Source organism: Procambarus clarkii, chromosome 9, assembly GCF_040958095.1.
Source record: "Procambarus clarkii isolate CNS0578487 chromosome 9, FALCON_Pclarkii_2.0, whole genome shotgun sequence".
In the NCBI taxonomy this organism is placed as follows: Eukaryota; Metazoa; Arthropoda; class Malacostraca; order Decapoda; family Cambaridae; genus Procambarus; species Procambarus clarkii.
Genome location: NC_091158.1, coordinates 13751823 through 13891386, shown reverse-complemented (window position 1 = coordinate 13891386; position 139564 = coordinate 13751823). Strand labels below are relative to the sequence as shown.

The 139564-nt window shown below is 40.2% G+C and overlaps 6 protein-coding genes and 1 long non-coding RNA gene across 10 annotated transcripts; 3 read left to right on the top strand and 4 right to left on the bottom strand.

The window, feature by feature from the left end:
• Positions 1-19072: 19072 nt before the first annotated feature.
• Positions 19073-77606, bottom strand: LOC123766212 (glucose dehydrogenase [FAD, quinone]). Its single transcript, XM_045755207.2, has 16 exons — positions 77462-77606; positions 70585-70663; positions 54907-55022; positions 40604-40801; positions 39654-39859; positions 32237-32426; positions 31409-31543; positions 28833-28954; positions 28030-28086; positions 27086-27199; positions 25728-25881; positions 23303-23463; positions 21441-21618; positions 19844-19917; positions 19570-19721; positions 19073-19288 (listed from the first exon to the last, which is right to left on the bottom strand). Exons 4-16 carry the CDS (start codon positions 40764-40766, stop codon positions 19135-19137), a joined length of 1860 nt encoding a protein of 619 aa, XP_045611163.2. The 5' UTR covers positions 40767-40801; positions 54907-55022; positions 70585-70663; positions 77462-77606; the 3' UTR covers positions 19073-19134.
• Positions 50256-52148, top strand: LOC138362813 (serine/arginine repetitive matrix protein 2-like). The gene has a single exon (XM_069321378.1). It carries the CDS (start codon positions 50256-50258, stop codon positions 52146-52148), a length of 1893 nt encoding a protein of 630 aa, XP_069177479.1.
• LOC123766213 (glucose dehydrogenase [FAD, quinone]) lies at positions 62652-91051 on the top strand. The gene is made up of 14 exons (XM_069321159.1): positions 62652-62848; positions 71087-72360; positions 73451-73656; positions 74284-74473; positions 75640-75774; positions 78491-78612; positions 78831-78887; positions 79757-79870; positions 80214-80364; positions 88400-88560; positions 88769-88946; positions 89409-89479; positions 90348-90499; positions 90856-91051. The coding sequence occupies exons 2-14, from the start codon at positions 72198-72200 to the stop codon at positions 91001-91003; spliced, it is 1848 nt and encodes a 615-aa protein (XP_069177260.1). The 5' UTR covers positions 62652-62848; positions 71087-72197; the 3' UTR covers positions 91004-91051.
• Positions 79574-87856, bottom strand: LOC123766214 (uncharacterized). Its single transcript, XR_011227901.1, has 3 exons — positions 87794-87856; positions 80141-80373; positions 79574-79855 (listed from the first exon to the last, which is right to left on the bottom strand). It is a non-coding gene; the product is annotated as an uncharacterized lncRNA (long non-coding RNA).
• Positions 91052-91900: 849 nt separating the features above from the next.
• Positions 91901-109936, bottom strand: pasi2 (Protein). Of its 3 annotated transcripts, none has more exons than XM_045755210.2 (7): positions 109733-109936; positions 108846-108959; positions 106386-106593; positions 105516-105645; positions 104497-104591; positions 102854-103090; positions 91901-99780 (listed from the first exon to the last, which is right to left on the bottom strand). In XM_045755210.2, the coding sequence occupies exons 2-7, from the start codon at positions 108902-108904 to the stop codon at positions 99688-99690; spliced, it is 822 nt and encodes a 273-aa protein (XP_045611166.1). In that variant the 5' UTR covers positions 108905-108959; positions 109733-109936; the 3' UTR covers positions 91901-99687. The 3 variants fall into 3 exon arrangements, with proteins under 3 accessions (XP_045611166.1, XP_045611167.1, XP_045611168.1); XM_045755211.2 differs by having other exon boundaries at positions 91901-98472; XM_045755212.2 differs by lacking the exon at positions 108846-108959 and having other exon boundaries at positions 109733-109931.
• A 454-nt stretch (positions 109937-110390) lies between these two features.
• Positions 110391-127834, top strand: LOC123766216 (DNA repair-scaffolding protein). Of its 2 annotated transcripts, none has more exons than XM_045755213.2 (15): positions 110391-110467; positions 112625-112724; positions 113349-114647; positions 116005-116192; positions 116612-117166; positions 118611-118840; positions 120172-120320; positions 120680-120789; positions 120930-121112; positions 121895-122123; positions 122883-123195; positions 123893-124027; positions 124496-124701; positions 126881-126934; positions 127106-127834. In XM_045755213.2, exons 2-15 carry the CDS (start codon positions 112677-112679, stop codon positions 127226-127228), a joined length of 3822 nt encoding a protein of 1273 aa, XP_045611169.2. In that variant the 5' UTR covers positions 110391-110467; positions 112625-112676; the 3' UTR covers positions 127229-127834. The 2 variants fall into 2 exon arrangements, with proteins under 2 accessions (XP_045611169.2, XP_069177258.1); XM_069321157.1 differs by lacking the exon at positions 110391-110467 and adding an exon at positions 110634-110675.
• Positions 127835-137815: 9981 nt separating this feature from the next.
• LOC138362812 (uncharacterized) lies at positions 137816-138763 on the bottom strand. Its single transcript, XM_069321377.1, has one exon. The coding sequence runs from the start codon at positions 138761-138763 to the stop codon at positions 137816-137818; it is 948 nt and encodes a 315-aa protein (XP_069177478.1).
• Between the last annotated feature and the right edge of the window lie 801 nt (positions 138764-139564).

Here is a 139564-nt window from a genome sequence, read left to right as displayed (position 1 = left end):
TAATTTCGCTACTTTTAGCCCAAAATTGACTACTTTCGCTACTTTTTATCCCAAAATTGGGCTACTTTCGCTAGTTTTAGCCCAAAATTTCGCTACTTTTTAGCCCAAAATTGGGCTACTTTTAGCCCAAAATTTCGCTACTTTGTAGCCCAAAATTGGCCTACTTTTGCTACTTTTTAGCCCAAAATTTCGATACTTTGTAGCCCAAAAGTGGGCTACTTTCGCTAGTTTTAGCCCAAAATTTCGCTACTTTTTAGCCCAAAATTGGGCTACTTTCAGCCCAAAATTTCGCTACTTTGTAGCCCAAAATTTCGCTACTTTGTAGCCCAAAATTGGCCTACTTTTGCTACTTTTTAGCCCAAAATTTCGATACTTTGTAGCCCAAAATTGGGCTTTCGCTACTTTTAGCCCAAAATTTCGCTACTTTTTAGCCCAAAATTTCGCTACTTTGTAGCCCAAAATTGGGCTACTTTTGCTACTTTTTAGCCCAAAATTTCGCTACTTTGTACCCAAAATTGGGCTACTTTTAGCCCAAAATTGGCTAGTTTCGCTACTTTTTAGCCCAAAATTTCGCTACTTTTTAGCCCAAAATTGGGCTACTTTCGCTACTTTTAGCCCAAAATTTCGCTACTTTTTAAGCCCAAAATTGGGCTACTTTCGCTACTTTTTAGCCCAAAATTTCGCTACTTTTTAGCCCAAAATTGGGCTACTTTTGCCACTTTTAGCCCAAAATTTTGCTACTTTTTAGCCTAAAATTGGGCTACTTTCGCTACTTTGTAGCCCAAAATTAAGCTACTTTCGCTACTTTGTAGCCCAAAATTGGGCTACTTTCGCTACTTTGTAGCCCAAAATTGGGCTTTTTTTGCTACTTTTTAGCCCAAAATTTCGCTACTTTTAGCCCAAAATTTTGCTACTTTTTTGCCCAAAATTTTGCTACTTTTTAGCCCAAAATTGAGCTACTTTCGCTACTTTTATCTTAAAATTTTGCTACTTTTTAGCCCAAAATTGGGCTACTTTCGCTACTTTTAGCCCAAAATTTAGCTACTTTGTAGCCCAAAATTGGGCTACTTTCGCTACTTTTTAGCCCAAAATTGGGCTACTTTCACTACTTTTAGCCCAAAATTGGGCTACTTTTTAGCCCAATATTTCGCTACTTTTTAGCCCAAAATTGGGCTACTTTTAGCCCAAAATTTTGCTACTTTTTAGCCCAAAATTTCGCTACTTTTTAGCCCGAAATTGGGTTACTTTCGCTACTTTTAGCCCAAAATTTCGCTACTTTTTAGCCCAAAATTTCGCTACTTTTAGCCCAAAATTTCGCTACTTTTTAGCCCAAATTTTCGCTACTTTTAGCCCAAAATTTCGTTACTTTCGCTACTTTTTAGCCCAAAATTTTGCTACTTTGTAGCCCAAAATTGGGCTACTTTCGCCACTTTTTAGCCCAAAATTTCGCTACTTTCAAGCCCAAAATTGGGCTACTTTCGCTACTTTTAGCCCAAAATTTAACTATTTTCGCTACTTTCGCTACTTTTAACTCAAAATTTCGCTTTTTAGCCCAAAATTTCGCTACTTTGTAGCCCAAAATTTCGCTACTTTGTAGTCCAAAATTGGGCTACTTTCGCTACTTTGTAGCATAAAATTGGGCTACTTTTGCTACTTTTTATGCCAAAATTGGGCTACTTTCGCTACTTTTTATGCCAAAATTGGGCTACATTCGCTACTTTTTAGCCCAAAATTGGGCTACTTTCGCAACTTTGTAGCCCAAAATTGGGCTACTTTCGCTACTTTGTAGCCCAAAATTGGGCTACTTTCACTACTTTGTAGCCCAAAATTGGGCTACTTTCACTACTTTGTAAAGTAGTTTGCATATTAGTCGATTTTTGCCAGCTAGCGTCGAAAATTGCGCGGTATTCGGCCGTTAGCGGCAAAAATCGCCCGATTTTTGGTTGCTACCGGCGAAAATTGCGCAATTTTTGGCCTTTACCTGCGAAAATCGGGCGATTTTTGGCCGCTAGCGGCGAAAATCGGTCGATTTTTGGCATGTAGCGGCGAAATTCGCGCGATTATTGCCCGCCAGCTGCAAAAATCGCATGGTTTCTGGCCGCTATCGTCAAAAAGAGCGCGGTTTTTGGCCGTTAGCGGCAAAAATCGCCGATTTTTGGCCGCTAGCGGTGAAAATCGCACGGTTTTTGGCCGCTAGCGGCGAAAATCGCGCTATTTTTGGCCGGTAGCGGCAAAAAGTTGCAATTTTTGCCCGCCAGCTGCGAAAATCGCACGATTTTTGGCCGCTAGCGGCGAAATTTGCACGATTTTTGGCCGCTAGCTGCAAAAATCGCCCCATTTTTGGCCGCTAGCTACGAAAATAGCCCCTTTTTTGGCCGCTAGCGGCGAAAATCGGTCGATTTTTGGCAGGTAGCGAAAATCGCGCGATTTTTGGCCGCTAGCGGCGAAATTCGCACGATTTTTGGCCGCTAGCGGCGAAATTTGCACGATTGTTGGCCGCTAGCGCCCTAAATCGCGCGATTTTCAGCCGCTAGCGGCTTAAATCGCGCGATTTTTGCCCGCCAGCTGTGAAAATTGCACGGTTTTTGGCCGGTAGCGGCGACAATCACGCGGTTTTTGGCCGGTAGGGGCGAAAATCACGCGATTTTTGCCCGCCAGCTGCAAAAATTGCATAGTTTCTGGCCGCTAGCGGCGAAAATCGCGCGATTTTTGGCCGCTAGCGGCGAAATTTGCACGATTTTTGGCCACTAGCGGCGAAAATCGCGCGATTTTTGGCCGCTAGCGGCGAAAATCGCGCGATTTTTGCCCGCCAGCTGTGAAAATCACACGGTTTTTGGCCGCTAGCGGCGAAAATCGCGCAATTTTTGGCCGGTAGCGGCGAAAATCGCACTATTTTTCTCCGCCAGCTGCAAAAATCCCATAGTTTCTGGCCGCTAGCGGCGAAAATCGCACGATTTTTGGCCGCTAGCGGCGAAATTTGCACGATTTTTGGCCGCTAGCGGCGAAAATCGCCCCATTTTTGGCCGCTAGCGGCGAAAATAGCCCCTTTTTTGGCCGCTAGCGGCGAAAATCGGTCGATTTTTGGCAGGTAGCAGCGAAATTCGCGCGATTTTTGCCCGCCAGCTGCAAAAATCGCATGGTTTCTGGCCGCTAGCGTCGAAAATAGCGCGGTTTTCGGCCGTTAGCGGCAAAAATGGCGCAATATTTGGCCGGTAGCGGCGAAAATCGCGATTTTTGACCGCCAGCTGCGAAAATGGCATGGTTTTTGGCCGCTAGCGGCGAAAATCGCACAATCTTTGGCCGCTAGCGGCGAAAATCGCGCTATTTTTGGCCGGTAGCGGCAAAAAATTGCGATTTTTGCCCGCCAGCTGCGAAAATCGCATGGTTTTTGGCCGCTAGCGGCAAAAATCGCTCGGTTTTTGGCCAGTAGCGGCGAAAATCGCGCTATTTTTGGCCGGTAGCAGAGAAAATCGCGATTTTTGCACGCCAGCTGCGAAAATCGCATGGTTTTTGGCCGCTAGCGGCGAAAATCGCGCTATTTTTGGCCGGTAGCGGCAAAAAGTTGCAATTTTTGCCCGCCAGCTGCGAAAATCGCACGATTTTTGGCCGCTAGCGGCGAAATTTGCACGATTTTTGGCCGCTAGCTGCAAAAATCGCCCCATTTTTGGCCGCTAGCTACGAAAATAGCCCCTTTTTTGGCCGCTAGCGGCGAAAATCGGTCGATTTTTGGCAGGTAGCAGCGAAAATCGCGCGATTTTTGGCCGCTAGCGGCGAAATTCGCACGATTTTTGGCCGCTAGCGGCGAAATTTGCACGATTGTTGGCCGCTAGCGCCCTAAATCGCGCGATTTTCAGCCGCTAGCGGCTTAAATCGCGCGATTTTTGCCCGCCAGCTGTGAAAATTGCACGGTTTTTGGCCGGTAGCGGCGACAATCACGCGGTTTTTGGCCGGTAGGGGCGAAAATCACGCGATTTTTGCCCGCCAGCTGCAAAAATTGCATAGTTTCTGGCCGCTAGCGGCGAAAATCGCGCGATTTTTGGCCGCTAGCGGCGAAATTTGCACGATTTTTGGCCGCTAGCGGCGAAAATCGCGCGATTTTTGGCCGCTAGCGGCGAAAATCGCGCGATTTTTGCCCGCCAGCTGTGAAAATCACACGGTTTTTGGCCGCTAGCGGCGAAAATCGCGCAATTTTTGGCCGGTAGCGGCGAAAATCGCACTATTTTTCTCCGCCAGCTGCAAAAATCCCATAGTTTCTGGCCGCTAGCGGCGAAAATCGCGCGATTGTTGGCCGCTAGCGGCGAAATTCGCACGATTTTTGGCCGCTAGCGTCGAAATTTACACGATTTTTGGCCGCTAGCGGCGAAAATCGCCCCATTTTTGGCCGCTAGCGGCGAAAATAGCCCCTTTTTTGGCCGCTAGCGGCGAAAATCGGTCGATTTTTGGCAGGTAGCAGCGAAATTCGCGCGATTTTTGCCCGCCAGCTGCAAAAATCGCATGGTTTCTGGCCGCTAGCGTCGAAAATAGCGCGGTTTTCGGCCGTTAGCGGCAAAAATGGCGCAATATTTGGCCGGTAGCGGCGAAAATCGCGATTTTTGACCGCCAGCTGCGAAAATCGCATGGTTTTTGGCCGCTAGCGGCGAAAATCGCACAATCTTTGGCCGCTAGCGGCGAAAATCGCGCTATTTTTGGCCGGTAGCGGCAAAAAATTGCGATTTTTGCCCGCCAGCTGCGAAAATCGCATGGTTTTTGGCCGCTAGCGGCAAAAATCGCGCGGTTTTTGGCCAGTAGCAGCGAAAATCGCGCTATTTTTGGCCGGTAGCAGAGAAAATCGCGATTTTTGCACGCCAGCTGCGAAAATCGCATGGTTTTTGGCCGCTAGCGGCGAAAATCGCGCGGTTTTTGGCCGGTAGCGGCGAAAATCGCGCTATTTTTGCCCGCCTGCAGCAAAAATCGCATAGTTTCTGGCCGCTAGCGGCGAAAATCGCGCGATTTTTGGCCGCTAGCGGCGAAATTCGCACGATTTTTGGCCGGTAGCGGCGATATTTGCACGATTTTTGGCCGCTAGCGGCTTAAATCGCGCGATTTTTCCCCGCCATCTGTGAAAATCGCACGGTTTTTGGCCGCTAGCGGCAAAAATCACGCGGTTTTTGGACGGTTGCGGCGAAAATCACGCGATTTTTGCCCGCCAGCTGCGAAAATCTCATGGTTTTTGGCCGCTAGCGGCGAAAATCGCGCGGTTTATGGCAGGTAGCGGCGAAATTCGCGCGATTTTTGCCCGCCAGCTGCAAAAATCACATAGTTTCTGGCCGCTAGCGTCGAAAATAGCACGGTTTTCGGCCGTTAGCGGCAAAAATCGCGCAATATTTGGCCGGTAGCGGCGAAAATCGCGATTTTTGCCCGCCAGCTGCAAAAATCACATAGTTTCTGGCCGCTAGCGTCGAAAATAGCACGGTTTTCGGCCGTTAGCGGCAAAAATCGCGCAATATTTGGCCGGTAGCGGCGAAAATCGCGATTTTTGACCGCCAGCTGCGAAAATCGCATGGTTTTTGGCAGCTAGCGGCGAAAATCGCGCGGTTTTTGGCCGGTAGCGGCGAAAATCGCGCTATTTTTGGCCGTTAGCGGCAAAAATCGCCCGATTTTTGGCCGCTAGCGGCGAAAATCGCACGGTTTTTGGTCGCTAGCGGCGAAAATCGCGCTATTTTTGGCCGATAGCGGCGAAAATCGCGCTATTTTTGGCCGGTAGCGGCGAAAATCGCTTGGTTTTTGGACGGTAGCGGCGAAAATCGCGCTATTTTTCCCGCAAGCTGCAAAAATCGCATACCAAAAATATGGCAATTACTGAAAGCGACGGAGGGTCACATTTTGCCCAAACCCCCCTGCAGTTTTCAAAATATCCCAAACATCCCAAATTCGATACCTGAGCCATATTTTGGACCAAAATTTTGGCTCTTTGCACCTATTCGCAGTTTTAAATTCCGACTTTTTATACCAAAAATATGCCAATTACTGAAAGCAGCGGTGGGTCACATTTTGCCCAAACCCCCGTGCAGTTTTAAAAATATCCCAAACATCCCAAATTCGATACCCGAGCCATATTTTGGATCCAAATTCTGACTCTCTGCACCTATTCGCAGTTTGAAATTCCGACTTTTTATACCAAAAATATGCCAATTACTGAAAGCGACGGAGGGTCACATTTTGCCCTAACCCCCCTGCATTTTTCAAAATATCCCAAACATCCCAAATTCGATACCTGAGCATATTTTGGACCCAAATTCTGGCTTTCTGCACCTATTCGCAGTTTGAAATTCCGACTTTTTATACCAAAAATATGCTAATTACTGAAAGCAGCAGTGTGTCACATTTTGCGCAAACCCCCCTGCAGTTTTCAATATATCTCAAACATCCCAAATTCGATACCTGAGCCATATTTTGTACCCAAATTATGGCTCTCTGCACCTATTCGCAGTTTGAAATTCCGACTTTTTATACCGAAAATATGCCAATTACTGAAAGAGGCGGTGGGTCACATTTTGCCCAAACACCCCTGCAGTTTTCAAAATATCCCAAACATCCCAAATTCGATACCTGAGCCATATTTTGGACCCTAATTCTGGCTCTCTACACCTATTCGCAGTTTGAAATTCCGACTTTTAATACCAAAAATCTGCCAATTACTGAAAGCAGCGGAGGGTCACATTTTGCCCAAACCCCCCTGCAGTTTTCAAAATATCCCAAACATCCCAAATTCGATACCTGAGCCATATTTTGGACCCAAATTCTGGCTTTCTGCACCTATTCGCAGTTTAAAATTCCGGCGTTTTATACAAAAAATCTGCCAATTACTGAAAGCGGCGGTGGGTCACATTTTGCCCAAATCCCCCTGCAGTTTTCAAAATATCCCAAACATCCCAAATTCGATACCTGAGCCATATTTTGAACCCAAATTTTTGCTCTCTGCACCTATTCGCAGTTTGAAATTCCGACTTTTTATACCAAAAATATGCCAATTACTGAAAGCGGCGGTGGGTCACATTTTGCCCAAACCCCCCTGCAGTTTTCAAAATATCTCAAACATCCCAAATTCGATACCTGAGCCATATTTTGGACCCAAATTATGGCTCTCTGCACCTATTCGCAGTTTGAAATTCCGACTTTTTATACCGAAAATATGCCAATTACTGAGAGCAGCGGTGGGTCACATTTTCCTCAAATCCCCCTGCAGTTTTCAAAATATCCCAAACATCCCAAATTCGATACTTGAGCCATATTTTGGACCAAAAATCTGGCTCTCTGCACCTATTCGCAGTTTGAAATTCCGACTTTTTATACCAAAAATATGGCAATTACAGAAAGCAGCAGTGGGTCACATTTTGCCCAAACCCCCCTGCAGTTTTCAAAACATCCCAAACATCTAAATTAGATACCTGAGCCATATTTTGGACCCAAATTCTGGCTCTTTGCACCTATTCGCAGTTTGAAATTCCGACTTTTTATACCAAAAATATGCCAATTACTGAAAGCGACGGAGGGTCACATTTTGCCCAAACCCCCCTGCAGTTTTCAAAATATCCCAAACATCCCAAATTCGATACCTGAGCCATATTTTGGACCCAAATTCTGGCTCTCTGCACCTATTCCCAGTTTGAAATTCCTACTTTTTATACCAAAAATCTGCCAATTATTGAAAGCAGCGGTGGTTCACATATTGCCCAAACCCCCCTGCAGTTTTCAAAATATCCCAAACATCCCAAATTCGATACCTGAGCCATATTTTGGACCCAAATTCTGGCTCTCTGCACCTATTCGCAGTTTAAAATTTCGACTATTTATACCATAAATTTGCCAATTACTGAAAGCGGCGGTGGGTCATAATTTGCAAAACCCCCCTGCAGTTTTCAAAATACCCCAAACATCCCAAATTCGATACCTGAGCCATATTTTGGACCCAAATTCTGGCTCTCTGCACCTATTCGCAGTTTAAAATTCCGGCGGTTTATACCAAAAATCTGCCAATTACTGAAAGCGGCAGTGGGTCACATTTTGCCCAAATCCCCCTGCAGTTTTCAAAATATCCCAAACATCCCAAATTCGATACCTGAGCAATATTTTGGACCCAAATTTTTGCTCTCTGCACCTATTCGCAGTTTGAAATTCCGACTTTTTATACCAAAAATATGCAAATTACTGAAAGCGGCGGTGGGTTACATTTTGCCCAAACCCCCCTGCAGTTTTCAAAATATCCCAAACATCCCAAATTCGATACTTGAGCCATATTTTGGACCCAAATTCTGGCTCTCTGCACCTATTCGCAGTTTGAAATTCCGACTTTTTATACCAAAAATCTGCCAATTACTGAAAGAGGCGGTGGGTCACATTTTGCCCAAACTCCCCCTGCAGTTTTCAAAATGCCCCAAACATCCCAAATTCGATACATGAGCCATATTTTGGACCCAAATTCTAGCTCTCTGCACCTATTCGCAGTTTGAAATTCCGACTTTTTATACCAAAAATATGCCAATTACTGAAAGCGGCGGTGGGTAACATTTTGCCCAAACCCCCCTGCAGTTTTCAAAATATCCCAAACATCCCAAATTCGATACCCGAGCCATATTTTGGACCAAAATTTTGGCTCTTTGCACCTATTCACAGTTTGGATATCCGACTTTTTATACCAAAAATATGCCAATTACTGAAAGCGGCGGTGTGTCACATTTTGCCCAAACCCCCCTGCAGTTTTCAAAATATCCCAAACATCCCAAATTCGATACCTGAGCCATATTTCGGATCAAAATTCTGGCTCTCTGCACCTATTCGCAGTTTGAAATTCCGACTTTTTATACCAAAAATATGGCAATTACTGAAAGCAGCGGTGGGTCACATTTTGCCCAAACCCCCCTGCAGTTTTCAAAATATCCCAAACATCCCAAATTCGATACTTGAGCCATATTTTGGACCCAAATTCTGTCTCTTTGCACCTATTCGCAGTTTGAAATTCCGACTCTTTATACCGAAAATATGCCACTTACTGAAAGCGGCGGTGGGTCACATTTTGCCCAAACCCCCCTGCAGTTTTCAAAATATCCCAAACATCCCAAATTCGATACCTGAGCCATATTTTGTACCCAAATTATGGCTCTCTGCACCTATTCGCAGTTTGAAATTCCGAATTTTTATACCGAAAATATGCCAATTACTGAAAGCAGCGGTGGGTCACATTTTGCCCAAACCCCCCTGCAGTTTTCAAAATATCCCAACCATCCCAAATTCGATACCTGAGCCATATTTGGACCCAAATTCTGGCTCCCTGCACCTATTCGCAGTTTGAAATTCCTACTTTTTATACCAAAAATCTGCCAATTATTGAAAGCAGCGGTGGGTCACATATTGCCCAAACCCCCCTGCAGTTTTCAAAATATCCCAAACATCCCAAATTCGATACCTGAGCCATATTTTGGACCCAAATTCTGGCTCTCTGCACCTATTCGCAGTTTAAAATTCCGACTTTTTATACCAAAAATCTGCCAATTACTGAAAGCGGCAGTGGGTCACAATTTGCCCAAACCCCCCTGCAGTTTTCAAAATACCCCAAACATCCCAAATTCGATACCTGAGCCATATTTTGGACCCAAATTCTGGCTCTCTGCACCTATTCGCAGTTTGAAATTCCGGCTTTTTATACCAAAAATCTGCCAATTACTGAAAGAGGCGGTGGGTCACAGTTTGCCCAAACCCCCCTGCAGTTTTCAAAATATCCCAAACATTCCAAATTCGATACCTGAGCCATATTTTGGACCCAAATTTTTGCTCTCTGCACCTATTCGCTGTTTGAAATTCCGACTTTTTATACCAAAAATATGCCAATTACTGAAAGCGGCGGTGGGTAACATTTTGCCCAAACCCCCCTGCAGTTTTCAAAATATCCCAAACATCCCAAATTCGATACCTGAGCCATATTTCGGATCAAAATTCTGGCTCTCTGCACCTATTCGCAGTATGAAATTCCGACTTTTTATACCAAAAATATGGCAATTACTGAAAGCAGCGGTGGGTCACATTTTGCCCAAACCCCCCTGCAGTTTTCAAAATATCTCAAACATCCCAAATTCGATACCTGAACCATATTTTGGACCCAAATTATAGCTCTCTGCACCTATTCGCAGTTTGAAATTCCGACTTTTTATACCGAAAATATGCCAATTACTGAGAGCAGCGATGGGTCACATTTTGCTCAAATCCCCCTGCAGTTTTCAAAATATCCCAAACATCCCAAATTCGATACTTGAGCCATATTTTGGACCCAAAATCTGGCTCTCTGCACCTATTCGCAGTTTGAAATTCCGACTTTTTATACCAAAAATATGGCAATTACAGAAAGCAGCGGTGGGTCACATTTTGCCCAAACCCCCTTGCAGTTTTCAAAACATCCTAAACAAGATACCCGAGCCATATTTTGAACCCAAATTCTGGCTCTTTGCACCTATTCGCAGTTTGAAATTCCGACTTTTTATACCGAAAATATGCCACTTACTGAAAGCGGCGGTGGATCACATTTTGCCCAAACCCCCCCTGCAGTTTTCAAAATATCCCAAACATCCCAAATTCGATTTCTGAGCCATATTTTGAACCCAAATTCTGGCTCTCTGCACCTATTCGCAGTTTGAAATTCCGACTTTTCATACCAAAAATATGCCAATTACTGAAAGTGACGGAGGGTCACATTTTGCCCAAACCCCCTGCAGTTTTCAAAATATCCCAAACATCCCAAACTCGATACCTGAGCCATATTTTGGACCCAAATTTTGGCTCTCTGCACCTATTAGCAGTTTGAAATTCCGACTTTTTATACCAAAAATATGCTAATTACTGAAAGCAGCAGTGTGTCACATTTTGCCCAAACCCCCCTGCACTTTTCAAAATATCCCAAACATCCCAAATTCGATACCTGAGCTATATTTTGGACCCAAATTCTGGCTCTCTGCACCTATTCGCAGTTTGAAATTCCGACTTTTTATACCAAAAATCTACCAATTACTGAAAGTGGCGGTGGGTCACATTTTGCCCAAACCCCCTTGCAGTTTTCAAAATATCCCAAACATCCCAAATTCAATACCTGAGCCATATTTTGGATCAAAATTCTGGCTCTCTGCACCTATTCGCAGTATGAAATTCCGACTTTTTATACCAAAAATATGGCAATTACTGAAAGCAGCGGTGGGTCACATTTTGCCCAATCTCCCTGCAGTTTTCAAAATATCTCCAACATCCCAAATTCGATACCTGAGCCATATTTTGGACCCAAATTATGGCTCTCTGCACCTATTCGCAGTTTGAAATTCCGACTTTTTATACTGAAAATATGCCAATTACTTAAAGCAGCGGTGGGTCACATTTTGCCCAAATCCCCCTGCAGTTTTCAAAATATCCCAAACATCCCAAATTCGATACCTGAGCCATATTATGGACCAAAAATCTGGCTCTCTGCACCTATTCGCAGTTTGAAATTCCGACTTTTTATATTAAAAATATGACAATTACAAAAAGCAGCAGTGGGTCACATTTTGCCCCCCTTGCAGTTTTCAAAACATCCAAAACATCCCAAATTCGATACCCGAGCCATATTTTGGACCCAAATTCTGGCTATCTGCACCTATTCACAGTATGAAATTCCGACTTTTTATACCAAAAATATGCCAATTACTGAGAGCAGCGGTGTGTCACATTTTGCCCAAACCCCCCTGCAGTTTTCAAAATATCCCAAACATCCCAAATTCAATACCTGAGCCATATTTTGGATCAAAATTCTGGCTCTCTGCACCTATTCGCAGTTTGAAATTCCGACTTTTTATACCAAAAATCTGCTAATTACTGAAAGTGGTGGTGGGTCTCATTTTGCCCAAACCCCCCCTGCAGTTTTCAAAATATCCCAACATGAGGAAGGATTGGTGCCTGGTGATGGCTAATAACTGTAAATCTACCACAGGGAAACTACAAAACATTAGCAGCATAGGAACTATGAGCATTATGTGACAAGTACAATGTCACATAAGTGACATGTGACAAGTACTATGTCACATAAGTACATAAGTTCCTTTGCTGCTAATGTATAATGATGGTACTTACTATAGTGATGGTAATCTGTACCACCACGTGCATCCTGTGCTTCCATTTGTACCCTGTATCACCACATATATGTACCCTGTATCACGACATATATTTATTTTATTTATTTATATATACAAGAGTTCTTACATTCTTGTACATCTACTAGCACGCATAACGTTCCAGGCAAGTCCTTAATCCACATATTTACTTGCTTTACCCGATTTACCTGAGGGGGCCACTAACCCAAGTGGCCTTGACAAGGACAGGAAGCCGGTGGCTTGTTGAAGGACCAAATCTACTCTGTACCATCACATATACTCTGCACCCGCACATGTACTCTTTACTACTACATGCTCTTTTCACTTAGCAGTGATTAGGTACTCAGGTGTCAGTCAGCTTCTTGTGGGGTTGCATCCTGGGCGGGGTCAGTAATTCAGCCTTGGAGAGTGAGGGGACCTCAAGAAAAGCCAAAACGTGTACTCACCTAGTTGTGCTTGCAGGGGTTGAGCTTTGGCTCTTTGGTCCCACCTCTCAACCATCAATCTACTGCTGTACATATTCCTGAGCTTCTCGAGCTCTATCATATCTACATTTGAAACTGTGAAACCCCTCTACCACATTACTTCCTAGTACATTCCATTTACTAAATACAGTGGTACCTCGGAATGTGAGTGTCCCTGTATGCAAGTTTTTCGGAAGACGAGCAGGATTTCCTCGAAAAATATGTCTCGGAAGGCGAGGGTTACCTCGGGACGCGAGTTTGTTGATACGCGTACAGGCCGACCTAGCGCGTGGTGGTTCGGCGATCGTTGCCCCTCTGCCCCGCCGCCCCTCAGTTTACCATTATCTCGCGCTCAGTGACTACCCCCACATCAATTCTTCTCGCGGATTTTCAGTGTTTTGTTGGATTTTTGGTGATTTGTCTATACAATTTGTTATTATATATCTCACCATGGGTCCCAAGAAAGCCAGTGGTAAGGATAAAGGCCAGAAAGCCCATGTGAGGATGACAATAGAGGAGAAACAAGAGATCATTTGGAAGCATGAGAACGGTACACGTGTTGTTGAACTTTGTAGGCAGTACAACAAAGCCACATCAACAATATGCACTATACTTAAGAAGAAAAATGAGATTATGGGTGCTAAAGTGGCAAAAGGAGTAAGAACAATAACGAAACAAAGACCACAAATACTTGAAGAAGTGGAAAAGTTGTTATTAATTTGGATACACGACAAGGAGTTAAGGGGTGATAGTGTTTCGGAGGCCATTATTTGTGAGAAAGCCAGGGTGTTGCACGAAGACCTTCTAAAGAATACCCCTGCAACGAGTGATACAGATACGAAAGAGTTTAAGGCAAGCAGGGGCTGGTTTGAAAAATTTAGGAGAAGTGGTATCCATAGTTACAAGGCATGGGGAGGCAGCCAGCTCAGACAAACCAGCCGCTGGACGATTTATTGACGAATTTAAAGAGTTTGCAGAGGCTGAGGGATACCTACCGCAACAAGTGTTTAATTGTGACGAAACAGGACTGTTTTGGAAAAGAATGCCTAAGAGGACATACATTACCAAGGAGGAAAAATCCTTGCCTGGACACAAGCCTATGAAAGATAGGTTTACGCTTGTGCTGTGTTCAAATGCGAGTGGCGATTTGAAAATTAAACCCTTGCTAGTGTATCATTCTGAAAATCCAAGGGTTTTCAAACAGTATAAAGTGCAGAAAACCCATTTGTGTGTGATGTGGAAGTCTAATAAAAAAGCATGGGTGACTAGGCTTATTTTTTCGGAGTGGGTGAATGAAGTGCTGTGCCCTGCCATAGAAAAATATCTGCAGGAGAAACATTTGCCACTCAAAGCCGTGCTTCTCCTCGACAATGCTCCTGCTCATCCTCCAGGATTGGAAGATGATTTGTTGCCCAGATACAATAAATTCCTCACAGTTAAATTCCTTCCTCCTAACACCACTCCTCTAATTCAGCCTATGGACCAGAAAATCATAGCAAATTTTAAGAAACTTTATGAAAGGGCACTTTTCCGGAAATGTTTTGAAGTGACTGAAGCCACAAACCTCACCCTCAAAGAGTTCTGGAAACAGCATTTTAACATTTGTAGTGCTTTAAAACTTGTTGACAAAGCCTGGCAAGAAGTGACTCAAAGAACCCTGATCTCTGGCTGGAGAAAATTGTGGCCTGAATGTGTGAGAGAACTAGACTTTGAGGGGTTTGAGCCTATAAATGATGTGCCTATTGTTGAGGAAATTGTTAGTCTAGGCCAGCAAATGGGCTTGGAATTGGATGGTGATGATGTGGAGGAGTTGGTGGAAGAACACAACGAAGAACTGACCACCGAAGAACTCCTAGCCCTTCAACAGGAACAGCAAGCCAACGCAGCAGCGGATGATTCTGCAGTGGAGGAGGAGGTGGCAGCAGCAGCAGCGAATGTCCCTTCTGCAGTAATTAAGAAGGTGTGTCAGATGTAGGAAGAGATTCAAACAATTGTTGAAAAGACTCGCCCAGAGAAAGCTGTAGTAGGCCGTTGTCTTAATCTTTTCAATGACAATGTGATGCCTTACTACAGAGAGAGCTTGCGAAGAAGGGAAAAGCAAGCTTCCATGGACAGATTTGTGGTGAGGAAATCGAGCAGTGTGCCTCAACCAGGACCTAGTGGCACTCAGATAAAACGTCCCAGGGAGAGCACACCAGAAAGGTCCTCACTGCCTGATGTGATAATGGAAGGGGACTCCCCTTCCAAACAGTAACTCCTCTCCTCCTCACCCCTCCTCACCATCTTCCATACGCCTACAGCACTCAACAGCAAGGTAAGTAATAACTGGAACATAGTTTTGTAGGTTTATTTAGATGAATTAGGTATAAAAATTTAGTTTGATGTGGAGTTTTTGGGGTAGTCAGGAACGGATTAATTCATTTCCCTTTATTTCTTATGGGGAAATTAGCTTCGGAATGCGAGTTTTCGGAATACGAGGCGTCTCCAGGAACCAATTAAACTCTTAAACTGAGGTATGCCTGTACTCTGATACTGAAAAAGTTCTTACTAATGACTCTGTGGCTCATTTGGGTACTCAACTTTCACCTGTGTCCCCGTGTGTGTGTACCACCCCACTGTTAAATAATCCATCCTTGTCTACCCTTTAAATTCCCCTGAGAATTTTGTATAGTAATCATGTGTTCCCGAGCTCTTTTGTCTTCCAGCGATGTGAGGTACAGTTTACACAGCCTTTCCTCATAACTCATGCCTCTTAGTTCTGGGACTAGCCTAGTGGCATACCTCTGAACTTTTTCCAGCTTTGTCTTGTGCTTGATTGCTCTCTTTACTAAAATAAAAATAGTTTAAAAAAAAAAAAAAAAGTTATAATGTCTCCTTTCTGTGACAACTAATGTTTCAACCTAAGATTTAATCCACTATTCTACAGTGCATCCTGTTGAGGGTTAGTGCTTAAAAGAAATCTTGGTTCTTCTCAGTAAATTATAATAAGCACTCTATAAATGATTTCATATAATAATGGTGCTTTCGCCAATCAACATTATACACAATAGTGTTTCCTTTGAAAAACTTAAAGAGAATGAATTGTAAGAACAGCAACAGAAAACGATGTAATGTTGGAATGTCTATGGGATATGGATATATGGTCCACAACAAGTCACACGATGTTTACGGGGTCCACTACCACCCAAAAGGATAGGTATGGGGTCCACTCCCACCTGTTGGATGGGTATGGGGTTCACTACCACCTGTTGGATGGATATGGGGTCCACTACTGCCCACATGATGGGTATTGGGTTCACTACTGCCCATGTGATGGAGTATAGTGTCCACTACCACCCACTGGATGGGTATGGGGCTCACTACCACCTACTGGATGGGTATAGGACCCATAGGTGTGTGATTTGTCCTGCATAAAAGAATGATAAAAGGCAGAGTAACTGGTATGAATTTCACTTTGCCTCAAGTCTATGAGATTTTGTTGAGGTTCCCGGGAATATTACTGCCCTCAGGCTGCTCAAAGGCAGTCCAAGATGGTAATCAATTACCTCTTTATGAGCAAAGGTTTTGGCTAACTCATCAGTAGCTTTATGATAGAACTAATGAGTGTCATTAGCCTCTCTCCCTTGTCACCATGCACTTCATGGATAGTGATGGCTATTCACAGAATTACTGCATTGCATATTCCATGTATTTATAATATATTATTATCATCATTATCTATTTATATTTATCATTAAATGGAAAGTTTTTTTCACAGTAAAAAATAGTACCAGAGTTCATGTCATGTGGATTCCATCCCTTGGGAAATAGTGGAACTTATATTCATCCTTTGAGCTTTTGTTGACCCCATACCCCAACCTGCGAGCTGTAGTTGACCCCATACCCCAACCCGTGAGCTGTAGTTGACCCCATACCCCAACCCGTGAGCTGTAGTTGACCCCATACCCCAACCCGTGAGCTGTAGTTGACCCCATACCCCAACCCGTGAACACTAGTTGACCCCATACCCCAACCCGTAAACTGTCGTTGACCCCATACCCCAACCCCTGAGCTGTAGTTGACCCCATACCCAACCCGTGAGCTGTAGTTGACCCCATACCCAACCCGTGAGCTGTAGTTGACCCCATACCCCAACCCGTAAACTGTAGTTGACCCCATACCCCAACCTCTGAGCTGTAGTTGCCCCCATTATTTTAATCCAGTGAGTGCCAGTTTGGGTCCCCCTTCCATACCCATCCTGTGACCTGTAGTGGACCCAATACCCATTCTATGGAATTAGTGAACCCAATACCCATCCTGTGGGCATTAGTGGACGCTAAAATCATCCTGTGGGTGGTAATGGAGCCCATACCCATCCCGTGAGTTGTAGTTGACCCTGAGTCCATCCCGTGGGAGGCAGTGGACCCCATACCAATCCTGTAGGAGGCAGTGGACTGCCATACTCATCCCATGGGAGGCAATAGGCTCCCATACCCATCCCATGGGAGGCAGTAAACCCCCACACCCATCCTGTCGGAGGCAGTGGACCTTCCAAACCCATCCCGTGGGAGGCAGTGTACCCTCTATACCCATCCAGTGGGAGGCAGTGGGCCCCCAAACCCATCCCATGGGAGGCAGTGGACCCCTCCATACCCATCCTGTGGGAGGCAGTGGACCCCCATACCCATCCCGTGGGAGTCAGTGGACTGCCATACCCATCCCGTATCAGTAAATGGACACGTACCATACCGCTCCCATTGGCTGTAATGAACCTCATACTTATAGTGTGGGCAGTAGTGGACTCCATACCAATCATGTGAGCAGTAGGGGACCCCATACCCATCCCATATATGTGTAGTGGACCCCCATACCCATACCATGTATGTGTAGTGGACCCCCATACCCCATCCCATGTATGTGTAGTGGACCCATACCCATCCTATGGGTCTTAGTGGACCCCCCATACTTATTCAGTGGGTGGTTGTGGACTTCATACACATCCTGTGGGCAGTAATGGGCCCTGTACAGGTATTAGTGAACATCATACCCATCCTACAGGTGGTAGTGGATCCCATGCCCATCCTGTGGGCGGCAGTGGACCATATACCCATCCTATGGGTGGTAGTGGACCCCATACCCATCCTATGGGTGGTAGTGGACCCCATACCCATCCTGTGGGTGGAAGTGGACCCCATACTTATCCTCTGAGGCAATAATGAACCCCATTCCCATCCTGGGGACAGGTCTGGACCCCATAGTCATACTGTGGGCAGTAGTGGGCCCCATACCCATCCTACAGTTAGTAGTAGACCGCATACCCATCCTACAGTTAGTAGTGGACCCCATACCCATCCTATTTTGGTAGTAGACTCCCATACCCATCCTATATTGGTAGTGGACCCCATACCAATTCTACAGGTGATAATGGACCCCATACCACCTTAAAAATTTGAATTTTTAAGGTGGTATGGGGGTCCATGTACCAAGGTGGGGGAGAAAATTTGGATTAAGGATTTGCACAAAATGCTATGCATGCTAGTGGATGTACAAGAATGTAAGAACTCTTGTATATACAATATAAATATATATATATATATATATATATATATATATATATATATATATATATATATATATATATATATATATATATATATATATATTTATATTGTATATATATATATATATATATATATACACACACACACACACACACACACATCCTGTTTGCAGTAGTATACCCCATAGACATTCCAACATCACATCATTTTCTGTTACTTTCCTAAAATTCATTCTCTTTACATTTTTGAAAAAAAAAACACTATTGTATATAATGTTGTATGAAGAAAGCACCATTATTATATGTAAAAATTTATAGAGTGCTTATTATAATTTACTGAGAAACGCCAAGATTTCTCCTAAATGCCAACCTTCAACAGGATGCACTGTAGAATAGTGGTTTAAATCTTGGGTTGAAACATTAGTTGACACAGAAAGGAGACATTATAACTTTTTTTTAACTATTTCCATTTTAGTAAAGAGCATTCAGCTGTCAACAGTTCTTCTTCGCTGTCCATCATCACCATCAGTTCAGTCCATCGTCGCTGACGACTTCACTAAAATCTTTATTATTCAGCCTTAAAATCATCCAAAATACTAAAACAAGGAGCCATAGGTGGTAGCTATGTATACCAAAGGTGACCTATAAATCTTAATTATTTAACTGTCTCAAATCAACTAGATTTTCTTGATTTTCTCAGAATATTGCTGCCCTCAGGCTGCTCAGAGGCAATCAAAGATGGTAATCAATTCTTTTCTTGTGAGCAAATTATTTGGCTACATTTGGAGCACTCTGTGCTCAGTCCCACAAGGTCTCCGTGCCGTCCTCTGTACTCTGTATTCCACAAAGTCAAATTACTGACCATCCCCAGGATGCATGAACTGTATACTAAATTTATAAATAAATAAATAAATAAATAAATAAAATAAAATATTATCCGTTTTATATGTACAATACACACATGCCAGAACATGGAGATGGATTCACATCAATCACCATGCCCAGTGAGTTCGTTCCAGTCCTCCTTGATGAGGTCGGCAGCCTTCTCTGCAATCATGAGTGTGGCAGCATTGGTGTTGCCCGACACAACAACAGGCATGATTGAGGCATCCACTACCCGCAGCCCGGACACCTCTCGCACCCTGGTGTTATACAGATCATATATCTTAATCCAAGCATTCCTCAATATCAGACCGCCCTTATAACGTTGTTAACACTGCCTTAGAATTACAAGTGGCTGAATGAGCATGTGGTTGATAGACTAAGGTAGCTGGCTGAGTGAAAGAAAATTCATGGATTAAGTATGCCATTGATTAAATTAATCATTGAGTAACTGGCATAATTATTGACAGACTTAATGGTAGTGTCTAATTCTATGACTCTATGACATTCTATGACTTAAATAAGGTGCCATTTTCCTCACCTGAGCCTGTAATCGACAACAGCAAGAGGGTCAGACGAGGGTCCCATTTTGCAAGTGCTGGTCGGATGCCAGAAGGAGGAGGCCATATGCTGCACATAACATCCCCAGTACCTATACGACCCAAATTTTTCTCCTTCACATCCTGGCACTGGCTGAGAGAGAACCATTGCCATTAATAACATCACCCTTGCTCTTTAACAACACATTATGCAGTCTGCAAATTGCTATAACTTCATTAAGTACACAAATAGCAACAACTGTTCACAAAGCTCACCATGTCATGAAATTTCGCCTTGAATCGTGATCTGAAAGCCGTGGTATTACCCAGAGCCATCAACTGCTTGATACCTGACAAATGCAGGAACAGTATGTTTATATATATATATGGCAACACAAATGTAGGAACAATATGTTTATATATGGCAACACACATGCACCATCAATCACCCATTTATCATAAGTGATAACTGCCTCTTTCTAAGTTACTAGCCTAATATATATATAATTAACTGATGTTATCACGTATCAACAAAACTTACCTTTGTCAATGAAATCCTACACTCTAATTGTCTATTTCCCATTAATTTAAACCAGCATATGTTATAAAATCATTTAAACAAATAATACTGTGTAGACAATACTTTTTTTTGGGTGGATTGGGTGGAATATATAAAGTTGGGTGGATTTTTGGAATATGAAGGATATTTTCACATTCATTAGTCTCTTAACATTCAATATCTACTCTTGCTGAAAATGTGATACTGTAACATGAGTGGAGGTATCGGGATTTAAATCACGTTAACTTCCCGGTAGTATCCCCTGATAAAAGAGTCCCTGTAGTACAGTCCTTTTCGTTGTCAACACACAATCGATAATTCCGGGTACGAATCCCAGGTGGGACAGAAATGGTTGGGCACATTTCCATTTACCTAATGCACTGTTCACCTAATAGTAAGTGACTCGGGAGTTAGTCAGCTTGTTGTGGGGGTTGCATCCAGGGCGGGGTCAGTAATTTGACCTTGAGGGGGACCTCGATGAAAGCCTAATGTGTATGAATACACTGACTTCCTGTCCCTCAACACAATGAACTAACCCATACAAAATTTCACTGCTAATGTATTACATCTCCAGAGCATGACATGTATGGTCTTCTGCTAAGACTTGCAACTGCTGGAATGAAATTAAGCCATTTTACTGAACCCAGTTTATTACAAATGTGATGCATGTGTTGTCGAGGAAGTCTATTGTATTAAACCCAAACCTAAGCAACTAATCAATTAATGATCTTATTATTCAAACAATAAAATGAACTGTATCCCTAGAGTAAAGTGATCCTATCCAAGGAAACAATGCCTAGTTTTAATTAAAAGTTGTATGAAAAATATTATCACATTTCAAAAAACCAGCTTTGAATGTAATGAAAGATAATTTTCTGGGCGAGACCCGGAGGCTCCCGGGGGCTATCCGGACTGATATGAATGTATTAGACCCTGGCATCAATCAAAGCAAATAGAGTTCTAGGCTTACCGAGGACCATGAGCCAGAACCTGACCCCCCCACAGAGAGGCACAAGGAGCAATATAGACACCCCCATGGTGTTGGAAGCATCTATGTCTGCCATTGACCGAGTCAGGCACCCAGAAAGGTAGGAGGCCCAAAACAAACCCTATCTGGTTAAAATATTGCTACTGAAAGCTGAAAACATTTCTGTTTGACAGAACTCCCCCCAAATGAAAATGAGCATTGTTCTTTAATTTATGGTACTTGAACTTAAGGGAAGATGCTGGTAAAATATCCTGTCTTAGATCCCGAATTTATCAGAAATACAAATTCACAAACTTAAAATTATAAGATGGTAGAGAAAAACTAACCATTGACGAGGGTCTTGAGGTCTTGTGGGTGATCGAGGTAGTTGGGGTCAATGAGGGGAAGGTCATTGGGGTGTTTGGACCTGAGAAAGACGCCCCCACGGCTCTTGGGTCTCATCAGGTACATGATGATCGTGAAGCCTTGTTTTCCGGACAATGGACGGGCATACTCCATATATTTCTAGATACACCAAACATTATATGTACATTACATCACCAGTCAAAATTATTATACAACAGCTGTTATCTACATCTATACAAGAAAATGTCTTTATATGTCTGTTCAAGGATGAAGGCCAGATGCTTGGAGCTAGCTTCACCCAACTTTCCAAGATAACACATAGGTGGTATGTGACTGTCAAGGCTAATCGGGGTCAGCCACATTGCATCCCTTTAAGAAATATTAGCTTCTACAGTGACCACCCTTCATGCGGCTATTTCAGTAAAGAAAAAATCATATATTTTTCCCATAGCTTTTTTCTGCTGTTTGTTGAACTGTATTATATACTGTATATATATTATATATATATATATACATATACATATACATACATATATATATATATATATATATATATATATATATATATATATATATATATATATATATATATATATATATATATACACATATTATATATATAAGAGAGAGAGAGAAAGATTGAGTGTGTGAGGTGTGTATGCTGTGTGTATGTGTGTACCTAAGTGTAGTTACAGGATGAGAGCTATGCTCGTGGTGTCCCGTCTTCCCAGCACTCTTTGTCATATAACACTTTGAAACTACCAACGGTCTTGGCCTCCACCACCTTCTCACCTAACTTGTTCCAACCGTCTACCACTCTGTTTGCGAAAGTGAATTTTCTTATATTTCTTCGGCATCTGTGTTTAGCTAGTTTAAATCTATGACCTCTTGTTCTTGAAGTTCCAGGTCTCAGGAAATCTTTCCTATCGATTTTATCAATTCCTGTTACTATTTTGTATGTAGTGATCATATCACCTTTTTCTTCTGTCTTCTAGTTTTGGCATATTTAATGCCTCTAACCTCTCCTCATAGCTCTTGCCCTTCAGTTCTGGGAGCCACTTAGTAGCATGTCTCTGCACCTTTTCCAGTTTGTTGATGTGCTTCTTAAGATATGGGCACCACACAACCGCTGCATATTCGAGCTTTGGCCTAACAAAAGTCGTGAACAATTTCTTTAGTATTTCGCCATCCATGCATTTAAAAGCAATTCTGAAGCTAGAAAGCGTGACATAGGCTCCTCGCACAACGTTCTTTATGTGGTCCTCAGGTGATAGAAAACTATCTAGAACCATCCCTAGATCTCTTTCTTTATCAGAATTCTTTAAAGATTTCTCACATAATTTATAGGTTGTGTGGGGTCTATGTTCTCCTATTCCACATTCCATAACATGGCATTTATTAACATTAAATTCCATTTGCCAAGTGGTGCTCCATATACTTATTTTGTCCAGGTCTTCTTGAAGGGCATGTGCGTGCATGTGTGTATGTGTGTGTGTGAAGAAGGCAGACAGGGAAAGGAGGGGTTTCTGGAGAGGGAGACAAGAGACAAGGGGTTTCTGAAGAGGGAGTCGAGGAAAGGCAAGTGGCATGTTTTAACAGGGAAATGAGGGTGATGTGTGGAGATTGGGGGGGGGTGGAGACAGGGAGGGAGGGTGGTGTGTGGAAACGGGGGTAAAAGGGTGATGTGTGAAGACAGGGAGGGGGAGGGAGAGGGAGGTGCATGGATACAGGGGGGGAGAGAGAGGTGCATGGAGATAGGGAGAAGAGGGAGGGGCATGGAAACCGGGAAAAGAGGGTAACCCGTCTAGAATATATATCTATAAATAAAATAAAACTTTCTTACCGTTTTTTGGAAGTTATAAATATGAGGAATGAAGAATCCCAAATCCATGTTAAAGACAGCAGGGGAGAGGTAGAGCTGGACATCAGGGTAGTAAGGATCACCACCTTCCGTCACCTTCAGAAAGGCACTGGCATATTCACCCAACGGCTTTGTCCACGGACCTGACACAAGAGTAAGACATCAATTCACTCTTTAAATTTAAATTTATCAGGACTTACCTGCCCTTCCACCACAACTCCACCCCCAAGTGATATTAAAGTGACAGCACACTAATACAGTACATTACAAAGAAATAAAGAAATATATAAGCAGGAAGCCTTCAATATTATAAACAAATGCTGAAAACCAACATTATGCACACACATGTATAACTAAAACCAGTTTCATACACACACAAATGAGTATAACCAAACCCAGCTTCATGCACATGAGTATACAGTACTGTACTAACAAAAACTAGTTCCATATGCATATACGAGTATAGCCAAAACCAGCTTCATACACACATACAGTATAGCCAAAACCAGCTTCATGTATACATACCTAAATACCCAAAACTGCAGCTTCATGCACTACGTACATAAATAACCAAATTAACATGTTGTTAATTAAAACTTGTGTTTATAGCAGGGGAAAGTAGTCATCATTATAACAGTCTATGATTTTCCCCTTGCATTATCAGAAATGGGAAGCTTATAAGTTTAGACTTAGCAAGGTCAAGCCTAAACCAACAACTGACCTTACCCTAGGATGAAATTCACAACCTGTCTTCTAGAATATTATCTTGTCTCGTTTAGTTTTAAGTATTAAACTATTAAACTTTTAAATTATGCTCCTAATTATATTTACATTATGCCCAAAATGCTCTGTGTATTAGTGGACATGACGTGTGTACTTTTCTTGCCTACAAATTTTGCGTTGTTCATTTATCATATGTATGTACCCTTGCATAAATCAAAATAATAATTATTAATATTATTATTATTATTATTATTATTATATCTCTGGTACTATCACATTTACAGAAGGCAAACTGTGATTGATAAGTATTATGTTATGAATAACACACAACTTTAACCATGCATTTGAAAAATTAAACTAGTGACCCTATCAGTCTAAAGTCTCTAACTGTCCTACTGAGTTTTCCAGGTTGCTTACAAACCTTTCCAGTGGTGGTGGATTGGTACAAAGCTTTCCAGTGGTGGTGGATTGGTACAAAGCTTTCCAGTGGTGGTGGATTGGTACAAAGCTTTCCTGTGGTGGTGGATTGGTACAAAGCTTTCCTGTGGTGGTGGATTGGTACAAAGCTTTCCTGTGGTGGTGGATTGGTACAAACCTTTCCTGTGGTGGAAGATTGGTACAAACCTTTCCTGTGGTGGAAGATTGGTACAAACCTTTCCTGTGGTGGAAGATTGGTACGAACCTTTCCTGTGGTGGTAGATTGGTACAAACCTTTCCTGTGGTGGCAGACTGGTACAAACCTTTCCTGTGGTGGTAGATTGGTACAAACCTTTCCTGTGGTGGTAGACTGGTACAAAACTTTCCTGTGGTGGTAGACTGGTACAAACCTTTCCTGTGGTGGTCTATTGGTACAAATCTTTCCTGTGAAGGTCTATTGGTACGAATCTTTCCTGTGGTGGTTTATTGGTACGAATCTTTCCTGTGGTGGTCTATTGGTACGAACCTTTCCTGTGGTGGTAGATTGGTACGAACCTTTCTTGTGGTGGTAGATTGGTACAAACCTTTCCTGTACTCACCTAATTGTGCTTGCGGGGGTTGAGCTTTGGCTCTTTGGTCCCACCTCTCAACTGTCAATCAACTGGTGTACAGATTCCTGAGCCTACTGGGCTCTATCATATCTACATTTGAAACTGTGTATGGAGTCAGCCTCCACCACATCACTTCCTAGTGCATTCCATTTATTAACTACTCTGACACTGAAAAAATTCTTTCTAACATCTCTGTGACTCATCTGGGTACTAAGTTTCCACCTGTGTCTCCTTGTTCGTGTCCCACCCGTGCTGAAGAGTTTGTCTTTGTCCACCTTGTCAATTCCCCTGAGAATTTTGTAGGTGGTTATCATGTCTCCCCTTACTCTTCTGTTTTCCAGGGATGTGAGGTTCAGCTCCTTTAGCCTTTCCTCGTAGCTCATTCCTCTCAGTTCCGGGAATGGTGTGGTAGATTGCTAGATTGTTCGATTGTTAGATTAATTGGTAGATTGTTCCTGTGGTGATAGATTGGTACAAACCTTTCCTGTGGTGGTAGATGGGTACAAACCTTTCCTGTGGTGGTCTATTGGTACGAATCTTTCCTGTGGTGGTCTATTGGTACGAACCTTTCCAGTGGTGGTAGTGTGGTACGAACCTTTCCTGTGGTGGTGGTGGATCGGTACAAACCTTTCCTGCGGTGGTAGTGTGGTACGAACCTTTCCTGTGGTGGATATACTGCGAGAAAGCCTGCAAGGAGAAGGCGTTGTCCATGGTGGGGGAAGTACTCTGGGTGGTCCAAGTGAGCCCATACACCCCCAGGTGGTCCTGCAGGTTCTGGCCCACACCTGCCACATCTGCCACCACCTTCACCTGCCTCGCACACAATATTATGCACAAAGGTATATGGTCTAGTTATCGACTAGAAATAATATATAAAGCACTCCACTAGCAGACAAACTAAAAACAATGCATACAAAAATATAAATATAAGGAAGACATTCTTACAAAAAATTCTAAATTTGCTTGAAATCCACTTAACATTGACATTTCTTGAAAAGAAATACACAAAATACATCACTGCATTAATTTAATAATTTTGTAAATTTTTTCCTATAAAAATTGGAATATTGTTATTGAAATTAAAGTAGCGAGAAACCCCGTCTCAAGTTCTTATTTCCACCATATATGTCATCCACTACATATCCAAAATAAATACAGTATTAATTTTCAGACAGAGACTCACATTTTATAAACAAAATTTACCACCTTTACGAGTAGCACTAATTTAAAATAAATGTGCATTCTAAACATTCAATTATGTTTTCGATAATTCTGAATTATAGTTATAAAAATATTAAAATATACAATAGTATATCTCACTAAAACAAATACAGTAGTTCTATGAAATATTCTTAAAATATAAAAATTCTCCTTCCTTCTGTAGTTGTCCACACACTTTGTTATAATTAATTTTGTTTGGGACAGGAAACCTGTGTATATATACTGTATAACAGGGTGTCCCCAAAAAAATGTACACACAATTTAAAAGCTAATACTGTACCTCAAGAGATGTTTCCTATCAGATTTAACCCTCTGGGATTAATACTGGCAGCCAGACTAAGCTTCAAACAAAGGAAATTTACTCTAAAATGCTTAAGGAAATTTGAAAACTCAGTTGAAGTTCAAAGACAGTTTAGGAGTGAGTTTCAAACAGATCCACCTACATGACTTACCATCGCTCAAATTAGAGGTAAGTTTGAAGTCGATAAAACTATTCATGTTTGTGTAACATGTATTCATGTTAGTGTTCAAGTATGGGTGCTGAGAATAGCATTAGTTTGGGTTGCTGGGTGGCTTGTTTCAATGAACGGGTTCTGTGAGTGGGTGGATTGTTTGAATGTGTAGGTACTGGGAGTGGATGGTGGATGTGTGGTTTGCATATGGTGCGAGTGATGGGTGGGCAATGTGCATGGGCAGCTGGGCAAATGTTGGTCGATGCACTGTGCACCAAGTAAACATAATAACTATGGCAGAACTAAGTAATAACAAGAATTTAAATAACTTCAAGACTTACACCATGTTGTTGAAGGTGGTAACTGGCTCCTATGCCTGACAGCAGCAACACCTTGGGGGACGCCAGTGCCCCAGCTGACACTATCACCTCTCGCTCTGCTCGAGCTTCCACCACCTAAAATATGAAGACATTATTTACTTGCTTCAGAAGTATTCAACCTAATCTCTGTGAGCATCTTTTAAATAATGTTATCTAAAAATGTTATGACTTCCCATTGTCAGGGACACTAAAGCCTCTTAACCTCCCCATCAATGACTGACCTTTCTAAGAATGCAACCATCAACAGTTGACCAACTCTCTGGAACCTATTTACTAGGTGAACAAAGACATTGGGCAAGAGAAAATACGACAATGTCTCACTCTGCCTGGGAATCGAACCCAGGACCAATCAGTTGTGAGCCAATTGTGCTGAGTATATAGTAATATATAGGAGGCCTGATCGAGGACCGGGCCACAGGGGATATCGAGTCCAGAAATCATCGCAAGGTATATATATGCCTGGAGAAGCCAAACACATTGGCCATATCTGAAAATAAATACATGGATCATTATGTTTAAGATTTCTATGTCTTCAGGTGTCCTAAACATGAACCACCGTCTGAAGATGCCATAGTCGTGTACCACTATTTCAGAGGAGGTCATATACTTCAGCCAATATGAATGAAAAGGCCATAATTATGATCCAATGTTTGTAAAGATGTTTTGAACAAGAATAAATGTGCTGGAACCTAAGTAGACTCGCTTGGACTATGGTAGTATATCTTCAACCAAACAACTTACCAGAATTGATATAAGATTCAATATACATATGATTCAATATCACCCGAGCCACAGTGGACTCGCCCCAGCCGCAATGGACTCGCCCCAGCTGCAATGGACTTGCCCCAGCCGTAATGGACCCGCCCCAGCTGTAATTTGACTCACCCGAGTTGTAACTGACTCACCTTGCCTCTATAGGTGTACACAACACCAGTCGCCTTTTTCTTCTTGTTGAACTGAACCTGTGGACAGAGTGATCATGATGTGCTTAGAACCAAGAACTATACGTACGAACATTATAAAACATCTACTAGACCATGAGACATTGTATTTGCCCAAATTAGGCTGGGATACCATTACTTATGGCAGGTAACTGCGTATAATTAATCTCCCAATAGTTCACCCATAGCCGGGTCACAGCTGCCCACTGGCCACACATCCATTACAACCTGGTTAGTCTGGCAAACTACCTGCAAGAATTTGTTTAATTATCTCTTGAACATCACCACTTGTGTTTGAGCACTTCAACCGTAAACACTTTGAGCAAGAGCTTGGGTACTTTTGAACACTGTATGGTTGAATGCTCTATTCTCAATGATTTTACACCAAATGGAATGACATACTTTGACTAACAATTTCTTCCTTCATGGATATTGGAAGATAGTCTCAAACACAGCCCAAAAGTTTGCAAGTACAAGCTAGTATATGAGACTTGCATTCCCATGGTTTTCTTCGATTCTATGCATGAATAAACATCCTATAAGATGGGGATATTAGATGAACTTACAGATAGCACTTGATATTATATATACTCTGCAATTACTCATATAGAACATGGTAGCAACACACACACACACACTCTCTGCCGTATTTAAGTGGTTGGCAAGTGTCTTTCACTCTGTCCTCACATCCCTTAAAAGTGCTACATAGTTATATTGTCTAAGCAATTTTTCTATGCTAATTAACTTACAAGTGACTAGAGTCATACCTTGAGGACAGTAGCACTGTGCAGGATGTGGAGGTTGGGGCGGGAGGCTGCTGGCAGGAGGTAGGCCCAGGCTGTGGAGCATCTAATCCCATCACACACTGTGTAATCAGGCTTGGCAAACCCTGCAACATTACAGTTGAACTCTATATTCATAATATTTAGGTCATGTAAGGATTCACTATTAATAAGGATCTGGAATTACTATATACAAGTCTCTGATATTGAGATATTTTTGAGATATATACAAGAGTTGTTACATTCTTGTAACAACTCTTCAGATATGGCTGGCCATCTTGTGTAGCAGTAAATTTAGGACTGCTAAAGCTGTGCCGAGTGTTTATATACACATAATCATCAGGAATCTGTACATCGATTAATTGACAGTTAAGAGGCGGGACCAAAGAGCTGATCCTCAACCCCAGCAAGCACAACTAGGCGAGTACATGTCCAGGGAAGTAAATTAAACAAAATTAATAAAAATAAATAGATGTCCATAGCAGGACCTAAACCCATTGTCAATTTTGATGTTATATGCATGACATTGTTATATTATTTTGTTTAAATTGAGGTAACTTCTGATAAAAATTTCAAGTTTAATATTCATTAATATAACAGTAACATTATATTCTATTTGTATTTTTATGTATTATATGTAGTCTCTGGTAGGTTTATTGATGGCATAGATAATTATCCGGAGCTTATACAATGTACATAATACTTTAACTAGTATGATTTTCTTTATAAACAATTACTGTATTATCATTAAAGAAATAGAATAATGTTTTAGACATATTATTATGTCTAAAACTCAACATCTCGTTTTAGGCATAATTTTTGTATCTTTAATTTGTCGTATATAAATATTTATAGCTAAAAAACATCTTTTAGATTGAAAAATTAAATCTTATTTAACATTAAAACAATGATTTAAATAATTAGATAAACAATACATAATATTTATATACATTTTACCTACTCCTGGAGCTGTACTCCAGGAATCTGGATATGGCATCCAAATGTTTGTACACTATATGAATACAGTATTTGAATATTTTCTATTGTATATTATGACCTATATGGATGTAAGAGGTAAGGAAAGTAGATGTGGGATGAGAATGAGAAATGGGAGAGTGGAGGGCAAGAGAAATGGAATTATAAACAAGAGCCAATTCAGAAAGTAGAGTATGTAAGATCAACTCCCTCAAAACTTGATATGGAAAATGAAAGGCAATGACATCTTGTATACAAGTCAAATTCTCCTGCACTACCCAACCTGCACACACATATAACGATGTAATATAAGATTAAACGATGTAATATCAGACAGTCTGTATGGTTTTTGATCTGGAAGATCCAGTGTAATGAATTTACTCAGTTTCTATGATCGAGCCACAGAGATTTTACAGGAAAGATGGGTTGGCTGCATCTATCTGGACCTAAAAAAAAGGCTTTCGACAGAGTTCCACATAAGAGGTAGTTCAGAAAACTGGAACATATTGGAGGGATGACATGTAAGCTTCTAACATGGATGAAAATTTTTCTGATAGAAAAATGCGGGCAGTAAGCAGAGGCAATGAATCGGACTGGAGAAATGTCACAAGTGGAGTACCACAGGGTTCAGTTCTTGCACTGGTAATGTTCATTGTCTACATAAACGATCTACCCGATGGAATACAGAATTATAAGAACATGTTTGCTGATGATGCTAAAATAATACGAAGGATAAGAAACTTAGATGATTGTCATGCCCTTAAAAAAGACCTGGACAAAATAAGTATATGGAGCACCACTTGGCAAATGGAATTTAATGTGAATAAATGCCATGTTATGGAATGTGGAATAGGAGAACATAGATCCTACACAACCTATAAATTATGTGAGAAATCTTTAAAGAATTCTGAAAAAGAAAAATCTAGGGGGCAGTTCTAGATAGAAAACTATCACCTGAGGACCACATAAAGAACATTGTGCAAGGAGCCTATGCTATACTTTCTAACTTCAGAATTGCTTTTAAATACATGGATGGCAAAATACTAAAGAAAATGTTTACAACTTTTGTTAGACCAAAGCTGGAATATGTAGCGGTTGTATGGTGCCCATTTCTTAAAAAGCACATTAACAAACTGGAAAATGTGGAAAGACATGACACTAAGTGACTCCCAGAACCAAAAGACAAGAGCTACGAGGAGAAGTTAGAGGCATTAAATATGCAAAAACTAGAAGATAAAAGAAAAAGAGGCCATCACTATGCACAAAATATTAACAGGAATCAATAAAATTGATAGGGAAGAATTCCTCAGACCTGGAACTTCAAGAACAAGAGATCATAGATTTAAACTAACTAAATAAAGCTGCCAAAGAAATATAAGATAATTCATTTTTGCAAACAGAGTGGTAGACGGTTGGAACAAGTTAGGTGAGAAGGTGGTGGAGGCCAAATCCATCAGTAATTTCAAAGCATTATATGATAAAGAGTGCTGGGAAGATGGGACACCACGAGCATAGCTCTCATCCTGTAACTACACTTAGGTAATTACACATGAAAGAACCCGGTATTGAAGGTGTTGGTTCCTTACCCATTTGCTCCTCTGCGTTGGGGTCGATGGTGTCGAAGCCAAGCTGCTTGCCAGCATCGAGGAAAGCCTGAGTCAGCTTACCTGGCTTGGTGTCTGGGGTGATAGCAATGGGTCCTCCTCTACCATGGAATCTGGCTAGGTAAATAATGTTTTTGATAAATTTATTGTTCTTGCATACATACACTTATATTGACACCATCGCCTTACATAAAGGTAGAATTATATACAGGATTTTTTAACATAGACAGTTTCCTAATTGTTAAAAGTGTTTACATATAAAAATATATTCAAACCTACAAAATAAAAAATTCAAAATCACCCTTTGGTATGTTGTGATCGTGTTTAATTACAAAATATCCTCACATTTTAGAAGGTAAATTTCACACAAGTGAGACTGCCACAATGACAAAACAGTTTTGGTGCACACTTCTTTCCTCCCTCTCTCATCTAACAATGTTTTTTAATTGTTTACTTTTCACTATCTTAAGTTAAAAGGTAAAAATACATTGCTAATTTAATCAGTTGCATCATGCACACCGACTCATCTGTATGTAGTGTTGTATGGTTAAGAGGTAAAAACACATACATGCACTAAATTAGCTGAATGAGGAGTATCAGATACAAGTCGCACCATACACAAGATGATTCGCCAATGGATTTTGAAACCTACCTAACTTACCCTAGCTCAATCTAACCTAACCCAACCGAGCAAAATACAGCCTGACCTAAAAAAAAAATTAGCAACATATACGGTTTTAACAAACAGAAAACGAGCTTTGTCGAATCATCTCGTGTCTGAAACAACCGTACCCCGGAACACCTACTCACCTGTATGTGGTGTCATATAGCCTCGATAGTCCTCAAATTTTTTGAAATAATAGAGAACACTCTCATAGTCCCAGCCAGGGTTGCCAAGATCAGCCCAATGGTCGAAGTCGCGTCTATTGCCCCTCACGTAGACCATGCCATTAGTCGTGGAGCCCCCACCCACCACACGAGCATGGGGAATAGTGGCTCGCTGGGCACAAGGTATAAATATCAGTTATTGGACCATATTTGGAATTTAATTTGGTACCATAAGCTTTATGGTCAAATTGTTCATAAACATAACTGCAAATTCATAGAGGTTAACAAAATTATATGTTTTTGAGTAGTAATGTGTGACAATAAAAGTTGGACTGTTTTCTCAAGAAAAGAACGATACAATTAACAAAACATTATCAATAATGATGATTTTAGAAAACATTGAAGGGTTCAGAACAAACTTTCACATTTAACACACTAAAAGTGGCAACCAGTTACAAGTCTCAAGCAGCTACAAGTCCCCAAGAAACTCTTGTATGAATACTGTATGGTGTTTTATAGTGCTGAGCATTGACGATTACCTGTGTTTACATTTTATCCTGGTCGCCAGTGTGGCGTTTCATGGTGCTGTGACTGACGACAGGTGTAAGCGGGATATAAAGCCATTGCCAATGAATGGCACAGGACCTATGCTATTTGCTGACGATACTACCTTCATCTATTCTGACCCCCAAGCCCCACACTCTAAATAATATTGTTAGTAACGAATTAAAAAAGTCCACTCAAGGATGTCAACAAACAAACTCACACTAAACATAGAAAAGACTTACTACATTTTATTTGGTAGTAAATCTTCAAATCAAATTAAACTTCAGATAGACACTGTTAATATTATCAATAAAAATGAGAAAGTTCCTTGGTCTATACATAAGACAAGATACCGAACTTCAGCACCCACATACAACACATAGTCAAAAAGTCTTAAAAACGGTAGGTAGACTTACTAAAATCAGATATTATGTTTCCCACTCTGCTCTCCTCTCCTTATACTACACGCTAATCTATCCCTACCTTACATACGATATCTGTGCATGGGGGTTCAACCACTGCAAACTACAGTACCTCGATTATCAAGCCAATCATCACTCGGCAAAAATCTGCTATCAGAACTATAGCAAACTATCTTCAGACAATACACAGCCCCTCAGTTCAAGTTCTTAATTAACATGCTAAACATACACTTACTCCACATATTCTCATGTGCTATTTACATGTACAAAACCTTATTCCTAAATGCTCATCTTGATTTTAAACATTTCCTTCATTGTAATAGAACCCGTGAACACTACACCAGAAATAAATATATAATGTACTACCAACTTTCCCAATATTAGTACTAAAGACATATATCCTTAAAAGTGTAATAATTTCTTGTCAACTTATATTGTAATTATCTGTTGCTACAAAACCTTGCTCCAATGTACCTAGCTTTCTGACATGTTAAGATTAAAGACGTGTTAGTGACTTTCCAAGAATGTAAAAATATTACTCTAATGTAATCTCACAACCCATTGTATCTTGTGAATAAATTATTAGTTGTTGTTGATTTAGGGGCGACAATAAATTATTAGTTTTATTATTTGCAGATCAAACGTGGCGCGCGTCCCCTTGTTGTTTACACCCACTTACAGGATATACCCACCTGGGTAAAGCCTGTCCGAAACGCTGCGCGTACTAGTGGCTTTACAAGAATGTAAATACCATGCTAAGCATCCTCACAAACTCAATGTACCTTCGTGTATATAAATAAATAAAATCAAAATAAAATAAAATAACCGTCGAGTAGACGTCGCTGTGTTCAGCGTATGTGCCTGCGTATCGGAAAGTCTCATACGCAACGTCCGATTTTTAGGAACGTAACAAAACATTCAAGTCATAGATGTGCGAGTCATCTGTGAGAGCCGTCCACGGTACATGGTAGTGGCGGTCACAAAGGAGTATACACGTGAGAAATAGGAAGACCCAGCGAAACCATGGGAAGGTTTATCAGGCTCTTCGTTCATACCAAGTTTCAATGGAATTGCCCGAAACGCTATGCGTACTAGTGGCTTTAGGTATTGTATGTACTTCCTCTATCTTTAAATCAAACAGAATGTTTGTACTGTAACTCTGCAACTATGCATGTACTTTTCCTAAATAAATTATTATTATTATTATTACTTATAGACTTTAGAGTCACATCAAGTCAGTTATCACCAAGAGACACTTGGTGCCTGGGGTAAAAGTGCTGCTAGTTTTTTGAAGGAGTTGGGGGTCCAAGCTAATTGAAACAACTAGAGACCCCTAGAGCTGCCAGTTTTCTCTTTCAGCGCCTTAGTGTGGCCATCCAGAGAGGAAATGCTCACTGCATCCATGGTTCCTGCCCGCCATCTGAGGAGCTGGAGGAGCTCTACAACTTGTGACAAGTAGCCTTGTACCCTGCATGTAACCAATGTTTTATCCCTTTTTGAGTAATGAAATTTTCAAATGAAGTTAGATATATATATACACACATACTAAAAGAAAGATTAGGGGTGGTAGGAGAAGAAAATATCAAAGTGTTCAGTGAGGATCCACAAGGTCTTCTCTGAGTACTCTTTATTTTCTTCTCCGAGGCTATGGGTCCCTACACTTGCACCAAAGGTGGTACCCCTTCTAGGTTTATATTATATATATATATATATATATATATATATATATATATATATATATATATATATATATATATATATATATATATATATATATATATATATATATATATATATATATATATATATATAAATAATATGTTCCTGGGTACATGTGAGCACATGTACCCAGGAACCCAGATGATGAACTGCAACAAGAACAAAACTAAAATATTAATACAATTCATTGTATAAGATCTTCCATCCGTCTCTGGAGCGGGAACTAGTTTTTGAGGCAATATACCCCTGGCAAGACTAACGAGGTGCCGTTGTAGTCTTCTGTGCATATGAATTAGCACAGATTTGTTACCAAGCTCCTTTTAAAATACTATGGTCAAGGGAATATATATGAGCAGCAATTATTGAAAGTGGGTTGTGAGGTGGGCTCTGGGAAGTGCAGCGAGGAGAACAGGGCTCCCGCACGCCACCGCCGCCGGAAGAGCCGATGAACCACTGTTCGTTAACGGCCGATGGCACATCACACAACTGTTACCTGACAGTTACCGAGGCAGATATAACAGGGTGCACGAGTCAGGTTTGTGCTAGCATTATAGCGAGGTACACGGTTTACTCCAAACTGCATGTCACCGTGTAGGAGTCTCATGCACCTACCAATAGCCATACAGTTATGTCCAACCGCCAGAGGAACCCATTCTCCACCACAACACATTATTTCGCAATGTGCAGGGTCTCTACAATTTAAAGTTATCAAAACATTTTCACTCCATTATTCTAAAAGACTAATTATTTTTTAAGCTTAAATTAACTAGCGCTATGAACAGCACATTATTGTCTCATCGTCTGCATATGAACAGCAATTCTTCCTACTACAGACATATTAATATATGGGTCACAGAAATGTCCTAGATTATTGTAAATTATTCTTACAGTGTATGTGCTTATAGTTATGAAACGATAGAACACATTCAGGCCCATCTTTCATGTATAAATTTAAGCTTGAACGCGTCTATGCTCCGCGATATTGAGCACAGCAAGGCACCTAAAACATAGCTGGGTGAGCCAGTGTTACATCAAATAAACGGCTTTGATGAAGGCGTCAAACAGTGAAGCTAAATACCCCATGATTCTATACCACAGTGTGTACGATGGAACCTGATGGATGCCGAGATCTGATGGTTGGCAAGACAGGCGATTGCTGCACATCACCAAGGATCAACACTACTGCACATATTGAAGTGAACTTCAGGTTCACTAATCATTAATGCGAGCTCTTTGGGGATGTTAGTGAATACTTCTATATGAACTAATCAACATCCCCCCCCCCCTTCCTCACAAAATCATCCTAATCCCCCCCTAATTCCCTCTCACAATTAAGTCCTTTCCCCTCACTCCCGCTAACTTTCCAGAATCACACGGTCCCATTATTTTCACTCAAGTATAATTAACTTCCTATTCAATCTGTTCTGTTAAACTTTTATTTTGTTACTGTTTCTGAATAAATTTGGTCTGAAAAAGTGTCTGCTTGTGCCCCAGACCACTTGAGACGTTTACCACGTTTTGAGTGAAAAAAAAAATCTGTTTTCCGTCCTACATTGTGGTTCGAATTCGAAGCCGTTGCTTCTTGTAGCTGTTACAGTTGACAAGACTAGAAACAAAGGGGTCGGGAGTTATTGTGCTGGAGAGTCGACAGTTGAAAAGCGGGGCCCAATAGCTAAAGCTTGCTTCCACAAAAACACACTAGAACGGCAAAAATAAACTGCAATAGCCAAGAAGCGGGTCTCCATTGATTGGCGTGACTCCTAAGCTAAGCTATATTAAGGTTTGTCATATAACAAAAAGTACTGGGAAGACGGGAGCGTAGCTCTCATCCTGTAACTACACCTTTGGTAATGACACACTAACACCTGCCCACTCAACCCAACTCAACGCCAAGATTAGGAACGGAACAGACAATATTTATCAAGACGAGGTGATTTGCACGAAACGAGTGATACATTTTGAACGAACGATCCATTTATATATCATTAGTGTTAAAAAAAAATGATTTGATAGGTTTTTAGCGTTTTTTTTATATATAATCTGCCATAGACGGTAACTAGACATAAACATATGCGAATTAGCCATGAAAACAGCATCCTTCTACAATAAAGTTTTGAAGTGAGAGAAGCTATTGCAAGGACTGAGAGCAGGTTGGAACAGGTTCACTTTACAATTATTACCTAAATTTATCTGAAATGTTTTTTTTCACTAATGGTCTCGACGGGAACAGGAAGCCAACGGCTTGTCAAAACCCCTTCCCCCCTCCCCACATTTTTCTTAATAAATCAATATAAACAAGTATTTTGTTTAGGGAGCGTCATTTTTTTTAAATACATTGTTGCCCACCCAGTTGAAAAACACTAGAGGTACGCGGAACAAAAATACCTCCATGGAATCGCACAAACAAAGCCACCGACTTCACCACAGCGCGTAGCCTCAAGAACTAAACCGGAACAGAGCCAAGTAACAAAGAGCGTGAATGAACTGCTTTTGGAAACAGCGCGTACTATATAGCTGCAGAAGGTATTGTGCTTCATCATGATCAAGAATTACAAGTTCATGGTGGTTGGGGGGTGGGAAGGGGGGGATGTGGTACACCTTACACATCACTACCACTCAGTCTCTCCTTCTCTTTGTGTCTCGCTATCCCTTTTATACTTTACTCCTACTATCTCTTCTATTCTTTCTATTATTTTCTCATATGATAACTGTGCACTTTGTTGGTGTCAATGAAGTTTACTTATATACAAAAGTGTTTATCATTACCCCTTGCCCATTACAACAGGGTGCAGTGATCTAATTATCCCTTCATTAAATATCACAGTTGCTGTTATTTTAAGCTATATTATGTTACATGTAGGGCATAAATGACTGTATCCATCACTAGTACACTCGGGTTCATTTTGGACTCGCAATCGGGAATCCCGGGTTCGAATCCCAACCCATCCTCCAGACAAAAACCCAAAAGTGATTCCATGCACCCGTCAAATGAAATGTTAATGATAGAAAAACGGTTTACACACGACTCATAATCGATTTCGTTCGAACACTTCCGGAACAAGTGCTTCACTGACGAATTTTGTTCGAACCACAACGCTATAAACCAGCCCGTCCTCCAAACAAAGACCCAAAAGTGATTCCATGCACCCGCTAAACCCCCTACTTATGAATGAAAAACGGTTTACACACGACTCATAATCGATTTCGTTCGAACACTTCCGGAACAAATGCTTCAATGACGAATCTTGTTCGAACCACAACGCTGTAAATGCTTCACCCACGTACTACAAATAAAAATAATCGCCAACAGAACCTAAATACCTAGCCTAACCTATACCTATACATAAACAATATGCTAATATATTATAATATTAATTTATATTTGAGAAAATTACCGTTTTGAATGAAGAGCAAGTTAAAATTTATGAATGCGTCTGTGGGGTCGACCGCTGGATGTAATGGACTTGAGTATGGGACGGGTTGTCAAATCCTTGGCGGGAAAGAAATGGTTGGGCACGCTTCCTTTCACCTAGCAGTAAATATGAACCCAGGAGTTTGTTGCAACCTTGGAAGGTCAGTAGTCCGATCTTTGAGGGGCGACTTCGAAATTAGCTTAAAGTGTGTGTATATTGTATATGTATAGGCTGCCTGTCCCCGATAAAACTAATTATAATTATAGCTTGTAGATACAAATTGCTTACAATTTGGTGGTACTGATCTTGGCTCTAGTACAGACGTTGATAGTCACTCATTTAATCTTCCCACTTTGACTAGTCGGAAGAGCGACGACCTAGCTCTTGCAGTTCATCGTTCGATCTCTGATGATCAAAGTGGTTGGGCACTAGTCCTTAAACCCCGTTCTCATATCCCAGCTCTTGTCCTCACATTTCTTCCAAGTGCTTTATACCAAGTGAGGTATTACCTTACCTCACTTATTTAATGTTTTATACTGTAAAATGCAGTTTCTCAATTATTCATTTAGCAAATGCTAAATAATAATTAACACCCAATCGCAAATACAACTATAACACAACAAAAGGTGTTGAATTCTGTAAAACTCTTCTTGAGGAAAATCGCGTACTCTCAAAAGCAATTGTACAAACACCGGTTGTGGTATGTCGTGCGTATCTAGGCTTTAAAAAGGGGGTAGAAATAGCCTAAGCTACTCTATCCCTTTGAGATGTATTTTTTCTTGTCTCAATAAACATACTTGAACTTGTATCTAGTCTTTTAGTCCTTGCAACATTATATACTCTACTCTCGCTAGAAAAAAAATTAGAATAACTATTAATTTGCATAATAGTCTAGAATTATTTTTATTAGATCAAATACTCAAAACTGTAAAGGAATATTGACTGCGAGTCTGATATGCTTAAAGCATACGGTATACACTCGTGAGCTAATTAGTTGTTTTGACTAAAAGGTTTACGTGCAAGTGGAAAATACATATTTGTTGGGTGCAGAAGTGTTTATGTATTTTGTATGTTGTTTGACTCCAAATTTATAATTTAAAAAATGCAATCAATATGGGTCATATTTTGGAAAGTTTTAAGATTGTTCTTAGGAACATGTTATTGAAAACTCTGTATAATTAAATTAACTATTAATTTTTTTTAACTATTTATACTGAAAGCTTAACACACACATGTCAGGTTAGCCAATATTAAGAACAACTTCCAGTGAATTAGTCAATAGGAAATTAAAATACCTACTCGATCCACGAAGTTCTTGAGCCCGTGTTTCTGTGGGACGGTGACGTAGTTCCAGTTAATGTTACCTCTGAGGTAGTTGAAACCCACAAGACCCGGGACGTAGGTCTCCGGGGGTGGGGTGCCTCCAGCCTCCAGGAGCAGCACCCTCCAGCCCTTCACCTCCGACAGCCTAGCGGCCAGCACGCTCCCAGCCGTCCCAGCTCCAACTGACACCAGAGAATCAAGCATGAAAAATCACAACATTCACTATCAGTCATGTCTTAAATGACTTCATTTTATTTGTCTCTTTGTTTTTGTTATGTATCAGTACGCAGTTTATAAATATATATTTTATTTAAACATAAGCGTATAGTGGTTCATGTAACAATGTTGGCGTGTAACCAGGCCTATTACTTTTGTTTGCAATGTGTTTGTAGTCATCCGGCATATATCACAATCAGCAATGCCATTTTGCGTTGTTTAATACATAATTATAACAATTATTATTGCCATTTTATATTAAAAATCAATAATGTAATTAAAAGAGAGAGTCAAACCGAAATTACATACAAGGATCAGGGGGTCAAACCCAGATGCTAAAAAAATACTCAGCAGGCTCTGATGACAAGTTGGGGGTCAAACCAGATACATAAAAGAGAGGGTTAAACGCAAGGGTGAACCGTGAACCTTATGTCGTCCATTGAGCTTTTGTTGATAACTGCTGGTGTTACAGTAACCTTGAATGATGATTTTGCCGTATTTCGGAGCCACGTGAGCAAATGCGGTAACAAGAGCAATTAAACAGATGCAATATATATACATATTTAATCCCGAGCGTTGTCAGGCCACATTTTATACACTGAAAATTTTAAACCAATAAAATTAAGAAATATTAGACAAAACAAAAATAACTTAAGTATTCCTAGACAGTTGGGAATCAGTAAAAAAATACCGGTGCGGCATTTACTCACCGATGATGAAGTCATAGTCGTGATTGAAGGCTTCGGGTCTGCTGAACCTGAAGTCTGCGCGCCGCGACTCCTGCATGAGGGAGATGAGGCCGAGCCGCAGCACGGGCAGGAGGGTGGCTATCATCAGCGTCGTCGGCAGGAAACTCAACATGTTGAAAGACATCGCGTCGGAGGCCGGACCCTAAACAGGCTGCTTACCTAGATGCAAATATGAACTTTGCTGTTTTTTTCCTTAATTTGATTGAAATTTCTTAGTTTTTACGTTCGTATTATTCCTTAAACTGATGGGTGACTAGGCTACTTCCCTTCAGTGTTGAAGTTATTATTTAATATTCGGTATAGCATAATACAGGGACCTGTCAGGAGTTACATCTTCATTTACAGCAAGTAGCGTGGATTTGGAACGTCACTGCAACAAGTAATATGTGCCATTCTTTACATTGTCAAAATACGAATATTTACTGTAAAATGTTATTGGCGGAAAACCCTTGTTTCTTGCAACATTTAGGAATAAGAGTCCTCAGTCGTGTATTAAGAGTTATGACAAGTTAGTGTAGACGCAAGGATTATACACACCAAAAGGTGTACCCTTCTTCTCGGTGTATGTTCACCGAGATGATAACTATTTTACTTCTAGACTATGTTCAGGAGTAAAGTATGCTAACTGGTTGGTTAGTAACCTATTGTGGTGGCCTTAATGACCCTCCAGATTTTGATAGGCCTTAAGCCCAACAACACTAAACCAAGTCGTGAAATTACTTAACTCAGGAAAATATCCAAAATGCATTTTTATGCCAAATTAAGAATACTTCACAGAAAACTTAAATAGATCAGACCAGACGACAACAATGGATAAAAGCTAAATATTAAGTTCAACGCAGGATACAGGTAATTTCGAAATTGTGTTGGTTTTCCATTACTTGTTAAGCTTACTGCCTTTTTTTATAATTACTTTACTCTCGTCTAATTGTTTGTGAGCTGATTACATAATCAGACATAACTTACCCAATCCCAACTAAACCCAGCCCAGCCCAATCTAACATAACCTAACTAACGCTATGTACACGTTTTAACAATTAGAGAATGAGTTGTATGAGAAATGCATGTGGACAATGTGAGAGTATCCCCTCTCATGTTCCCCGAGGCTCAGAAAACGCAGCAGACTACATACACTTTGTGTCTTCAACAGAAATATAAAACTTAACAGTATCATATAACACTTGAGCAGGAAGATTGCAACAATCTTCTCCACCTGTCACATTATGATGTGATAGTGTACGGAACCTCTCTGAACTCATTAAACTTTTCTGAAGCTCTACTAGCATTACCCGCGGTACAATAAAATAATTCACATTTCTGTGTATATTTTTTTTCACGCTTCTTCCCACTAAATTGTTAACAATTTATTTAAAAAAGTAACAGGCTATTCAAACACATACGAGCATATAACATTCACCTTGATAGAATTTGTGTTACCCCCATCAGCTGATTTTAATTGTTCTGTTGTATTCTGATTTGAATTGTTCTATGTTTATTATGGTTTGCAAAACAAAGTATCGTAATAACATAATTTTCTGTACATAACTGACAACATATCTTTCTCAGCATAGTCATATATATTCCAACATACATGATATCTTTCTCAGCATTAAAACAAAAACATTAGAACAAGGAAATCTGCGAGGTAGTTCCTATATGAATATATCCAGTCACTTCCACTCGCGAGCTACACTTATACTTGTGTAGCCTACTTGTTCACCCACTTATACTCGTGTAGCCTACTTGTCCACCCACTTACACTCGTGTAGCCTACTTGTCCACCCACTTATACTCGTGTAGCCTACTTGTCCACCCACTTATACTCGTGTAGCCTACTTGTCCACCCACTTACACTCGTGTGGCCTACTTGTCCACCCACTTACACTCGTGTAGCCTACTTGTCCACCCACTTATACTCGTGTAGCCTACTTGTCCACCCACTTATACTCGTGTAGCCTACTTGTCCACCCACTTATACTCGTGTAGCCTACTTGTCCACCCACTTACACTCGTGTAGCCTACTTGTCCACCCACTTACACTCGTGTAGCCTACTTGTCCACCCACTTATACTCGTGTAGCCTACTTGTCCACCCACTTATACTCGTGTAGCCTACTTGTCCACCCACTTATACTCTTGTAGCCTACTTGTCCACCCACTTACACTCGTGTAGCCTACTTGTCCACTCACTTACACTAATACAATGAAATAATACATTTCACTTAAAATAAAAATAAAAAGATCCTGCAGCGGGAATTAAACTTGGAATATTTCGGCCATGACCTGAGTGGGCGCATCAGTGTACTAGAAAAGTAGTCTCTAAGACCTAAAAAAAAAAAAAAAAAAAAAAAAAAATTACCACACTACTCCATCGCAACTCCTTTAATACCACCGGTCAACCAACAATGAACTCTAAAGAGTGCTTGTAGCTTTTTCAGATCACCCTGTATCCTATCTTAACCTAATATTATTTAATAAAGAAAAAGCAATCTTAACCTAACCAAAATAAGAGATACAATTTTGTGTTTTATGTATAGTATGTACAAACGTACGTAATGTCACTATAACATCTTAATTATATTCCAGCTCAGATTTTAGATCCTTTTGGGGACTAGTTCGGATTAGTTCCATGAGAAGGATGTAGTTTAGGTACGATCCATCTGTCAAGCCCAGGCGCGTCCTCCCCCGCCAACCCAGCAGGTCCCCAACAGCGAGCCCCACACCACAGTCGCCTCCCTACGGTATACGCACCACACTAGCGGCATGACCAGCACAATACTTGGACCGAGAATCGGCGTTCCACCACTCCAATCATAAATTAATTTCCTGATAGCTTATGGCACCCATCACTGGTTCCTGTACTGCAATGTTCTACGTTCTCGACCGACAACCTGGGGCCAGATTCACGAAAGCACTTACGCAAGCACTTACGAACGTATACATCTTTCCTCAATCTTTGACGGCTTTGGTTACATTTATTAAACAGTTTACAAGGATGAAAACTTCCCAATCAACTGTTATTGTTATAAACAGCCTCCTAGTGCTTCGGAGCTCATTAACTGTTAAATAATTGTAAACAAAGCCGCCAAAGATTGAGAAAAGATGTACAGGTTCGTAAGTGCTTGCGTAAGTACTTTCGTGAATCTGGCCCCTGGTATTTAATCCCGAGCGGGTGGGCACGTTTTCTGTCACCTGATGCCTCTCTTGACCTAGCAGAAATAGGTACCTCTGGAGTTAGGCAACTGTTGTGATTTACAACCTGGGAAACGTTCATTAATAGTTGACCTAGGCGGGATAGGCCTAACAGGCTTCCTGGACTCTTAGCGTGATCATTGTGTACCTATGCCTTAATGACCTTGAAAACGTTAGTGATTCCGCAGGCTTCAGAAACGCGTTAAAAGATGTACAATGTGTAGCATTTAATTCATAGATACGATACTGAGGGTAGTACCAAATGAGTAAGCGAGACTAATGTTTAAAACCAAATAATCACTTGTTCATTAACTAGTCGATTAAGAGTCGAAAGGCGGAACGCACCACCACCACCAAGCATCCACCGCAGACACACCACCACCACCACTCATCAGCCACAGACACACACCACCACTCATCAACCACAGGCACACCACCACCACCATTCATCAACCGCAGACACACCACCACTCATCAGCCACAGACACACACCACCACTCATCAACCACAGGTACACCACCACCACCATTCATCAACCACAGACACACCACCACCACCACCACCACTCATCAGCCACAGACACACACCACCACTCATCAACCACAGACACACCACCACCACCATTCATCAACCACAGACACACCACCACCACCACTCATCAACCACAGACACACCACCACCACCACTCATCAACCACAGACACCACAATACATCAACCTCCCCGCAACAGTACACAATGAAGGGGAACAGCCTACCTGTGACGACGCGAGAGAGAGACCTGGGAGTGGACATAACACCTAATCTATCTCCTGAGGCACATATAAATAGGATAACGACAGCAGCGTACTCTACACTGGCAAAAGTTAGAACATCATTCAGAAACCTAAGTAAGGAGGCATTTAGGGCGCTTTACATTGCCTACGTGAGGCCAGTATGCCGCCTCATCATGGAGTCCCCATCTGAAGAAGCATATAAAGAAACTGGAAAAGGTTCAGAGGTTTGCAACGAGACTCGTCCCAGAGCTACGAGGGATGGGGTATGAGGAGCGCGTGAGGGAACTGTGCCTTACGACACTAGAAAGAAGAAGGGAGAGGGGGGACATGATAGAAACGTATAAAATACTCAGAGGGATTGACAGAGTGGACATAGACGAAATGTTCACACGGAATAGTAACAGAACGAGAGGACATGGATGGAAGCTAGAAACTCATCTGAGTCACAGAGATGTTAGGAAGTTTTCTTTTAGCGTGAGAGTAGTGGGAAAATGGAATGCACTTAAGGAACAGGTTGTGGAAGCAAATACTATTCATAATTTTAAAACCAGGTATGATAGGGAAATGGGACAGGAGTCATTGCTGTAAACAACCGATGCTCGAAAGGCGGGATCCAAGAGTCAATGCTCGATCCTGCAAGCACAAATAGGTGAGTACACACACACACACACACACACACACACACACACACACACACACACACACACACACACACACACACACACACACACACATACATACATACATACACACACACACACACACACAGTAGTAGTAGTTAGTAAACAGTTGATTAACAGTTGAGAGGCGGGCCGAAAGAGCAAAGCTCAACCCCCGCAAACACAACTAGGTGAACACACACACACACACACCACTTAGTTACAAAAAACCGCTGGAGATAATGTGAGCGTTCAGTCAGGCTAATAACTAAATGGGTGACCGCGAGGACAGCCTAATTCTCGGCTAAGGAGACGTGAGAGGCTTCTTTTTCTCGACAAATACCATACAACATGTGCAACAAATTTCCATAACTTTTATAAAGTTTTCAGGAGCAATAAACTGAATCTAGAGCTCTCCGATTTAAAACTATATACAATATATATTTTCTTATACAAAAATCGAAGAAATTTAGATTTAGAGATGCGGAGGTCTCTGAGGACGCATTGTAACGCTCCCTTTATACACATGTGATCCGCCCCTGTATGTTAAACACGTGTTTTTACGTGTACCCCAACCACTTGGGCTGGACGGTAGAGCGACGGTCTCACTTCATGCAGGTCGGCGTTCAATCCCCGACCGTCCAAGTGGTTGGACACCATTCATTCATTCCCCCGTCCCATCTCAAATCCTTATCCTGATCCCTTTCAAGTGCTATATAGTCGTATTGGCCTGGTGATTTCTCTTGATAGTTCGCTTCCCCTTTGCACGTGTAGCGCACTTACTGCACGTGTGGTGCACTGGCTGCACGTGTGGTGCACTGGCTGCACGTGTAGCGCACTTACTGCACGTGTGGTGCACTGGCTGCACGTGTGGTGCACTGGCTGCACGTGTGGTGCACTGGCTGCACGTGTGGTGCTCTCCTCGTGCAGGCGAGGCCTGAGAGCTCGGCTACCAGGCAACAGACACCGGACGGGTCGAGTGATGACTGAAGAAGGAGCGGCCGCGCCTCCCCAAAGTCATCCTCTTACGAGCGTCCATAGTACGTATGTACGTACACACACACACACACACACACACACACACACACACACACACACACACACACACACACACACACACACACACACACACACACACACTGTCTGGAGTGCCCTCTGGAGGAGGAAACCGAGTGCCCAAATGAGCCACAGATATATTAGAAAAAACTTTTTTAGAGTCAGAGTGATTGACAAATGGAATGCATTAGGAAGTGATGTGGTGGAGGCTGACTCCATACACAGTTTCAAGTGTAGATATGATAAGAGCCCAATAGGCTCAGGAACCTGTACACCAGTTGACTGACAGTAAGAGGCATGAGTTATGAGGAAAGGCTGCGTGAACTGCACCTCACGTCGCTGGAAGACAGAAGAGCTCGGGGAGACATGATCACTACATACACAATTTTCAGGGGAATTGACGGGGTAGACAAGGATGGATTATTTAACACGGGTGGTACACGTACAAGGGGACAGGTGGAAGCTGAGTACCCAAATGAGCCACAGAGACATTAGAAAGAACTTTTTCAGTGTCAGAGTAGTTAGTAAATGGAATGCATTAGGAAGTGATGTGGTGGAGGCTGACTCCATACACTGTTTCAAATGTAGATATGATGGAGCCCAGTAGGCTCAGGAACTTGTACATCAGTTGATTGACAGTTGACGGGCGGGACCAAAGAGCCAGAGCTTAACCCCCGCAAGCACATCTAGGTGAGTACAACTAGGTGAGTACATACACGTGTTCGGTGGAGGAAGTAGATGTGTAGACACTGGGAAGTGGAGGAAGTAGATGTGTAGACAGTGGGAAGTGGAGGAAGTAGATGTGTAGACAGTGGGGGGTGGAGGAAGTAGATGTGTAGACACTGGGAAGTGGAGGAAGTAGATGTGCAGACAGTGGGAAGTGGAGGAAGTAGATGTGTAGACAGTGGGAAGTGGAGGAAGTAGATGTGTAGACAGTGGGGGGTGGAGGAAGTAGATGTGTAGACACTGGGAAGTGGAGGAAGTAGATGTGTAGACAGTGGGAAGTGGAGGAAGTAGATTTGTAGACAGTGGGGGGTGGAGGAAGTAGATGTGTAGACAGTGGTCATGTGAGAAAACTCACAAGACACATGACTGGCAAGTTTAAGACCTTAGTAAATCTTACTGGTAATCGTGCAACAGTCTGCCACTAATGCGACTGCCGCGTGACAGACCATACTTAATATGGCAGACAGGCTGTGCACCTTGCAATTATGTAATTAGACGATAATAGAGAAAAACAGTTGGGAATATTACTAGTCATAACAGGTGTGTAAATATAAACCCAAGGTGCTCTTAATTGCAGTCTCGTTTTGGGATTTCTTCCTCCTTCAGGTGTGGTGGAAGCCACGTTATTACGGATAACACCCCAGATGGCAGAGGATGAACCTGCTGTGTGTGAGCACCACACAAGATTTATTTGAAAATTTATTAAAATGAATTGTTACACATACAAAAAGCATATGGACCACAAATATACACGAAAATTGTGAAGTCTATGGTGATCAGAGAATACGGGTGTTGAGTGTGTCATGCACTTGTCCTCACACTAGGCTGTTCAAAGCAGCGGATGTCCTCCCCAGAAGCATTCATCAAATTTAATATACTGTGTATCAAAAATTGGTTTGCTCTCATATATTAATTAATATTATTATACATAAAAATTATATGTATAGTTAGGCGTAGGTTAGGTTGGGTGTTTAAGATTCAGTTGGGGATTATTTGTATTTGCAGTATGTGGGGTGAAGCATTTACCAACCCATCCTCAACTCAAGTCCATTACATCCAGCGGTCGACCCCACCGACATATTCATAAATTTTAACATGCTGTTCATTCAAAACAGGAATTTTCTCAAATATAAATTAATATTATAATATTAATAATATTAACCTATGCATATATATATGCACAATATGCATATTGTGCATATATAGGCATAGGTTAGGTTAGGTTAAGTGTTTAGGTTTTGTTGGCGATTATTTGTATTTGTAGTACGTGGGTGAAGCATTTACAGCATTATGGCTCGAACACAAATCGTCAGCGAAGCTGTGTTACAGAAGTGTTCGGACGTCATCAGTTGTGAGTCGAGTGTAAACAGTTTTTCATTCATTAATAGGAGGCTTGGCGGGTGCATGGAATGGACTTTGGGGCTTTGTTTAGAGGACGGGCTGGCGCAACAGATAACTTTACAGCACAAGTGTCGTTTTGACAACGTATCATTAACTAGATATAGTGATCCTATCATTAGCTAGGTTTGAAGAGCAGGATTTTCCTTCAAATTCAGAGACTCGATATGCATATTTCTGAAGCCAAACATTGAGTGCATCGGTGTCATGTTGTACGTCAACGTACTAAACATAAGATATATCTAGGGCTGAGACTGAGTAACACAGGTGTTCACTGGTTCATGTCACTGGAGAGTCATGGCGTAGGCTTCAACCACTCATGGTGTACGGCCGCCGTGACAAAGTCATGCGTCCACTTCTCCATCATTTGTCTTCACACTTGGGTTCGAGCACGGTACCTTAACCAATGCCAGCCCGTCCTCACATACAAAGATCCAAGCTCGTTAATCCAGCCGCCAAACCAGCCAGTCCTCCAAACAGACCCAAAAGTGATCGCATGCACCCGTCAAACCCCATGTTTATGAACGAAAAATGGTTTACACACGACTCACAACTGATGACGTTTGAACAGTTCCAGAAGAAGTGCTTCACTGACGACTGTTGTTCGAACCACAACGCTGAAAGTGCTTCACCCACGTACTACAAATACAAATAATCGCCAACAGCACCTGTACATCTAACCTAACCTATATATTCACAATATGCAAATATATTATAATATTAATTTATATTTGAGAAAATTCCCCGTTTTAAGCGAACAGCAAGTAAAAGTTTATGAATGCGTCTGTGGGGTCGACCGCTAGATGTACTAGACTTGAGTCGAGGCCGGATTGGATATACAAGGTGTTAAAAGTGCTGAAATATCTATGTTTTACTTGAAAACTGCAGTCAAATGGGTTCGAGAATTTATCACATTTTGGATCCTACGAGACTCGACATGGTTCTATTCGTGAAAAGGTAAAGTTTATCTAGTTGTCACATGCGGCACTTTTTGGTTGGCGTCGTATTTTGGCGGGCGGGCGATGAAGAGAGGTATGGAGTATTCAATTTTGTGGAAATTTGTAAAATACAGACCAGCCACATCTCGAAGAGAGCAGGTGAAGCACAGGAGGTATGCGAAGCTAGCAACTGGAGCACAAGAGATAATCCAAGAGAGCAATTGGAACACAGGAAGTATACGAAAATAACGATTTTAGCACTGTAAGGGTTAAAACTAAATTATGACCAAACTGTACAATAAACCTATGCAATATTCCAGCCAATCAGATAGCCAGACCTAGTTTGAAAGATAAATTGAAAATTGGGGGTTATTGTTTTAAAGGTGAACGATAAGAGGGAGGGTAACCAACTGAGGTCAGCAGCAGTTTATAGTGGGAGACGGCCATCCTAACCTATCGAGGCCAAGAAAAACGTTACTGGTGCTTTAATTGTTGCAAATACGTCGCATTTTGCAAAGATGCGAAATTGAGAGGACGGGTTCCGCTGGCGATACTATATATTAACTGCTCCGTGCAGGGAACACTTAAGTGGATAATTAACAAACCTGCAATTTACATGATAAGTGCCTTGGCATAAAATAATTCGTCTAATAAATGTAATTTATGGCGTTAACGGCACACGAAATAAATGTAGAACGTTAAGCGATGAACTTGAGGGCCAGCGCTGGTTGAAACTAAGACAGGTGGTAAAGAAGAAAACTTTAGTGTCCGTTTAAGAATTTGGGCCAAGCGCTCAAGGCTAAAAAACGAGCATTTATGTGGTTATTCAACACCTCGTGTATCCAACTGTTACAAAGGTGAGTGAGTTTTGCATGTTGGGTTGTCAAGCACAGATCCCCGGTACAGACGCAAGGTTGTCAAGCACAGATCCCCGGTACAGACGCAAGGTTGTCAAGCACAGATCCCCGGTACAGACGCAAGGTTGTCAAGCACAGATCCCCGGTACAGACGCAAGGTTGTCAAGCACAGATCCCCGGTACAGACGCAAGGTTGTCAAGCACAGATCCCCGGTACAGACGCAAGGTTGTCAAGCACAGATCCCCGGTACAGACGCAAGGTTGTCAAGCACAGATCCCCGGTACAGACGCAAGGTTGTCAAGCACAGATCCCCGGTACAGAGACGCAGGGTTGTCAAGCACAGATCCCCGGTACAGACGCAAGGTTGTCAAGCACAGATCCCCGGTACAGACGCAAGGTTGTCAAGCACAGATCCCCGGTACAGACGCAGGGTTGTCAAGCACAGATCCCCGGTACAGACGCAAGGTTGTCAAGCACAGATCCCCGGTACAGACGCAAGGTTGTCAAGCACAGATCCCCGGTACAGACGCAAGGTTGTCAAGCACAGATCCCCGGTACAGAGACGCAGGGTTGTCAAGCACAGATCTCTGGTACAGAGACGCAGGGTTGTCAAGCACAGAGACGCAAGGTTGTCAAGCACAGATCCCCGGTACAGAGACGCAGGGTTGTCAAGCACAGATCCCCGGTACAGAGACGCAGGGTTGTCAAGCACAGATCCCCGGTACAGAGACGCAGGGTTGTCAAGCACAGATCCCCGGTACAGAGACGCTGGGTTGTCAAGCACAGATCCCCGGTACAGAGACGCTGGGTTGTCAAGCACAGATCCCCGGTACAGAGACGCAGGGTTGTCAAGCACAGATCCCCGGTACAGAGACGCAGGGTTGTCAAGCACAGATCCCCGGTACAGAGACGCTGGGTTGTCAAGCACAGATCCCCGGTACAGACGCTGGGTTGTCAAGCACAGATCCCCGGTACAGAGACGCAGGGTTGTCAAGCACAGATCCCCGGTACAGAGACGTAGGGTTGTCAAGCACAGATCCCCGGTACAGACGCAGGGTTGTCAAGCACAGATCTCCGGTACAGAGACGCAGGGTTGTCAAGCACAGATCCCCCGGTACAGAGACGCAAGGTTGTCAAGCACAGATCCCCGGTACAGAGACGCAGGGTTGTCAAGCACAGATCCCCGGTACAGAGACGCAGGGTTGTCAAGCACAGATCCCCGGTACAGGGACGCTGGGTTGTCAAGCACAGATCCCCGGTACAGACGCAGGGTTGTCAAGCACAGATCCCCGGTACAGAGACGCAGGGTTGTCAAGCACGGATCCCCGGTACAGAGACGCAGGGTTGTCAAGCACAGATCCCCGGTACAGAGACGCAGGGTTGTCAAGCACAGATCCCCGGTACAGACGCAGGGTTGTCAAGCACAGATCCCCGGTACAGAGACGCAGGGTTGTCAAGCACGGATCCCCGGTACAGAGACGCAGGGTTGTCAAGCACAGATCCCCGGTACAGAGACGCAGGGTTGTCAAGCACAGATCCCCGGTACAGACGCAAGGTTGTCAAGCACAGATCCCCGGTACAGACGCAAGGTTGTCAAGCACAGATCCCCGGTACAGACGCAGGGTTGTCAAGCACAGATCCCCGGTACAGAGACGCAGGGTTGTCAAGCACAGATCCCCGGTACAGAGACGCAGGGTTGTCAAGCACGGATCCCCGGTACAGAGACGCAGGGTTGTCAAGCACAGATCCCCGGTACAGAGACGCAGGGTTGTCAAGCACAGATCCCCGGTACAGACGCAAGGTTGTCAAGCACAGATCCCCGGTACAGACGCAAGGTTGTCAAGCACAGATCCCCGGTACAGAGACGTTGGGGTTGTCAAGCACAGATCCCCGGTACAGAGACGTAGAGTTGTCAAGCACAGATCCCCGGTACAGAGACGCAGGGTTGTCAAGCACAGATCCCCGGTACAGAGACGCAGGGTTGTCAAGCACAGATCCCCGGTACAGAGACGCAGGGTTGTCAAACACAGATCCCCGGTACAGAGACGTAGGGTTGTCAAGCACAGATCCCCGGTACAGACGCAAGGTTGTCAAGCACAGATCCCCGGTACAGAGACGTAGGGTTGTCAAGCACAGATCCCCGGTACAGACGCAAGGTTGTCAAGCACAGATCCCCGGTACAGAGACGTAGGGTTGTCAAGCACAGATCCCCGGTACAGATGCAAGGTTGTCAAGCACAGATCCCCGGTACAGACGCAAGGTTGTCAAGCACAGATCCCCGGTACAGAGGTAAAGTATATGGCAGAATGCGCTTTGTGATGCTTTCCCAGTAAACACAAAACGTTTTCTGACGTTTTTATGAAACGTCAGAAAACGTTAGTGTTATTTACGTTAGTGTCACCAGAAAGATGACACTAACTATTTATATAAAAAACATCTTTTTAACGTATGAAATACGTTGATTTCAGTCAATTAAATCGTAGCAATTTTAAGAAATCGTATAAATGACGTTTTAATACGTTTCTAATTTAAATTAGAAACAAATAATTAATGTGTGTGTTGTGTACTCGCCTAGTTGTGCTTGCGGCGGTTGAGCACTGGCTCTTTGGTCCCGCCTCCCAACTGTTAATCAACCGGTGTACAGAGTGTATGTGTGTGAGTAGTTGGGTTTCTGCATGCGTGTGTGTGTGTGTGTGTGTGTGTACTCACCTAGTTGTGTTTGCGGGGGTTGAGCTCTGGCTCTTTGGTCCCGCCTCTCAACCGTCATCGGTTGTGTGTGTGTGTGTGTGTGGAAAGTATTGATAGGTTTAAGCATTTCTATAGTGTATTTAATGTGTTTGTGTGTTTGCTTGTCAAGCACACACTAAATAAACAACAACACAATGGGTTATTTAACCTTTATGTATTTTCAAGGACAAGTTCTTCATGCATTTACCAAAACATTTATTTACTAGTCGATAGATCAGATAGGTTAAATAACAAAAAAAAATCGTCATTCTGATCAAATTTGGTAGAGTCGTGTTTTTATTTATGTGATAGATATATTTTACCATTACACATACACACGTTATAAGATTTTACCTTGTAAAGCTACACAGATTACCACTGAAATTTATCATATCTTTAAACATGGATACTAAGATGTCCATTGATTATTAAAATCAGACATTTAGAGACGGTTTGCCTTAGCAAACCGTTAAAATAAAATTAATTTAACATTTATTTTGAAATTCTAATTTTCACTTGAATTTGAAATTCAAAAAAAAATTAATTTGAAATTCAAAGGAAATTTTTGATTCAGAGTTAAATTGGGTTGAAATATATTTCAGGAGTAATGGGGAAGCCGTCAGCTTCCTGTCCCTGTCGAGGTCACTCGAGATGGCGGGAATGCAAATCCATATTTGAGCACATGCATGTATGAATTCTTATGTATATAGGAACAATGATTCATATGTATATATGAACAATAATACATGCGTTCATTAAGAAGAGTTGAGTTCAAATCAAGTTCAAGTAAATTTACTGAGAAAAAAATAAATTCATCTCGGAAGGATAGATAGAGTAGCCTAGGCTATTTCTACCCTCGAGAGAGTGGAGTCATTTCGGGCCATCCACGTTTACATGGCGTCAGACCGAACGAGCTGTGGGACAGGAAATAGGGAGCTGTGGGACAGGAAATAGGGAGCTGTGGGACAGGAAATAGGGAGCTGTGGGACAGGAAATAGGGAGCTGTGGGACAGGTAATAGGGAGCTGTGGGACAGGAAATAGGGAGCTGTGGGACAGGAAATAGGGAGCTGTGGGACAGGTAATAGGGTGCTGTGTGACAGGTAATGTTGGTCATAAATACAGAAGGCGTTGCTAGTAGCGTATTGTGGCTGTACGCTCCAGTGGACCAGGGAAGCAGTCCTGTTGACTCCGTGGGGTAAACAAACCTATCAGCGCCCGCTCGTGTAACGTTGATGACAAGGGTGGAGGCAGAAAGGGGGGGGGGTGAGAATGGGTGGAGACAGGGGGAAGGGGAGCGGGTGTAGGAAAGGCAGACTGGGTGGAGGAGAGGTAGGAAAAATTTATATGAACCTTACCTTGAGGTGCTTCCGGGGCTTAGCGTCCCCGCGGCCCGGTCGTCGACCAGGCATCCGGAGGCCTCCGGATGAAGGGGAAAAAATAAGGAATGTATAGGGGAAGTATTGGATAAGAAAAACAAGTGAAGAGTTGATGAAAGTGATGGATGGTGGCAGCAGAGGATAAAGGAATGGAAAATATAAAGGTAGGACGGAAATGGGACAGTAATGGCATGCGGAAAGGAAACAGAAAGGGAGATATGCAGTAGGAAAGAGGTTAGCGAGTAGAAGGCGGGATTACTTATTTTATTTATTTATTTATTTATATACAAGAAGGTACATTGGGTTTGTGAGAATACATAGCATAGTACAGTAATTACACTCTTGTAAAGCCACTAGTACGCGCAGCGTTTCGGGCAGGTCCTTAATCTAACAGATAATTTTAAGTTTTAAGTGGTAAGTGGTTTACTGGTACAGTACAGGGAGAAGCTCGGTACTCACCTAGATGTATACGAAAGCGTGTATGTATAATTTCTCTCCCTAGTCTTGCCCTCCCTCACACCACCACTCCTTCCCTCCCATTCCCTAAGGTGATTGACTTACCTCCTTAACGTTACGTATGTCTTTCCCGAATGCTCTCATTAGCGTTGCTATATATTCATCCATCTTCCTCAAAAACCCGTCTTTGGCTCCGCTTTTCACTTACAGGTTCTGCTTCACTGTGAATGAGAACAATTAAGCTTGCATTAATACACTTAGAACTTAAAACTGACTTCAAAACATGTATACAATGAATGTTTTATGATACATCATATAAGACCACCTGGCTCACGAGAAAAATTGCAATCATGTCCTAATTTTTATATATTTTCTTACACATTCTGAGGGACATACCCTACATCTTTCCGAATGATCTGTTTACCATCTCTTCTCTCGCCAAATACGTCATTTTGTAACGTAATCGACCAATCCGGTACATTACCTTAAACATCGTCACGACGTTTTCTATCTTACAGGCACGATAGATTGCGTGTGTTTGTGCGCGTTACTGGTTAAGCGGAACAGTTGAATTTTCTACGGAGTGGCAAATAGAGAAAACGGACCATGGATTAACAGGCAGCGCTTCTCCGAGACGCAGAATAATAGGGAATATGACTATAATTTTAATGGGAATTAAATATGATAATTTGTTATACTGTGAAGATAGGAACCGCTAGTTCATGAGGACCAGCAGATGGCAACAATAATGTTGTGTACAGCTGAATGCACTGTATTGTACAACTGTGTATGCTGTATTGTACAGCTAAGTACATTGTATTGTACAGCTGAGTACGCTGTATTGTACAACTGTGTACTGTATTGTACAGCTGTGTACTGTATTGTACAGCTATATACTGTATTGTACAGCTTTGTATGCTGTATTGTACAACTGTGTATGCTGTATTGTACAGCTGTGTATGCTGTATTGTACAGCTGTGTATGCTGTATTGTACAGCTGTGTATGCTGTATTGTACAGCTGTGTATGCTGTATTGTACAGCTGTGTATGCTGTATTGTACAGCTGTGTATGCTGTATTGTACAGCTGTGTATGCTGTATTGTACAGCTGTGTATGCTGTATTGTACAGCTGTGCATGCTGAATTGTACAGCTGAGTACACTGTATTGTACCGGTTCGTACTCTGTTTTGTACTGCTGTGTACACTATTGTACTGCTGTGTACACTATTGTACTGCTGTGTACACTATTGTACTGCAACCTATACGATGTACAAGTGGGTCAATGAACAGGATAATGGAGTATCTTACAATGAATAGGAATATGTTTGGAAATGGCAAATATTATATGAGTTACGAAACAGCTTGGTGATTGTAGTGCGAGGAATGAAATGGTCGAACAAGGAGAGAAGTGTCCACACAAGACAAGAAGTGATGACAACGGAAACACTGACGATAACTGCATGAAAATGTTGACCATCTTCCTGGAACACTGCCGACCGTGCACCTGTTGCCTGCAAGTTTGACGGCGGCCAGCTGTGGCATTCCCTACACAGCGCTCTCACCACGCTCTCCTCTCACACTCCTAAGTCTTCCTCGCTTCTTTATTAGAAACTGTATAACATGTTTTTTGCATACGAGGCTCTGTGAACCCAAACAGTAGCAACGTCTGATAGGATTATCTGACGATCGAAGCATTTGAAATTGCTGGATAACATTTTTCGTATCTTAAATTGTGCGCACGCGCGCGTGCGTATATACACACACATACTGAAGAAGGTGCATTAGGTTATCACTACAGATTTTGGTTACTAAATATTACCTGTAAATGTTACATTTAATCACGTATAACGTTTCGATAGGGATTACCACTGCTGTGTAGCGGCGCACGCACGCTACGTCGTGAACCATGTTGTTGTTATAGATTCAGCTACTCGGAACAAGTTCCAAGTAGCACGGGCTATAGTGAACCCGTAACTTACCTGGCACAGGAGCGGGGCAAGTAGCACGGGTTATGTTGAGCCCGTAGTGGACTTACCTGGCACAGGAGCGGTGCTCGTCGTGATCCAGTAACCGCTGCTTCAAACAGGTTTCCCAGACCACCTACCTCTCCCATACCGCTAAACTCACCCCTCCATCCCCCCTCCCCTTTCTCACCGCCCATCACATTTGTCCGCGGAACTCCTAGGCTATTATTGTTCATATTTTAACGGGTTTATTGTGAACTCTTTTCACATGCTGTGGACGATGCGGTATGGATACAGTTACAGCAAGTAGACTACATTTGGCATTCTTGTTTCCCTTTCAAAGCGGGTCTACTGCCTCGCACGTGCACCAGGGGGTCTACTGCCTCGCACGTGCACCAGGGGGTCTACTGCCTCGCACGTACACCAGGGGGTCTACTGCCTCGCACGTGCACCAGGGGGTCTACTGCCTCGCACGTGCACCAGGGGGTCTACTGCCTCGCACGTGCACCAGGGGGTCTACTGCCTCGCACGTGCACCAGGGGGTCTACTGCCTCGCACGTGCACCAGCGGGTCTACTGCCTTGCACGTGCACCAGGGGGTCTACTGCCTCGCACGTGCACCAGGGGGTCTACTGCCTCGCACGTGCACCAGGGGGTCTACTGCCTCGCACGTGCACCAGGGGGTCTACTGCCTCACACGTGCACCAGGGGGTCTACTGCCTCGCACGTGCACCAGGGGGTCTACTGCCTCGCACGTGCACCAGGGGGTCTACTGCCTCGCACGTGCACCAGGGGGTCTACTGCCTCGCACGTGCACCAGGGGGTCTACTGCCTCGCACGTGCACCAGCGGGCCTATACCGCCTCGCACGTGCACCAGCGGGCCTATACCGCCTCGCACGTGCACCAGCGGGCCTATATCGCCTTGCACGTGCACCAGTGGGCCTATACCGCCTCGCACGTGCACCAGCGGGCCTATACCGCCTCGCACGTGCACCAGCGGGCCTATACCGCCTCGCACGTGCACCAGCGGGCCTATACCGCCTCGCACGTGCACCAGTGGGCCTATATCGCCTTGCACGTGCACCAGTGGGCCTATACCGCCTCGCACGTGCACCAGTGGGCCTATATCGCCTTGCACGTGCACCAGTGGGCCTATACCGCCTCGCACGTGCACCAGCGGGCCTATACCGCCTCGCACGTGCGCCAGCGGGCCTATACCGCCTCGCACGTGCACCAGCGGGCCTATACCGCTTCGCACGTGCACCAGCGGGCGTATACAGCCTCGCACGTGCACCAGCGGGCCTATACCGCCTCGCACTTGCACCAGCGGGCCTATACCGCCTCGCACGTGCACCAGCGGGCCTATACCGCCTCCCACGTGCACCAGCGGGCCTATACCGCCTCCCACGTGCACCAGCGGGCCTATACCGCCTCGCACGTGCACCAGCGGGCCTATACCGCCTCGCACGTGCACCAGCGGGCCTATACCGCCTCGCACGTGCACCAGCGGGCCTATACCGCCTCGCACGTGCACCAGCGGGCCTATACCGCCTCGCACGTGCACTATATATTGACCTAACCAGAAAGTGAAAGTACTGGTAATACTCGAGGAGGTAATTAGGTAATACGACCGGTTGAGTGACATTTTTGCGTTCGGCGACCCGGATGAGGCCTTGACACGAGGCCTACCCGGTCAAGAATGGAGCCGGAGCTTGAACATCTGGTCCACCTGGTGAGCTGCTTCCCAGGTGCCAACCAACGTCACTACCTCTCCCTCTCTATCATCACCATCTTAAGAAATCACTGATGAAAAAAAATGAAACAAACTATCATTTTCAATCTTAAAATAATTTTATAAAGCTCTAAATTCCTAATGATTTGGAAAATATCAGCAATTTATAAAATTATACATATTTATAAAATTATATAAATTTATAAAATTATATAATTTATAAAATTATATAAATTTATAAAATTATATAAATTTATAAAATTATATAAATTTATAAAATTATATAAATAATCAGCCAAATCAGTTGATAAATAATCAACTGGGCTGCTCAGTCAGATTGTAGCGCCTCGGTGCTGGCGGGCTGGAAGCCTAACAGCGGCATTTAAGTCTCTCTAGATGGTCTTTTCCTCAATGCAACTCACAACAGATGCCCAACTCATAGGTACCCATTTACTGCTAGGGGGAAACAGGCATCTGCTGCGAGAAAACTGTGCTCCCCCCAAACGCCTCGTCCTGCACTGGAGTCTAACCCGGGACCATCTGGGTGTGACGCGCTGCAGACTAAGACTCAACACAGTATGTGGGTGGGGGGGAGGAGGATCGTGCAGATAGCCTCGCCCTTGGCTTGTGGGGGAGGGGAGGAGGCTTCGATAAGCCTCACACTTTCTGTCTGGTATTGATATGATGATATAAGGGAGCATAAATTCTCCCGCGGTTACTCGACATAATATATATAAAACTTGTAACACGTTCAGATAATTTTCCAGATCGTGAAATTTAAACGATCCTTTCCTACGTTATCCTTTAATAACGTAGGAGTATGACGGCCGAGGCATACTCCTGACTTTTTGCCTAACATACAGCCTTTGATTACTTTCTATTTTGATTTTGATTTTAGCATTTGAAATAGATAGTCATGCTCATAGGTCATGCCCGGGTCATCATGACCCCGCCTGTTGACCAGGTAATATATATAACTGACCCCGAATAAACTAGTTTTGCTAAGACTGGTTTTTCCCATCCCGTTCACCTCAATCTATTTTATCTCGTCACCTTTATGCCTTAATTTTATCTTACGATATATTAATCGTGTCTTACGACACCTCGCAATATCCGCCACATCTTAGTACACTTGGCTTCGCCAAAACTCGCTTATAACCTAACCTAACCTAGTATATCCGCAAAGTTATATTACAACGAAGAGGAATTCCGTAAGCATTATAATACTGCTTACTTATAATAATAATAATAATAATAATAATAATAATAATAATAATAATAATAATAATAATAATAATAATATTATGAGAAACGCTACAGGAACACGCAAGCCACAGATCAATAAGAACTCTAAATGACGTGACAAGTGAACAAATCCAGAAGGGTCGTGACGAGGGTTCGAACCTACGTTCGAGAGGATCCCAGACGCTGTCTTAATCGACTGAGCTAGGATTCGAACCCACGACGTTCAGGATCACGTCCAAACGAACACAGTACCGAGACTACTGTGTATATGGCCAGTGATAAACATTACCACTGGCATCAGAGTGGTGATGCTTCCCACTTAATGGATTACTTGAGTGTTCAAAAAACATTGACAGTCACTCGGAGTCCAGTCAGAAGATGGATGAGTAGTGCCACTTCAAAGTGTATATATTTATTGATGTGGACTTTTGCTTTCATTACATGAAGTTAGACGAGGCTTTTTTGTTGAGAAAGCGAGGCATTATTTTCCTAAGTGAAAGGCCAGAAGACTATGTTGACAAATAATAATGTTAAATCACCGACACTATATAAATAAGAAGTTTATTAAGAAAGTGATGCACCTATATATATATACTACGGAGAAGTGTACCTCAATTTTCGGTGTAAGTACACTGAAAGTTTAGCACAGGACAAACGTATACCTGCTGATTGGTCAGTAGGCTTTAGTTGGGGACCTTAATAATGCTTCATTAGTGGAATGCGCTAAAGGCCAACCACGCCACATTATAGTCCAAGGCAGTATCAAGAAACGATAGATCGTGTTGACTATTGAAGACCACCTGGAAAATATGTTACCGGCCACCAGTAAACTATAAATAACGTTACTCGCAAGTCTATTATTCAGAACAATTATGTTACTGATTTCCTTGCGGCAACTGCTAGGCGTTGTGTCACGCTTTCACTAGGAAACTGCAGCCCCTTACAGTGAATGCCAGCTTTTACACTGACCTCTCCCTCTCTCTCCCCTCACTCTCTCTCCCCCTTCTCCCTCTGTATTTGTTGAAATACATTAAAAAAATTAGTAGTACTCTGCCGTTTATTTCCTTCCCCGAGGCCGAGAGTTTTTCCCCCGAGCGTTCTAAAAAGCTCACTGATATAATTTTATATTATATATATATATATATATATATATATATATATATATATATATATATATATATATATATATATATATGACAGTGTCAGAAGGACTCCTTCTGAAGATGTATTAATATACGAAAGTACTTAAGGAAATTCCTCTTTCAATTTTCCTCCGTGGTCTGACACTCACATTTTTAATCACGTATTTATTTTTCGTGATTTACACTCATATATATATATATATAATATATATATATATATATATATATATATATATATATATATATATATATATATAATATATATATATATATATATATATATATATATATATATATATATATATATATATATATATATATATATATATAATGCATTATAGCAGGACCCACGGATGCAGTGTGCATTCCCTCTCTGTATCGCCACACTAAGGCGCTGAAAGCGGAAACTAGCGGCTCTAGGGTCTCTTTTGTTAAGTTGTAACAATACAATAATGTAATAAATCATAATGTATAAAACAATAAAATTTCCGAGGCTATGGGTCCACATAATTTCATCAGAAGTGGTACCCTCTTTTATGTATATTATAGGAATGTTTACTGTATATGGACGTGAGAGAAATCATTAAATTATATATATACCAGTACAAAGTAATAAATACTGAAACGGGGATGACAATGGTCAGAGATGATATTACTATCTTGATTATGATATAATGAAGATGGGTGGTGGGATGCCTGCCCCCTTTATAAGAACCTCCCCCCCCCCCACTCAACTCCCCCCCCCCCTTTCTGACGGCTGTCTCCAAGTTGGGTCTAAAACCTGTACCGGCAAAAAAAAAAGATGTCGTCACAATGACGTCACACACACCTCGTGTACACCATATACTGTACACAACACATTTGATCTATTTCCGTTAAGTTAGGTTGAGCTAGAAGTGTTTACATAGTAGCGATGACGTAAAGAGATACATCATTATTTTCATGAATTATAACCTTCTCAATGAACAAATCCACAAAAGGGCTGTGACGAGGATTCGAACCTACGTCCGAACCTTCTCCCTTCTTCCCTGAGCCCAGTGCCCTCTAATGGTCTGCTCCACTTCTCCTTGTCTCCGGAGGCATTCACCTTTCACTTAATAATCATTTCCGTTTTCTTTCACCTCATATTTCGCATATTCTTGAATTTTTTCCATTATTCCTTCTATACTTCCCCGCTTGTACATTCCTCCTGAGCCAATCACCATTATTTCTGCGCATTTAACTATTTTGCAGTGAAAGCGAGTGCCAACGGCTTTAATTTTATGATGGCTAAACCAGGATGTGGAAAAGTTTTACAAACGCTGCAAGGTCTCTTAAGTCTCTACCACTCATGACGGCATCTGCAACACCAGACAATAGTGCAAAATCATTCTCATCAAAGAAGTCGTTAATTATCAAGATATTATTTTAATTACTACATTGAATACAGCTAAATAATTAAGAAGCAATTTTGTCATTTGTCATAATTAAAAAAAGCTGACATACCAACACTTACGACACGATTTTTATGAGAGAGAGAGAGAGAGAGAGAGAGAGAGAGAGAGAGAGAGAGAGAGAGAGAGAGAGAGAGAGAGAGAGAGACAGACAGAGTCAGTGAATCATAGACAAAGTGACAGGTAAAAAAGCCAGCTCCAGACAGACCTCCAGCGTCGAGGGCAGTGGGAACAAGCCACGGTACAACTTGGACGGGAGAGAGGGCGTGGCTGACCCCAGCTGAGGAAAGAGCAGCAGGTCTGAGATCTGGCAGTGTCGCTTCCACCCTCTTCTGGTGTAGGGCGTTCCCCTTCCCCCCGGTGTATTCCACGGTGTAATGGACTATATACCACTGGGTGTTATGTTGCGATTTGTGTAGTGGTGTCGGAGAGTGTACCTGTCAGACTGTGTACCGGGTATAGCAACATGTGTACACTTGTTTACGATATCTGCTTTGTATGTTAAAACTGTGTAGTGAGCAAGATTTAACGGTGGGTGTAGTATAATCTTTAATTTTTGTGATGCTATGTGTGTATACTAACCTTTTAAGTGTACTGTGAATACTTATGCACCCCATCAGTGTAATAACGTGTATATTTCTATACAGTCATCATACATACATACTCGTAGGTAAACCGAAGTTTGAACTACTGGTTGTAATATTTAGTTTATAGGAAAAGTCAGATCAGAAAATATTATATATGTGGAATAAGCACCTATTAAAGAGTGATATATGAACTGGTGAGTGTACCGAGCTCACTTGTGTACAGCAAGTGAAAGAATATATATATATATATATGTATAAGCCTGTACTTGCATAAACCACAAGTGAAGATTAACAATCTTTGGACAACACCCACCAGTGGGCATATATATATATATATATATATATATATATATATATATATATATATATATATATATATATATATATATATATATATATATATATATATATATATATATATTCCAAAGTGTAAAGGATTAGTTGATTTTCGGCTGACTGTTGTATCAAGGGAACCGAGTGTTAATCAACAGCAGGCTGTTCTTGGGGAGTAAAGTAATTGTAATGACCCGCCAGCCGCCCTGGTTAAACACCGATATTTATCTACATACGTGTGATAATCTGAAAGCATATTGCGGTTCTAACAATAGTCTGCTAATAAGCTGATACGTTAACCCTTGTTCTAAACAGAGAATAGTCTCAGGTTACAATTTTATTGTATTATAAATCTTTGGCTTAATATATAAAGTTTATGGTTAACTCGTTTTCTTTGAAACGATCTGAAGAATTTGGTTTTCTCTAAATGAAATTCTATGGGGGTACTCAATTAGTTCTCGAATTTCATATTTCACTTGTTTGAGAATATTAATGTAACGAAACCTAACCACGGATAGGGAGTAAATATAGCACCAATTATGTAGTGGTCTTGAAGAGACCACTACATAATTAGAGATCACTACATAAGAGACTACATAACTACATAAGAGACCACTTGGAGGTACCTCCAAGGTACCTCTTCCCTGAGGACAGGTTGAGTGATGTTAAACAATCTGTGCCGAACTCTCATCACAGATATATAATAAACACCATCCTTAAGACATCATCAGGATGTAATATAAATATCAAGATAAAGTGTAAATATATAATAATGTACAATTAATATCAGAATAAGAAATATAATCCTAATATAATCGCGAAGGGGGAGTATTTAGAGGCGTCCAAACAAACTTTCGTGTTTTTGGCCGATATCAGCTCAAAATATCATGCATCCAAAGTTATCTATAAAGAACGCATATTTAGTAGGAAGCTTACGGGCTCACCATAGCCCGTGCTACATGGACACTTCGTTCTGAGTAGCTAAATTTAAAACAACAACAATAGTAGGAAGCCCACATGTGTGAAGGCTCTAAGGTCAAATGACCTTGTACCGACTGGGTGTCATTTGACCCTGATGGGTCAAATGACCGTAGACAGCAACCCGTCCTCTCGAATACTACATCGTATTTTGACGTATCAATCCCTTAAGACTAAAAATTGATGTACTAAAAATCACAGCGACCCGCAAAATTGACGCGATGTCCCGAATTCTACTCGTGGGTCCTCAGTTACATTAGGCTTTTTTACCTGTCACTTTGTCTATGATTCACTGACTCTGGCAATGTAGTACATCAGTTTAGTGACGTTGGGAACGCTTGAGAGGACGAGCTGGTGACTAACCTTAGCAAGATTTTATGGCAGCGATTTAAAGTGCAGGAAGAGACGAGCATTTTTTTTTTTTTAGAGTGGAGCATGTACCGCAGCCTAATGACAGCGATACGTTTTTACAGCCGACGGCAAGCCTTGCGACCTTTAGCTGTCGTTATTACGTTAAAAGTTGGCTTTCCCAGTCTACGAAATCACTGTCAGCCATGTGTGTGAAAGTTAAACGAGACGGAAGCGACGACAACAAGATCAACCTGGGGAGTAAGGGCCGGCTTGCGTCACGACACCTGCTGGTTACTTTTTGTGTGTGGTTTTGTGTGGTTCACCACGTGACCCGCGTCGCCGTCTCCTGTGATACCCGACACATGCACCTGGCTCCTCTCAGGGTACATAAGTGATGGTCAACAATTAAGGCGGGACTGGATGAGTAGATAATGTTGCTAGAAAGTTGTAGAGCGTCTTGTGTGTGTGTGTGTGTGTGTGTGTGTACTCACCTTGCAGGGGTTGAGCTTCGGCTCTTTGGTCCCGCCTCTCAATTGTCAATCAACTGGTGTACAGGTTCCTGAGCCTACTGGGTTCTATTATATCTACATTTGAAACTTTGTATGGAGTCAGCCTCCACCACATCACTGCCTAATGCATTACATTTGTTAACTACTCTGACACTGAAAAAGTTCTTTCTAATATTCCTTTGGCTCATTTGGTTACCAAGTGTCCCCCTGTGTCCCCTTGTTCGCGTACCACCCGTGCTAAATAGTTTATCTTTATCAACACTGTCAATTCCTCTGAGAATTTTATAGGTGGTGATCATGTCTCTCCTAACTCTTCTGTCTTCCAGTGTAGTGAGGTTTAGTTTCAGCAATCTTTCTTCGTAGCTCATACCCCCCAGCTCGGGGACTAGCCTGATGGCATACCTCTGAACCTTTAATAACTGTTTTGTGTTTGAGTAAATATGGACTCCACGGTGGAGCTGCATACTTCAGTATTTGTCTAACATTGAGGTATGCAAGGTTTTGAATGATTCCTTACACAAGTTTCTGAAGGCAGTTCTTATGTTTGCCAGCCTTGCATATGCCGCTGCTTATATCCTTTTGATGTATCCTAAACACACCTAATATCTCCTCTCCCCCCTCCAAAAAAAAAAAAACTACCGTATACTAGAAAAAGTCTGAATATCATTTGGGAACCTAAATAAGGAGGCATTTAGATCGCTGTCATTTTCTGTTGATAATTAATTAGAACGCTGTACAGTGCCTACGTGAGACCAGTTTCAGAGTATGCCACCGAATCATTGAGCCCTCATCTAATAAAACTCGAAAAGGTTCACAAGTTTGTAATAAGGTTCGTACCAGAATTGAAAGGGATGGAGTATGAAGACAGACTGAAAAAACTAAACCTGATGACGCTAGAAAAGAGGAGAGGGAGGGGGACAATAGCGACGAATGAAATACTTAAGAGCGATTGGCAGAGTGGAAAAAGACGAAATGTTTACAATGAATACCAAGAGTACAAGGGACCATGGGGTGAAAGCTTGAGACTCAAATGAGTCAAGAGATGTTAGAATATTTTCTTTTAGTGTAAAAGTAGTGTCAAAATGAAATGAACTAAAGGAGCAGGTCGTAGAGGCAAACTCCCTTCATAATTTTAAAAGTAGATATGATAGAGAAATGGGTCTAGAGTCCTGTTAAGCAACCGGATAGAAAAGCGGGATTGTAGAGGTCATGCTCGATCCTGCAGGCACAAATGTGAGAGTATAATCACACACACACACTTCAGGAGCCGCAGTAAGACCAGGGACAGGATTCTTAAAGTACTAACGAACCTATGCATCGTTTCTCTCTTCGACGGCTTTGTTGACATTTATTAAACAGTTTATGAGCTCCGTTGCACTACGTGTCTGTTTATAACAATAAGAACATTTGATGGGGAAGTTTCATATAAACCGTTTAATAAATGTCAGCAATGCTGCCATAGATTGAGACAAGATGCACAGGTTTCTAAGCAGATGTGTAAATGCTTGTTGAATCCTGGCCCAGGTGTGGGAGCGTCATTCCTGGCCTCAAACAACACATAACGGGCACAACATCAGTGTAATCCTCTTTTTAAGCGAGGAGCCAATGGTAGGATTTCCAACTTCAGAATCGCTTTTAAATACATGGATGTTGAAATATTTAAAAAAATTCTCCGCGCCCATTGTGACACCAAAACTGGGATATGGAGCGGTTATATGGTGTCCATATCTCAAAAGCACAACAATAAACTAGAAACGGTACAAAGACATGCTACGAAATAGCTTCCGGAACTGAAAAACAAGAGCTACAAGGAGAGGCTGTGTTAAATATCCCAATGCTAGAAGACAGAAGAAAAAGAAAAGATGCGATATGATCACTATATACAAAATAGTAACAGAAATCGACAAAATTGACAAAGAGGAAATATGTAAACCTGGAACTTCAAGAACAAGAGGTCATAAATTCAAGCTAAGGAAACAAAGCTGCCATAAAAAAAATATTAGAAAGTTCACTTTTGCAATCAGAGTGGTAGAGGGTTGGAATAAGTTCAATAAGGTGGTGGAGGCCAAAACCGTTAGTAGTTTTAATGCGTCAAACTGGTACTGTACTGGGAAGACGAGATACCACACAAGCCTACCAATCCTTTAACCACACACACCCACCCACACACCCACCCACACACCCACCCACACACACACACACACACACACACACACACACACACACATCCATCATTAACACTGCAATTTAAAGATACACCCAGCCAGTTGCCATTATCACTCACCTGGCGTTTGGCCACGAAATATTACGGTCGGCAGTAGCTGTCGGCTGCAGAAACCACTGCAGGTAGTGCATAAGTAACGCTCAGGGAACATCTTGCACCGAATACATTGCAGGTAGAGCTCATGTAACACCAAACTCTGAATGCAAATAACCACACGCTCAACCACGACCTTCATGAGCAATGGTTCGTAAATTCCTCTTATAGATATCCCGTTAACAACAATACAAATCTAATGGAAATGCTTTAAATGTAAACATAATCTATATGTGATAATTGTTTAAACAAAAACCACTGGCGCGCTATACAGTACTGTATATACAGACGCACTATACAGCAATACAAATTGATATAACAATAAAACCCAATTAGGGCCACACACAAAAAAAAATCCGCTAAACCGATTTTAAGAGCTATATAGGATGCATGAGTTGGAACTAATTTTAACTTTCTTACCTTAATTATTGGCATCTTCATCTCATCCCCGGCTATATATCCTGCAGCTATATAATGCTTATACATATTTGTAAGCATTCTAACTCTGCCTTTCATAATGTTAAGAAGGGTTAACTAAATGCATGTCTTAGCGTCAGGCCAAATAAAATTAGAAAATTAACTTTGGAGATTTAATTTTTCAATTTCCTTCTTAAGTGAAGACAAACTTTAGAAAAATAGAGAAGATTCGGGCTAGAAACACTGATCTCATCCTTTCTGTCATTTTCAGTAATATTATATATAATATTATAATATATATATATTATTATAATATATATATAATATATAAAAGCTGTATTGACGTGACTAGGATTCGAACCCCAGCCTCCCAGGAACACCCCTAGGCGTACAGAGTACCACAATCACTAGACTATGTAAACCACATTACTGTAGATGAAAGGCCCGAGGTGAATTAAATAATAACATATATATATATATATATATATATATATATATATATATATATATATATATATATATATATATATATATATATATATATATATATATATATATGCAGAATAACCACATATGAAAAATAGAAAATGCTTAACGCGTTTTCGGCTAATTCGCCTTCATCAGAGCAAAGTAGAATGAAGATAAGTTTGCTGATCAGACCTTTATATCCGCCTGGGCAGATCACCTGACCACCAAAAATAAGTGGAGGAAAGGAATTATAAGAAAGAAGGTAACTGCAGAAGGCCTATTGGCCCATACAAGGCAGCTCCTTTTAATATCTCCAAGTGCCATACGTGTTTAAATGATTGCTATATTGATTGCTATATTCAATATAGCAATCATTTAAACACGTATGGCACTTGGAGATATTAAAAGGAGCTGCCTTGTATGGGCCAATAGGCCTTCTGCAGTTACCTTCTTTCTTATAATTCCTTTCCTCCACTTATTTTTGGTGGTCAGGTGATCTGCCCAGGCGGATATAAAGGTCTGATCAGCAAACTTATCTTCATTCTACTTTGCTCTGATGAAGGCGAATTAGCCGAAAACGCGTTAAGCATTTTCTATTTTTCATATGTGGTTATTCTGCATACTTGGATCAGTGTTTTTGTGATCATTGTTGCAATATATATATATATATATATATATATATATATATATATATATATATATATATATATATATATATATATATATATATATATATATATATATAAACAATAATCATTATATATACAGAACGAACTGTCAACCTCGCTGTCGTGATTCAAGAAGTCAGTAGGCAATTGTTTTTGTGGTGGTAGACGGGGGTGGGGGGGGTGGGGGGGATGATTTGGGACTCAGACCCAGATGCTGGAACCGGTTAGGTTAGTCAGTGCCACGTTTTACCCAGAACACACCTCAACCAATCGTTTTATATCCAAGTTTCCAATTACTGTACTAATGATTGAACAGGGGTGAAAAGGAAGGGAACTATTAGGAGAAAACGCCAAGCCATTACGACTTATATATGTAGCACTTGGAAGGGATCAGGATAAGGATTTTGGTATGGGACGGAAGGAAAGGAATGGTGCCGAACCACTTGGATGGTCGGGGATTGAACGCCGACCTGCATGAAGCGAGACTGTCCAGCCTAAGTGGTTGGGCATCGTGAACAGAGAGAGGGGGGGGACACTAAAAAGCCCCGAAATCATCTCAAGATAACCTCAAGATAACCATAGTTCATATATTGACGTAAAAGGTAAATAACAAGTAAAATCGGTACTATTGAATTTGGACAAACCGGAAAGGTTTTGTATTTATGTTGCAGAGACAATCTAAACTAACCTTCCTAGGCCTAACACACACTATCTTAGGCTTAATATAGTACATATATGTGCTATACTACAACTAGGGATATTTAAAGTTTATTTTTAGCTTTATTTTTTCGTACTCTATAAAGTGAATAGTACCAAATTCTAATTGCCTTTTACGTCAATATATGTACTATTGTGCACATAGTTACAAACAGTACTATCTAAACAGGAGAATGATGAGGTACCCAGAGCAGGGACACTCATATATGCATACCGGCCCACATCCTTGACTTGCTGTCTACCATTACTCTAGATATCCACTGCTTGCCGGAGAGAGTACAGATAAAGATAAACATTTCGACTCTCCTCAAACGACAGAACAATATACATCTCAATTGTCCATTAACAATGCGAGATAAATGTTCGTTCGACGAAGGAAGAGCAAAATTATTTCTCTTATCTTCTCTTTAACACTGACAACAATGAAGATATCGCTCCGTAGCCTGAACAACGAGGGTAGTATCAACTTTTAGTCTGTCACAGCGCCTATTGAAGACGGTGTGTCATACCACACACTCAAGGCATTAGAAATTACACCAAACCTATGGTCTGCAGGTTCTGATCAAAATGACGCAGGTCAGCGAGCCTGAACTAGGCTTGCAGAGTCATGATGATACTTGTTTCTTGCTCAGTCTGTTCTTATCAGTGCCATCTGGCTTACTCATGCACCGACCAACCAAACTACATTCTCCACCAGTTATGTGAATATGCAAATTGTTGTTTTTTTGCGCACGAACTAATTTTGTTTTGTGCTCTCATTTTTGCAAGCTGGAAGTTTTGTTACAAATCTTGAAACTTTTTAACAGTAGTCACAAATATCGCGTGCAGGTATTGATAAAAAAAAGGTCTATAATAGTACTAGTTCTCTCGTGACAGCTTCATTTACAAACACAATTTAAACATAAACAAAACGCTGACTTACCTGCAGAGGTGAGAGGAGTAATGTGCTCTACAACCAACGTGACGAGGCTGCTTCCCTCTGCACTCCCCCGCCACAGTGTCTGTCAGCACCAAAGAAAAGATTGATACTTTGAATTTGTTTCCTTTATTAAATAATATACAATATAATGATCATATTTACATCAATTTACAAGGGAAAATACTACATTTATTAATTAGCATCTACGTATGACAACATTCACCATCTCTTAAGAAAAAACTATACGTAATAAAAATTACTATTTCTGGAAATAATAATACAGTGAATGTTTTCCAAAATGTAAAGCAATTTTTTTTACTGTAATATATATATTTTTGTCTGTTGGTGATCGTGAACACAATATATCTGTCTTTTCGCTTCGCTACACACCTTACCACAGTCTACGTTCGCTTGCTTCTCTCCTCCAACCCTTTCATTCATCTCCCACACCTGATTTAAGCGTTGTTGTTGCTGCTTTCTCTAACATGTTTGTGTACATTTGTAGGTGCTGCTCAGGAAGGAGGACGTTTAGATCCAGAGGAACATCAGCGCCTTACCTGACCATGGCAACGAGGATCGAATTGCACCGATACGAAAAAATGAACTATTAATTTTGTCCTAAGGCTACCTAAATACCAATCGTATCAGAACTCATGGTTGTGCCGATATCTATTATGCGTCATATTATATGATTAGATGATTTGGGTGCGAGAAATGAACTTAACTACCATACTATATTGCATTTCAACTACTATATTGCAACGGGTGATTATTGTGGTGACTAAAAATTTTGAAGCAAGAGCTGTTTGTAGAGTAAATTTGAAAACTATATTTAGTTCTAAAATATGACTACAGACCATCAATGATAGCGAAAAAATGCATCAATCAAATAAAAGTAACAAGACGATAACTGGGATGAGAGTTTCATAAGCTTGTTATATAGCCAGTTTTTTTTTTTAGCAAACCGCATACAAGTTTTTGTATACCGTAACAAACATGACTCGCCACATGACAAGATATAATCGCAACCAGTCTTAACTTGCCGCTGCTCAAATTTGTACATGTCCGCCCTAGTGAACGATGCCTTCGACAAATATCTGCCTTCATGCCTCACTCAAATATCTCTGACTTGATCAATAGAACGCTGCCTAAAACATCTATCGTAGACCTCAGTATTATTGCTATGCAACTCTTGGTAATGAGTGTAAATAGTTAAAAGTTAATTACAGTATAGCGAACGGGTCTTCGAAATATGACGTGAAGTAGAAAAGATTAGATCGTTGATCATTTTCTAAAAATAAAATTAAGTGCAGACGATGAGTGACAATAACGTGGCTTAAGATACGACTTTTATAATGGTACAGGACAGACCGAAACCTCGTTTTTTTCCATTTTCTGATGTATGATTTGGTCATCGAATTGATTAAGTAATTTCAAAAACACAAACCTTACAACAACATTCTGTGCGGAGTTTTTCAGTAATTTTACTGTGGAAACCAGTCTGGAAGCGCTGCTAAAGCTTAATCCAGCCGGTGCGCAAGCTGAAGCCTAGCCCAGCCGGTGCGCAAGCTGAAGCCTAACCCAGCCGGTGCGCAAGCTAAAATTTACTATCGACGATGGTCGTGGAAATTTTGAGGGCGGTACCCACGCAGATGGTGCTTGCGTCGTTGATGCCTTTAGTGCGGATACTTCTGACGGCGATGGTCGAAGAGGCACAGCAGGCCACCAAGGACTACGACAGACCTGAACAATTCCTGGAGAAATATGACTTCATCATTGGTAAGTTCCTCCACAGCTCTCTCACTTGGTCTTCTAATATCCATTACCCAACATGGAAAACGATTCCCAGCGGGCAAAACATGCTCAAGTTAGGTTAAATAAATGTAGGATTAATGATTTCACAGCCCATCCTCTTGTTTTGGCAGTATTTATAGTAACGATGAGGATCATAGTACATATACCGACACACAACGCAAGTAGAAGTAGAAAATTTGAACTATTAAATTTGGACAAACCAGGAAAGGTTTTGTATTTATGTTGCAAAGACATAACTAACCTAACCTTCCTAGGCCTAATACACGCCATTTGAGGCTTAATATAGTACATGTGTGTGTTATACTAGACCTAGGAATATTTCAGTTTGGTTTTTAGCTTAACCGTTTCAGACTATAAAGTGAATAGTACAAAAGTGTACTATCCAATTGCTTAGTATGTCAATCTTTGTACTATGGTGCACATAGTTACAAAAACTACTATCTAAACAGGAGAATGGGTTGGATTCCCATGTTGCAATAACGGTGAGCACCTCAAACATCAGTAATGCACAAACAATTGCACTCTTCGCCAGCAGTACGAAGGCTGCTTTAACTGTACACGTAGTACAGTTAAAGCAGCCTCTAATATCTGGGGCAGGGATGGAGAACCTGCAGCCTTATATGCAATTTAAATAAATTGCATATAAGGCCTTCGAAAGCAGTTTAAATTAATGAAACTTGATCTGTAAGTTTGTATTTGACATATTTGAATGTATACAGCTCATAATATCTATCATGCGTCCTTATGAAATCTTAGCTCGGTTACTAAAATATGGTTTTCGTATTTTTGTATTTAATTTTTTATACAATTATCAATGTGCTGTAAAATGTAGTTTAGAGATCATTTCTGCTTCTACACACACACCCACACACTTTTGAAGATACGTTGATTAACATAAAAGTGCTAGTCATTTCTGGTTTAATTTTCACATTATTATCACGTTAATTTCTTCGTGATTTTCACACGTTTCACGTGTATGTGAGTATGTGTAAGTGAATGATTAAGTACCTTTAAATGAGCACGAGCCGTGACCACTACCACAACCTACCAACAGTAGGGGCCGGGTCGGCGGGCAGCGTTCTGGCGGCGAGACTGGCGGAGGTCAGCTGGTGGAAGGTGCTGGTGCTGGAGGCCGGAGCTCCACCCGCCCCTGAGACCTTCGTGCCCGGCCTCGTCGCCCTCGGCAACGTCCGGGGAAATAACAACTGGGACTACCTCACCGAGCCTCAACCCCACGGCCTCAGGAACTTCTTCGAGCAGGTACTACAGTGTACCTAGTCACGACGCAGACGTATGCACAGACGTGCACTCACACAGACACTCAATACATGCTTGATTATTTTTAAATTCTAATAAATCCTACGAGCTTGTTGAAAGATGGTACGATGATATTGATTGCTAAACAGGCCCACATGAAGGTACTTAATACCGAAATGGATGATAATTGTAATGTTTTATATGCGAGGATTTCCTTTCTTGACACCATAATTCCTCTGCTTAACTGTATATGCTCCCTCTGGCACCCGCAGGAAGAGAGGGAGGAATTGTTCTCTTAAAAAAGAGTTATTGTATTTTTCAGACATGATACACGAAATGTTATTTTTGGTGGCGACTTTAATTGTCACGTCTGTGAGAGATTGTAGGACTCAGTCGAACACATGTGTATCTCCGGCTTTAATTACACTTTTGAAATGTATTGGTCTCAATGATGCGAATAGCATTAATGGGGGTGTTTCTGAGTACACATGTTCGCCAGAATTATGGTTCTAGGCTTGTTAGAATATATATATATATACACTTACGCACACGCGCGCATACACACACTATATCTCTCTCTGATTCCATTAATTAACCTCTTGCTACTCAAACTCTCCTTGTGTGGATCAGCGGGCGGTGATCCCCCAAGGGAAGGTGGTGGGCGGGTGTTCGACCACAGGCGGGATGGTGTACGAACGAGGCTCCAAGCAGGATTACGATCACTGGGCCGACCTCGGCAACACTGACTGGGACTACGACAGCGTTCTCTACTACTTCAAGAAGGCGGAGGATTTCTTAGGTGGTGATATGGGAGCTACAGGTGAGCCGGCATCCGTTCTTTAGATTTGGCACTAAAGGGTAATAAACGCACGAACCCAAGCCACCCACATAACCTAACCAAACTGCATATAAAAAAATAATATTTGTGAGCCGCTATTTTTTATAGAAACTTTTATTTTGTACACGCGATCATAGCGTACAAAATGAGGCGCATTACTTGAGAGGACGAGTTCTAAGAGATGTAACAGAAATACTTGAGATTTAATGTAACAATGCAATTGTCAATATTGTAATAATACCTTTGCAATGGAGTTATAGTGGCAATAAATCAAACCGATGAAGATTCATTACAAACAATTAAACACCTTCCCTTCATAACCATACTTATTTCCATGAAAGGCTCATCAGCAATACCAACACAAGGTTCCTATCATGAAGGGAAAGGGGGAGTACAGTATAACGCAGCTTGTCCCAGGCACTGTGGTCGGGGTCATGCGAATCCAAAGAAGACGTTTTCTAACTATAAAACCTAGGTGAATGGAACGTTTTCTAACTAGATGGAGTTTAATACAACAATCGGTATAAGTTTGAATGATGAATCTGCAATGCAATATAAATCGCTTGCTAAATAGTGATAAAATCAAGTATAATTATACTTCTCATTTATTATGTTGAAAATTCAATGGCCTGAATAACAGATCCCCCCGTATACAAAACCCTCGCATATAAAGTCAAACACCCAATGTATTGTGTAATAAATTGCTGGTACAATTGCATACACTTTATCAGCCAGCAATACAAAACTGTATATTAGAAACGTACCCATAAATATAACAAATTTAAACCCACCATTATATTCCAAACGGTACAATCAGGGTATCAAACGATACATAAATGGGACATAGTGCTTAGGCTTTTCATAACCTACAAATATATTCTTTTCCTAACAAAACTCTTCTAATAAATACTACACACATCACCCTTGCCGGTATATGGTGAAATCATTCTCACGTCGATTCGACAATGCTCGTTTTCTGATAACTAAAACCGTATTTATCGTTTGGTGAGTATGTATAACTTAGGGCGATTAGGCTGTGTTGGGTTAGACTGTGCTGGGTAAAAAAAAATTCCTTGCCAAAGCATCTTGTGTACCCTGTGAATTTTATTCCCTCCTTGTCAGTAATCGTGATCTCTTGTTGCCCTTAGAGAAGTTCCATGGTCATGGGGGACCCATGGCAGTGACTCCAGGACCCAGTACCAATCAACTTTCCAACGCATTCTTCCAGGCAGGACAAGACCTCGGCTACAGCAACATCGATCCTAATGGCCCCGATCTACTAGGTAAGACCATCCCACCCTCTATCTGACTATATAACAATCAATCAGTATATGACTAATAAATGTTCGGAAATATAAATTATTATATATAGTAGATTTAGGCATGGTTACCCTAGTTAATGTGGCTCGGTTACATTGATATAGGAAGTGTTTACAATATTTACAATCAGGAATGAAGCCTGATTCATTTCATAGCATCCAACAGAGTAAGACTTACAAATGTACAAAATATGAACAATCTCTAATTGGGTTAGTCCATATTTTGTTCATAGACATTATGAATCCGATGGTCCTTTGTATTGGTAATAGTATGCAAAACCTATTAAATTTGTGGAAAAAATTTGTCCTTGAGAATAAGACTGGGAGTTTAGCAACACATCCTCATCAACAAAATGCCAATACTCTTTAATCCAACCGGCAAACGCTTTGTTTGTGAATAAAAAAAACGATTTACACACTAATTACGACTGAGAACGTTCGAACAGTGTTTCGTCGACCATCTTTGTTCGAATCGCAACTTAATTTGTAAATTCTTCACCCACGTACTTCAGTTACAAATAATCGCCAAAAGAACCTGAACACCTACGCCTAACTATACATAGAAGTGTAACATATATTATTAAAATAATGAGCATAAACCTATTTTAATGCACAATACAATAAAATTTATGAATGTCTTTTGGGGGACGACCGCAGCTTTAACGAATCTGGCCGGAAGGCGGGTTGATATGCCATTCTCTTCCAAGCTGGGGTCGGTCCCTTTATAGACGCATTCAAAAATTTTAATTTACTGTAAAATCGATATTTTCTCAAATATAAATAACCAAGCGGTTCGACTAGTTAAGTTGGATCCACATAGTCGAAACTATGTATTCATTAAAATCGGAAAGGAAGTTTCCAAATCACTTAAAAAAAATGTGACAACTTTCAAGAGCTTAGGAAAAAAAGTTAATACTGTATACCTTTCCATGAAAGGCTCATGGAAGAAAACTTAAAAAGAGTGCTGACCACAAGTCATTTAAATCCATGAAGTTTATGTACTCAAAGTCATCCTGAGTTTCAGACAATTGCTTGCCAAGAAATTCACAATTTCATTGTCAATAAAATATATATGTTGACTATTTTCCTGTAAATTACAAAATAAAATATTCCAATACAGAATGACCTTAACACTCATCAAGAGTAGAACTCTAGATGTACTCACCTAATTGTGCAATGTGATAATTAACTTATGCACAAACCGATCGTAAGACTGTCGCCCAACCTTTGACCATGACGTCAGGCTGCGCATATTGCAAATTTAAGGAAGTTCTACTTTTCCTAAAACAAGTTATAGACATCCAAATCGCGTAAGTACAACCGAAAATGCTTAAAGACGTTTAGGAAACAAATTCTAATAACTAATAAAAAGAAGATGTTAAATTATTTACGATAGCAGTATTATTGTTAACACTTTTGAAACTAAACTAAACTTCATATAATAATTGCTGATAAATAAATTAAATGTCCTTATTAATTTCAAATTTACCATCTCCTTGACGACCAAATAAACATATGCATTACGAATTTAAGATAATAAATACGTCATTCTAAATACCCAATATCAATCACTGACGAAAATCATAGATTTTTAACATTAAAGAACCACGCACGAAGGGATCAGGAATGATTGTTTAAGAGTGACACTTACCACAGATCCGGCCAACAATTGGTAAGCGGCCATGTATAAATCGCTTGCAGTTTCTACAACATATAACATTACGAAGGGCACAGTGCTCAAATATATTTTCAAAGTTCAAAGGCTCTCCCAGGGGGCATCCGGTCTTACGGGCGTCGTCCTCCTTATATCAACAACAACTGGAGCCCCTCCCAAGCAGCCGCCTTGATGTAAACACGACTGAGGCTTACCTCTGTGCGGCAGGGAAAGTTTTTTTTATTAAAAAAATGGGTAAAAATGAAGGGAAAATAGCCAAGGATAATTAACATTGAGTAAAATTAATATGTAACTTAACAATGAAAAGATTGAATTGAAAAGCCTCTTTTCAGCAATGAAAAGAGGCTGAATTGTTTCTGGCTGTGTGTAGCGTTTGAGTTGCACCTCTACATTCTTCACCCGCAGAGCCAAAACGTTTAACCTATCCTAGGACTAATTATACACAACGTGTAAATTTTATATACGCATATATATACAAATTTAAATGCGAGAAAATATAGATTTATGGTTATACAGTACGTTAAAATTAACGAATGAGTCTTTGGGGTCAGCCGCAGCGTTTGCGAGCATTGCCTGAGGATGAGTTGCAATAATAATAATAATAATTATTAATAATTAATAATACCATGGCTCGAGGAGCGGGTGACTAGACAAGAAAAACTTAAGATGACACAACACTTTAGCAACATTACTAAATAAATATACCATAACTGATGGTACTGTTAATTTGTTTTTCCATTGGAGACCTATTTTTAATGTTATAAAATTAAGTAGCTAACAAGAGCTGATAATGATACATTTGAATACAATTAATCATACAAATTAAAACCGTAGATTTCGGTAATTAAGCTCCATGTATTGTAGGCTTTTCAAAACCGTAGATTTCGGTAATTTAGCTCCATGTATTGTAGGCTTTTCAAAACCGTAGATTTCGGTAATTTAGCTCCATGTATTGTAGGCTTTTCAAAACCGTAGATTTCGGTAATTAAGCTCCATGTATTGTAGGCTTTTCAAAACCGTACTACAATATCAAGAACGGTTTAAGGTCGTCATCAGCCGAGGCGTACTTAAGACCTGCAGCCTCATGGGATAACCTTCACATCCTGCACACTGCCAACGTTATCAAGGTAGGTCAATACTGCCACCATCACCAAGAATGGTGATGCTACCGTCACCATCTTCGCTTGTTTGTAATAGTGTATAACAAAAAGGAATATATGTTCATACCTTATTTATTGAAGCCTAAAATTTAAGTAAATACATTTAAATGGAGTAACATAATTTAAGATTATTGTTTTGAATATAAAAAGTTTATGCATTTAACTTGCACTCCTAATCTTTGCAGATCGAGTTTAATGAAGATAAAAAAGCCACTGGTGTGATTTTTGAATATCAGGGAGAGGTGAGCTGGCTTTGACACGACACTCATGACCAACTAGGAGGCCCATTAAGGCCCCAGTGATCCCCAAGGAGGCCCAATAAGACCCCAGTGATCCCCTAGGAGGCCCATTAAGGCCCTTGTGATCCCCTAGGAGGCCCATTAAGGCCCCAGTGATCGCCTAGGAGGCCCATTAAGGCCCCAGTGATCGCCTAGGAGGCCCATTAAGGCCCACTGATCCCCTAGGAGACCTATTAAGGCCCCACTGATCCTCTAGGAGGCCCATTAAGGCCCCACTGATCCCCCAGGAGGCCCAACAAGACCCCTGTGATCCCCTAGGAGGCCCAATAAGGCCCCAGTGATCCCCTAGGAGGCCCAATAAGGCCCCAGTGATCCCCTAGGAGTCCATTAAGGCCCCAGGATCCCCCAGGAGGCCTATTATGGCTCTAGTGATCCTCCCTAGTAGGCCCATTATGGCCCTAATTATCATCCAGGAGGCCAAGAATGGCCCTCGTACCATGGATTACAAGGGCCCTCAGGAGACCCATTTATGGCACATCATCCTTAAAAATTTCATTATTCAATTTCAAATGTCAAGATCTCACTTTTTAATGAACGCTGAATGTTACGTCTTTTAATAGGCAAGACAAAAGTTGTAAAAAGTAATTTGGAAGACTTTCAGTTGTATTTGAACTGTATAACAAGTCATAAATCAGTAAATAGTACTTAAAATCTATATATTTCATGTATCAGTTTCATTAATGCAATAACTATGGAATGTAGTTTCTAAGATTAAAAGATCAACTCTTAGTATGAAGTAAAAGAGAAAGGCAGACATGAAACATGCTCATTTTACACCTAATTCAGTCTTTGCCGTGTTGCCTTTTGTACAGAACTACATAGCCGAGGCAGAACGTGAGGTGATAGTGAGCGCGGGGTCGCTGGCTTCACCAAAGCTGCTCATGCTGTCGGGCGTGGGACCCTCTGACCACCTGCAACACCACCAGGTTAGTCTTCAACTTTCTCTACCCATGCTAACACCAGGTTAGTCTTCCACTTTCTCCCCCATACTAACACCAGGTTAGTCTTCCACTTTCTCCCCCATGCTAACACTTGCAAAAAAAAAAAAAACGGGGTTCAGAAAATTATCATTACGCGAAGTAATTATAACGCAGTTTGCTAGCAACTGATTGGTTCTGGGTTCGATTCGTGGGTAAGGAAAGACGTTTGGGCACTTTTCCTAACAATAATGTTCACTTAGCAGTAAATATAGATACCTAGAAGCCGATTGATTTGTATGAATTGCATCCTGATGTAGACAAGACGCTAATAATATTGCGTGCGAGGCAGGTGAAGGTGGTGGCAGATGTAGCAGGAGTGGGTCAGAACCTGCAGGACCACCTGGGGGTGTACGGACTGGCCTGGACCCTGCCCTCCGACACAGTCCTCCCGAGTCTCTTCAACTCCAGCGCCATCAACGAGTACATGTCGGAACGAAAAGGTAGAGTCCCTGTAACCTTTAATTTGTTAGACGCTGATCAATTTGGGTAGGCATCCAAAACAATTGTGCACTGCTGGACAGATTCTTTGTGTATATTTAAAAGTCGTGTAAGTAAGTAAGTAATTATCAAAAGAAGGCACCAAACCGGGAAGGCTATGTAGCACCATCAAATACGCAAAATAATCAGAGGGCGCTAAATATCACCAAGGATGCCAATACGAGAACAAAAACGCATAAGGCGAACGATATCAAAAGTATCCGAGTCACCAAGAATTCTATCGAGGGACAGGTGACCGCGAGGGGCGGTCGGAAAGCAAGACACACGCTCGTCCTGGAAGTCAGGACATTCAAGAAGGACATGCACGACCGTAAGAGGGACAATGCAACTAGGACAATAAGGAGCAGGGCGGCGCTCCATCAAGTGACCATGGGTTAAGCGAGTATGGCCAATACGCAACCTCGCCAGAGCTGTTTCCCACCGCCGGTTACGGTGGAAGGAGGACTGCCACGAGGAAACACAACATTTAAGAGTACGTAGCTTGTTACCAGTAACAGACAACCAAGAAGCCTGCCAACGGGTAAGGACTGAGGAATGGATAACCGGGTAAAAGTCGGAATACGGAATGCCCTTACGAGAGATGGGACAAGAGCGGACAGCTTCCTTGGCGGCAGCATCCGCACGCTCATTTAAAGACACACCAATATGGCTGGGAACCCAACAAAACTCAACCGACTTAAATTTACTATGAACGAGAAACAGCCAATGCTGGATCTCGACAACCACTGGATGAACTGGATTAAAGGACCCGAGAGCCATGAGGGCACTACGAGAGTCAACAACAACTACAAAGGAAGACTGACAACGAGAAAGTAGGAGACGAAGAGCATAGAGAATAGCATAAAGTTCCGCTGTAAAGATGCTAGTCTCCGGAGGCAAGCGACACATATAAGTGCGATCAGGAAAAACAACAGAGTAGCCAACACCGTCCGCTGACTTAGACCCATCGGTGAAGACAGAAACGGAGCGGGAGTGAGAAGAAAAGTGCTCGAGGAAAAGGCGTTTTAGAACCGTAGGAGGGGTAAAAGCTTTAGTGATACGGGTCAAGGAAGTACAAAACCGCGGAAGAGGGACCCTCCACGGGGGCAAAGAAGGAACAACACGAGGAGAAACATCAGAAATACGAACGGAAAGAGAATCCTGCAGGCGAGATAACCGGACAGAAAGAGGGAGGTGGTGAAGAGGAACAGGAACCGCAGGAGGGGTAAAAGTTAAAGCACGACAGAGGCGAGAGGAAGGATGTTGCAAGGACCGCGCAAGATAGCGAAGACAGTAGCGATCACGGCGGTCCTGGAGAGACAGGAAGCCAGTGTCAACATACAAGCTAAGGACGGGAGTCGAACGAAAGGCACCAGAACTGAGGCGCAACCCAGTATGGTGCAAAGCATCAAGACGGCGAAGAGTAGAAGGAGAAGCAGACGAGTAAGCAGGGCAACCATAATCGAGCTTAGACAGGACGAGAGAAGAATGTAAAGCAAGGAGAGTGCGCCTATCTGCCCCCCAAGAAGTATGGGACAAGACCCGAAGGAGGGTAAGGGCCTTAGAGCACTCAACACGGAGGTAAGAGATATGGGGAGACCAAGACAAACGAGTGTCAAGGAATAACCCCAAAAGCTTCGCGGAATCTTTGTATTCAAGGGGATGACCATAAAGTGACAAAGAGGGACGAAGAACAACCCGTTTCCGCGTAAATGTCATGGCACAAGTCTTAGAAGTAGAGAACTTGAAGCCATGATCAGTGGCCCAAGACGACACGGCATCAATTGCAAGTTGAAGCCGGCGTTGAAGGAGAGGCGAATCATCACCCTGACAGCATAGGGTAAGATCATCGACATAGAGAGCGGAGAAGACACCAGAAGGAAGAGAGGAAAGAAGACCATTGAGGGCAACCAGAAAAAGAGTAGTGCTCAGAACACTACCTTGGGGCACACCTTCATATTGCTGAAAAGAGGGAGAGAGAGCGGTACCAAGGCGCACCCGAAAGGAACGACGAGAGAGGAAGCTGCGGAGAAAGAGAGGGAGATGACCACGAAGGCCAAAAGAATGAAGTTGAGATAGGATATGATAACGCCAAGTGGTGTCGTAAGCCTTTTCCAGGTCAAAAAGGACGGCAACAACGGAGGTCTTCGCAGCAAAAGCAGTACGAATATAGACCTCCAAGTTCACCAGGACATCTGTCGTGCTGCGGCACTTGCGGAAACCAAATTGAGAAGGGGAGAGGAGGTGATGGTGTTCCAGGAACCACATCAGACGAACGTTAACCATACGTTCAAAAAGTTTGCAGACACAACTTGTGAGAGCAATAGGGCGAAAGTCCTTAGGGGAAGTACCCAGAGACCCCGGTTTGCGAACAGGGAGGACAACGGCATCGAGCCAGTCCTCAGGGACTGACGACGACTCCCAGATCCGATTATACAGACTCAGTAAATACTGAGACGTGCTCGGAGGGAGATGGCGAAGCATCTCATAATGAATACCATCGGAGCCCGCCGCCGTAGAACCGCAGAGGGCCAGAGCAGAACGAAGTTCAGAGAGAGAGAAGGGATCATTATAGGGAAGCTGAAGATGAGTGCAGAAATCTAAAGGACGAGACTCAAGGATAGGTTTACGAAGAAGGAAAGATTGGGGAAGATGAAGACCAGAGCTAACAGAAGAAAAGTGGGAACCCAGTTCGGAAGCGACCTGCAACGGGTCCGCCACAAGAGTATCATGGAGGTGAAGGACCGGTGAAACATCGGGAACGAACTTACCCGCTATCTTGCGGATACGCTTCCAGATCTGGGCCAGAGGGGTTTCGGACGTAATTGTTGAGACATAAGATGCCCAACATTCACGTTTAGCCGTACGGATGGCCCTACGGGCCACCGCACTCGCTTTCCGAAAGAAAACAAAAGAATCGGTCGTCTGCCTACGGCGGTGCCTCTTCCAGGCTGCACGCTTACAGCGGACAGCCCGAGCACAGTCCGCATTCCACCAGGGAACGCACTTCCGGGGACCCCGAGAGGAAGAGCGAGGAATAGAGCGGAGGGCAGCGTTGAAGACAGTGTCATGAAAAAGGAGGAGAGCGCGAGAGAGAGGCAGAAGGGAGAGGTCAGAGAGAGCAGCACTGAGGGTAAATAGGGTCCAGTCTGCCTTAGCAAACTGCCACCTAGGGAAAGAGAGGGAAGGGCGAAAAGAGAAAAAGGAAACAAGGATGGGGAAATGATCACTTCCATGGAGGTCATCAAGAACCTGCCACGTGAAATCCAAGTAAAGAGAAGAAGAGCAGAGAGAAAGATCAAGACAAGAAAGGGCGCGAGTCCGAGAGTCCAAATGAGTGGGCTCACCAGAATTCAGAAGAGACAGGGAAGAAGATAGGAGAAACGGCTCAAGGAGGCGACCCCGGGTATTCGTCAGAACGTCACCCCAAAGAGAATGACGACAATTGAAGTCACCCAGCAGGAGCACAGGCTCCGGCAAGGAGTCTAGGAGGTGTTTCAAATCAGGAAGAGAGAGCGGGACACTCGGGGGGAGATAAATGGAACAAACTGTGTACCATTTCCCCACAAAGATACGAGCAGCAGAACAATGGAGAGGCGAAGGAAAAAGTAAAGGAACAAAGGGAACATCTGCACGAATCAAGAGAGCAGAAGAATTAGAAGCCCCAGCAATGGCTGGGGGGGGGGAGAGAAAGGAATAGCCACGAAAACGACCAGGACGAGCACCAAGCATTGGCTCCTGGAGACAGACACAAAGGGGCGAAAACCGCGAAATCAGAAGTTGGAGTTCGAGGAAATTGGCGTAATAACCTCGAACGTTCCATTGAAGAATGGACAACGACGGGAAGAGAAAGGACAAAAACAGAGAACAAGGAAGAAACAAAGGCGAAAGAGCAACGGAGCACGTTAAAGAATATCAGGGTCGGGATCAGGGTCAGCAAAGTCAGGGTTAGGGGGCATGGGTAAACTGAGCAAAGACGGAGGGAAGGAAACGGGAGAACAGATCAGAGGTGGGCGGGCGGGGTCCGGAGGAGGAGGAGGAAGAGGAGGAGACAACGGAGAGGAGCAGTCAAGGACAGCAGTAGGAAGAGGGGGAGTAGAAAGAGGGGAGCGCACCCCAGCAAGAGCAGCAACCGAAAGGGAAGCAGGGGCCAAAGAAACCTCCATAGCAGGAACAGGGGGCGCAACCACTGAAACAGGAGGGGAAGGAGCAACAGAGCCAGAAGTAGGAGCTAAGGAAGAAAGCGAAGCCTTCTTACCCGCCGGGGAAGAGGAAGGAGAGGAGCCAGGCTTACGCTTCTGACTTAAAGAGACAGGTGTCCCAGCAACTACGTACCGGGCAACGGATTCCAGTGTCTCAACAGGAGAAGCCGAACGAGAGCACACACGACGGCCGTTAGGAGAGCGATGGACATCCGCCTGCACCGACAGGCGGCGGGGAGAGCCGATAGATGGAGGAAGAGGATGGGAAGGAGGATCGGAGGGGGACGAGGAAGAAGACACAGGAGACATGACAGACCGGGTCGAAAGAAGGGGAACCCCAGACAGAGGACCAGGAGGGGGACCCCTCGGGAAAGAACTCAAAGGAACAGAGGAGGGGGCAGTGGGCGTATCAGGGTCCAAGGCCCAGAAACGGTTGAGAGTCTGAGGAGGGGGGGAAGGACGAGGAGAGGAAGAGCGCAACACGCGAGCATAAGAGACGTTAGTATAAGGCGGGAGCCGGCGAACCTGGCGCCTCGCCTCAGGAAAAGACAAACGCTCCCGGTGCTTCAGGTTAAGGACGGCCGCCTCAAGCTTGTAATGGACACAGGCACGGGAGAACGTAGGATGGGCCTCACCGCAGTTGAGGCAGCGAGCTTGGGGAGAAGTGCACTCCGACTTAGAGTGACCTTCACTCCCACACAAAGGACAGAGAGAGACAGTCCCAGAGCAGCGGAGGGCACCATGCCCAAACCTCCAGCACTTATTACAAAGTCGAGGAGAAGGAATATACTCCTGGACAGAGCACCTAGCACCAGCAAGAATGACAGAGGATGGAAGGGTCCTACCATCAAAGGTGATCTTCACAACGCGAAGGGGTTGACGGCGACGACCACGAGGGGGACGAGTAAACGAGTCAACCTGGAGGACAGAATGGCCTTGGGCATCAAGGATATGCCGAATATCATCGTGGCAATCCTGCAGATTCCGAACACCGGTTGCAACATGGGGTGGGAGGAGAATAGTGCCAACACTGGAATTCATCTGAACGTTCTTGGAGACCCGAACAGGGATCTCGCCAAGGCAAGATAAGGCAGCCAAGCGGGAAGCCGCATCCTGAGAAGGAGCAGCAACGACACGTGTACCGAGACGAGTGGGGTTGAAAGTAACACACGCATCCACGGAATCTACAAGATGCCGATGGAGGGAGAAATCGTCAGGAGGCGCAGAATCAAGAGGGAGGAGATCAAAGTATTTGGCCCATGAAGCAGGACCAAACAAGGCCTGATACGCATCAGCACGGGAAGGAATCGAGCGAGTGCGGTTGGGGCGCGAACGGCGTTGAGAACCCCTAGAGAGAGAGGGGTCAAAAGGCGCAGTAGTCACAACGAAAGACTTAGCCACACCAGGGGACGAAGTGGTCACCACCGGGGGCTGGAGGCTCGACCCAACCTCAGAGGAGGGAGGGGAGCTGGGGGAAGAAGTCAGGACGGTCAAAGGAGGAGCAAGGTCGGGGCCCAACGCAGCGGGAGCTACAGAGCCTGGTCTTCCAATACAGGCCGACTCGGGGGCTTGGTCGCCCACCCCACGAGCCTGAGAGGGTACAACGGAAACATTCAACGACATAGAGACGAAAAGTGACAAATTCATCCACGAATGTGCCCCCATACCCACCATGGAGCCACAATTAGAGGCAGGACACCCAACAGGAAGCTATCGCTGATCATGCCGGGGCCCCCTAGGGGTGCGTCGTGAGTATACGCCCCACAAACGCCACCTTAAGAACCGTCAGTCCGTCGAGATCGGGTTCAGCGACGAAAGGGGGATTGACAATAAAAGGTTCCCCTCGCTCGAGACGTCGGGTACTACAGTTCTACGGGTGCAAGAGTATGCCTCCTCAAGCACCCGGGCGTCAAAATAGAAGAAGTCCAAAGAAAGAATCCAAAACAAGCAAAAGGTCGGCAGGAAACGACAAGCAGATAGGAGAAGAGGGGGGAGAAAAACGAAACATAAGGAAAAGGAAAAGCGATCCGGCACAATTGGAGAAGACAGCAGCAGGAGTGCAAGGCCAGAAAAGGACAGAGGACTGCCCAACGGAGCATCACACTCCGGCAGCTGTCCACCAAGCCCCCTCACGACGCCAACGGGCCGGAAGGGGAGGGGGTAAAAGTCGTGTAGATGCTGCATACATTATTAAGATCAACTAAATTACGTAACCAGTTACATATTAGTCAAGTATTATGCTATAATGGTAAAGTTAGCCGGGCAATGGACTCACTACAGTACCTTCTTGATATTATGTAGTTACTAATCAGTTTTGTATGTAAAGAATTTTAAATCCATATTTATTTTGCCAATTGTCAAGATTTTTACACTGCATGGAATAAAGACCAAAGATTTATTTTATTAGAGGTCGAAGAACTACAGACTAGTTATGACGGGGGGTGAAGTAGAAGGGAGGTATTTATACTGCACGAATAAATATCAATTTTTAGCAGTGCTAATGACAATAATTCAAAAAGTATTAGTAATATATAATTCAATAACATGCATAAAGACGTCTTAATTAGGTTATCATCACTTAAACGCCTAACTAGGCTAGCGGCACTGTTAACACAGTGTATGTCATACAAATAAATAAATCTCATTGCCAATTAATAATCACTAATTGAGTAAATAAAATTAACATAATAAAAGCTCTGCTCTGATAATACAACTAATTATTCAGGAAACAGTTATTCCAATATCACAAAGTCCGGACATAAGACCAAGGGCTTGAACCTTAGATAATAAAGGAGTAATTTCCAGTGATTATTATCTGCTATTTGTGATCATACATTGACATATCATTAGTTCAGCTGTTGCTGCTTATTCACCATTTGGTTTGGTACTGTCAATTTGTAAACTCATTAGTCTTCAGTTATCAATAGTTGCTTATTGTTATACTAAAATCAAATTTTCATAGAATTCCACGACTTACCAATTACTGTTGTAACGAGAATCTGGAATAGAGCAGTGGTTATTCGGGCAGGTGTTGTGCCCATCGCACATTAATAATAATACAAAAACTGAAACAAACCCCTTATCCACTAGGCTTACACATAATCAAAAGATATATATATATACATGTGAAATTTACGTTAAACATTAATAGTGCAGGTAATATTTTATACAAAATGCTGTGTGCGTCTACCATCACCATGGGGTTGGGAGATAGTACAGCTGAGAGCACTCGAAGGGTAGTCTGTTGAGCTGGACGCTGGCAATTCCTTATATATGGGGCATGACGTCATAGTTGGCGCGAATTCTGGAGGTTTAACAATCAGCCGGCAGGTAAACGATCGTTAGCTGGTGGCGGGTGGCGTCTGGTTCCTCGCCTAGACAGTAGGTGTCATGGGTACTGGAAGGGGAAGGTGTGTCTAGATACCCATACGTTTTGGGCATGTATTGTTGTTGTCGTTGATGTTGAATCATGATGTTGGAGCATGCAGATCCGTTGGTGAATAAGCGGTAAAGGAACAAGCAGGAGATTACCGTAACAATGTACTGCCGTTGTTACCCTAAAATTTAACAGTAGTGGTATTCCCCCCCTTGTTTTAGCACAATATTCTTAGCTAAATTTTTAAGACATCTCTTAAATTACTTTTAATTATGTTCCCTACACCCAGCATGGTACCTTATACCCAGCCTGGAAAGATTCCAGTTACATAAAGGTGTTCAGGAAAACGCTAAAAGGTTACTTATAATAATGCAACCTAGTTATACAAGATGGTTCAATTGTAGTGAATGAGGTCTACAGGGCCATACTCTGCACCTGTGGGTGACTACGGCAGCGCCTGGGCCAAGGTGACTGACGACGGGGCCAAGAACTACCCTGATGTCAAGGTTTTCCTGTCTCCTGCTTCCTTCCATGCCGACCAGGGACTCTTCGTCCCGTACATCTATGGCATGGATCAAGCGGTAAGAATTAGTTTCCTAACATGTTGCTCGTGCCAACGTGGTAATCATAGTCCTCTTGTATTATTATGAGTATTATTATGAACCACGCTTGAATTAAACAATGTTCATTATGTCCCTGAGTGTTTAAAAACGCAATATCGAAGAAAACTTGAATAATTTACAATAAACTCTCCTTTAATTAATTAATTAACCAACTGTCGCACCACAGAGATATCTCAATTACTACACGCCAATTTTGGGAATGAAAGGCTTTACGATGATGGTGTCTCTCCTACATCCCAAGAGTCGTGGCTCACTCTCGCTGAGTTCAAACAACCCGAAAGACAACCCAATTATTGATCCCCAGTTCCTCAGTGACGATGACGACCTGAAGACATTGGCCAAGGGTGAGTATTGTCGCTGTCGGCCATAACATGGAGACAACAAATGCGTAAATAGTATTAATTTGTAGTGGCTACAGCAGTCGACCCACAACCGGTTGGACCTCAGTTCGAGTCCTGGGCAGGTCAAGATGTTTGAGCGTGTCGTTACATCTGATTTATGTTTAACTAACATTATATTTGTACCCAGGAGTTATGCAATTGTTGTGGGTTGCATCCTAGGATACGTCAGTTGTTGGCCCAAGGGAACTAGAAACAAAGCCTAGCAAACTTCATGTCCCTGCATCCCTGACAATGGGAAAACAGATTGATTAAAAACAATATCAAATAATTTTTTTATTTAGTAGCTTTAATTTAGATAAATTACTCGAAATTAAGCTCCTCTCGACATTTTTTAGTTTAATATTTGTTTATTTTGTTTGCTCTCTTTACATTCACAACATGAATCATTTAGTTACATACTTTCAGGGATAAAATTTGCCGTGAAAATTGGCGAAACTCCAGCCCTTAAGAACCATGGAGCTAAATTCCACAGTAAGGTAAGAATCCCTTTTCAAGTATTTTATCCTATACAATAGTTTACGTGAAGTGTTTTTTTTAATTTATATACACACAGCAGAGTAATCTCAAGCAGTAATGTAGTTGTATTTAAACTGCTCAACAACTTCCAGCATTCACATTTTTACCTTGCACATAATTTTCTTCTCTCTCCACCCATCCTGTCCCCTCGAGTTGTCATGTCATAAGAGTGATGTACTAGTGTTGTTGTTATAGATTTAGCACGGGCTATGGTGAGCCCGTAACTTACCTGGCACAGGAGTGGGGCAAGTAGCATGGGCTATGGTGAGCCCGTAACTTACCTGGCACAGGAGCGGGGCAAGTAGCACGGGCTATGGTGAGCCTGTAGTGGACTTACCTGGCACCGGAGCGGTGCCTGTACTAGTGCTCGAACCTAACCTATTCTAACCGAGAACCCAGAAATAGAAAGTGTAACCGCCCGTCAATTTAGCGAACCGCTATGATTTACCTTCCATATTTAATTTCACCATATTTTGACTCCACCGCCAAGCACTGTATTTTTGCTCACATAAACTTTCAACAGCCTACCTCACACATACATAATACCATTTTCAACTAATCTGCATAAATCCGTCACTGATGAAAGAGCCATATCTACATACGTCATATTTGACACACCCATGACAAAAAATTGACACACTGGACACACACATACGTCACATACTGTCCTAAAATTCCGCTTTTACACTAGGCTTACAACAAAGATTACATTTAATTTTGTTGGCTATACAAATAATACACATTATATTTTAATGCCTAACCCAAGGTGACATTTAAATATATAGGTTATATCAATAATATACTGTATAAGCTAGTGCCTAACTCCAGAAAGTGCCTGGTTGTACTGCCTATAAAGAAGAAGATGATGTGTACTGGGAGTGTTTCGTGCAGCACATGGCCTCTTCTTACTGGCACAGCGCTGGTACCTGCAAGATGGGCCCGCAGAGTGACCCACTTTCTGTTGTCGATCAAAGACTCAGGCAAGAAAATTACTTTCACCTCTTAAAATCCACGTTATTATACTACTTGATAAATATGATTGTATTGTAATACATTACTAGTAGATACTTTGTTTTTGTTTTTAATGAAGACAATGCTTGTTTTATTTTAGAAAGGCTTAGAAATGTATTAAAAAAATACTGGTACCTTTTAAATGATATATAATTGCGGTAATAATGTTCATTTTTATCATCGTAAATGTGGTGGTGCCTTGTGATGATCTACACTATTCTTGGTGGCGACCTATAATGATCTACAGTTCTACACTATTCTTAGTGGTGACATAATGATCTACACTATTCTTGGTTGTGACCTATAATGATCTACACTATTCTAGGGTTTATGGAGTGACAGGCTTGCGAGTGGTGGACGCCTCTATCATGCCCCTCATCATCTCTGGCAGCCCCAATGCTGCCACCATCATGATTGCCGAGAAAGCTGGTGACCTTATCAAAGAGGACTGGAACCCTGAAGGGGAACTCTAATGGATTCTTTTCAGAAACAATTAACTTATAATAAATATGTAATTACAATGTGATATGATTTACCTTAACATCTTTGGGTTACTATGTACACTATCGGTACCTACTGCTTATTCAAGGTACCGATAGTTTATATCGGTACCATGAATAACGTACCAATCCACAATAATCATATATATATTTTAATTGTGGATTGCTATTAAGAGCTGATTCTGCAAGCACTTGTACATCAAAAAGCATGATAAAAACAGCATGGTCTTGCAGTGCGACAACTGTACAATTTTGTTTTTGTACACGGGTGGGCATTTATTCATTTTTGCTTCTAGTTACCAAGGCTGCAGGATTTTTAATTGGGCTAACATAATCAATTAGTTTTAAACCTCTTTAATAGTCACTTTAGCCTGGGATCCTACCCAAGTCAGCCAATGACTAATACATGGCAATAATTAAAATCTCAGGATCTATCCAAGAAAATTTATACTTCCTAATTGTGAGCAGCAACAATGTATCCCGAGGCAATTTCAGAAATCAGTATCCACACAGTCCAGTCTGTGACCTTGTCTTCTGGCTGATGTCTCATTAATCAGGCTGTTTGTCATTGCTGCATACGACCCTCAGCCTAGTTGATCTGGCATCCTTTGGAGGTGTTCATACAGTTCACTCTTGAATAGGTGTGTTCTATTAGTAATGCCCTTATATTTAGAGGGAGTTAAAAATCCTCGAGCCATTAATGTAATAGAATTTTTACTTTTAATGAAAGTTGATACATTTCTTGCCTATATTCAAGGGAATATAATTTGATGAGTTATGAGTGGTCCCACTAGTTTGGGTATTCATATGCTCTTCCAATGTCTCTTGCAATACATCTTTCTTCCAAGAAATAAAAATAAAACTACATGGTAATAGTCTTATGGACGAAACATTTAAATTTTCTTCAATAATGTTTATTAAAATATATACATCAAATACAGTACATAAAATATATAATGCAGCTTCTCGCCATGGACATCTGACAGACGTAACTGCTGTCAGAATTAACTGCTTAAATTTTGGACGGAGAGTTTTCACATACATTCAGCAAAAATTCTGCATAGGTTTTACAGCATTTAACATACAATGGATATTAAATCACATAAAACCTATTGAGAATGTATGCATGCATGAAAGTTAAAATAAAATAAAGGGAACATAACCTTCATGGACTTGCAGAAAGTCAATGACACTTAGGAGATAAGCTAGGGAATATAATTAGTGTATAAAAAGTAGGAGGGAGAAAGTCATTACCAGGAAAGCCCAGATGACAATGAATGCAGATACCCTGATGCAAGGTAGCATTTACCACATATAAATGACATACAAACTAGAATAATTTAAATTTCCCAGCAAGCATTTGGTTTATGATTTTGAAGAATTCGACTTCAGCTCAGAAGTCTACTAAAATTTAAATTAACAAGTTGCTATGAAGGCACTTTAGGATGACCGAGTTTATACACCAGAATTCTCAAGATAAGTTTGACACTCTTGAGCCTTACCTGGGGAGGAGCTTGACAAAAAAAAATTCTAATAAGACATAATGGTGTTCATATACAGGTAATAAGTTAGGCAGAAACTGTTAAAAAGACTGGAAATTTAAACAGAATGTTATCCATGTGAACATTTTCACAACCCAAGTTCCCATAAACAAATTACCTATAACATATGGTTATAGACATAATTCATGCTATAACATTCAGCATTAAATATTACCACAGAGATACACTATATACAGTGTACTCAAACATGTTTTATGCAATAAACATAGCTTAAGTAAATTCAGTTTGGTTAGTTGATTACAACTGAAATTAGTAAACATTTATTATCAACATATTAACTTGAAAACTTTACCAAATATATTACTATTACCATATAAATCAGAGAAACATGTCTTTACCGAACAGAAATATTTATGAAACACTCAAGTTTATGTTAATTCAAGTAGTCACAGGGAATACTATTACAATGCTAAAATACTTAAAAATTAGTGGTTTGGGATGTACAAAATTTAAATCATAATTCTTCCAGAAATTAATTTACAAAGAAATACTGTATAGTTTGTTAAAACAGTAAATTAAATAGACTACATAAGAAGCCATTAAGAAATAACAGAGCCCACTTTACAGTGAAAAGCTTTGCACAATATAAAGCTATAAACAATGAAGAGCTCTGCAGTGCAAAAAACTGCATATTTGTAGTGTTAAGCTTTGTATAATGCAATACACTACTCAATACAAAGCTCTGCAGTGTAAACTTATGTACTATACACTGCAGTGTAAAACTCTACACCATGTAAAGCTCTACATTGTATAATGCTTCGTACACCGATAAGCTCAACAATGTCATTAAATTAACAATGCCTTCATAAAAATATACTGTATATCATTTGTTAATTTGTAATATAGACATTGCACACAATTCATTGAGATCTATTTTGACAGATGTAAGGTTATTTAAACAGACATCTTATGCTGAAACTTCATATGGATCTTTGCATGAATGTTTGATATTTACTAAAGGTGGGTACCTGTTCCTCAAACTGAATTGATGGGCCTAGTCCTTGCCTCAAAATGTACCCAGTGTCCCTTCAGAAAAAAAGGAACTATGACTGACTTAGTCCTCAGTTCTTGCATTAAATATAAATTAAATACTTAATTAAAATTAATTATGCAGTTGAAGACATTGGAAATCATTAATATTTAGTTGTAGGAAATTAAAGTTAAATTCCAAATACTGTAATATAATTAACAAAACACTAATATAATTGCACTAGGAAAATATAGCAATAAGTAGGTTGAATACTTTAATTTCCTTTCAAGACAATTAGCATTTAAAAATGGCTGCCACTGAATATTATTATTAATCCTTTATTTATATTAAACTATAAGACTGGTTCATAATCTTGGTATGACATCATGATTTTTACAGACACTAATGCTAATACATGCATGTTAATGTACAAAATGATACATAAAAATTATTAAAAAAAAAATTATACATGCCATTTTTCTACTCTAATCAATGCATACAGTCATTTCAACTACTGTACATGAATCGCAACAGATGCCTAAGTGTTCAGAGACAAGTAACTGCAGTTAAATACTAAACAAAATTATTTTGTATATAAAATACTTTATGACCATCCAACCTGGGGGTTGACCATCTAAAGAGGATATCATCAGCGGCATATCTGCCAGGTTGGCCAACATAAGGACGGTCTTTTGAAACTCGTGTAAGGAATCATTCAGAACCTTGTATATCACATATGTCAGACTAATCCTGGAGTATGCAGCTCCAGCATGGAATTTGTATCTTGTCAAGCACAAGACTAAATTATAGAAGGTTCATAGGTATGCAACCAGACTAGTACCTGAGCTGAGGGGTATGAGCTACAAGGAGATACTATGGGAACTATCATCACTGGAAGAAAGAAGAGTTAGGGGGAGACATGATCATCAAGTACAAGAGTCTCTGAGGAACTGATAGGGTAGATAGACAATTTATTTAACACACGGTGCACACGAACAAGAAGATACAGGAGGAAACCGAGTACACAGATGAGCCATAGAGATATTAGAAAGAACTTTTTTTTTAGTGTCAGAGTAGTTATCAAATGGAATGCACTAGGCAGTGATGCGGAGGTTATCTTGAAGTTATCTTGAGATGATTTCGGGGCTTAGCATCCCCGCGACCCGGTCCTCGACCAGGCCTACTTTTTGTTACACATTCCCAGGAAGCAGCCCGTAGCTGCTGTCTAACTCTCATGTACCTATTTACTGCTAGGTAACAACAGGGGCATCAGGGTGAAAAAAACTCTGCCCATTTGTTTCCGCTTCCACCAGGGATCGAACCCGGAACCTCAGAACTACGAATCTGAAGTGCTGTCCATTCAGCTGTCAGGCCCCTCAGCTGTCAGGTGGAGGCAGACTTCATACACAACTTCAAATGTAGATATGATAGAGCCTAATAAGCTCAGGAATCTGTACACCGGATGATTAATAGACGAGAGGTGGGACCAAAGAGCCAAAGCTCAACCCCCGCAAGCACAACTAGGCGAGTACACACACACTCTCGCTTCACTGTAATTGTATTTTGTATGTGGAAGACAAGTTTTCAGGAATGTATATTAAAAACCATTTGTTAATGAAACAAAGTAATAATTAATATCTAGATTATTAAATAACAAGACTAATTGTTGGTTTCAATTAAAAAAATTGTAAATCACTAATACCTTACTCTCCATTTTCCTAGGGAATGCATCAGCCTGGAGAAAATTGACAATAAAGTACTGTAGTGTGAAAGTTATAAATATTAAACAAAAAAGACATCACTCATCCATTCATTATATCATTTACACTATACAGCAACACAAACGAGCACTACTATACACTCAAGTAGGCATTCACAATAGTATCCCATCTCTTCATAAGACTAGGTTCACAGGGTTTCTTGTGAATTTTCATGAATAGTACAAATACATACACTCTCTTCATCAAACTGCTGCTACTCGGCTTTGTCCTTTAACATATCCCACGGCACTGTTGAACCTCACTCCCTGGTTTCTCACACTCCTTATGTCTATCCAACTTCCTGTCCTTTGTCTCCTCTTCCTACCCTACAATTAACTTGAATATACTCTCTTCACTGGTTTATTAGTATCCATTTGTTCAACACTTCCAAACCATCTCAATACACAGTTTATTTATCTTTACACTTCATATCTCTACATGACATTTTCATTCCCTATGCTATCTTTTTTTCCTAATAAAATATATGCTGATTAGATTATCCATTTTTACTCAAAATTTTCCATATTCATATCACACTATCTTGCAACTATACATAAGGGTCAACACTATCATTCATTTATGCAGCCCTATGACTACATTTATTTCAATCTTGCATTTCCTAATCTGGGCTTTATTGCATTAGCCACTTTCCTTCCCTGACTGACCCTACTCTCAACTTCAAGCTGCACAAATTCTTATTTTGTCAATCTCACATCCCATGTATTTAAACTGATCGACCAAACCTATCATTCTACCAGCCACATTAAATTCACAAACAATTTTCTACTCTCATTAATGCTGTAACATTTCTTTTGCCCATATTTCCTTTTAATGAACTTCTCTCTCTCATACATCAATATAAATTTCAAATACTGTAGTTTATATTCTGGTCAATCTTTCACTCAGTTAAAAATAGCTATCATCTAAACACAATTTTCTTCAGTGCTATTTCTTCTAAACAATATGAATTCTTTTAAGTCAAAGGCATTCATACCCCACAAAACTAAAATCACCACCACTCTGTCTCCTGGAGCCTGTAATCATGATGTAAACAAAGTGGCTAAGGTAAAATGGTGATTGTATTAATCTGAAATTTGTCTATAATCTTTAAAAATTGCTAATGTTTCCCAATTTCTGTAACTTCACTATACAGTTATGCATTATGGGATACCATTCTGGGATACATAACCCTCGAAGATTATCTGAAACTGGCTTGCGTGTATTTTTGAGAGTGACTCTATGAACTTGAAAGTGGAACCATTTAACTGTTCATAAGTGTATCTGTTTAAAAGATCCAATATTCTTTCAAGTGACATGACAATTAAGGCCACTGACAGTGAAATGGTTCGTAAACGATGAACTTACCAAACTTATGTCAAGGATGTTCCCATTAAACATCTTTCAGCCGAGCAGGCTTTGTGGAGCAAGCCACCATGCTCCACCCCACTGCAATGTTACACTGTTCACAAATTTGAATGGTGCATAAGAATGATTTCTAGAACGTTGTTAATCTATATATAAGATCATAAGAACTGAAATTATAATTCCCAACCTTAAGTGTATATACAAAGATATAAACATAAATACACATACACATGCTTATACAGACACAACCCTCATAACAATAGACATTACACAATCAATAAAATGAATAAATGATGTAATTGATCACAAAACTGCTATAGTCATTATTACCTTACAAAGCATCACAAATATTACTGATACAATAGGTGTGAGGTCTTGCACTTGAGTACGAAACAGTGTACCTATGTATGTACACACGTGTTATATTTCACCAAAACCTCTCAAATTAATAGAACAATCTGATAGGAAATTTGCAAATTCTTGCTGTAATAGACATTAAATTTTTGCCATCATTGAACCACTGCAATTGAGGCCAAAGCCACTTCTGACGTAAAATTGGCATTGACAGAGCTGTCAAAGATTATGCTACAAGTCAACAAGGCACTCACAATATAGACACCATGATGAAAACAAGGCAGGATTTTTGAATATGTGCAAAGGAGTGCAAGAAACCCCAGTACAAAACATCAGGCGATTCAATCAAGAGATAATGTTGTGAGATGTTAGCTGTGCAGGAAATGTAGCTATCTATCATCGATGCCTTGTTCCTCTTTGCAACTCTGCTCTTAATGAGTTAAAAAAAAAAAAAGCCTTTCCTTTCAGGAGGGAATTGTTTCATGCAGAATCTGTCCAAATATTGTAAAGTTCCATTTAGTGCTGAAGAAATTTGAGAGTCCTCAAGTCATGTGTTACATTTCCACATGTAGGTTTACCAATCTAATATGTGAAGCAACTATCACTTGCTTGCAGGGAGAAAGAAGGCATGAAAAGAATTAGGACATGTCTTAGCATGTATATTAAGTCAGTAAAAAAATGGTGAAACACAAATAGGCACAAATAGTGGAAAAGGAGAGAATTATAATTATATGCAGCATTCACTAAAAAGAGAGAGAGATGTAAAAAACAAAGCAGACAAGAGGAGTGCGGTAGTGCAAGTGCAGACAGTGAAAAATATTATTTCCTTTAATTCTGCCATAGTAGGGCTTTGAAAAGCAACCATGGTCAACTAATCAGTGATTTTTTAATTAATATTTTCTACTGTGAGTGGTTGTTTTAAAAGAAAGTACAGGGAATTTATTGTGAATGGATGTATGCCCTAATACACAAACCCCAGTTTCATATAGCAAAACCTCTTCAACTTGGTAAATCATGCCAAGGAACTTCATTTTACTATGCATAATGTTTTTCTTTAGAATCATCTATCAATTATTTTATGAATACTACAAAACTTGTACAGCTTGTGCAACTTGCTTCATTATATAAAAATAATTCCTTATGTACTACGAGTTTATATAATTTCCAACAGAAATTGTAACAACAAATATACATGATTTTTAGGAGGCTTTTAAAGAGGTTTTGATATACAGTACTTCAAATTCTGTTTTTGGCATTTGCTGGTAAGATGTGAAAATCAGTGTATCTTTAGTATTAACCTGCTTTTCTTAGCCGATACCAAAGTTTGATCGTGTCGTGTATTAATGTTCAAGCGATCATCTTAGAGGACGCATCAGACCTCGCACCCGGTGTAGTGGGTCGCGAGGCTGTGAATGAGCTCATTGTCTCCATCTGAAATACAGGAATATAAAATGGGTGATGAATGTTATGACATCCATGCAATCACCTGGGAGATTCACATCATAAATGTTTGTGCGCAGTAGCATTCATCAGCTAAATATACGAGATTCATGAATTTAAACATTTGCAGAGTACATCAAACAGATGAACCGAGACTTCTATTAGGTACATAAGCTTAGCTGTTCTAGTGTGTGGCTGCTCCTCCACTGTTAATGACTCTGTAATAAATACATATACAGTACTGAAGACTAAACCACATACCAGAAGATGAGGAAACAACAACGTTTCAGTCTGTCCTGAACCATTATCATGTCGATTGTGGACCATTATCAAGTCAAGTAATTATCAATAGACGGCACCAAACTGGGAAGGCTATGTAGCACCATTAAATGTGCGGGATAATCAGAGGGCGCTAAATATCACCAAGGATGCCAATACGAGAACAAAAACGCATAAGGCGAATGATATCAAAAGTATCCGAGTCGCCAAGAATTCTATCGAGGGACAGGTGACCACGGGGGACGGTCGGAAAACAAGACACACGCTCGCCCTGGAAGTCATTATCAAGTCAAGCACAATCGCCTTGATAATGGTCCAGGACGGACAGAAACATCATCATCTCCTCATTTTCTGATGTGTGGTTTAGTCTTCATTTCTTCAGCCACGTTATTGTGACTCATCGTCTGCATATAAAGTACTGTATACAGTTTATAACCGTTATATTATTTTCTATGAAAATATATTTCCTACACTTTTGCAGGTGCATCTTCTTTTAGACTAACCTTAAATGTTTCTTCTGAATTATTTGCAACACTTTGCAAGATATTTACATGTACATAATTAAAATTCAGCAATTTCAATGAAATAAGGCCAATGTATATGTAAAATTAGTTATACAGTATAACAGTTAAAATTAATTTGATCTATTTACCTGACCAAGTTATCAACACACATCACATTCCTAAATGGTCCTAGCTTACTGATTAAATAAGAGAAATACTATCTAAACATAAGCTAAACATTAATTACACTTTCTTAATGTATTCCCACAAGAATATTCTGTATCCCATGCAGAATAACTTTGGGCCATTGAACACAACAATAACAAAGATTTTTCAATGCAAAAGCTAAACACTTATTTTCAAAGCTAAAAAGAGAAGTTAGGACCATTTTGGTAATTTGTTCAGTTATGTATATATAGATCTCCTAAACTTTATAGTCCATCTGTGTGGAAATAGTAGAACGTGCCCCTGGAGTCGTGGGGCGTGAACTGTACCCCATGGTGCTCATTGTGTCCATCTGTAAAAGGGTGCAGGAAATTAAGGTAGCGTAAGATATATCATTAATAAAATAGACTGTCTACCGAGATAATGATTTCCTCTGGCTTTATGCAAAATATATTTGAACAGCATTAAGCCAAAATTAAATAAGATAAATACTAATTTTTATGCCTTTCTGATTTTCAAACATAAGATTTGGAAAACTAGGAAAACTAATAACTTTACCAATCATATATTATTCCAATTTTTAAGTAAATTGGGATCACTTATCTCAGTAAAGAAAGAAATTACAGTAAATGCATTTAAGAACTTAAGATACTACCACTAATTGCTGTAATTATATATTACAGAAAGTAGAAACTAGTTGCACTTAGATTATGAAAAATATGTAACGAGTAGTATTTAACTCTTCCCTTGGAAGAAATAGCCATTTAAGTTGAAGAGCTAATTACCATTATAAAAATACAGTTCCTGAGCCAGTCCATTTCCTCTCACCCAAAAATAATTAGGAAGGTATGAAATTATAACTGCAGAAGACTTTATCTTTAGCTTACAACAGCAAACTAAAGGTAAACACATGCAAATTTATGATACCAAGTTTTATTAAATTGGTAAAAGAAATTGGCACTTTCATTATCTAATCTTTAAGTCTAGTCCCGTATTAAAACTTGTTTACAGATAGAATTTCATGTATTGTGCAATATAGCTCCTTATAAATATATCGATAAAATGTGCTGCAAATACCATTCCAATATCCATTATACACATCAAATGTTACAATTTGACAGATTGCTTAATAGTTCAGTCATTAAACCTAGCTGCAGTTCCAGTAGAGCTATCCTGTTTGGACACAGTTAAATGGCATATTATACCATTACAGTACTGTAGTCACATCACAATATGTTATAATTACTACCAATCTACAATTAATTACTTGACAATAAACAAAAATGTTTTTACAGTATTCACAGTAAAATATTTACAAATTCAATTACTGTATTATTAATGTATACAATTTTCCTTGACCTCAAAGTCTATATCCGTTTTTAATATGAGAGTGAGAGGGAGCCCTCCCCCCCAAAAAAATCAGATGTTGAATGTAAGAAATGGCTTTTTCTGGTGGGCGACCCCGTAACTTCCCGAGCTATAGCACTGGGGGTGGGTTAATTTGTTGGATCAACAACTCGACCAATTGGCAGATTGTCCAAGGTGTTGATTCCCTGGAAGAAGTAGAGACTCAGGAAGGCAAGAGAACCGGGAAATGGGCCATTAAACCAGGGTTAAACTAGCCACATTGAACTCAGAGCACTTGGCCCATAAGTCTCCAACCTGACCAATGCAGAAAGGAGTTGATGGACTACAGAAAAATGGTAAAGATAAGGCCACAGACACCAGTTCAGATAAAAGATATCCAATGCAAAATCCTCATGATTCATAAAAGCAGAAGTGATGAGGTACAAATGCAGACAACAAAGTCTTCCAAGGTCAGAAGAAGGTGGTTGTGATCAGATGAAATGAGAAAGACCATTCGCAAGGACATCCGACATGCCCAAATGGTGACTGCTGGAAATAAACCCCCAGCTGAAGTCCAACATAAATGGAAACAGGTCGAACAATGGATGAGGAGCGAGCCATAGAACTTCACCTGGAAAAGCCAGAAGTGATGAATCAAGATCCTACCCTAAGTGATCCTAGGGTGTTTATAACACGGAATCGATCATTTGCCTTATTACCTGAAGGTACCCAATTTTATTGAAGCAGTGGCTTGTTTTTTTGCACTTATACCTTCTGACCTTTTTTTTCAGTTTTGGAGGGACCTCCAATTCCCGAACTACCCCTCACCTTGTAGACAGATTCTGGTGGTGGCTCCTGGTAAGAAAGGGTAGGTTTCAGAGACCTGGTGCATCTTTCTAAGGGGTGGCTGGACCAGTGCTAAGCTCAGGAAGCTACTGAAGGGGCCCACCCAGAATTAACCTGTGCTAAAATGGCCAATTATTAAAAAAGCAAGATAATTTGACAAGAAAATGAACATAAGTGAACACCATTCCTTTTTCTGGCTCAAGTGACTCCAACCCTTTACTAGAAACTAGACATTTATTCACTAATACCATGCAATGCCACTATAAACTACAACTACGATGCACTCAAGCTGAACACTGACATCAAATATAGTGAATACCAATTTTTCCATATACACGGTATGTAGCAGTGGTTTCAGTTATACAAAGTTGCAGTTACATAATAGCTAAAACAGTGAACGACTAATTGTTTCACAACTATTCATACCTTAGCATTCTGAAGATACTAACATGCATCATTAGTACTTCAACAATGAACTTGTAATTTTTATTATCATTTTACTGTAGATTAGAAATTTTATTTATAAATTCAGTTTATTTTTGCTAAAACAAAGATGTTTAAACATTAGGAACATCACTGATGTTTCTAATGAAACTGCAAGCTAAGAATTGTTATTTTTTATCAGTTAATATGAAGTCTCACCAAAGAAACATTTATTTGACGAGTGTATTTTTTTCCATTTGAAATGAGCTGTGTTTAAAGCTAAGTTACCAAAGTTACAATCATGTTACTGTAGTAACAAGATGAAGCTGGAGATAAACAGTGTGCCAGAGCCTTCATATGGTTGGTTGACTGGATTTCAAGAGTATCTAAGTGTTGAACAAACATGTTCCAAATTCTCAAGTCTAATTAAATTTTTATGATGAAACTCTTAAAATACATGAGAAAAGTGAGGCAAGATCTGATTAGGGAACCAACCAAAGTATCAAGAGGACCACCTAGTGAGCACCTCGGCCAACCACCACTCAAGGTGGTGATTGCTTTGCAAATTACCTGACGGAAAAGTATGAAAGTTATGTTTATGTTCTTTTTACACTTTATAGACTAATCAAGTATGCACATTTCCTTTTTTTTAACGTTAAAAGGCCTGGAATATTTATAGTCAGGCACATGGAAAGTGGGAGGACTGCTAGTGTTATTTTATAAATAAAACTACTAATTTGCAATAAAATGTTAATAAAAACTACAAGTTTAATTTTGCTCCACACTACTACTTCTAGTATATTACTTACCTTTACCCTAGCAACATCTTCAAGCCTTGTGACCTCACATAGCTCGTGGTAGAACGAGTGCACCACCAGCCAAGCATACACATTGCCTAGGATAAAGAGTATCCATAACAGGCACATGAGTATGTGGTATGAAAACACCATGTCATTAACAATTGATGCATAGATAATGACAAGTGAACGCCAGATTGTGAAGATTGCCATACACCAAATCCATGGCTCCAAACGCATTTCCATTTCCTGTAATATAAGAGGTATGTATGAATGTACTGTACTCTAATTAGAGATTTTGGAAATACAATTTTAAACCAGTGTAAATATTTTTACTCCTTAACAGATATAGCTTACAAACATTTTACAAACCCTGTATATATCAAAATATATTGCACTGCATAGTACAAAGGACCCCTTCTGAAATTATTTATAAAAATTAATTTCTTTTTAAATGAATGACTGAGTGACCATTAATTTGGCTAACAAGCACAAAAAAATTGCTTTTACATAAACTTCTCATAGACTTTTAAAGTTTAATTTAACCGGCCTGCTACCCATGAATAGCAGGCGAGTTGCCTTCCAAAAGCAAGTCTCATCATTACCTTTGTTGTCCACCCACATTAGGACCTAATACAGTATCCACAATTTCTGTGCAGGACCCTTCAGTAGCTTTCCTCAAACTTAAGGTACTGATTCAAATGAGCTGCTAATAACTAACAAGGTGAAGAGTCACAATAACATGGCCAAAGAAATGCTGACCAAACCACACACTAGAAGATGAAGAGACAGCGATGTTTCAGTCCATCCTGGACCATTATCACAACTGACTTGATAATGGTCCAGGATGGACCAAAACGTCATTATCTCTTCATCTTCTAGTGTGTGGTTTGGTCAACAAGATCAATTAATCAATCAAAACAATAACTAACAAGACCTTGACAAGACAAAGGTCTTGCCAAATAATCAATGATTATAGAGAAATGAGTGAAAAAATAGGAAAACATTACGACTGACAGTTGGCCATAGGTAATAACCCCTGCTGATAATGGTCCAGGACAAACCAAAAGTTATCATTTCTCCATTTTCTGATGTGTGGTTTGGTCATCTTTGTGCCTTTATTATTTATGTTTCATGATTGAGTTCTATGCCTATAACGCCGTGTCTTTCGTACTTACAAAGTTCTCTAACTTTGGTTCTAGTTATCTTACCTAGTATTTGTTCAAGATTCCCTTTTCCCTATCAAAGTTATCTTCTCTGAGAGGTTGGGTTCCTCCTCTGGAGCATTCTCCTTTTTGAGTACTCCATGTTTCAGACAGTACTGAAGACTTATTTGTTGATGTTAATCATAGACTTAAAAAGAGGGGCATTCTTTATTTGACTACAAATGCAATTAAAGAGAAATGAGAAAAACAAATGTCGAGTCTCAAAGTTACTGAACATCTTTTGTGGACCAACAGTCAAATGCAAATACTGTACAGTACTGTACTCAGCCAAAGGACAAGATATCCATCGATTCTGTGAGCAGAGTATGCCAATCTGTGATTGATGGGTTACAATCTTAACTAAGGTGCAACACACACTGCAGTCAATTCTTAATTTAAAATTATATTATTATTCATCTGTGTTAATAAAAACACGAAATATATTCCTACCTTTCGAAGTCCTTGCAACAGAATAACACTTGTCAAAATGAGAGAGATTCCCCCAAAGGCTGTTACTCCACCGAACAGCATCAAGGAATTCCGAACTGAAAGCAATGAAGATTTATACATTATACAGTAATTACAATTAAAGTATTTTATGGTAAAATGGTCAGTAGGAGGCTAAACCTAGTAATCTAACATGAATAAGCTGCTAGGAAGTAATGAGTTAAAAAAAATCAAAGCATAAATTAGTTTAAAGAAAACTCAAACTGGCTTTAAACAAGGTGAAATCTCTTGAAGAATCTCTCATTGAAATATCTGTGAACAGAGATATTTTCTTGATAAGTAAATACAGTAAGTAAATATCTCTAAATATTTCAGGCTTATTTAACTAAACCTGAAACTAAAAAATTAAATTACATACTGAATTTATAAAGTGTTGAAAAGAGTGATTACTGTTGAATTCTAGTGCAACTCAAACAAGATTAAAATTATCTTCTTTATACAGTATTATTTATCCACTTGAATTTTCTACACTTTACAAATTCTTTGAAAGCTTTTAAATGTTAATTTGACTTTTATTCAATTGAAGACAATCACCACTTATTTGGACTAAAAATACAGTACTGTATAAGAGAAATAACATCCAAATGTATATGGGCCTCAAAAGGAATAAAACCCCTGTGGGATGTTACCAAGTCATTTTATTACTGTATTATAATGCATATTCTTCCTAGGAATTCAGGATAATCATGTTTTGGAAAAGGTTTCATTATAAAATATATCGGAATGATCATGAGGTGATAAGGGAATTTTGATGAAAGAAATCAATACTTAGATGGGACAAATAAATAGAAATGTAAGTAAGAATTAGGTGTATGTATTGCAATAGATGTACTTTATAAATAGAAAATAGTACGAATACTGTAATGTGTTAAAATTTGGCATTAAAGCAATAAAGAAAACATAACAGTACAGGTTAAATACAAAAAAGAAGCAGAGAACAAATTTGTTAGTAATTATCTTACCATGAGGATTGCCAGAATAAACAAAGTCATATGAGAAGAGATAGAAACCATAATGACTGGAACCTGGCGCAGCAAGGGACAAGGCATAGATGTCGAACAGTCCAGTCACTATAGCAAACAATCCCTGAATCTGGAAGATATGTATACTATAGAAATATATACATATATTGCATTTAGATAGAGCATTACACAAAGCTAAAGGTGGTACAAATGTTTGAGGAACACACTGAATGATGGTGCCTCGGAAGGAAATAAATATGGAAATAGGGAGTAATTCATTTTGTCAGGGGAAAGACTGCCTGTGTAAAAAAAATATCAGATGAACACACAGTACTCGATAATGTATAAAGAACTGTATATCGTCTTGTGCTAAAATTTCTATGATTTTATAATAATAATAATAATAATAATAATAATAATAATAGTAATAATAAAATTAATAACAATAATACTATCAATAATAATAATAATATCACTAATAATAATAATAATACAGTACTCTCAATACACTGAGAGCGATCACACCAACATGACTGCATCAATGAGAATATCCATGGGAGCAGTGATGCGGGTTCGAACCTAAGTGGTGGCTGTTCCCCCCCCCACACACACACACGCTAGCGTCTAGACTACAAAACCTCTCCCACACATTTCAAACATAAATTTGATTTCAATACATTGTACCTTTAATATACATTTATCTATGTATTTCGTTAATATTCCTCAACAAATGCTCTCACATCTTTAAAATATATAAAATAAATATTATCTATACAAAATAAATCTTAACAAATTTAAGTATAAAACCTTATAAAAAAATCCTACAAAAATCAAAACCAATGACATTCTTTTGCTTGTAATTCTACTCACAATTGAATATGTGGCAGCAATGACTGAACCTCGCTGTACGTTTGTGATAAAGGCATCAGGTAGAATGGGAATTGACAATCCAGTTTTGGTATGAAGAGTTTCAGTAAGGGTGGCCACAGAACGTACAGTTGAAGCACGGGACACTCTTGAGAGCCGGGATGTTGTTGACAGCCCGGATATGCTGCCAGTTATTGACATACTAGGCATTCTGACAATGTGGAAAATTAAACAAAAGTTATGGATATGCTGTATATACAGTGGTATGCTATAATTTAGTGTTACTTTTTTTTGTATGCGAATACTAAGAAATTAAACTCATTACAGGAAATACAAAAAGTAAGAAAATAGACAAAACTCTAAATTGAGAAAATATGCTAGTTGAAAATAGACTATACAGTATCCAAGTCAGAGTGAACAAAGAATTATGGTTTATACTAAATTTATAGTATTACAGTATTACCATTCATATAGCCAAGCTTCCTGGTTAAAAGGATTGGGTGGGTCTCAGGCCTTGTTTGATTCCCAAAGGCTTGGCAAAAAAATCAGTACAATAACAGTTTGGAGGAGCTACTGGACAGGGGCCATTCCAAAGAATATATTCTCACATGGAACAAACTCCAAAAATTATATACATATATAACATATTTGACCTCAGGGGAAGTGTTCAGTACTGTATTAAGAGAAATGTCCATTAATATGCATTTACTGTACTTACATATTTGGTTTTGGTTTCCAACAGTCAGGGACAAGAAGCCTGTCTTATGAGGTCCTCATAGGCCAATTATTGATCTTTCCCAGAATGCAACCCAAAACAGTTGCCAAACTGAGTTACCTATTTACTAGGAAACTGCTAGGTAAACAGAGATATCAGGTGAAAAGAAACATGCTACAACATCTCCGCCTGCTCATGACTCAAAACCTGGGACCTTTCGGTTGTGAACCAGCTGCACTGACCGCTGTGCATGTATAAAATATGCTGCATTTGAGATGTTTTTTATATGTTACTGAACTGTTAATAAATACCGAGTTTAAATGTCATTCAATAAAATAATTAGTATGTTTATAGACACAGGCCGAGACATGGACAAAAATATCTGAAGTCAACAAAGATGTCAAGACTAACACTGTACAGTATTGTATAGTAGTTCATTATGTTCCCCCATCTTCATTCTATTGGCAATCACATCATGCTTAGAACACTTACGTACAATTTTGTTTATCTGCAACCTTTGTCCAATAAGTATGTTTAGAAAAATTAGTTTGTTAGATATGTACAATAAAAAGAAAATGTAATCTAATTGAAGGTCTTTCTAACATAAAGAGCTAATGGAATGCACCGTAGGCTGATAATTTAATTTTAAATGACGAGGAAATTGACGGGAGTTTTGATCATCAAATTCATATGATGTAGCTTGAGGGTAGGTTCAGATGGTAGTGAAAATTAGGCACTGAGCTACTGTACACATGGAATTTAAAATACACAAGATATACATCAGCACGCAGTGCAAACATATATACACTATTTACAGCTCAGCACAATAGCTGTAAATCGTGCAAAATTTTCTAGATAAATTAGGCGAGTCAGGTTTAGCTAGATTGATTTTGTTAGGTAGCCATATTTCTGGCAGTTATGGTTATAATAAGACTAGTCATCTTATTATAACTCATTCCTAACCAAAATGAGCCAAGCCTAATTTAACCTTGGCATAACCTAACCCATCCAGAAAGCCTGTCTAGCTTGAAGAAGCAAACCACTCTCTCTCTCTCCAACAATGCTCTCTTTACGGTGAGTGACACAACCTCTAAGTTATATCTGGATAGCCTAAATTGCTTGCTAAGTTCAAATACAAAATTATTACAATACTGTAACATTAAATGATTTATAAATAGTCTGCTTATTAATTTGTATCATTGGGGAATTGAACTTGGGTGACTTGAGTACCAGTTAGGTACGTCTCATACATTTCTTGTCGTGAGCATCCTGTCTGGTTGGTTGAGTGATGGTCTCATATTTCACATGACCAAGTTCAATCCCTGATGATCCAAGTGAATGAAATGTATAGTGGATTATAATTTTATGACCCATAATATAGTGGATTACATTTTTTGATGTGGATGAAGGATTGATTACTATCCATTCCTTGCTGTGAGCATCCTGTCCTTCCTGGCAGGGGAATGGCCTCATACTTTACTGGTCTGTGTTTAATCTTTGATGATCAAAGCTAAAGATATGTTATTTCCCATGATACTGAGGACTGTAAATATATATATACTATATACACACATACATACATATATATACTGTATAAGCAATACATACATATGTACAGGTACAAGTTTATCAATTTAGTTACCATCTTAGATATTAACTTATGAGTTTTTAAAGCTATGGACCACGATGCAAAGCAGTTAATTCCCAAATGCAACACAAGCCAAAATAATGGGCGATAACGTAATTACAATCTGTCATGGGGTACATAATCCCCCACGTAGTTCATCTCCAGGTTTGGATTCGACATAGAGACAGGCTTCAGGTAGGTTGGGCCAAGCAAGGATCTGGAGATTGACTCACAGCTGTGTGCATACACAAGCAGTTGCCATAAAAAAATTAAAAGAAATAAAACAGAGTTAATGATAAATTCAAGCACAGTATTAATAAATAATAGAAACATTATGAAAACTTAGAAAGAGAAATAAAGAACAACAAATTACTATTCTAAAGAGCATTAACTACAATCAATGAAAAACACTATACTACAACTCCTTGAAAACGCTTTAATTCATATTAAAAAATTGGTAAACACTTACCTATATTTGCCTGTAAGAAACTGAACATAAAAATAATGTCTTTCAAGAAAATTAAAGCATTGACACGTGTGTGTGAACTATATAATAAGAAAATAGTTAGGACTTAAAGGCTTGGCTTTGATAATGGTGCATAAATGTCTGGGACTGAATTGTTACACGACAAGTAACTCGGTTCAAACCAGTTTCTAATTAAAGCCGACTAAACCTAACCTAACCTAATACATTATAGTATAACCTAGTCTCAGTATAGTATAGTATAAATTTACATAAAAAAAACAGCCTAACCTTATATAGAATATCATAGCCTAACCTTACAAATCTTATCATAACCTAACCATTCATAACCTACCATAACCTACCATAACCTACCCATTCATAGCCTACCATAACCTAACCATACTATAAACTATAGCTTAGGGCTCTGATAAGCGAGCTAGTGACTTGAATGCGTTACACAAAACGATGGTGCCAAATAGATTTAGAGCTCTCAGCTTAAAAAAAAAAAGCCAAAACCATAAACATATAGAAATATGCATTACCTTGTAGCTTTAAATCGTTCCAATGGCAAAAATAATGTTTATCCTCAACGTAACAGAAATTAAATCCCAGGAAAGGTGTAACAGGCGTGGCTCAGGTGAGCTAAACAACATGGACGGAGTAGGCCCGATACAGAAAATATATTGAATACATTATCCCTGAATTTACCTGTCTCTTAAATAATTATTCAAATAAGTATATAATATTATATGTAAGTATTTTTCAATCAATAATTAATAATTTGTAAAGGATTTATGAGTATATTTTGTATATTCTTATGTCTAACTTTCGAGAACGGCCCCTTCCTGTGTGTTTCTCACCTGGCCGCCAGATGCCACCACTATTTTCAAAACAAATAGTAATATTTTCATTCATATTGCTGTATAAAATATTTGTGTCCGCTTTACCATAGTATTTTGCATCAAATTCTACTACTTTTATTTATACATAATAATAATACATAAATAATACATAAATGCGCCCATAATAATACATAATATATTTTATTTATAGTGAGGTAAATTTTTTAATTTATGAAATCAACAATATACACAACCAAAAATGCCTATAATCTATTGTATTCATATATCTTAATTAATAAGAATATTTTGTGTTAAAGTATACTAACTATATCATTAGCATTTTAATGAGTAAAAAGCAGATAAAAATATTGATATTATCAGCTATATGACCCGGTGTTATTGAGGGTGGGACCTCAGGCCGCCACTGTACGAGCGGTACTCAAACTTATTTACTTATGTATTTATTTACGTATTAATTTATATAATAATTTAATTCATTGTGTCAGGGGACAGGCAGCCAATATACACACACATTAGAAAGAGTTTATTCAGTGTCAGAGTAGTTAACAGATGGAATGCATTAGACAGTGATGTCGGTATCACATCACTCGGTACACTCGGTACATCGCTCGGACATCACTCGGTACCCCTACTCAAATCTCTTAATATGTTAGATATTAAGTCACTGCACATTCTCTCATGTGTATTATACACATATAAAACGCTAAACTATAATGCCAATCCTGATCTTAAAAGCTTCATAGAAGGTTGTAACAGAACCCATGAGCACCACACCAGAAATAAATACAGTTTTGATATTCCTAGAGTACGTCTTAATCAAACTAGAAATGCTCTGCAAATCAAGGGGCCCAGAATGTGGAATGACCTTCCCAACCATGTTAAAGACTGTACCTCTCTCAACCAGTTTAAGATAAAAACTAAACACTACCTAATAAATTCCCTGTAATCTACCTCACTCCTCTATTGTCAACCCATGTCTGTTATTTTCTTTTTTTTAATCAACACTGTTTGTCAACCTATTGTATTTGTGCTGCTTTTTCAGTCATGTTCCCCCTTTTTTTTTTATCTTTATTTGTATTTGTTCTCAACATCTTTTATTCTTTATGCTCAATTAGTATTAAGTTCTAGATATTAATGTTTTTTCTTGCCCGAAACGCATTGCGTAATAGTGGCTTTAGGCATTGTATGTACTAGCTCTATCTATATATCAATCCATTAATGTAACATCACTTGTATGTATATACCTTACCTGAATAAACATCTGAATCTGAATCTGAATCTGAATCTGATGTGGTGGAGGCTGACTCCATGTTTCAAATAAGATTATAACAAGGGTTCGACCATAGCCCCTCAACAAGCTAACTACTGGATACCTATTTACAGCTAGGTGAATAGGACCATGAGGTGATAGGAAACGCATCCAATCATTTCTGTCCTGCCCGGGATTCTAACCCAGAACTCCCGTTTGTGAGTCGAGAATGAACCCTATTACTACCAGAACAATTTTATGAGTTATTTTCTTTAGGTTAGGTTTAAAGAGAAGTAAATGTCATAGATTATAAATATAAATTACAATTATATCATTATTATTACAGCTGGGGCGAACTTTAAACAGTTCTTCGACTACACTCCATTGGAAGGTGTGTGTATCAGCTAGGTAACGTGATAGACTAGGCAATCTACTTCAATTTGCACCTAATATCCGTCTAAATTTGATTTATTTTTATTTATTTATTTATTTATGCATATACAAGAATGTACATAAGGAATGTGAGGATACAATTATGGTAATTACAGTCTTGTAAAGCCACTAGCACGCGCAGCGTTTCGGGCAGAAACGCTGCGCTGCAGAAACGCTGCAGAATTTTATTAAAGAGTTGACCAGAAAACAGTATACAGTAGTGTCAACTGGTGACAACATGTAGGGTTGCAAAATGGCAAGTTCTGAACATTACTGAAAATGTTGAACTGCGGTACCTTATAAAATTAACTTACCCAGTAATAAGGCTTTTGCTAAGTGTAGCAAGGGCTGCAGTGATCAATCAGGGAGTTTAGTACACCGTGACTATAGTACTTGTTTGGGAAGAGTATGTATGATCATATTGTACACATTTTATATGCTCCATATTTTGTATTTTGTAATTATTCTGTGCACACACTATCAATGTCACACATTTTTTTATCTTATGGGTTGGGTTAGGTTTTAAAATCTATATACAAGTTACCACTTGTATATTGATTTTAAAACCTAAAATATGGCACATAATATTTCCCCTGTTTTTAATAACCAAGTACAGTGGTACCTCAGCTTATGAATTTAATCCGTTCCCAGAAACGGCTTGTGAGCCGAATATTCGTAAACTGAGCGAATTTCCCCTTAAGAACTCTGAAGGTACAGCATACATATATGACATATGCTGTACCGTCTAACTTTTTTCTTTGTAAATTCACTAAATTTAAACTAAATTCACTAAATTTATTCACTTCTAGTTATGTGTAACGTGTAAATGTAACTTGTTTATACAGTAATTGTATTTTAAAAAGTATTTAATGCATCTTACAATATTACAGAATAAGAAAACCAATTCCACATCAATGAGGCACAATTGGTTGTGCTCCAGCTATGTCTATGAACCTCAGGAGAAAGAGTAAACAAGATGCTGCTTGGGAGGTATGCAGTTGAATTGTATTGTTAATTTTTCAGGATATACAATACTGTATTTGATAATTATCAACTAAATCATTTATGTCAAGATCCTGCCTATAGTAGTTGAAAGCTGCTGGGCTCACCTACCACATATACTATGCAGATTCAATTCACACTTCTCCACCGACTTATAAGTTTACTTAAACTGCTTCTAATTTTGGGATTAAACTTCTCTTAAATATTTAATAATTTTATAAAAAATCTTACTCACCTTCATTATCAAAATAACTATGAACTATGCATGGAGACATGAAGATATTCACTATTCAAGTCATGTAATCATGACTTAATAATGGTCCATGCTGGACCGAAACTTCACTTCTTTTATTTTCAGATTTGCATGTTGGGTGTTACCAGTGTTATACTTGAACTTATAGTTTGGTAAATTTGTAAAGTATTGCTGTTGTGCTTTAGGCATATAATGTTTACATACTGACCAACTGATTTATGTGGGTAAACATTTTTTAATACTTTCTACAGCACTTGATTTAAAGTGCCAATTTGAGTATATACTGTATAGATGGTATTTATTTTCACAGGTAAATTGCTGAATGTTTTTGTTTCAATCCAGTTTATTTACAATTTCAGGGATGGAATACAAGACAAGCCTGCCTTGGGGAATTTTTGCCCCTGTCTCCTGAAGTATCATCAAGTCAGTACTCTGCAATTGAATGGTCAAGCAGTGATGAAGAAAATGACCAGGACAGACATGAAACCAGTAAAATTACTTCAGTTCCAGGAATACGAGCCATTCACTTGTCAAAAAAGAAACCACAATCGTCAGCTTTTCCAAATAAATTGGAGTGGAGGGCTGAGCCAACTAAAGGTAACTCACTGAAGGAAAAGTCAGAAGCTAATGAGTTATATCATGCAAAATCATCAGATCCCAGATTGCCATCTGACTCCCCAATATTAAAAAGATCTCATATAGCAAATGTAAATAAGTTTCCAAGCCTTACAAACCAGAATAAGAATTCAGATAGTATATCTTTGAGCATATCTGATAGCCATCAGTATAACAGAGATTTTAATAGTGACACAAATTTCCACACTGCTTCACTTAAGACTCCTGAGAAGGCAAAGGATGACAACACACTATGCAGTGATACAAACTTGATATCCCCTATTATAGGTTCCCAGCGTAGTACAGCAAAAGGACACATTCTGAGAACATCTATTAACGATAATAGCAATATTATCACAGAGCAATGTTCTCCTGTTCTCAGATCACAAAATATAGTAAAACGAAGAATGGTATTAAGCAAGCGACATTTAGTTAAAAAAAAAATCTTTGATTTTGCTCCAAAAGAAACAAAAGGTGATAATGTAATTCCAGAATTATGCAGAAACCAGACTGGAAATGAAGTCCATACACCTGCTGCAGAGATCAATAAAAATGAGGATCCTGTACAGTCTAAAATCAAGAGAAGAAACCTGAGTCATGCATTTTCTTGGTTGGAACATAAAAAACCTAAAAGTAATGAAGAAAATAAGGATAATATAAAATTAGATCATATACCAAAACAAGCATCTTGTGTGTATACCGAACCTCAAAAAATCAACACTGATTCTTGTTTAATGAAGAAAAGAATGTATATTGATAAAGAAGTAACATACCATTGCTTAAAAATTGGTAATGATGAAGAGAGAGATTGGCATTTAAGAAATAACTCTCAAAATCAGAAAGCTTCTAGATTCTCAGCTCTTAAAGAATCTCTCCTCCAGGATGAAGAAGACACTTGTGGTGATGATGTTGACATTGAACAAAGCAGTTCACAAAACAGTATTTTAAGGAGTGAAGTTGCCGATAGTCAGTCAGATGTTGGAATTGACAGTATTGCTTCACCGTGGAAGCAAGTTTCGGACAATTCTGACAAATCTTCTCTGGTAAGAATAATACTGTATGTCATTGACACTAAATAAACTTACATTTTAACCATTGAATTAGTAGCGGGTTAATTAACTTTCTCACCTATGTAAACATCAACTGTGAGGAAGTGAAAGAGGTACCCACACTGATGGATTTTTTTTTTTCTAGGCTACACACTTCAACATTAGCTTGTGAGCTGTTAAAACTTTCCCTACTTTTATAACTTCAAATTTGAATATTTTCCTATTCTTTGTCTTCCTTTCTGACCTATTTAAACCTACTCAGGTAATACTAATTTTATCTATGCATTATTGTTTCTAACCATAGCAAAAAAAAAACATAAGCTATATAGTAGAAATCTTATGTAAGTATTTAAATTTTTCCATTAAATTTTTAATGTACAACAGTTGATTGTACACCATTTGTACAATCTGTACACTAATTGATTGAATCTGTACATCAGTTGATTGACAGTTGAGAGGTGGGACCAAAGAGCCATAGCTCAACCCCGACAAGCACAACTAGGTGAGTACATATCTAGGGAATGAAGCACATTTAGTCTGACTCATAGTCCTTTGATCAGAAGAATGACTCCAAAGGCCACATTCACCTTGCCTATTAGTGACTATAGAGTGGGGCAATCTCTCTCGGTGCCCTGCCTACTATCTTGCAAACCACTCCACTATGTAAAGGTTCGTGTGGGGTAATGAAATAAACAGAGCTGGTCACTGTCTAGTCAAGACCTTGGGCTGAGTTAACTCTTCTTGCCTGGTAGTTATTATTAACAACAACTACGGGAATAGCATAAAAGATGTACTTTATATTTGTGTAAGTTGAACAAGATATTATACATGCCATTTTGTCCGGGCCTAAACTATTACAGTTCTAAACAACAGAGCTGTAAACCTTATCAACACTGAGATAATATACATTCTGTGTTGCACAAGTTGAAGATTTAATTGAAATGACTTGCTGATAACTTGAAATACAGTACAGTTAAAGTAAGGGAAATGTACATTTATGAATATTTAATGTCTTTAAAGTAAAATTTACAACTGTACTGTTAATTTGATTATTTTTATGAAATGAGGTGAAAACATAGTAATACTGTAAACTTATTAAACTTAATAAAAATTAATATTGTATTATACTAGGGTAAGAGACGTCACTTATTTTAAGCAATACTACTGTACCAAACATTCTAAATTTAAAAACATTAGACTAAGTACTGTATATGCAATGAAAGTTAACAAACTTGTTTGTTAAATAAATGTTTTTAACAATTTGTCTATTCGACATGGACACACACACACACATCTATAATTTACATAATAAGCATGCAAAACATATTAATATGGGAATGATTATTTCAAGGCGAGTTATGATGCCGCCATCTCTGTCGAGTCAGCTCCTTCATCTGCCCCGGCAACCATGGCACAGGACGAGAAACTTGTAACTGGTTCACATTGGATCAGAACCCTCCAACAACATACACCAGAAAAGCCATCACGTGGAGGAGCGACAGAAGGTGGGATGGAATCAGCCAAAAAGAGAGCAAAAAAGTATGTCTAATTTTTTTTGTTAGTCTTCAATATCTAATGAGAATACAGTACTGTATTCACATTCATAAATTGGGACTATAGCATAACAGTTAATTATGAATGTATTCCTATTTCACAGGTTGATACCATAAAATAAAAATACTAATGTCAAAAGTTGGTAAATATTAAAAGGAAACAGCCTACTTTGGATCGAATCAATTTAATAAAACTTTGTTATAGAAGTGGTAGCTCTGTAAACCATTACACGTGGAACTGCTCGAAACCCAGTAGCTCTCTACTCTTCCCCAAGGCTCTATTGTTGACTTTGTTAGAATGATTAATTTCCTTACATACAAAATTATGTATGTACTATGTATTATCATCACTCTTGCCTATAATATTGTTTGATGGAATATATACCCCTGTACTTTTTTCTTCAGAGATGGCCACGGTGAGAGACTACGTCGACTGATACTGTCGTGGCAGTCAAGTGTTCATATGTGGGCCCACCAGGTCTCTCTCACTAATGCACATTGCCAATATACTGAAATCTTAAAGGATAAATTTCAGACTAGACAGGCAAAATCTGTGTTTCACACTTCCTATGCAGGAGTTACTGTGAAGAAGGAAATTTTGATGGATAGTTCTAGTAAAAGTTTGCTATCACCAGCAATTAAGAATTTGCAAAATGCTCTCATAGAAAGTCCTGTATCATCTCCTGCTGCTTCAGGGTTAGCGAGTATACAACACCACTTGCAGATGCCAAAAAGATATTTAGAGGTTAGGATTGTGAAAGTTGGGGGACGGTTGCCGAGCAATGCAGCTGTATGCGAATTAATCCTCCGAAGCCCTGACATGGAAACTAATATAAAACAGGAAAATGAAAAGGAAACGTGTGGATACAAAGAAAAATATCTTGTGTTTTTTGCTTTGCAAGAGCAGAAAGTTAGCATCACCCTGCATGTAAATGATGTGGCCAAAATTTTCTCCCCATGGTAAGTATTACTTACATCATATTTAGAATAATATACAGTATTATAAACAATGCATGTGCTTATCCTGTAATTAAATAAAAATGAACTCACTGCATACTAATAATGTTGCATTTCATTAACTCAAAAAGAGTGGTGCATGTAAACTTTTTTTTTCCAAAGAATATATCAACTAACAGTCAGTATCCTGACATAACATAGAAATTTTGCTGATGATTACTTTGTTGATCTTGCTACCTTTTGTAAAGCAGCAGTCATTTACAAGCACTTACGGGAATTTGTCCTCCTCGATATAACCTCTGGTTTACCTTGTAAACCATGCCCTCCTCAATATACATTGAGCATTCAAATTTGTTTTGTTAAAGAAATTGGATAGGATAAAGAATTAATACATGAAAAAGGTAAAAACAGTAATGTTAGGAAGTTATTGATAAGTTTGAGAATGTGTAGATGATTACTTAACCTAATGTAATTCAGTGTGATTGTGGACAAAAATAGAAACTGGAGAAACCATGTGGTGAAAACATTGCTATACTTGCTTAGCAAATGCCAAGACCTAGCTCTGAATCCTGGTCAGGGCTGAATGATTAGGCACTGTTCCTTCAATCCACTGATCTCTGTGTATCCAGCAGAATTGGAGGACTTGGATATAAAAAGCTGCTCAGTATTTTGAGAAAATATTGCACTGAATAACCTAACCAGTTCCACTACCAGACCTAGTCTCCAACATATAAATAAAAAGATAGAAACCATCGTTTGAAGTGCATATGGTCTCATTCTTCAATGAGTTATTTTCTTGGAGGAAACAGAATAGGTAGTTTGTGTGTGTGTGTACTCACCTAATTGTGCTGGAGTTGAGCTCTGGCTCTTTGGTCCCGCCTCTCAATCGTCAATCAACAGGTGTACAGGTTCCTGAGCCTATTGGGCTCTATCATATCTACACTTGAAACTGTGTATGGAGTTAGCCTCCACCACATCACTTCCTAATGCATTCCATTTGTCAACCACTCTGACACTAAAAAAGTTCTTTCTAATATCTCTGTGGCTCATTTGGGCACTCAGTTTCCACCTGTGTCCCCTAGTGCATGTGCCCCTTGTGTTAAATAGACTGTCTTTATCTACGCTATCAATTCCCTTGAGAATCTTGAATGTGGTGATCATGTCCCCCCGCAACTCTTCTGTCTTCCAGCAAAGTGAGGTTAAATTCCTGTAGTCTCTCCTCTGTGTGTGTGTATGTACACCTAGATTTCATTGAGCATTGGTTAAAAATAAGTATTTTTAGTGGTGTTCTTTAAGCTTTGCTACACCTGTTCAATATATATTAATTAGAAACGATACAGGGTTGCAAGTTACAGCAGTTTATTGTTCTGTCATACATAAATGGTTTGACATGAGCCACTGCAGATCTCTATGGTCATCTTACTAATACCTGACACCTATGTTGCAGGCATCAACTAGATCTTCCTTCCTACAGCATTCCCACACTATTTACGTCGTACTTTATCATGCATCAAAATGACCTTACTAGAACTACAGAGCAGGTTTTGAAAGATGACAGCAACTTGGAAAATCATGTAAAGACTGGTAGTGCAAACAAAACCTTGACATCATTTGCAAACAAATCAAGACTAAAGAAGAAGATAATTCTGACAACTTGGGCCTGCTTATGTTCAAGAGGTTGGTATTAATTATTAGCTGTACCACAACAGGTCTGTTAACAGAGAGAATGTTGGCTGATTAGTACCAAATGAGAACAGTGATGAACAAAGCTGTTTCCATGGCAGCAAAATATGTGCTGATTATATATCTATTCTGAGACAACTAGTGGAGAAGGCTTCCAAGAAAGTGGAATCATATGTGGAAAGTAATGAGTATGTACTATGTAACTGGAATAATAGAAAGTGATATGAAAACCTTTTATTCGGGGAGTAGAGCATGTGTGTAAGTGTTAATGGTGTAATGAGTGACTGGTCTGATATTAATGTATGAGGTTGTGAGAACACAAAGTGCTGTCAACAATGCAGAAAAAGATTTGTTTCTCTACAATAATATAGGACCATACCATGGTTGTTCAATGTATATATGAATGAGGTTATGCAGGTCAAGGTAAGAATACTACTAAAGGGTGTAGAATTAGTGTATTGTGTGTGTGTGTATATTTATATAATATATAATTTTTTTTTTACAGGCATCATTCTTACCCAATTTGAGTTTTTAGGAGGATAGAGTATGGATTGAAAATATCATGAAAAGGTGTTGTGATAAAAGCAATTTATTAACATTGTAAGATTGAGGATAGTGTATTAACATTTATTTATTTATTTATATACAAGAAGGTACATTGGGTTTATGAGAGTACAGAGGATTGAAGTTTTACATTCTTGTACAGCCACTAGCACACATAGCGTTTCGGGCAGATCCTTAATCTAACATATAATTTTTAGAAGGTAATTTCTACCTGATGGTTGGTTAGGTTTGGTTGGTTAAGATGGTTTGGTTAGGTTCATAGAATGAATGAGTGAAGATTGGTAAAGAGAGAGAGAGAGTATTGAAATGAATTTGAGGGTAAGAGGAGAAGATGGTAAAGAAGATGCACAGATGGTTAGTGATAGGGAATAAGCTAGAGGGAATCTGTTTAATATGTAAAAAAAAAATTTAGTTAAAGTTGTTTTACACAACTCTCAAGAAGAACTTGATGCCTAGTTGTATGAAGCAGTTGGGTGATGCTTTGGTTTTATTGCCGAGATTTAACAATGCTGGTTCCACATGATGCTGCAATATGTAATGTGCAAGATATGCCAAACAGATTCTTTTTTAATAAATTTAACCTTCTTTTCTGATGCTGCTCTCTTATTTCTTCTTGAATGATGTCTTTACACCCCATAATGATGAATAATTTACCAAATGATGTGGCATTAATAAAATAGTGATTTTCATTTAATAATTACATTGGCCACATTCTATACATACAATATACAATATATTTGTTGTGCTTTAAAACTTTGCAGATGAAACTGTGTTGCCATCGATGTGTGATGTTCATCAGCATGCTGCTCATCATCCATGTGTTCCCCAAGTCACCAGGACTCCCACATCATCACCTGTTCACCCAGGATTCACTATTATAAATGATACACCAGAGGAGACTCCTTTACAGGTAATCGTTAGTATATTCTTTTGAGAGTAAAATGTTTGATCCACAAGTTGGCTTAACACTTAAATATGTAGATAAATATTTTAAATTAAAGATGGGGAGTATATCATTATTATAGCATTAGTATATGCTATAATAAACATTGTATACTAACTATAATAAACTTTTTATTGTATAAACATTTATTAGTTACTCTCCATACCAAAAACACACCTTAATTATTTGACATTTATTGGAAGACAATAAATGCAATGTTCAAATATTTTGGAGCATTGTACATTGCATTAACAAATAATTTGAGAAACACAATGTTGCCACATACTTGCTAATTGAATTATTGAAATATGAAATAATCTCTGCAGAATGAAGCTCATCCTGCATGGACAATTTTGGAAGCTATAGAAAAATGTGGAGGAGTCTCGGATGTTCCTGTTACCATTACTGTTCGCATTCATCGCATCATAACGCACAGGTTTCTTGGGCTTCTGTTGCATTTTCCTCATTCAAAACATATTTTCCACTCAAGCCAAATAACCCAGAGAACAAACCAACTGTAATTATTTTATATTAGTTAACATGCAATTACTGATTTTCCTTTTTGTTATATAACAGGAAAGCATCAGACATGATAAAAGAGTGGGAATTAGTGGGCCAAGATGCTGCTGGAGTGTTCTGTTCATTTAAAATCCCCAACCGTCCCCTCGCCTGTCAGCTGACTGAATTACTGGAAAGAGGAGAAGGTTGCACGCATACATTAACACAAGTCACCATTCATCAGCGCCTTACCAATACTCAGTAAGTTGATTTGATTTGATCAAAATGTGAACACTTATTGAGTGACTAATGAATACCATTGGGTTTAACCACAATAGGATAAAGTGACAGCTAGCCATGCCTGCTAAACTCCTGTTTTTCAGTAGGCACCTGGTTGGATATAATGTAACTAGAAAACAACATTATTGTGGGTTATACATGGTTCCTGGATATTTCAGAATATCCTTACAAGAACGTAAGGATATTCTTGAAGTATGTTAAGTAGTAACCAAGAGATAATGATACAATATTGGGTTAACAATGTAAAATGAAGAACATCTTTGCTACTACAATTTTGTTCTAAGAAGACATAAATTGATGATTCTTTAAGGTGCATTGTAACTGTAATCACATCTGTTTCAATATTAATGTACAGTTATAATAACAAAGTAATATGTAAACTGAACACAATATAGAGTACAATTTAACACATTTATAGATGTGTAGTTTTAACACACTTATAATGACATTAAACAAAGTACATTTTATAAAGTAGAGAGAGTGTTATAATTTTAATAAATTATAATACGATAAATCTTCATATGCACATAGATGTGTCTTGGATTTTCCACAGATAACTTTATCCATAGATAGTTCATGGCAGTGTGATCTAAAACTGTATTGAAAAGAAGTAAAAAAAAGAGTCCCATCCAAAAAAAACCTGTCAATTGAGTGATGTGATTGAAATAAATACATGCCATTTAGGAATAAGTATTAACAAAATCTCTCTGTTCATGGACTTGATTATGACATATTACTTTCAGAAATCCTGCCTTATTCTCTCTGATATCATCACTACACAAAGCCTACCAGACTGAGATATGCAGTGATCCACTCTTGTACCCACTGCTACAGAACCAGACTTCCTGCCCATCTCAGACATACTGCTATGTTTTTAATGTCCGTCTGGGGCTAACTGAACTTTTGCACACTGGAGACGAAGTAGTTATTCCAGTTTCGCTACCTTATTGGTCATTAGATGGAGCACTGCAGGTTGGTGTCTTGATATTTGTACTGTCTAAAAATAAGATGTAATACCCTCTTCGTAAAAATCTAAACAATAGACACCAAAATAACTGTTAATGATTACAGAAGTTTCAAATATAAAAAGGTAAGTGGAAATTTGCATGAAGAGGAATATTAATATCTTAAAAAAAAGAGGTACTGATAAGGGTTTCTTAGGGTGAAAAGCAAAATGAGGGAGATGTCAAGGGGCACTGATAAGAGGCCTACTGGCAAAAAGTTGAAAATAGATAATTTATATTAAATCAGACCTGGGCATTATAAAATTAAGGGTTTCTAAAATTATTAATGCATTTCTGATTTGTTTTGATTTAAATTTAATTACTGCTTTAAAAATATAGATGTATTTAAAGTATAATTTTGTTTGTATACTATCTACAGTAATAAGAACATAAGAATCAAGGAAACTGCAGAAGACCTATTGGCCCATACGTGGCAGCTACTGCCACGTATGTGGCCATAGCTGCCACATACATTTATATCCACCCAAATACATTTATATTTGGGTGGATATATATAAATGTGTATGTGGATACATATATCCACATACATTTATATCCACTATTATTTATATCCACCCAAACTGATGATTATTTGTTCATGTACACTTGTACCAACTAGTGGTATAATATAGTTTCTCCATCCCCCCAAAGTGACTATTATTTTCTAATTCTGGCAATTAGACAATAAGCTCTTTGTTACTCATTAAGAGCTTTCCAACTTCTGCAGGTACTTTGTGATGGGCAACGCGGCTGCTTGAGTCTCCACATCCTTTACAAAGTTGATTCATTTCTCTACGTTGTGAACAAGGTCATAAAAACGGAAGACACTCGTGATTCTATAACAACCCAAGACAACATGGATCAAAGCAAGAAAAGGGAGTTCCATAGTAAGAAAGAGGCCAGTAAAAATGATTTTGAGAAACAAAAGTTTCTAGTGAAAAAGATAATGGTTGGAAGTGGAACGGTACTGCCTTCATGGATACCAGAAAGTGGTACTGTGATGCAGAGTGCTCTTCTGCGGGATGTAGTTATATGGAATGGTAAGTGTAAATACAAGAGTGTAACCATTTGGAAGAGTCTGTCAACTCAAAGAGAAATGTAATATTTAAGACTAAATTCTCCCATGTGAAAAATAGTATACTGAATGTAGGTATCCTAAATGTTTTAACAATTAAATTAGCATTACCTAACATGGTAGATAACAATGCTTAATGCACTTAATTTTTTAAGAGGGAATAAATGTTTTGCATTTTATTTCAATGAAAAATCCAGGTACCTAATATAAGTAGGTCTTATATTATTCATAAGAACCTTAACAAAAAATTGCATTTAAATTAATATTAGTTGTTTACCTAAAGTATTGAGAGCATATTCCTTAGTAAAACTTTAGTAAAACTGGGTCAACTGTACTAGAATTGTATTTGCTGTATTCCCTACGTACCAACAGCAAATGCAATTCTTGTAACAGACAAACAAGAAGCAGCAGTCAAGAAACTAACAGAAAAATAAATGTTAGGAAGGATGGCAAGAAAAATAAAATGAAATGATGGAATATAAAGGACTAAAATATTGGGTAGTGTGTATGCTCCTCTACCTGCTCTTCCTAAGCCAGGTAAAATAAATACTGTACATAGTAGGTTTCACTTACTGTTAAACTGATGCAATATTCAAATGATTGAATGAAGGAGGTATGCTTTACTGAAAGTATCTGTGTTCTAAAAGTAATGTGTTTCACAGGGAATGTTATGGTGGATGAGTATACCTTGGTACAGCAGCAAGAAACTTGTATGAAAATGAGCTTATCTGCTTTACACAAGATTCTTTTACCGTTATCTGTTCAGACACAGCATCATGATCTCACTCTCATCTCAGGTCGGTGGTAATTAACATGATTTCTGTTTATTTGCAATAAAATAGTAAATATATATAGCATTATTAGTCCTTAAAGCACTGCCTGAGTATCTAAGCCTTTTAGAACATACTACTAGTTGTTTAAAGTAATAATTCATTGTGTTGGGGGACAGGCAGCCAGTGTATCTATACATGTTAGGCTTATATCGAGGTCTCCCCCAAGGTCCAGTTATTTATCCCCCAGGATGCAATCCCACAACAAGCTGACAAATTCCTGGGTACTTATTTACTGCTAGGTGAACAGACATATTAGGTGATATGAAATCACCTAAACATATTAAATTAGAAGAATGTTTCACTGCATATCATTTCTGTTTATGTACTCAAAACTTGTAAAGATATCATTGCTGACTCAATGTTCAGAAACACCTTGTGTACTCTTGTGCTTATAATACTGTGCTGAGAAAAAATCTTATGTTTTATTTCCAGGCAAAATACTAAGAGTTGATGAAGAAACTGCATACACTTGGCCTACTTGTGGTGAATGCAAAAGTGATAATGTACAAGAGATGCTAAACAGTACAGTAGACTGCTTAGCTTGTGGACAAAAATCTACTATTCCTGGAACAGGGTATTGCCTTGAGGTGTGGCTTGACTGTGGATTAGAGCTTAAACTTGTAGAAGTCAAAGTGAAGGTAAGGCATTGTTTCTCCAGTTACAGCATTGTATCTTTCTCTACTACAATGATTGCCATTTGTCTAACATGCATGTTTATAACACCCGTTTCTGAGCTGTATGGTATTGTCGCTCCAAAGGTTTAGTGATCATCTGTGCCATATTATGGTCAGGCCGGGCACATAGTGTATAAATGCTACAATAGTGTATGTATATAAACTAAATCATGTTAGCCTTGAAGGACCATACATGGTACAACTTCAGTTCAACGAACCATATGAGTCCAACCTAAATTTGTTGCAGTGAGGTATTCTTTGCAACCGGAGATGCCTCTAGGATACATTTCCCACGCTACATAGGATAATTTCTCTTAGCAAAATTTTCATTTCAACCTATAATATAATAGACAACTACCAAATGAATATGTCAGCAAAAAAATAATTAACCACATTTAGCTTATTTCTCTCATCCCCAGCTTCAAAACTTATATTCAAAAGATAGTAGGCCGATACCTAAGTGAACGAAAACCTTGCCAATTCTACATAAAAGCAAACCATAGAATTTGGTTTAAATATCTGTAATTTTTTTCCAGGGCTCCAACTATTTCTTGTAATGGCGAGTCCATCTACAAAAAAAAAAAACATGGTGGAGCCATATTAAGTTTAACATTCATACCCTAATATTTCCCACGCTCTGTAGGCTGATTTCACCGAGCAAAATTTTTATTTCAACAAGTCATATGAAGGAGAACTACCAGGAGAACATGTCCATAGAGAGATTTAACTACATCTAGCATAATTCCCATGCCATAGCCCTGAAATCCCATTTTCAAAGGAAAAAGGACTCATATTACTGAACAAAAACCAAGGAATCTCAAAATTAAGAATGAACCATTGAATTTGGCTTTTAATATGCTCAGTGGCTTTCCCAAGGCCCCTTATTATTTCTTGTAATGTTGTGGCCATCTATGAAAATCATTAAAACATGATTGAAGGCATATTAAGAGTTATCATTTGCCTAACAAAAAAAAATTCCATAATGCGAAAAAAGAAAAAAAATTGAAACACCTGTCTGGAGATTTGATCAAGGTTCCACTGTAAACGTGTTGTGAATCATAGACGATGATAACCACCCAGTGGGGATAACAGTTATTCAAAAAGGTCTGTTCTCAATCCCAGAGGAAATAGATTCCAGCAAATAGGTACATATCTACCTAAGAAGCCCACAATACCCTAACTAGCAGTGAAAACCTCCATTTAGTCTTATTGACAGGAAAGAATTGCGGAACTCGGCATAAAGTTCTCGCATTGGTGTACCTTGCAAGAGTGCAAGAGAGTATTTTTGGTGGTAATAAAATATGTGAGCTTCATCATGCACTCTCATTATTAGCAGGGCAATTGCTTTTAACCACATCATCCAAGATATGTAATGTGTTAGTAACTGGGGAAGTATCATTGACACATTATGTAACTGGAACCTATTCATTCTGGGACTGACAACAGACTCTTCTGATTACATTATATATTTCCCTTTGCTGGGTAGCTGTATTCCACTGTGACATCCAACACCTTCATATGGTTCTACAAGGATGCTGCATGATCTAGTTTACACATATGTGGTCCTGTAGTATCAGTAATTACCTAAGTGATTAATTACTCTCATCCTGCAACTACTTAAACGTAGTTGCAGGATGAGAGCTACACTCGTGATGTCCCATGCCATATACGGTATATCCTGTCTGACTGTGCCATGAGTCTAACAAGTCACAGAGGCTTATTACCTTTGGAAGTGACTGCATAAATTTGCTCAGATAGGAGTTTTTCACAAGCTCAAAACATAATAATTTTCAGTTTTCCCTTATATAGTACTTGCATACCTTTATCTCCAAATATATTCCTGAAATATGTGTTTGGTGGCTGTACATATGTTACATTTATGTTTAAAACAAGAGTAAAACATACTGTATTATAATTTGTTTTAATTAAATGTATGTAATTAAGTGGTCTTTGATTTAACTAGGTCAAAGTTTAATATAAAGGCAAATTCTCTGAAACATTATCATATCTAATTATTCACTTGATCATTGATCTTCAAAAATTGTGCCTACTTATTCATAGTTTAATGTGAATCATAATTTTTTAATTTTAAGGCTGTGAAAACTAATTGATTCAAGTACTAACAACATGATTATTTATACAGCTTTACCAGAGATCTATTGAAAAGCTGCTGTCAGCCATTAGTGGTTTACAAGAGGTTAGTACAGGTTAAATTTTGTTCATAACTTGAATGAAGTTACAGTAATATGAACTTTGATCATATCTTAATGCGTTTAATTAAAAAAAAAATATCAGTAAGTGAAGAAAGAGAAGGTAATGATAAATGTGTATTGTGTTAAGTACTTGAATTATAATTCATTTTTTTCAGGAATATGATGCAGTAACACTTGTAGGGCATCACATCGGACCAATGGTGTGTGTGCTGCTGGAGACCAGGAGAGCAAGACACACTCGCGGCCAAACCTACACGCTTACTGAGCTTCCATATTAGATTTTATTACAAGTTTAATTGTATAGCTTGGTAATACTGTATAGTGATAACATCTCACTTAAGTCATATTGTATCAGACTTCAAGTACATATTTATTTGAATTTGGAATTTGTGTGATTACCTTTATAACTTGTGATGATTTCGGGGCTCAGCGTCCCTGTGGCCCGGTCCTCAACCAGGCCTCCTTTAGAGTGGAACAAAAGTGAGGAGACCAGTGTGGAGCAAAAGTTGTGTAACATTTTGCAGAACAGTCTACATTTGTGCTTTACTTTGCCATCTAAAGTACTGCATTGGGGATTTCTTAACTTTTGATTATATATGCACACTACATGCATCTCCTTTATTTTACTGTTTATAACCACACCACCTTTATCTTACTGTTTATACAGACACACACACACACATCTCCTTTATCTTAGCCCTCATAAGTGCTTCCACTTATCTTATTCTGACATAGAAATCTGTGTGCAAATATATACCTCTATATACAGTATTGGTAATTAGTATAATTTTGATATAAAGAATGTACAGTATTACAGATCGATATATTTTACTTATATATTTGTCATTTGTTGTGTGGTGAATTAAATATTTTTGTATACACAATTTATTTGCTTTTACCCACTACCCTAGGTAACTAGAACAGTCATAATCAAAAAAAGATTTTTTCAATATGAATAAAATATAGTTGGTTCAAGAATCTGCAATTATTTGATACACTCTATTATTCATTTCAATCAATTTTGATATGGTCTTGTATTATATTTGAATGTGTCACTGAAGCTATGAAGCTAAGTGCAATAGTCTTCAGTTTTCACAAAATAATTATCTCGATTATATGAACATTTAACCTAGCTGGAAGACTATATAAAATCAATCTTTTCATACTGCATTCCAGAACTGTATGCACTGGAACAGATGTACCTACTCTACAAGAAAGCAGTATTATTCACTATTTAAGGCAGTGTCTGGGATGCTCCCGGACGCAGGTTCGAATCCTCGTAATGGCCCTTGTAGATTTGTTCATTTGATGCATCACGTTAGTGTGATCTCTGTGTGTTTCAAGTATTATTCATTTATTCACATTGAGCAAAACAGTCAATTTAGTCTCACATTCTAAGTGTTATAAATCCTCTCCCACTTATTTTTTTTTTCCAAAAGACTTGATTTAACAGCAAAGCTTGTTTCTAATGTACAATCATTCACTTTTACAAAAAAAAAATTGCCACTATGAGATAAAATGTATGATGATTGAATTTATTATTTGTACAGTATGGTACCCTAAATATGCATTCTTTTACCTTAAGTACTTTTTTTTGTTGAATTAATCCATATATTCAAGCCAAGTAATTGCCAGATTTATTGGAGTTAGAGGCAACAATATCATTAACTTTAATGAACACTGCATTGATGCAATGCGTGATGCAACATAAAAGTGCACTGCAACACAACATTTGAGTACAGTACACCACATGGTAACAGTGCAGCCCGTCCTCTCAGACATTCACAATGTCACTAAACTGATGTACTAAACCAGGTACCAAAGGTACTGTAACGTACCCGAGAACCCACGAATACAGAACAGGACATCACGTCAATTTTGCGAGCCACTTGATCTTTAGCACAGCAGTTTTTGTCCTTACGGGATTTATACACATCAACATCACAACACAATTCTGAGTGCATCACAACAATGCTAAGTGCATCACAACACAATGCTGAGTGCATCACAACACAACACTGAGTGCATTACAACACAATGCTGAGTGCATCACAACACAATGCTGAGTGCATCACAACACAATGCTGAGTGCATCACAACACAATGCTGAGTGCATCACAACACAATGCTGAGTGCATCACAACACAATGCTGAGTGCATCACAACACAACAGAGTGCATCACAACACAACAGAGTGCATCACAACACAACACTGAGTGCATCACAACACAATGCTGAGTGCATCAGATGGATCAGTAGACCAGTAGGGACAAGAAACAAGAGCTGCAATTAAAGCAGGAAACTCTGTAAATAGTTGGAGACTCAAATGGGTGCTCGACTTTACAAATAGAGATGCTAGCCATTCAAAAGGCTTTGGAACATGCTCTTGCTGAACATCGACAACATGTTATCATAAATACAGATTCGAGAACCGCCATTGAAACCTTGCAACAAGAACACCTATGTGATAACATCCATCTGATCACAAATGTCATATCATTAATGCAAACATTCAAACGACAAGGCCGTCGGGTACTTATCAACTGGGTGCCAAGTCATGTGGGAATAATAGGAAATGACATTGAAGACAAAGCTGCAAAACTTGCAACTAAGAGAAGAAATGTAGACATTTACATACCACAGAGAATCTATCACAGATTAAGAAAGTAATTAGAAACAGAGCAATGCAAAAGATGTACAGTGACCATAAAACCACAGCAGTTGCAACATCAGGATCTGTGGGTTGGTACAAGAATTCAACCAACTACGAACCACTTAGTTTGATGAAAGGGAGCAGTAGAACAACAGAAGTACACTTCACCGCATCAGGCTTGGATACCCATGTGCATGGGAAATAGGCTTACAGTTCCGGAAGACGAGAGGAAATGTCAGCACTGTGAAGAAATGCCCGACAGACCACTGGAACATTATCTAACAAAGTGCACAGTTATAAACCCATTAAGATTTCAACTTAGATTCAAAAGAGCAGAAGTTGTTGTTAAACACATATGACAAAATCTTACTGAAGCGACCATACAAGTCATAAATACTCATACTCCGCCCAACTAAAACAGAAACAAGCAACATTGTTGATGTGATGACTTGTATTGAATTTTGTAACTAGGTCATCAAGATTGTAACTTGCTTAGCTAAATGAATTGTGGGGTTCAGTCCCTGAGCCCATTATGTGCCTCTGTAACCCTTTCCACTACCGCCCACAAGATGGGTATGGGGTGCATAATAAATGAACTAAACTAAACAAGCAACACTTAATGGGCCAGCCAGAGGCTTAGGGCCCGCGCAGGAATATCCCTACAAAAAAAAAATCACAACACAACACTGAGTGCATCACAACACAACGTTGAGTGCATCACAACACAACACAACACCCTGGTGCCCCGCTCCAACCCTGCATCTCCCACAATATCAATAATGGTCAGCTATTTACTCTCGGAAACCCTTCCATCCAATTGCCCCTCTCCTGAGACCAGTTTTATCGTTCACAAGTGGTCAGTATTGCACTTTTCACGGACCATTGGCCAAATCGCGTTGAAATATTGTGACATAATGGCCCTGGTGCATATAAAAGTCTCGGGGCAGGAGGGTGCTTCCCCTCGATGAGCTCAAAGACTGTTTCTCTTCCTCGAGAGATATGAAACCGTGCCGTACGGCGCGAGGGCACGTGGGTCTGTGTGTGGCTCAGGGCCTCATATTACAAGGCTGCTAGCTGTGATGTGTCTCCGTTAACCGTGTATAGTTACCTGAGACTGATACCTAACTATGATACAATGAGGGCCGGATCTGTCGTCCTTAATGCCTCTCATACGTTACCCAGTGTAAAGGAGACAGTCTGTAGTCTTCACCCATTTACAACCATTTCTGTTGTTATAGCTGCTAAAGACTATAGCTAAGTTAATTCTGCTCGTGTGTATAGTGTCCGGTAGATCACTACTCGTGTTTATTCCCAGATTAAAATCAAATTAAAATACAATTGAATAAACTATAAGTCGGGACTCCCGGCAGAAGGATTTCGTGCTGGCGCTCCCCACATGAATATTGAACACATGAAATCATACATGACAGCGAGACGTATGTTTATGTGTCCCGTGTGCAAGTGCCGACCACAACATTGATACTTTATGAGGGATTTTCTATCTGGGCGTTTATGGTGCAGTTATAAATCTATATATATTCATGCGCATACATGTTTCTCCGTCACTTGGTGGATATTACCGTAGTCGAGTAGCCTGTTACGGCAGCAGAGGAGGGTGCAGGTGGGGATCATTGCAATGTTATGCCAATGACTTCACTACAACAATCAACCTTGTCACGAGGAAGGGTTGATATAAACCTTTGAACTCTTTTCCTCCATAGTTGTGGTCTGGGGACACTCCCTCTCACCATAATGTATGATACAATATCTTCTCTAATATATCATTACGTCCATATATATATCGACTGGCTGGTATATATACAAAACATGATCTGTTCATTATAAACGACTTCCAGATTTTGTATTATTAAAATTTTGATTAAAAGCAACTATTAAAAAAGAAGTAAATTATGTTTTGTGAAACATAAACTTGGATGACATCTAAAGTATCCTACATTAAGCTATTAACTCACACATGCAGTATTCTGTGCAACTAATTCGCCTAAGTGTTTTATAAGCTAGAAATACAACTTCAGTATAATTTACTTCTGTCGCCATTTTATGCTGATGTAGTAATGTGAATTCAACTTCTGTTACACTTTAACTATCATTACGTTTATTCTGTATTCAATTGCGTTCTTTTTTTTGTTTGACTTATTTAGGATCTGACGAAACACTGTGGGTGTTAGTAGCCTTGTAATAACGAACTACTTATCACTAATGTATCTACTCTTCTAAATCATTGTACTTAGGGGGGTAGAAATAGCCTAAGCTACTCTATCCCTTTGAGATGTATTTCTTTCTTATCTCAATAAACATACTTGAACTTGAACTTGAATCATTGTACTTTCTTGTATATATAATGAAATAAATAAACAAATTTATAAAAAAATAAAATAATGTTGATTCAGGAAGTGCAGGATTAAGCTGTGATTGCATGTTTATGGTTTTACAAAACATTGATAAAAAAACATTAATGTAGCTCAAACCCACCATCTCTTATGGACGACGACAAGCAACTTGTATGAAATAAATAATTATAATAATACTAATTACTATTATTATTATAGTGATAAACATCTTTAGATTAGAATTTCTACTGAGGCTATATGAAATATGATCCCTGACAGTATGGCGTCTGTAGAAAATTTGAGTGATATTTATTCATTATCATGGCCACCATGATATGATAATTTCATATTGGCCATGATAATTTCAATGGAAATTATCAATGGAAATTTCAATGGAAACCTTTCTTTGACAACCGTACCAGCGCTTTTAAGTTTCAATAAGAGTCTTCTGTCTGGTCTCCAATCGTCGGTGACCCCGTTAGGCAAGTGCTGTGGGGGTTGCGATGAGCCTAACTCCCATACCACAGTACCAATTCACTGCTAGGTGAACAGAGATATGGGTGAAAGGAAAAGTGCCAAACAATTTCTGTTCTGCCCGGGATTTCCGACTGCGAGTCGAGAACGAACCCAACTGTACTACAGAAACCAAGCAGGGTCTATAGGTTTTCTTTCACCTAATGCGTCTGTCCACCTAGCAGTAAATAGAGACTCGGGAGTTAGGCAACTATTGTGGGGCTGCATCCTGGGGAAGGGTCAGTAGCTCCACCTTGAGGGGACAAGCCTAAAGTGCAGAGATATACAAAGCTTTCCTGTCACAAAACGAATTATTATTACTATTATTATGTAGATAAAAAGGGACTGCAAGAGGACAAATGCCCCAAAATCTTCCAATCTCTTCCTTAAATCTTGTACACTGATAAAAGTTCTTAATTTAAATTAGTTCATTAACCGTATATCTGAAGAAAAAGAGCAGCCTTCCTTTCGTTTCCTTATTTTAATTAAAACTAGCTCACTGACAGCAAATTTAACGATTCCCTCTTCGCATTCTACAACTGTAACATCCCGAAAACTTAATTACTACTGGTTTATTGTACACTAACGATTTGTTTGGTGTTTGGTTCATTTCTGAAATAAAATTTTGCTACAAATTACCTACTTAAAATTATCTGTTAGCTCATGGTTCTGCCCGAAACGCTATGCGTGTTAGTGGCTTTACAAGAATGTAAAAACATCAATGCTGTGTTCTCTCATAAACCCAATGTACCTACTTGTATAAAAAAAAATATATATAGAGCCGCTTTATTATAAGTGAACAGTAAACAAAGAGCGTTTACTGTCTCTCTTCAATAAAGTTAATTTAACGATAGGAAATCTTCGAAACTAAGAAGCTAAATAGCTTTTCCTTATCAATATAGGTTGTATATAGTAGGTTAAGACGAGTTTAAACTGACCTAATTAGTTTGTATGTAAGTTCATCTAGCCACACGGCGAAATGAAAACTTAATTTGATTAATTTGGAAGCAATTAAATTTGTTTTAAGAGAGATTTGTATTCATCGACGTTCACTCCTTAACGAGTCCGCCAGTCAGTTCAAGTTCAAGTTCAAGTATGTTTATTGAGATAAGAAAGAAATACATCTCAAAGGGATAGAGTAGCTTAGGCTATTTCTACCCCCCTCCGCCAGTCAGTTATTTCCACGCTAGCTCAACTAGAAACTGATGAGGCTTAGTTGAACACGCAGACATTTCAATGTATAAACTAAACGAAACGTTATCGATCGATTTTCTTGAGAACGAGCCAGTTCCGATGCTTGAGACATACGAAGTCTCTCTCTTGTTATTGTAAAACAATCAAACAAACAAACGACACAATTTCAAATCTAGATAACGATTCTATTGCATAAAATTTAAGTCACGAGTGAGAAAAAGAAGTTGTTATTGGAAGAATATTATAGGCTTGGTAAAAGTGGAATCCTTGTTCAAAGAGTAATTTCGATCCTAGATTTCGTTTCCACTTAGAATGTATTCTCAAGTCAAGTAACTTTCAAATAATAAATTTTAAATAACCACAATTAAGCAACGTGGCCGAAAATTATCATCATGTATTGACTGCAATAAAATTATTAAAAATTTCCCTAACATTCTCTTCTGTCATGTTAGGGAGAAGTGGACCAATCATCCTATAGATTGGTATACTTCTCAAATCATCTTTCCTGCCTCTACTCTTCACAGCCGCCATCTTGTCGAATCTGTTCTGATACACAACATACCCAACATGAACCTTAGTCCTGGCTTTGTTGCTCTTGACTCTTCCCTTCCTCTCTTATTGTGTTATGAAGAGTGTTCTCGTCTCCGTCGTGCATGAATATATTGATTCTCAAATTTTTCTCCATGTTTTTTCTCGCCATGGATATTCCTTTAATTTTATCAACTGTGCCTATTCTCAAGGTAAAGGAATTTTCTTTCCTCATGAAGTTGCTTCCGTCACTATAAACACTATAGTGTTCCTGCCCCTTCATATCTGAACTAAAAAACCTCACCGATACCCTTCGTCCTCTTGATAAAACTCGCCCTTCCTCCAACCAACACACTTCGCAGTAATCTGGTTCACACTGCTCCTCCTGCTTCCAATGCCGCTGGTACTCATTCTATTGCCTGTTCCTCTTGTCCTCTCAAATCCTTTAGTGAAACTGGCTCAACTCTTAACGAAGGACTTCAAGAAAAACATGTGTTCAGTCTGCAGACATAACCATTTTATCTTCTGTCATGTTAGAGATCAATCATCCTGTAGATTGGTCTTATAAAATAATTTTTCCTGCCTCTTCTTCACAGACGCCGTCTTGTTGAATCTGTTCTCTGACACAAGGCATGAACCTTAGTCCCGCTTTGTTGCTGTTCGACTCTTGCCTTATTATATAGTTAAATGATCCAACTTCTTTAACAAACGTCATCTGGCTTTCTTCTCTTTCTCTTCTGATGTTATCTCAAACGTCACCATTTTCACATCTTTTTCATCGTCATTATGCTTTCTGTAGCTTTCTTTATTGCTATGAACTCCTGTGGTATACTTCATAGTGTCTCGCCTTTCACCTCATGTTCTTGTCTTATACACTAACTTTCTATTTCATTTAATTTTTGTACACAACTTGGGAATGGTCCAGGACGGATTGAAACGTGTCACTTGCTTTACAGGGTGTTTAACTGTCAATCACGTCATTGTCACTAACTGTCTGTACGTGTTAAATGATGCAGTTAACCAGTTGTCAGTTTTTATGATATCGTGTCAGAGATATGGTGATGGCGGGGCTAGTCAGCCAGTACCTTCCCTAGCGGACGGGGAAAACATGGAGGGTGGAGCAATATGTGGAAGAGGACTGTGGAGTTATGGGACTGGAAGAGAGAAAGCGGGGGAGTCATGCCATAAACTCCAGTCAAAGATAGCTCTTCAGCTGAGACAATAACCTAAGGCAGCAGGAGACAGAGTGGTGGTGGCGGCAGCGCCCGGCCCTCACAGTCACTCATGAACATAAACATGGAAACAAAAGAACTACTCTCTTATACATGCTACCTTCGCCGCGTGGTGCGAAGCTGTAACCAAAATCACTGAGCCAGTCATTATATTGTGCTAACTAAATGATGCAGCAACAAATATATTGGGGAAAGTATGTAATCTATTATATAGTATAGTGTAGTGTAGTATATTTTAAGTGTATAGCATGATGGGATACGTCTTCAGCTCACAACCGAGGGATCCCGGTTCAATATCTATCCTGGCAGGACAAAAAACGTTTGGGTACGGTTCTTTTAACTAGGTACCTCTGTTCACCTAGCAGTAAAATAGGTATCTGGGAGTTAGGGAACTCTTGTGGGTGCTTCCTAGAGCAAGTTAGTAGTTGGTCTAGGTGCGGGGGTGGGGGGGGAGGGGCGGGGACCTCTATAAGCCTAAGTATGGAGGTCCCCAACAACAAGAATTAATAACTGCCTTGTACAAATGACAATTATCCCTCCGTATGCACCCTCTCGCCTGCCACCTTCGTTCCCTGCACAACAGGCGTGTTTATGTCCTCGCTGTTGTCGCTATACAAAACAGCTATAGGCTTCTAACCCTTGGATTAATAGTATATAGCGGCAGTATAGAAAACGGAGGTGGCAGCGAGCGGGGATTCCGGTAAATTGAGCTCATAAACCAAGAGGGGCGCCTCCGTCCCTACAATGGCAGCTCCCTCCCTACCCTTCTTCCTCCAACTTTATGAAGATCTTTTTTTTCGGGTCCGAGGGCGCGTAGAGGATCGTACTCTAGGGGGAAGGACTCTTTGATATTGACGATATGTTATTAAACAAGCGTATCAAAGGGGACTGGAAGGGAAGGTTTAGTACGAATTTTTAAATGCCAAATGTCATATTTAGCGGGAAAAAAAGTCAGGGAACGGATGTGGTATACCTGCTCCAACAACCGGGAACCCGCAAATAGAAATATAGCCTAATAGAAATATAGCGGGGTAGAAATAGCCTAAGCTACTGTATCCCTTTGAGATGTATTTTTTCTTGTCTCAATAAACATACTTGAACTTGTCACCCTTAATTGTATTTACAAGTGAAGATTTTGTACATCTGTAAGTAAACACAATATTATATTAAATCTCACAGAGAAGATGCTTTCTGAGTTTGTTTTATTTTTTTAATTGACAATAAAGCAGTTGTCAAAGAAAACAATCTGGCATGGATAAACACACCAAGAGAGGTAGTCCGCTCCTTGGTGTATATACACTCACAGTTTAGTCCTGTAAGGCGTTAAGTGTAAAGTGGACCTGCTGGTTGATCAGTAGGCTATTGTGTTGGCCTTAACAAACCTCTGGAGTCCAACGCAAGAGAGAGAACTAGTATCAGTTGAATAAACAGTAACTGAAGACATATGATCCGTAAATTGAAAAGTGTACCTGGAGTTATAGTTTATGGAAGTTCACCGGAGTAGTTACCGCGGCATGGTAACTGCTCTGCTACATCGTCTCTCCGGCTTGGTGACTTCTTTTGATAATGATTGACTTTGTTGTGTCAGGAATGTTACGGTCCGGCGCGCGGCTGTGTAGTGAAAGTGTACCAGCACTCCCACGATAGGTGTACCACGAAGGTGTACCAGCACTCACCAGCCACAGATTGATGACTCAAGGAGGAGCGGTGAGTATTACACTGCCAATATCATCAATTATATATATTCATTAGTAATGTATTACTGTTGTGTTATCAGCATCGTAGCTGATGAAGTTGCTGATCCCTAGTCAACTATCATAGTAACCGAGGAGCTTGTTACGTGACGGCTCGAATGACAGTTACTTCTCGCGGGTGACTGATGGAGGACCACGGCGCATGCTCCGTCACCATCAATTTCCATTGCTACTTAAAACTATTATTTCTTTTCCATATTATACAACGCACTTCAGACTATATTCACACACTTTGAATGTAAAAGCTGAATTAAATATTTAATATTAAGCATATTACATATGTTTTAATACGCATAATGGACAGACACGAACAAATAGGAGAGGACGCATTGTAAGTCGTTGTGTACACACTCCACACAGCGAATAGTCAAAACAATGGTACTACGAATATGCAATTTTTTTTTGTGTACACTTGCAGCAGGGGAAGTGTCGGTGTTGGCGGAGTGGGTGTGGGCGGGGTCGGCGGATATGGGCGTGTGCGTAGGCGGGATTTGAGGGTGTGGGCGGGGGAGTGGGAGCGAGAGAGGTCTCTCAGACGGCCTGGTTATAGCCATGTCTTAGCGGCCTCGTAACCTCAGTCGCCTTAACCACCCCGGTGACTCAATCCCAGCAAAAACCTCTCATCATCCTGTTGCTGGCGTCAGGCGTTGTTAAGCCGGGCTCTCCCAGCGCCGAATTTTGTCGCTGTATTGGGAGGTATGTGGGGAGGTGTGGAGGTATGTGGGTCGGTGTAGGGAGCGTGTGGAGGTGTGGGAAGGTGTGGAGTTATGTGGGGCGGTGTAGGGAGCGTGTGGAGGTGTGGAGGTATGTGGGGCGGTGTAGGGAGCGTGTTGAGGTGTGGGGCGGTGTAGGGAGCGTGTGGAGGTGTGGAGGTATGTGGGTCGGTGTAGGGAGCGTGTGGAGGTGTGGGGAGGTGTGGAGGTATGTGGGGCGGTGTAGGGAGCGTGTGGAGGTGTGGAGGTATGTGGGGCGGTGTAGGGAGCGTGGGGCGGTGTAGGGAGCGTGTGGAGGTGTGGGGAGGTGTGGAGGTATGTGGGGCGGTGTAGGGAGCGTGTGGAGGTGTGGAGGTATGTGGGGCGGTGTAGGGAGCGTGTTGAGGTGTGGGGCGGTGTAGGGAGCGTGTGGAGGTGTGGAGGTATGTGGGGCGGTGTAGGGAGCGTGTTGAGGTGTGGGGCGGTGTAGGGAGCGTGTTGAGGTGTGGGGCGGTGTAGGGAGCGTGTGGAGGTGTGGGAAGGTGTGGAGGTATGTGGGGCGGTGTAGGGAGCGTGTGGAGGTATGTGGGGCGGTGTAGGGAGCGTGTGGAGGTGTGGAGGTATGTGGGGCGGTGTAGGGAGCGTGTGGAGGTGTGGAGGTATGTGGGGCGGTGTAGGGAGCGTGTGGAGGTGTGGGAAGATGTGGAGGTATGTGGGGCGGTGTAGGGAGCGTGTGGAGGTGTGGGAAGGTGTAGGGAGCGTGTGGAGGTGTGGGAAGGTGTAGGGAGCGTGTGGAGGTGAGGGGCGGTGTGGAGGTATGGGGAGGGTGTATGTGGAGGTGTGTATGGAGGGTATAAGGCTCCCTGGCTTCCAGCGCCCTCACACACACCTGCCATCTTCGTGATTGGTCTAGATAATAATTGCACAGTGACACAGCCTCATGAGTACAAGTGAATTGACTCAGCTCAACAGGCGTCAAGCAGTAACTGGCGTGGAGTGTAGGGAAGCATGCAACAGTCGCACCTCCGAGTGACTGTTGCATGGCGGTGACGGCACAGCCCAGCACATTATAGTCACCATGAGCTCTGATGTCACTATCACACACCAGGTTAACACTCAGCAAAATAAAAAGAACAAGTCCAGAGGACAGCTAACACTAGCGTATAATAATAGAATAAACAATGTCACTTAGGGCAGGTGGATCAGGGGAGGGAAGGAGGGAGGGAGGGGGGCAGTCTGGCCTCGCTAGCGACCAGGGGGGGATGAGGGGCAGTCTGGCCTCGCTAGCGACCAGGGGAGGGAGGGAGAGGCAGTCTGGCCTCGCTAGCGACCAGGGGAGGGAGGGAGAGGCAGTCTGGCCTCGCTAGCGACCAGGGGAGGGAGGGAGAGGCAGTCTGGCCTCGCTAGCGACCAGGGGAGGGAGGGAGAGGCAGTCTGGCCTCGCTAGCGACCAGGGGAGGGAGGGAGAGGCAGTCTGGCCTCGCTAGCGACCAGGGGAGGGAGGGAGAGGCAGTCTGGCCTCGCTAGCGACCAGGGGAGGGAGGGAGAGGCAGTCTGGCCTCGCTAGCGACCAGGGGAGGGAGGGAGAGGCAGTCTGACCTCGCTAGCGACCAGGGGAGGGAGGGAGGGAGGGAGGGAGGGGCACCCTGGCCTCGCCCAGCACGAGGAAGAGATCCGTCTCTGTCATCGTTGTCGGA

Excerpts from the sequence above, each read along its gene's own strand:
- LOC123766216 (XM_045755213.2), top strand. The coding sequence starts at position 112,677 with ATGTCTATGAACCTCAGGAGAAAGAGTAAACAAGATGCTGCTTGGGAG. Across the intron at positions 117,167-118,610 it reads GCCAAAATTTTCTCCCCATG|GCATCAACTAGATCTTCCTT; the intron begins GTAAGTATTACT and ends CCTATGTTGCAG. Across the intron at positions 123,196-123,892 it reads GGATGTAGTTATATGGAATG|GGAATGTTATGGTGGATGAG; the intron begins GTAAGTGTAAAT and ends TGTGTTTCACAG.
- LOC123766212 (XM_045755207.2), bottom strand. The coding sequence starts at position 40,766 with ATGTCTTTCAACATGTTGAGTTTCCTGCCGACGACGCTGATGATAGCC. Across the intron at positions 31,544-32,236 it reads CTATATGACACCACATACAG|CCAGATTCCATGGTAGAGGA; the intron begins GTGAGTAGGTGT and ends TTATTTACCTAG. Across the intron at positions 19,289-19,569 it reads GTTGTCGATTACAGGCTCAG|GGTGCGAGAGGTGTCCGGGC; the intron begins GTGAGGAAAATG and ends GTATAACACCAG.
- LOC123766213 (XM_069321159.1), top strand. The coding sequence starts at position 72,198 with ATGGTCGTGGAAATTTTGAGGGCGGTACCCACGCAGATGGTGCTTGCG. Across the intron at positions 73,657-74,283 it reads TCAGGAACTTCTTCGAGCAG|CGGGCGGTGATCCCCCAAGG; the intron begins GTACTACAGTGT and ends TGTGTGGATCAG. Across the intron at positions 78,613-78,830 it reads ACACTGCCAACGTTATCAAG|ATCGAGTTTAATGAAGATAA; the intron begins GTAGGTCAATAC and ends TAATCTTTGCAG.
- pasi2 (XM_045755210.2), bottom strand. The coding sequence starts at position 108,904 with ATGTCGAATCCAAACCTGGAGATGAACTACGTGGGGGATTATGTACCC. Across the intron at positions 106,594-108,845 it reads TATGTACCCCATGACAGATT|AATGCCTAGTATGTCAATAA; the intron begins GTAATTACGTTA and ends CCACATTGTCAG. Across the intron at positions 104,592-105,515 it reads TTATTCTGGCAATCCTCATG|TTCGGAATTCCTTGATGCTG; the intron begins GTAAGATAATTA and ends CATTGCTTTCAG.
- LOC138362812 (XM_069321377.1), bottom strand. The coding sequence starts at position 138,763 with ATGGCAGGTGTGTGTGAGGGCGCTGGAAGCCAGGGAGCCTTATACCCT.
- LOC138362813 (XM_069321378.1), top strand. The coding sequence starts at position 50,256 with ATGTTGGGTTGTCAAGCACAGATCCCCGGTACAGACGCAAGGTTGTCA.